The 115,364-nt window shown below is 41.6% G+C and overlaps 1 protein-coding gene across 3 annotated transcripts; it reads right to left on the bottom strand.

Annotated features, from left to right (window-relative positions):
- Positions 1-6,876: 6,876 nt before the first annotated feature.
- On the bottom strand, positions 6,877-100,736 carry sorbs3 (sorbin and SH3 domain containing 3). 3 transcript variants are annotated; one of them, XM_062960850.1, is made up of 20 exons: positions 100,499-100,736; positions 70,179-70,436; positions 66,228-66,354; positions 64,004-64,236; positions 60,587-60,650; positions 57,794-57,832; positions 56,846-56,933; positions 53,130-53,220; positions 50,770-50,829; positions 47,543-47,629; positions 44,449-44,507; positions 37,654-37,796; positions 34,653-34,738; positions 30,709-30,755; positions 25,051-25,165; positions 23,674-23,799; positions 17,507-18,004; positions 10,578-10,672; positions 9,902-10,008; positions 6,877-7,646 (listed from the first exon to the last, which is right to left on the bottom strand). In XM_062960850.1, the coding sequence occupies exons 2-20, from the start codon at positions 70,365-70,367 to the stop codon at positions 7,585-7,587; spliced, it is 2,316 nt and encodes a 771-aa protein (XP_062816920.1). In that variant the 5' UTR covers positions 70,368-70,436; positions 100,499-100,736; the 3' UTR covers positions 6,877-7,584. The 3 variants fall into 3 exon arrangements, with proteins under 3 accessions (XP_062816920.1, XP_062816918.1, XP_062816919.1); XM_062960848.1 differs by lacking the exon at positions 100,499-100,736 and adding an exon at positions 70,705-71,136; XM_062960849.1 differs by lacking the exons at positions 57,794-57,832; positions 100,499-100,736 and adding an exon at positions 70,705-70,780.
- Between the last annotated feature and the right edge of the window lie 14,628 nt (positions 100,737-115,364).

Here is a 115,364-nt window from a genome sequence, read left to right as displayed (position 1 = left end):
TACCTACACTTCCTACTTGATAGATGCAACTATCTTTCGGGTTGCTTAGGTCAACAACAAGCAGGTAAAGGTAAAGGTTAGGGGCCCCTGGTGGCGCAGTGTGTTAAAGCACTGAGCTGCTGAACTTGCAGACCGAAAGGTCCCAGATTCAAACCCCTGGGAGTGGCATGAGCGCCTGCTGTTAGCTCCAGCTTCTGCGAACCTAGCAGTTCGAAAACGTGAGTAGATCAATAGGTACCGCTCCAGTGGGAAGGTAACGGTGCTCCATGCAGTCATGCCGGCCACATGACCTTGGAGGTGTCTATGGACAACGCCGGCTCTTCGGCTTAGAAATTGAGATGAGCACCTACCCCCAGAGTCAGACATGACTGAACTTAACGTCAGGAGAAACCTTTACCTTTTACTTAGGTTGGCAGAAGCTGGGGCTAACAGTGGGTGCTCATTCCGCTCCCCGGATTCAAACCTGCAACCTTTTGGTCCGCAAATTCAGCAGCTCAGCACTTTAACACACTGCGTCACCAGGGGTCCCATAATACATGTATATTTGTGCAACGATCATGGAACGGCTTAGGCTATGTCTCTCGGATGGCGTGATTTTAACTGTTAGGTTTTAATGTCATTGTTTAATTTTGTAAACATTTTAATATGTTGGATATGAGTTTTATACATATTGGACAAGTGTCTGTGTAAGCTGCCTTGAGTCCCCTTTGGAGTTGAGAAAGGCAGGCTACAAATGTGGTAAATAAATACAAATAAATAAATACTCCAGGAAATAATGCCCAGGACTTTGGCCACTTAATGAGAAGACAGGAAAGCTTGGAGAAGAGAATGATGCTGGGCAAAAAGGAAGGAAAAAGGAAGAGGGGCCGACCAAAGGCAAGATGGATGGTGACTGGCTTCACCTTGAAGGACCTGCAACGGCCGACAGGAAGCTCTGGCTCTGGCGTGAGCTAGTCCATGAGGTCACGAAGAGTCAGAACCAACTGAACGAATAAATAACAACAACAACAAGGGCATACTGCAGAGCAAGGTGGAAGTCAAGAGGAAAAAAGGTTGACGGACTTCATCAAGAAAGCCATGAATGCCCTGAGCTTTAAGACCTGACACCAGGTGACTTGGACACCTCTCATTTATCGAGTCACCATGAGCTGAGGTCAACTTTAAGGCAGCTGACCATAATAAATATGCGAATATTGCACTCTGCTCCAAAGTGGAGACAGACAGAGGAGATAAGAGCTTTGGTTTATTGCCTTGCTATCCTTCCAAGAAGTTCAAGGTGACCAGAATGAGTGTGTGTACACATGTATGTATATCTAGCTTGGGTACCAGGCATTGCCCAGGTTATTTAAAAAAGCCAAAATTGTAATAATAATAATTTTATTTTTGTACCCCGACTCCATCTCCCCAGAGGGACCCAGGACGGCTTACATGGGGACGGGCCCAATCAATATAGTTAAAATATAAAATATGAACACACTAAGTACATACAAATGTTTAATTGTACAAAATGCCTAAGGTTGTAGATTAACTACAACTGACACCATGGCAGGTTAACCCCGAGAAACTCCATCAGTAAAGTTTGTTATATTGGGCAAGTTTGATGTTGATGCATCATTGGTGTGGTTCAGTGTGCTCTACGGCTGCAGGGTAAACTATAACTCCCGCTATGGTGAATCAGCCCCCTCAAACCCTTCCAATAGGTTGAGTTAGTCATGGGGGTTCTGTATGTCAAGTTGGGTCCAGGTTCATTATTGGCGGAGGTCAGTTTCTCTGGTTGTGGGTGAACTACAACTCCCAGAAAGTAAGGTCAGTTCCCCACAAACCCCTCCAGTAATCAAATTTCAGCATATCAGGTCTGTGTGCCAAGTTTGGTCCAGATCTATTGAGGTTTGTGTTCACAGTGCTCTCTGGATGTAGGTGAACTACAACTCCCCCAAATCAAGGTGAATTTTCCCCACAGACCTCCAGTATTTTTTGCTGGTTATGAGGGTTCTGTGTGCCAAGTTAGTTCCAGGTCCATCCTTGGTGGAGTTCAGAGTGCTCTTAGATTGCAGGTGAACTATACATCCCAGTACTTACAACTCCTATAAATCATGGTAAATTCTCCCCAAACCTCTCTAGTATGTTCAGTTGCTGATCAATTCCTCTGTTTGCTGTGGAAAGGGTTATGGGAGAGGCAGTGGGCGGAGACATGCAAATTTCACAGCAATGGAGAGAGTCAGAAACACTGGGATGACTGTGGAGGAGGAAACATGGAAAATCTAGGATGAAAGCGTTCACTTGGGTGGTGGGCAGAATGGTGTTTTTGGAGGACATTGACAGGCTCTTGGACATGTTCATGGTACTCACTATAACCTACAATGTCATTGGCGGGAGGGCCATTGGTGTCTATCACTATAACTTGCAATGTTATAATCACAAACCTGACCCACCTGAGAAAGGTAAAAGCAAACCTCTAAACAATGGCAGGAGGGCCATTGGTATCTCCTGAGTAGTGGGAGCTATAGCTATTTGTGGAAGTGGGAGCCTGTCTGTGTAAGTGGACACCCCAACCACATATATACATACATATTTTCACTTTTATTATGTGGATAGATAGATAGATAGATAGATAGATAGATAGATAGATAGATAATTTTCTCTTTGCAATGTAGATTCAAGGCCCATCCCCTGCAATAAGGAAATGAGAAAGATCGGCCAGTGTTTTTAGAATCTTGTTATGCAAGATACTTGTGAGAAGGATAAATTAAAAGCATTGGGTCCAGATGTTTTTTTCCCTCTGTAATTTATGCCAATCCTACTTCTTCGGGCTTAATGGATTTGGAAATGTGAGATCAAAGGCACATAATGAGATTGGCACTTCCATTTGTAATTCAACTATCGCCGGAGTAAGTGATTAAATTTAATAGCGCGGCGTCTCATTTGTAGTTCTTTAAGCCATCTTTTCTCAAGTGCAAAGATTTGGGCATTGGACTGACTCTTCTTGGTGGATTGGTGCAGAGGGCATTTGGCTTTGTGGAGCGACAGAGCGGAGGAAAGACTCATCTGGTGAGATATTTGCTTGTTAGGGGCAAGATTTTCCGCAACCTTGGCAGAATACAAACAAAGGAGCAGCAGGGCTGATCCTCTTACTCTGACAATGGCTTCCAAAACTGGGAGACGGCTTTAGACAAAAGAAAAAGATTTTTTCAGGCATTGCTCACCCAAACCTCACTGCATTGTGTGCATCAGAAGACAACAAAGGGAGACTTGCAATGCACAGATTCCCATCCTATCAGTCACTAAGTCGATTCAGATAAAGTTCTTATTTCACGCAAAACAATGGATGGCATAGAATGGTTTTGATAACTTGAAAGCTGCTTTAGAGAAACATTATAAAGGGCTGAGTTGCTGTGAGTTTTTCAAACTGTGTGGTTTTGTTCCAGAAGCCTTCTCTCCTGACGTTTCGCCCACATCTATGGCAGGCATCCTCAGAGGTTGCGAGGTCTGTTGGAAACTCGGCAAGTGGGGTTTATATATCCGTGGAATAATGTCCAGGGTGAGAGAAAGAACTCTTTGTCTGTTGGAGGCAAGTGTGAATGTTGCAATTGGCCACCTTGATTAGCATCGAATAGCCTTGCAGCTTCAAAGCATGGCTGCTTCCTGCCTGGGGGAATCCGGTATTAAAAAACTCTAAAATCAGGGCAATACGTAAAGAACAACACTCGGAAAACAGCAGTAGTATTTTCATGCTTAGATTGCTTGACTGTCAAATAAAGCTATCTCCAGAGAGATTCAACTTGTTGGTGTGTTCCTTCCATGTTGCCCTCCCAAGTCAGAAGGCATTCCTAAGAACGTGCAAAGTGCATTTCCCTTCAGCTCAATGCTATGGAATCATGGGAGTTGTAGATTTACGAAGGCTTCAGTCTTCTCTGCCAAAGAATGCTGGCATTTCATCAAACGACAAATCCCAGCGTTCAATAGCATTGAGCCATGGCAGTGAAAGCAAATGCATACTTTGATTCCTAAAAATACGTACAGTAGAGTCTCACTTATCCAACATAAACGGGCCGGCAGAACGTTGGATAAGCGAATATGTTGGATAATAAGAAGGGATTAAGGAAAAGCCTATTAAACATCAAATTACATTATGATTTTACAAATTAAGCTCCAAAACATTGTATTTTACAATAAATTTGACAGAAAAAGCAGTTTAATACACAGCAATGTTACGTAGTAGTAAAGGTAAAGGTTTTCCCTGATGTTAAGTCTGGGGGTTGGTGCTCATCTCTATTCCTAAGCCGAAGAGCCGGCGTTGTCCATAGAAACCTCCAAGATCATGTGGCCGGCATGACTGCATGGAGCGCCGTTACCTTCCCGCCGGAGTGGTACCTATTCATCTACTCACATTTGCATGTTTTCGAACTGCTAAGTTGGCAGGTGCTGGGGCTAACAGCGGGCACTCATTTCGCTCCCGGGATTTGAACCTGGGACCTTTCGGTCTGCAAGTTCAGCAGCTCAGCTCAGCGGTTAAAACACACTGCGCCACCACCAGTTATGTAGTAATTACTGTATTTATGAATTTAGCACCAAAATATCACAATGTATTGAAAACATTGACTACAAAAACATTGACTACTAAAAGGCAGACTGCGTTGGATAATCCAGAATGTTTGATAAGTGAATGTTGGATAAGTGAGACTCTACTGTATTAATTCAACATGCAGAATAGAGTGCAAGGAGAAGGAATGGGATTACAAATCAACATATGGCAATTGTGCCGTATTTTTTCTACTTACCATTCTGCACAATGGGTGCACTATTAGTAACTCTGCATACATTTGCCATGCATTAACTAGCATGAAGGTCCCTTCCTTTGCAAGAATAGTTAGACGGCATGAGCAGCAGTGAGCTGGTCTCAGATAAGAATTTAAAAAAATATCTTGGATAGTGAATTCATAGAATAGTGGAGTTGGAAGAGACCTCACGGGCCATCCAGTCCAACCCCCTGCCAAGAAGCAGGAAATCGCATTCAAAGCACCCCCGACAGATGGCCATCCAGCCTCTGCTTAAAAGCCTCTAAAGAAGGAGCCTCCACCACAGTCCGGGGGAGAAAGTTCCACTGAGGAACAGCCCTCACTGTGAGGAAGATCTTCCTGATGTTCAGGTGGAATCTCCTTTCCTGTAGTTTGAAACCCTTGTTCCGTGTCCTAGTCTGTAGGGCAGCAGAAAACAATCTTGCTCCCTCCTCCCTATGACGTCCCTTCACGTATTTGTACATGGCTATCATGTCTCCTCTCAGCCTTCTCTTCTGCAGGCTAAACATGCCCAGCTCTTTAAGCCGCTCCTCATAGGGCTTGTTCTCCAGACCCTTAATCATTTTAGTCGCCCTCCTCTGGACGCTTTCCAGCTTGTCAACATCTCCCTTCAACTGTGGTGCCCAGAATTGGACACAGTATTCCAGGTGTGGTCTGACCAAGGCAGAATAGAGGGGGAGCATAACTTCCCTGGATCTAGACGCTATTCCCCTATTGATGCAGGGCAGAATCGTGTTCGCTTTTTTAGCTGCCGCATCACATTGTTGGCTCATGTTTAACTTGTTGTCCACGAGGACTCCAAGGTCTTTTTCGCACACACTGCTGTCAAGCCAGGCATCATCACCCATTCTGTATCTTTGATTTCCATTTTTTCTGCCGAAGTGAAGTATCTTGCATTTGTCCCTGTTGAACTTCATTTTGTTAGTTTCGGCCCATCTCTCTAGTCTGTCAAGATCGTTTTGAATTCTGCTCGTGTCTTCTGGAGTGTTGGCTCTCCCTCCCAGTTTGGTGTCGTCTGCAAACTTGATGATCGTGCCTTCTAACCCTTCGTCTAAGTCGTTCATAAAGATGTTGAACAGAACCGGGCCCAGGACGGAGCCCTGCGGCACTCCACTCGTGACTTCTTTCCAAGATGAGGACGACGCATTGGTGAGAATCACCCTTTGGGTTCGTTCGCTTAGCCAATTACAGATCCACCTAACCGTAGTTTTGTCTAGCCCACATTTTACTAGTTTGTTTGCCAGAAGGTCGTGGGGGACTTTGTCAAAGGCCTTACTGAAATCCAGGTAGGCTACATCCACAGCGTTCCCTGTATCGACCCAACTCGTAACTCTGCCGAAAAAAGAGATCAGATTAGTCTGGCATGACTTGTTTTGGGTAAATCCGTGTTGACTATTAGCAATGACCGCATTTGTTTCTAGATGTTCGCAGACCACTTCCTTAATGATCTCTTCCAGAATCTTGTCTAGTATCGACGTGAGGCTGATACCAGACATTTTTGGGGTCATTCTTTTTTCCCTTCTTGAAGATAGGGACCACATTCGCCCTCCTCCAATCTCCCGGGACTTCTCCCGTTCTCCAAGAACTCTCGAAGATAATTGTCAGTGGTTCTGAAATAACCTCAGCTAGTTCCTTCAATACTCTTGGATGTAGCCGATCTGGCCCTGGCGACTTGAATTCGTTTAGAGCGGCCAGGAGTTCCTGGACAACTTGTCTCCCTATTTGGGGTTGGATTTCTCCCAATCCTTCATCCATTTCATATTTCTGAGGTTGAAGATGGCTTTCTTTTTGTGAGAAGACCGAGGCAAAGAAGGCATTAATTGACACTGTCGAAAACCCCATTAATACATGGGCACTTATTTGTTGGTGGCAGAGAGGCGAAGTCTATCTGCAGCTAAAGAGAAGCCTATTGTTTTGAGCAAACTGCTAATTCCATCCAAGTCTTGAGATCAGTCAGTAAACATCAATAAAACCCTAAAGAGAGACAGCTCCCAGAATAAGGCATTGCTCTGTGTTCTCACCCAGAAAAGTAGTACAAATAAAAGGACCATGTGCACACATGCCCTTGCAGGGCTCAACATTCAAGAGAAATAATTTTGTGTTATTTAGTTCCAATGGTACATGGGTCGCTTAGATGCAGAAGGTGTTTAAATCAAGGTTCAGGTGGCAAAAATCTTATGCAAAGTATGAAATCATTCACCATGAGTTTCATGGCATATTAGTTACGTTCAATGACTTTTGTCCCAGGAGTCTATGGGATTTGAGGTACATGTATGTTAGTAGCCCAGCAAGGTCAGCAAACAGTCACGCAAGACGTTTTCATCCATCAAAATAAGATCAGGTCTTTCTAGAAGGCGGGAGACATCCTATAAGAAGTCCAGTCTATCTTCATCTCTCCTTGAAAGAGATGATACTCCAGATTTGTTCGTCAAGCAGAAATGTAGTTGAAGCGGCAGCATAAAACTCCTGTATTATCTGTCCAGGATGAGATCCTACTTGTCATGGAAAGTCGTGTAAATAATGAGGGAGAAATGGTAAATATTGGAGGGGGGAAAGAAATAAGCTTGTAACTGCTTCAATAAAAATGAGGCTAAGATACACCACCGGAAGAGAAGGAACGGAGGGCTTCAGGTGAGAATTGCTGCACAGAATGTAAGGATCAAGGCTGGTCCTGACACCGTCTCTTCTTTCTGTTCCTTGACTATAGACCCCAAGGCCGCTCTTCAGGGAAAACAGAAATATACTGATTCGCTCTCCGTTTGGTGTGCAAGGAGTTAGCCGTGAGATGTCACACAGGGGCAACGTAATTGCCAGGGAAAGTGCCAAATTTTTGTGTTCTTCTAGAGACACCTGCAGAAGAAACCAACGATAAAAGAAGATGCTCATGGCTATCCATTCAACAGCAGAATACTTTTCCTCCTTTCAAGGAAATCAGAATTCATCTTACTAATTCAGCTTCATGATCCTAACATAAAAGTCCAAAAAAGCAAATTTTTCAAGTTCTGTTTCTCATCCTGCTCTAGAAACACTAGTGAAATTGCAGGATTCAGAACATAGGGTTGCTGTGAGTTTTCTGGGCTGTATGTCCATGTTCCTGAAGCATTTTCTCCTGACGTTTTGCCTACATCTATGGCAGGCATCCTCAGAAATTGAGAAGTCTGTTGGAAACTAGGCAAGTGTGAATGTTGCAGTTGGCCACCTTGATTAGCATTGAATGGCCTTGCAGTTTCAAAGCCTGGCTGCTTCTTTCTGGGGGTAATCCTTGCTTTCTTTTTCCTTTCGTTTCTGCCCCATAACAATAAGCAGGTACTGACAGAGGGCTGCTTTCCCATTACAGCTTTTTTGGAAGGCACTAACTGGCCCTGATTGTTTCCTGCCTGGAATTCCCATTTTCTAAGTGTTGTTCTTTATTTACTGTCCTAATGTTAAGAGTTTTTTTAAAAAAAAAATACCGGTAGCCCGATTTTGTTCCTTTTCATGCTTTCCTCCTTTCTGTAGAAATGGTCCACATGCTTGTGGATTTCAATGGCTTCTCTATGTAGTCTGACATGGTGGATTGAGTATAAATATCTGATGTGATCTAGGAACTGAAGGGCACAAACTGAACATGAGTCAACAGTGTGATGCAACAGCTAAATAACCTAATACGATTCTGAGCTGTATTATTAGGATAGTCTATAGATTGAGGGAAGTCCCAGCCCCAGTCTCTTCTGCTTTGGTCAGACTACACCTGGAATCCTATGTCCAGGTGTAGAATTCTCGTGTTTTCTAAGTGTTGTTCTTTATTGATTGTCCTAAATTTAGAGTTTTTTTTAAAAAAATAATACTGGTAGCCAGATTTTGTTCCTTTTCATGGTTTCCTCCTTTCTGTAGAAATTGTCCACATGCTTGTGGATTTCTATGGCTCCTCTGTGTAGCCTGACATGGTGGAATTCCAGGCATGAAACCATCAGGGCCAGCTAACACCTCCCAACAAAGAATTCCCCCCAGGCAGGAAGCAGCCAGGCTTTGAAGCTGCAAGGCTATTTGATGCTATTCAATTGCCAATTGTAACATCCACACTTGCCTCCAACAGACAAGAGTTCTTTCTCCCACCCTGGACATTATTCCACAGATATATATAAACCCCACTTGCCTAGTTTCCAATAGACCTCACAACCTCTGAGGATGCCTGCCATAGATGTGGGTGAAACGTCCAGGATAGAACACTTCTGGAATATGGCCATACAGCCTGGAAAACTCACAGCAATGTTCCTTTTATTTGCATTTTTCCACCACTGTAGAGTGCCTGCATCCCTAAACCTAGCAAATATGGAGACCTGTCTGTATTTTATTCCTGCTGCCGAAATCTCCTGTTGGTTTGGTAACTTGTGTTATAATAGAACTTTCTTAAGCCAACGGAAGAAACCTAAAGATTGATGGAAAAACCCTGTGCAAACTCTTAGTCCAGCTTCTAGTCTTAGGATGGCAATGTGGGTCCCCAGCTCCCCCCATTCTCCAGTGGGGCAGACATATAATAATAATAATAATAATAATAATAATAATAATAATAATAATAATAATAATAATAATAATAATAATATATTTATATACCGCCCTATCTCCCAGATGGGACTCAGGGCGGTTTCCAATCATACAAAGCACACATAACAACATAATAACACATTATTAAGCAAGGTAAAAGGTAAAGGTAAAGGTAAAGGTTTCCCCTGACGTTAAGTCTAGTCGTGTCCGACTCTGGGGGTTGGTGCTCATCTCCATTTCTAAGCCGAAGAGCCGGCATTGTCCATAGACACCTCCAAGGTCATGTGGCCAGCATGACTGCATGGAGCGCTATTACCTTCCCGCCAGAGCGGTACCTATTGATCTACTCACATTTGCATGTTTTCGAACTGCTAGGTTGGCAGAAGCTGGAGCTAACAGCGGGCACTCACTCCGCTCCCCGGGTTTGAACCTGGGACCTTTCGGTCTGCAAGTTCAGCAGCTCAGTGCTTTAACACACTCTGCCACTGGAGGCTCCAAGCAAGGTAAAACAATACAATTATATAGCAATAAATAACACTTACACAACCTGATCAAGGGGACGGGAACCATTACCTACATACCTACAAACCATCCGTCATCACACTGCTGCATCACATCCACTCGGTCTCCTTCGTGTAGTTCTAGCTCATCTTCATTCTGGGGTCGATACTGATAGAGAGCCAGGTACCTGCAACACCAGAGCCACACGGGGAGTCTATTTAACAAGCGTTTCAAACTACAAGCATTGTCATTTCCATTGCTAAAAGCATTCTCCAAATAGCAAACACTTGTAAAGTATCCAGATCAAAGCATTTTTTTTTCAAAGAAAGAGAGTAAGCTTTTGTTCCATGCTCCCATTCCAAAGGCCGCGAGGATGAGAAAATGCGGCTTTGCAAATGGGAGAGGAATGTGCCGAGGCAAACACTCTGCCGGCAACCCTCACAAGTTGTTTGGGGGAAGGGAGGAAGGCTTGGAAAAAGATGAATTGTCTCGCCTTTCGGAGTGCAAAAGGGGCCGGCAAGGAACAGGTAGGGCAGCCAGCCGTTTCCGCTTCCTCGGGCGCTTTGGGATCCCTTTCTGAAAAAGCCCTTGTTCTGAGCAACAATCCAGGCCCTGTCTTGGTACGGCGCCCCAGGCAGCCGTCTGCGGTTAGACCGGCCTATGGGTCACTACACAGGGAGGGAGGGATGGCCTGGCCAGACAACAACTGGAGTCAAGTGTTTCCCTTAACAAGACGACAAGAACGGTCTCACTTACGGGGTCCAATGTATGCTGGGAGCGGGGGCTTCGGAGGTCTGCATGGGGCTGCGTGGCTGCGGAGATCGAGACGCCGCCTTCTCCAGGGCTGGATTCTGTGTTCGGAGAAGAGGGAAGTCATGAGGAGAGTGCACAAAAAGAGTTCGGTTTCTCAATACCAGGAGGAGTAAACACATAGCTCAAAAACAAAACAAAATTTTATTTATTTATTTATTTATTTATTTATTTATTTACAGTATTTATATTCTGCCCTTCTCACCCCAAAGGGGACTCACATTATATACATATAGGGGAAACATTCAATGCCCAAATACACATAGAACCGAGACAGAGACAGACACAGAGGCAATTTAACCTTCTCCTGAGGAGATGTTCGATTCTGGCCACGGGGGGAGCAGCTGCTTCATCATCTACTGTGATGGCACTTCCTCATTCCAGTGTCGTAAATTAGTTAAATTTGCCTCCCCACTTTATAAGTGGTACCTTATTTCCTACTTGATAGATCGTCCTGAATCAATCTGTCAACTTTTTCCTTGTGAAACTCGGTGGTTGCTGTCACAGGACGTGCAACTCTTAGTTTGTCACACAGGTCAGACATTCGCACCTCAACATCTTTAAACTTAGTCGCCCAACGATGCACAGGACTCACAGCAACACAATCCCCATAAACAGCTTGCATTCTCTGATGAATCTCCTTTGGGGTGACACCTTCTGCTGTCAAGAATTCAGTGACTGCACATTGCTTAAGTCGCATTGACCGACCGTATGTGCAAGTTTTATTTATTTACAGTATTTATATTCTGCCCTTCTCACCCTGAAGGGGACTCAGGGCGGATCACATTGTACACATATAAGGCAAACATTCAATGCCATATAACATAGAACAAACACAAGACAAACACGGGGCTCCGGGCTGGCCTCGAACTCATGACCTCTTGGTCAGAGTGATTCATTGCAGCTGGCTGCAGCTGGTTGCTCAACAGCCTGCGCCGCAGCCCGGCCCAAAACATGAAGATCAAATTAGAGGCATTAGATTCCACCTAAGATCCACAACCCTGAGTTTGCAAGACCTTGAAAACAAGGTGACTTGAAGGTCTCTCATTCTAAGGGACCTCACATGTCAACGTCATCTCGATTAATAACAAAATCGTGACGCTGAGTTCTAATTTATATCCTGGGAAAACAAAATTGTCCTCTCAGTAAGTCTCACTCCAGAAGCGACTCAAGTTGCTCCTGACACGGAAAAAAAAGTAAGTCCTAAGAGTGTGAAGAAGAAATGGTTTAAAGCAGTGGTTTCCAAGGTATTTTGGCCTATAACTCCTAGAAATCCCAGCCCGTTTACCAGTTTACCCAATCAATAACTGGGTCACATAGTTTACAGAAAATAATAATATTAATTATTATTATTATTATTTTACAGTAGAGTCTCACTTATCCAAGCTAAACGGGCCGGCAGAAGCTTGATTAAGCGAATATCTTGGATAATAAGGAAGGATTAAGGAAAAGCCTATTAAACATCAAATTAGGTTATGACTTTACAAATTAAGCACCAAAACATCATGTTATACAACAAATTTGATAGAAAAAGTAGTTCAGCACGCAGTAATGTTATGTTGTAATTACTGTATTTATAAATTTAGCACCAAAATATCATGATATATTGAAAACATTGACTACAAAAATGGCTTGGATAATCCAGAAGCTTGGATAAGCGAGGCTTGGATAAGTGAGACTCTACTGTATTTGGAAACAATAGACATTGACAAAATTACGATCTGCCAACTGCAAAAGGCCACCCTGCTGGGATCTGCGCGCATCATCTGAAAATACATCACACAGTCCTAGACACTTGGGAAGTGTTCGACTTGTGATTTTGTGATATGAAATCCAGCATATCTATCTTGTTTGCTATGTCATAATAAAATAATAATAATAATAATAATAATAATAATAATAATAATAATAAGAAGAAGAAGAAGAAGAAGAAGTTTATTTGTATCCCGTTTCCATCTCCCCCGAAGGGGACTCGGGGCGGCTCACAGAAATATCAGATACAAAAACAATAACAATATACAATACATCAACAAACAATAACATGCACCAGTAGTAGCATTTACACATTAACTAGAAAATTTAATTATTAAAAACCTAGAATTAAAAACAGTGAGGCCGTAATAGTAGATCAGCAAAGTGCACGGTATAAGTTGCGAATTAAAACTTAGATAAAGTGCTACAAGTTCGTTTGAGGTCAATCTGGGAAGAAAGGAGCCCTGAGAAAACCTACAAACAAGGATAGATATCTACATAAAAACTCCAACCATCACCCAAGTCAAAAAAGAAGCACAATTAAAGCCCTGGCAGACCGTGCAAAAAGAATCTGCAAACCCCACCTTTTCCAACACAGTTTACCAGCTGTTAGGATTTTTGGGAGTTGAAGGCCAAAATATTGAGGGCCGGGCTGTGGCACAGCTGGTAAATACGGTAGCCAGCAGCAATGAATCACTGCTGACCGAAAAGTCATGAGTTCGAAGCCTGCTTCAGATTGAGCATCCGACCGTTTAATAGCCTAGCTTACTGTCCACCTAAGCAGTTCGATAACAGTTGCAGCTGTGAGTAGAGAAAATTAGGAACTGCTTAATGTGGGGAGGTTAATTTAATTTACGACACCATAAAACTGCCGGCAAGCAAAGAGCAAGGAGGAAATACTACGATCAAAAAGGACTCGGCGTCATAGTGGATGAAGCGACAGCTCCCCTTGTGGTCGAATCCGAGTATAACCTCCTGAAGCCGGAAGTTGGAACATTTTGAATTAGCTCTACTGTCTGTCTGTATGTGTGTTGTATGTCTAATAATGGCACTGAATGTTTTCCATGTATATGTGTATTATGATCTGCCCTTAGTCCCCTTCAAAGTGAGAAGGGCGGAATATAAATACTGCAAATAAATAAATAAAGCTTTTAACAAATAAACGATAAAGATGACACAGACTGACCTATGGATAAGGCACGAGGTTTTCGGATGAACAGATCTGAGCGCGTATATATATATATATATATATATATATATATATATATATATATTTATATACTGTAATTTTATATTGTATTGAATTGTTTTTAACTGATTTTATGTATTGTTGATTGTTTTTGGATAGGCATCTAATTGTGCCCTGAGTCCCTTCGGGTTAGAAGGGCTGGATATAAATATTGGAAATAATAATAATAATAATAATAATAATAATAAGTTTATTTTTATACCCCGCCTCTATCTCCCCAAAGGGGACTCAGGGTGGCTTACATGGGGCCAAGCCCGAATAAAAACAATAGCAATATAAATAAATAAATAAATAATAAAAACAATCGGGAAACCCACAGGTTGAGAAGCAATGGTTTAAAGAATTCAGTAGGCAATACTTTACTTAAATGTCGTGTTTAAATGGAGGGTGGTCAACTTTTGGCTGTGGTTCCCAGTTTCCTTCATGTGGCTGTGCCTAATGGGAACTGGAGTCAAATGTCTGAAAAACAGCAGGTACTCCGTCCTTCATTTAATATAAACTTCACCTGCTCCTTTTATGTCCACTTTCAACCTCAGGCTAGAACCAGGATCTGTGATCATGCTATTTTCCCAAGTTCCTAGGACTATCATAAGGATATGCATGAAGAAAGACACACTAAATTAATGTAAAATATTATTATCTGTCCAGTTTGCATCATTCATTTTAATGCAGAAACTGAATCTTTTCCCCCTCTGGAGTTTCCAAGAGCAGATGTGTCTTTCAAGAAGGACTGAGTTTCCTAATCTGCCACTTCATGGGAGGTCTTCCCAGATCTTGCATCCATCACCTGCGCCCTTGGGTGCCCAGTTCCACAGCAGAACCCTATGGCGTAGGTGTGCATCTTGGAGTCATAGCTACATTATGCCCTGGTTATGTTTATTAAGTCCATGGCTAAGAGCCCATTAAGTAATTGGCCTTGGGTCTCCTTCACACTCCCTGCCAAGCTACACGTGGGAGACATTCATGGAGATGTACATTGGTAAAGGGTGTGAAGACCTGTCCAAACGTATCTCCTCCTATCAACCATCTCGGAGTTTAAAATCGTCTGGGGAGGCTCTGCTCTCGGTCCTGCCTGCTTTGCAGGGGACGAGAGACAGGGCCTTCTCGGTGGTGGCCCCAAAACTATGGAACTCCCTCCCCAGGGAGATCAGATCAGATCAGACCCCTCCCCTTGATCTTCTGCAAGAAAGTAAAGACATGGCACTTAGACCAAGTTTTTGAAAATCTGGTGCAGCAATAGCCATAAAAAAAACTCAGAATTTGACCAATGGAATGGCCCAGATATTGCTCTTGGATCACGTGATGCTGATGGTTTTCATTGTGTTTTGTTGTAAATTAATGTGTATTTTAAATGACTTTTCTGTAACTCTTTGTAATTGTTTTAAATGGCATTGAATTATTGCCATGTTGTAAGCCGCCTTGAAACCTCTCCGGGGTGAGAAGGGTGGAGTAAAAGTACAGTAGAGTCTTACTCATCCAAGCTAAACGGGCCTGCAGAATGTTGGATAAGCAAATATGTTGGATAATAAGGAGGGATTAAGGAAAAGCCTATTAAACATCAAATTAGGTTATGATTTTACAAATTAAGCACCAAAACATCATCTTATGGAACAAATTTGACAGAAAAGGTAGTTCAATACGCAGTAATGCTACGTTGTAATTACTATATTTATGAACATAGCAGCAAAATATCACAATGCATTGAAAACTGACTATAAAAATGCGTTGGATAATCCAGAACGTTGGATAAGTGAGACTCTACTGTATTTTCAATACATTGCAATGTTTTGGTGCTAAATTCATAAATACAGTAATTACTACATAATGTTATGTATTGAACTGCTTTTTCTGTCAATTTGTTGTAAAACATGTTTTGGTGCTAAATTTGTAAAATAACGTCATTTGACATTTAATAGGCTTCTCCTTAATCCCTCCTTATTATCCAACATTGTCACTTATCCAACATTCTGCCGGCCTGTTTATGTTGGATAAGCAAGACTCTACTGTATAATAATAAAAAAATTCGTGTCAGGAACGACTTGAGAAACTGCAAGTCTCTTCTGGTGTGAGAGAATTGGCCGTCTGCAAGGACGTTGCCCAGGGGACATTGTCCGGATGTTTTTACTATCCTTGTGGGAGGCTTCTCTCATGTCCCCGCATGGAGCTGGAGCTGATAGAGGGAGCTCATCCACGCTTTCTCCGGGTGGGATTCAAACCTGGCAGCTTTCAGGTCGGCAACCCAACCTTCAAGTCTCAAGGCTTTAACCCACTATGCCACTGGGGGCTCCAATATAGTAAATAAATAAATAAGAGGGTTGTTTTATGTCTTTCGGGCGGTATGGCCATATTCCAGAAGTATTCTCACCTGACGTTTCGCCCACATCTATGGCAGGCATCCTCAGAAGTTGTGAGGTATGGAGAAACTAAGCAAGGAAGGTTTTTATATATCTGTGGAAAGTCCAGGGTGAAAGAAGAACTCTTTCAGTTGGAGGCCAGCGTGAATGTTGCAGTTAATCACCTTAGTTACCATTGAATAGTTTCATCTCCTGGCTTCTTCCTGCCTAGGGGCATCCTTTGTTCAGAGTCATTTGCTGCCCCTGTCTGGAACTCCTCTGTTTTCAGAGTGTTGCTTCTTATTTACTGTTCTGATTTTTGAGTTTTTTAATACTGGTAGCCAGAGGTTGTGAGGTATGGGGAAACTAAGCAAGGAAGGTTTGTATATATCTGTGGAAAGTCCAAGGTGAGAGAAGAACTCTTTGTCAGTTGGAGGCCAGTGTGAATGTTGTTGTTAATCACCTTAATTAGCATTGAAAAGCTTCATCTCCTGGCTTTTCCTGCCTGGGGGCATCCTTTGTTCAGAGTCATTAGCTGCCCCAACTGACAAAGAGTTCTTCTCTCACCCTAGACTTTCCACAGATATATATACCGTGTTTCCCCGAAAATAAGACAGTGTCTTATATTAATTTTTGCTCCTAGATGTGCTAGGACTTATTTTCAGGGGATGTCTTATTTTTCCATGAAGAAGAATTCACATTTATTGTTCAACAAAAAATGAACATTTATTATATACTGTACAGTAGTTGTCATCACAAACCAGCAGAATCCTATCTGCTGTGAATCCTATCAAGAATTTCTTGTTACTACAATTATTTCCATATACAACAATCAATGGTATGTACAGTAGAGTCTCACTTATCTAAGACTCGCTTATCCAACGTTCTGGATTATCCAATGCATTTTTGTAGTCAATGTTTTCAATATATCGTGATATTTTGGTGCTAAATTTGTAAATACAGTAATTACTACGTAGCATTACTGTGTATTGAACTACTTTTTCTGTCAAATTTGTTGTATAACATGATGTTTTGGTGCTTAATTTGTAAAATCATAACCTAATTTGATGTTTAATAGGCTTTTCTTTAATCCCTCTTTATTACCCAATATATCCAACGTTCTGCCGGCCCGTTTAGCTTGGATAAGTGAGACTCTACTGTACATTTACCAATCCTGCATGCTCTGGTGTTCGGAGGTCATGCTTCCAAACAAAAACTTTGCTAGGTAGGTCTTACTTTCGGGAGAGGCCTTATATTTAGCAATTCAGCAAAACCTCTACTAGGTCTTATTTTCAGGGGATGTCTTATTTTTGGGGAAACAGGATATAAACCCTCCTTGCTTAGTTTCTCCATGCCTCATAACCTCTGAGGATGCCTGCCATAGATGTGGGCGAAACGTCAGGAGAGAATGCTGCTTCTGGAACATGGCCATACAGCACGGAAAACATACAACAACCCTGTGATCCCGGCCATGAAAGCCTTCAACAACACATAAAATAAATAAGATATGCCTGAAGAAAAGAGAGTGGTGAGGAACTCACCTGCTGTGGGAAGACCGGTCGTGCCTGGGGAGTCGAAAGAGGGAGGGCAGCCCTTGGGGGCTCTTGCGTCGGGAAGGAAGAGTGGGTGCTGGAAGGGCTTTGGTTCTGGAGGCTGCCTGAAGCCGCTCTCGGGGAGCTCTGTGGTCTGTGAGGAACGGCTTCAGCACGCGGTGACTTGGGGGACATGGAGAAAGTGAATCCCAAGTGACTGGTGGCAGATGAGGATGACATGTCTGGAGACGGGGAGCCCTGCCGCAGGCCCAAAGGCGAGGTGTCCGACTGCCACCTGCTGCCTGCGTTGGGTGAATGCGCCTGGGACGGGGAGGTCGAACGCACCCGCAGGCTTGGAGAAGGGAAGTCAGACTCAGAGTTCTTGACTCTTGGCTCTTTCAACACCTGCACGTAGTTGGCTGGGAAAATGCCCTGGCGGCTAGTGCCGGAGATGCGTCCTTCATACCAGTTTCCATCCACTCTGCGGATAAGGCAGATGTGTTCGCCCTGGAGGCAAAAGGGAGATGGAAAGGTGAGGAGATCATATGAATAAAGAACCCTAGAAAGCTGGGATACGGGCCCAGCAATAATAATAATAATAATAATAATAATAATAATAATAATAATAATAATAATAATAATAATCAGCTATCAAACATCTAAGAAATCTCACAAAATTTTGCATCTGATGTACATGGATGACCTGAAGCTGTATGGGAAAACAGAAATTGAAATCCAGTCTCTGACTAACGCTGTCCGAATTTTTAGCACTGATATCAGCATGGAGTTTGGCTTGGACAAATGTTCAACAGTGGCACTGAAGAAGGGAAAAATCATTGAAAGTGAGGGCATAAATATGGCCAAACAATAAAGTGTCACCAGCCAGAGGCTTATAAATATCTGGGCATATTACAGCTGGACAACATCAAGCATGAACATGTGAAGACTGTGGTCAGCAAAGAATACACACAAAGGGTCAGAAAAATTCTCAAAAGCAAGCTCAATGGAGGCAACACCATCAAGGCCAAAAACACCTTGGCCATACCTGTCATAAGATATACTGCTGGCATTATAAACTGGACACAGGCAGAACTGGACAATTTGGACAGAAAAACAAGAAAACTCACGACCATTCATCATTCACTTCACCCTCGCAGTGATGTTGACCGGCTATATCTGCCTCGAAGATCAGGGGGCAGAGGACTCTTACAAGTAAAACAAGCAGTCAAAGAAGAAGAACATGCCCTGGCAGAATATGGAAAGCAAAGTGAAGAACCTGCTTTGATTGAAGTCAAAAATTAGAAACTCCTCAAAGCACAGCAGACAAAGAATCAGTACAAGAAGACTGCACTACCAACTAAAGCTGACAGCTGGCACAACAAAACATTGCATGGAAAGTTCCTTGACAAAATTGAATGAAAAGCTAATAAGGAGAAGACCTGGCTCTGGCTCACGAATGGGACCCTGAAGAAGGAGACAGAAGGACTGATCCTTGCAGCCCAGGAGCAAGCCATCAGAACAAATGCCATTCAGGCCAAGATCGAAAAATCAGCTGATTAACCAAAATGCAGACTGTGCAAGGAAACTGACGAAACCATTGATCATATCCTCAGCTGCTGTAAGAAAATCACACAGACAGACTACAAACAGAGGCACAACTATGTGGCCCAAATGATTCATTGGAACTTATGCCTCAAGTACCACCTGCCATCAGCAAAGAACTGGTGGGATCACAAACCTGCAAAAGTCTTGGAAAATGAGCACACAAAGATACTGTGGGACTTCCGAATCCAGACTGACAAAGTTCTGGAACACAACACACCAGACATCACAGTTGTGGAAAAGAAAAAGGTTTGGATCATTGATGTCGCCATCCCAGATGACAGTCGCATTGACGAAAAACAACAGGAAAAACTCAGCCACTCTCAGGACCTCAAGATTGAACTGCAAAGACTCTGGCAGAAACCAGTGAAGTGGTCCCGGTGGTGATGGGCACACTGGGTGCCATGCCAAAAGATCTCAGCCGGCATTTGGAAATAATAGACATTGACATAATTACGATCTGCCAACTGCAAAAGGCCACCCGACTGGGATCTGCACGCATCATCCGAAAATACATCACACAGTCCTAGACACTTGAGAAGTGTTCGACTTGTGATTTTGTGATACGAAATCTGGCATATCTATCTTGTTTGCTGTGTCATAATAAAATAATAATAATAATAATAATACTTTATTTATACCCCGCCACCATCTCCCTGTGGGGACTCAGGGCGGCTCACAATGTTACAAAAGTAACAGCGCAAATACATTAACAATATACACAGTTATAAAACACAAGAAGATGATAAAACAGAAGTTAAAACAAAGGTTTATACAACAGTAATAATATCAAACAACCACCAATGCAATTCAGTCAACTTCAAAGCTAGGGGAGGGACTATAGCAGCAATATAAGATAAAATCATTAGATTAAAATACCCCGATGAAAGGAACCTAATAACATTCAGAATAGAATTATAATGAGGCTGTTTATCCAATAGCAAGCCATTCCCTGCCCAATCCCCCACTTGACTTGTGCCACCTGGATGCACCTGCCAATGTTTCCATCCCAGCCAAGTTGTCCGACCTCACTTGTTTGTCTCGTTCCACCCCCTTGCCAAGTTTAACAACCGCACCCCAAGCTAATCCTTTCCGTGATCAATACAAAAGAGACTTCTTTCTCTCTCTTGCTTCATAAAAGCGGCCAGTTCAGCCGGTCCACAATGACGCAACCGGTCGGTTACAAAAAACACGAAACTTTCGCAACCGTTTCACTGGATGCCAGTCTTTTTCCAGGCACAGTTATTATGACCGATAATGCCCCCAACAGCTCAAGAATGGACTACAGTAGAGTCCTGCTTATCCAACTTAAATGGGCTGGCAGAACGTTGGATAAGTGAATATGTTGGAAAATAAGGAGAGATTAAGGAAAAGCCTATTAAACATCAAATTAAAAGGTAAAGGTAAAGGTTTTCCCCTGACGTTAAGTCCAGTTGTGACTGACTCTGGGGGTTGGTGCTCATCTCCATTTCTAAGCCAAAGAGCCGGCGTTGTCCGTAGACACCTCCAAGGTCATGTGGCCGGCATGACTGCATGGAGCGCCAGAGCGGTACTTATTTATCTGCTCACATTTGCATGTTTTCAAACTGCTAGGTTTATTTTATTGATGCTGATGTTTTATTCTTGGGATATTTGTTGATTGTTTTATTGCTGGCAATAAAGTGTCGGGCAAGGCCCCATGTAAGCCGCTCCAAGTCCCTCTGGGGAGATGGGGCGGGGTATAAAAATAAAGTTATTATTATTATTATTATTATTATTATTATTATTATTATTATTATTATTATTATAGGTTGGCAGGAGCTGGGGCTAACAGCGGGCGCTCATTCCGCTCCCGGGATTTGAACCTGGGACCTTTCGGTCTGCAAGTTTAGCAGCTCAGCGCTTTAACACACTGCACCACCACCAGGGGCCCAACATCAAATTAGGTTATAATTTTACAAATCAACATGACCTTGGAGGTGTCTATGGACAACGCCGGCTCTTCGGCTTAGAAATTGAGATGAGCACCAACCCTCAGAGTCGGTCACCACTGGACATAACGTCAGGGGAAAACTTTACCTTTACCTTTACAAATTAAGCACCAAAACATCATGTTATACAACAAATTTGACAGAAAAAGTAGTTCAATGTGCAGTAATGCTATGTAGTAATTACTGTATTTACGAATTTAGCACCATAATATCACAATGTATTGAAAACATTGACTACAAAAATACAGTGGATAATCCAGAACGTTGGATAAGCGAGTGTTGGATAAGTGAGACTCTACTGTATTTTAAAATTATATTCCATAGAAGATCCAGCATGGTGTCATGGTTTCAGCATTGCACCACAACTAGAGAGACCAAGATTCAAATCCCCGCTCGGCCGTAGAAACTCGCTCAGTGACAGTGGACAAGCCACACTCTCCCAAACAAAGGCAAATCTGCTCCGAACAAAACTTGCCAAGAAAATCCAACAACAGGCCTGCTTTAGGGTTGTTGTATGTTTTCCGGGCTGTGTGGCCATGTTCTAGAAGTATTCTCTCCTGACGCTTCGCCCACATCTATGGCAGCCATCCTCAGAGGTTGTGAGGATATCTGCCATAGATGTGGGTGAAACATCAGGAGAGAATGCTTTTGGGCCATGGCTGTACAGCCCGAAAAACACACAACAACCCTGTGATTCCGGCCATGAAAGCCTTCGACAACACAGGCCTGCTTTAGCTTTGCCATAAGTAAGTCAAAATATTTGTATACAGTAGAGTCTCACTTATCCAACATAAATAAACGGGCTGGCTGAACGTTGGATGAACGAAAATGTTGGATAATAAGGAGGGATTAAGGAAAAGCCTATTAAACATCAAGTTAGGTTATGATTTTACAAATTAAACACCAAAACATCATGTTTTACAACAAATCGACAGAAAAAGCAGTTCAATACACAGTAACTATAATTTACAATAATATATAATAATTATAACATATTGTATATACATATAATATTCATATTATATTGTAATACAATATAATACTAATAATACAATAAAATATTAATTATAAATTATATTTTACATGTAATATTACTAATAATATTACAATATATTGATACAGTACAATATAGTAATTTATTACCAGTATTGTACTGTGCTAATATAATATTGTATGTAAATTTAATTTGTAAGCCGCTCTGAGTCTCCTTCGGGGTGAGAAGGGCGGCATATAAATGTAGCAAATAAATAATAATAAATAAATAAATGTATGTATTAATTACTGTATTTATGAATTTAGCACCAAAACATCGCAATGTATTGAAAAAATTGGCCACAAAAACATTTACTAAAAGGCAAACTGCGTTGGATAATATAGAATGTTGGATAAGCGAAGGTTGGATAAGCGAGAATCTACTGTATTTTTTTTTTAGGCAATTCTTTGGTCACAGGTTTTAACTAGGTGGGTACTGCTTCTTTTTTTACTGACATGTCTTAATTGCTTTTTAGATTTTAAGCAATTTTTTATCTCAATTATTGTTAGTCAGCTGAGTGTTGTTTCCTTAGAAAAGGCGGCAAAGAACTCGGTGAATGATGTAGAAGCACCTTCTTCATTGGAATTTTGTAACATGTGAATCAGATCAAGTTGATTCATGTAATTCCAAATTCTTAAGACACTCCTTTCCCTGGAAAACAGAACCATGTGTATTGGGGATGAACTCCTTAATAGATAAAAAAAACTGCTGAGATAGCATTGCTGGGAGGCTGCAGAGTCCAAAGGAGGAGGCGCAAAGAAGTCTGTTGGGAAGCAGGAACGAACATCTGGAATTTATACTGTGCAGCAAATAGACTTCCCTCTGGGTTGCTGTGAGTTTTCCGGACCGTATGGTCATGACTTATGGCAGGGGTCCCCAAACTAAGGCTGGGGGGCCGGATGCGGCCCATCGAAGCCATTTATTCAGCCCCCACGGCACAAGGGCAGAAGGGGGTTGGGCTAAATGACCCAAGGGGTCTCTTCTTCTCTTACAACCCTTATTATTATTATTATTATTATTATTATTAATAATAATAATAATAATAATAATAATAATAATAATAATAACATTGAGGCTGGGTGGCCATCTGTCAGGGGTGCTTTGCTTGTGCTTTCGGTGCACAAGGCAGAAGGGGATTGGACTTAATGGCCCAAGGGGTCTCTTCCAACCCTCTTTTTTATTATTATTGTTATTATTATTATTATTATTGCTCAGTGGCCAACTATAGTCCGGCCCTCCAACGGTCCAAAGGATCATGAACTGACCCCCTGTTTTAAAAGTTTGGGGACCCCTGGTTTAAGCGAAAACAGACTAAGGGAAAATACCAATATGTAATCAACGAAAGAGAAAACTCCGAGGTCAAGATGGGAAGTCAACCATTTTTTTCTCTTTTTTTCTTTCTTTTTCTTTTTTCCTTTCCTTTCTTTCTTTCTTTTTTCCCCCCTCCGGTTTTCTCTCTTCACCTATTTTCAAAACCCTTTCACCTCCCTCACTTTCCTATCAATATATTGTTCCACCACTTTCGATGTATTATGTTTCCCGGTTCTTGGCTTCTGATTTGTTTTGGGTACCTTCCGAAATGCCAGTTCCACAGGCAGCCCTCCTTTGAAGTTGTACTGAGCCACGGCCTCTCCGTACTCCAGGACCTGGATGGTGGGAGACTTGATAGGTTTGGGGATTTCATTTGGAGACAGGACCTGTTGCGAAAAAGAAACAGCAGCAGGATGGTACAGTGAATGATCCTTGTTGCCCTATGAATGAAGGCTTCCATGCCTCCTTATCTTCAGAAAACTCCAAGTGTTGTGGTAATCTCTGAGCAGTTAGACTCAATTTAACCCTCTCTGGGGGAGATTCCACCAAAAAGCAGCAAAGTAGCAAAAGCAAAGCTTTCAAATGCAGCAGTTACTTACACAGGGCGAGCAAAGAGAAGCCTTTGAGCATTTAGGATTGCAATGGACTGCAGAGTCTCAGTAAAAGTTCAAAAAGTATTTATTTTTGAATAAAAATGTGGCGCAGCTGGCTAGTAACCAGCTGCAATAAATCACTACTGACCGAGAGGTCATGAGTTCGAAGCCCGGCTCAGGTTAAGCCCCTGACCATTAAATAGCCCAGCTTGCTGTTGACCTATGCAGCCCCGAAAGACAGTTGCATCTGTCAAGTAGGGAAATTTAGGTACGCTTTATGTGGGAGGCTAATTTATCTAATTTACAACATCATAAAAACTGCCAGCAAAACACGAGGAAAGGAACGAGGAAGTACAGCCACTAGTGGACAGTGAAGCAATAGCTCCCCCTGTGGCCGGAATCGTGAAGCTGGAAAAAAAAAAGTTAAATGCCTCTGTGTCTGTCTATATATGTTGTTTGTCTGTTGGCATTGAATGTTTGCCATATATGTGTTCATTGTAATCCGCCCTGAGTCCCCTTCGGGGTGAGAAGGGCGGAATATAAATACTGTAAATAAATAAATAAATAAATAAATAAATAAAATATTCAGGTAAAAAGAACTCCATTGTAGATAGAAAGGCTTGGGAGCTGTCTGGTCTACTCTAGACTTGTTTCTAAGGAAAAGTAAGAAAGGAAAAATAACAAACATCTAAATAGTTACATCTTGCCAGGAGAGACAGCAAGATGCTTCTTGTTAGCTAGAAGACCAAAGGGAGAAGAGTGAACCAAAATGGTTCCAACCTCATGGTCCAGTTTATTGGGGCCATAAAAGACATTCTGACCAATGGGAAGTTAGTGTCCCTAGAGATTCACATTTCTACTAACTTTGAAGTAAGGGATGTGACATAAACAGAATAGAGTGAAACACAGTAAAGCCTATCTGGGCATGCTTTGGAAACAGGGGAAAGATTCCTTCAATCTAACTCTATCATCTATCTGACTACATGTAGACTTGAGTAGTCCAGGATGATTCCCAACACCAAGCAGGAACCAAAGCATGCTTACCTCAATATAGTTGGCAGGGAAAATGCCCACCCTGCCATGATGTTCTCCTTCCAGCCAGTTTTTGTCCACTTCCTTGTGGATGTAGACAATGTCGCCTTTCTGCAAGGTCAACTCCCTGAAAAGTCAAAGGACAGAATGTCATTGAGAACGGCAAACGGCACTGGTAAATGCAAGAAGGCATTTTTATCTCCTAAAACCACTCGCTCTATTTGCACAAATTACCCGGCTGAGTCACTGCCATTAATTGCCATCAAACTGACTTCAAGTTATGGTGACCCTATAAATGAGATATTTATTATTTATTTGTTTTATTTACTACATTTATATCCTGCTCTTCTCACCCCGAAGGGGTCTCAGAGCAGCTTACAAATCAAATGTACATACAATATATTATTAGCATAGCACAATATAAGCATTACATTACTATATTGTACTACAGTAGAGTCTCACTTATCCAAGCCTCACTTATCCAAGCTTCTGGATTATCCAAGCCATTCTTGTAGTCAATGTTTTCAATATATCGTGATATTTTGGTGCTAAATTTGTAAATACAGTAATTACAACATAACATTACTGCGTATTGAACTACTTTTTCTGTCAAATTTGTTGTATAACATGATGTTTTGGTGCTTAATTTGTAAAATCATAACCTGAATTGATGTTTAATAGGCTTTTCCTTAATCCCTCCTTATCATCATCATCATCATCATTTAATTACTTATTAATTGCCCTCCATCCAAGATGCTCTAGGCGATTTACAAGCTAAATTGTAAAGGATAAAAATACATACATACAAATATTAATAAAATTAACATAGATCAAAAGCTCTAGTAAAAAGCCAGGTCTTAAGTGCTAGGGTAAAAGGCCCTAAGATATTCAAGATATTTGCTTATCCAAGCTTCTGCCAGCCTGTTTAGCTTGGATAAGTGAGAATCTACTGTATATCATTATATGTTAATATTATTAGTAATATTACATTTAATATATAATATATAATGAATATTATTATATTGTATTATTAGTAGTATAATATTGTATTCCATTATAATATTATTATCAATATTATATGTATATACAATATATTATATATTTATAAATTATTGTATATTATCTATATCTATATCTATATCTAGATACCCTGTCCTCAAAAGGTCCAACAAGAGTCAAGGCTGTTTTTCGGACTGGATCTAACCACCTGTAATGTGCTCTTCCTTTTCTACTGACTCCTATTTCAGCAAATATTATTATCTTTTCTAACGAGTCATGCCATCTCATGATACGAAATGGTTGAACAGAAGCTCTAGGATCCATTTACTGGCCTTTTCTGCCACCTTTGCAATCTTTGCCATCATCACATTTTATAGGAGTAGATTCCCTTTCTGCCACTTCTCTTCACTGTCCCACTTTTACAACCATGCACAGAAAAGTACAATATTGCAGCTTGAATAAAGCAAGCGATCTTAGAAACAGATGTCTATTCTCATCTCGTCCCTCTACTCAACATTGGCCAACAAGTCAACAACTTGGCTGAGAGTTTGATTCTGATAGAAATGCATATGTCCACAATAAAGAAGGAGGCACATATCATATATACAACCTTCTGTTGGATGCAAGAAGGAGCTCAAGGCTATGGAATTCTGGGAGTTGCAGTTTCACAAGGTCTTTAGTTGTCTCTGGGTGCATCTACATTGTAGAATTAATGCAGTTTGACATCACTTCAACTGCCATGGCTCAATGAGAGAGGATCCTGGGAGATGCAGTTTCACAAGGTCTTTAGTTTTCTCTGTGTGCATCTACAATGTAGAATTAATGCAGTTTGGCATCATTTGAATTGCCATGGCTCAATGTTATAGGATCCTGGGAGATGCAGTTTCACAAGGTATTTAGTTTTCTCTGGGTGAATCCACACTGTAGAATTAACGCAGTTTGACATCACTTGAACTGTCATGGCTCAATGCTAGAGGATCCTGGGAGTGGCAGTTTCACAAGGTCTTTAGTTTTCTCTGGGTGCATCTACATTGTAGAATTAACACAGTTTGACATCACTTGAATTGCCATGGCTCAGTGCTAGAGGATCCCGGGAGATGCAGTTTCACAAGGTCTTTAGTTTTCTATGGGTGCATCTACACTGTGGAATTAATGCAGTTTGACATCACTTGAACTGCCATGGCTCAATGCTAGAGGATCCTGGGAGTGGCAGTTTCACAAGGTCTTTAGTTTTCTCTGGGTGCATCTACATTGTAGAATTAACACAGTTTGACATCACTTGAACTGCCATGGCTCAATGCTATAGGATCCCGGGAGATGCAGTTTCACAAGGTCTTTAGTTTTCTCTGGGTGCATCTACACTGTGGAATTAATGCAGTTTGACATCACTTCAACTGCCATGGCTCAATGAGAGAGGATCCTGGGAGATGCAGTTTCACAAGGTCTTTAGTTTTCTCTGTGTGCATCTACAATGTAGAATTAATGCAGTTTGGCATCATTTGAATTGCCATGGCTCAATGTTATAGGATCCTGGGAGATGCAGTTTCACAAGGTATTTAGTTTTCTCTGGGTGAATCCACACTGTAGAATTAACGCAGTTTGACATCACTTGAACTGTCATGGCTCAATGCTAGAGGATCCTGGGAGTGGCAGTTTCACAAGGTCTTTAGTTTTCTCTGGGTGCATCTACATTGTAGAATTAACACAGTTTGACATCACTTGAACTGCCATGGCTCAATGCTACAGGATCCCGGGAGATGCAGTTTCACAAGGTCTTTAGTTTTCTCTGGGTGCATCTACACTGTGGAATTAATGCAGTTTGACATCACTTCAACTGCCATGGCTCAATGAGAGAGGATCCTGGGAGATGCAGTTTCACAAGGTCTTTAGTTTTCTCTGTGTGCATCTACAATGTAGAATTAATGCAGTTTGGCATCATTTGAATTGCCATGGCTCAATGTTATAGGATCCTGGGAGATGCAGTTTCACAAGGTATTTAGTTTTCTCTGGGTGCATCTACATTGTAGAATTAATGCAGTTTGACATCACTTGAACTGTCATGGCTCAATGCTAGAGGATCCTGGGAGTGGCAGTTTCACAAGGTATTTAGTTTTCTCTGGGTGCATCTACATTGTAGAATTAACACAGTTTGACATCACTTGAATTGCCATGGCTCAGTGCTAAAGGATCCCGGGAGATGCAGTTTCACAAGGTCTTTAGTTTTCTCTGGGTGCATCTACACTGTGGAATTAATGCAGTTTGACATCACTTGAACTGCCATGTCTCAATGCTATAGGATCCCGGGAGATGCAGTTTCACAAGGTCTTTAGTTTTCTCTGGGTGCATCTACATTGTAGAATTAACACAGTTTGACATCACTTGAACTGCCATGGCTCAATGCTTGAGGATCCCGGGAGATGCAGTTTCACAAGGTCTTTAGTTTTCTCTGGATGCATCTACACTGTGGAATTAATGCAGTTTGACATCACTTGAACTGCCATGGCTCAATGCTAGAGGATCCTGGGAGATGCAGTTTCACAAGGTCTTTAGTTTTCTATGGGTGCATCTACACTGTGGAATTAACACAGTTTGACATCACTTGAACTGCCATGGCTCAATGCTATAGGATCCCGGGAGATGCAGTTTCACAAGGTCTTTAGTTTTCTCTGGGTGCATCTACACTGTGGAATTAATGCAGTTTGACATCACTTCAACTGCCATGGCTCAATGCTAGAGGATCCTGGGAGATGCAGTTTCACAAGGTCTTTAGTTTTCTCTGTGTGCATCTACAATGTAGAATTAATGCAGTTTGGCATCATTTGAATTGCCATGGCTCAATGTTATAGGATCCTGGGAGATGCAGTTTCACAAGGTATTTAGTTTTCTCTGGGTGAATCCACACTGTAGAATTAACGCAGTTTGACATCACTTGAACTGTCATGGCTCAATGCTAGAGGATCCTGGGAGTGGCAGTTTCACAAGGTCTTTAGTTTTCTCTGGGTGCATCTACATTGTAGAATTAACACAGTTTGACATCACTTGAATTGCCATGGCTCAGTGCTAGAGGATCCCGGGAGATGCAGTTTCACAAGGTCTTTAGTTTTCTATGGGTGCATCTACACTGTGGAATTAATGCAGTTTGACATCACTTGAACTGCCATGGCTCAATGCTAGAGGATCCTGGGAGTGGCAGTTTCACAAGGTCTTTAGTTTTCTCTGGGTGCATCTACATTGTAGAATTAACACAGTTTGACATCACTTGAACTGCCATGGCTCAATGCTAGAGGATCCTGGGAGATGCAGTTTCACAAGGTCTTTAGTTTTCTATGGGTGCATCTACACTGTGGAATTAACACAGTTTGACATCACTTGAACTGCCATGGCTCAATGCTATAGGATCCCGGGAGATGCAGTTTCACAAGGTCTTTAGTTTTCTCTGGGTGCATCTACACTGTGGAATTAATGCAGTTTGACATCACTTCAACTGCCATGGCTCAATGCTAGAGGATCCTGGGAGATGCAGTTTCACAAGGTCTTTAGTTTTCTCTGTGTGCATCTACAATGTAGAATTAATGCAGTTTGGCATCATTTGAATTGCCATGGCTCAATGTTATAGGATCCTGGGAGATGCAGTTTCACAAGGTATTTAGTTTTCTCTGGGTGAATCCACACTGTAGAATTAACGCAGTTTGACATCACTTGAACTGTCATGGCTCAATGCTAGAGGATCCTGGGAGTGGCAGTTTCACAAGGTCTTTAGTTTTCTCTGGGTGCATCTACATTGTAGAATTAACACAGTTTGACATCACTTGAATTGCCATGGCTCAGTGCTAGAGGATCCCGGGAGATGCAGTTTCACAAGGTCTTTAGTTTTCTATGGGTGCATCTACACTGTGGAATTAATGCAGTTTGACATCACTTGAACTGCCATGGCTCAATGCTAGAGGATCCTGGGAGTGGCAGTTTCACAAGGTCTTTAGTTTTCTCTGGGTGCATCTACATTGTAGAATTAACACAGTTTGACATCACTTGAACTGCCATGGCTCAATGCTATAGGATCCCGGGAGATGCAGTTTCACAAGGTCTTTAGTTTTCTCTGGGTGCATCTACACTGTGGAATTAATGCAGTTTGACATCACTTCAACTGCCATGGCTCAATGCTAGAGGATCCTGGGAGATGCAGTTTCACAAGGTCTTTAGTTTTCTCTGTGTGCATCTACAATGTAGAATTAATGCAGTTTGGCATCATTTGAATTGCCATGGCTCAATGTTATAGGATCCTGGGAGATGCAGTTTCACAAGGTATTTAGTTTTCTCTGGGTGAATCCACACTGTAGAATTAACGCAGTTTGACATCACTTGAATTGCCATGGCTCAATGCTATAGGATCCTGAGAGTTCCAGTTTTACAAAGTCTTTAGTTGTCTCTGGGTGCATCTACACTGTAGAATTAATGCAGTTTGACATCACTTGATCTGCCATGGCTCAATGCTATGGAATCCTGGGATTTGTAGTTTAGTGAAGCACCAGAAGTCTTTTGCAGAAAAGGGTAATGGTTTTGTCAAATTACAACTCCCATGATTCCACAGCAGTTCAAGTGGCATCAAACTGCATTAATTCCACAGCGTAGATGCACCCTAAAACCCAAAGCAGGATAGTGAACGTTACTTACTTTGGCGACTCGGCCTGGAAATCAAATCTGAGTCGAGCTGCTTTCATCTGGTTAAAAAAAGAGAAAACAGGTTAAAAACCGGACATGCCATTAAGATATTTAATTCAAAATCGCAGCCTTTTAAAGGGAAACCTGGGCAACTGGCCAGAACAGTTCCAGAAACAAAACAAGGCGCTAAAGAAAGGACAACAGAAGACTGAAAAGCCTTCGCTTGGATCTCGGAATGCCTTGAAGGAACAAGATCCGCCTGCCTAAGAAAGGAAATGGGATTCAGATAAACAAGAACAAAGATCTCGAGGCATTTTTGCGGCTAATTCACCCCTTTACCTTTGGCACCGTTCATGTGCTAGTTACGCATGAATATACATTCCCAGCAATGGAAGATTTGCGCTGAACACATTCCTAGGAGAATCGTCTAGAATTCGCTTCCACTGGGCCTCATTTCCGGAAAAAAATAATCGTATGTACAGGGGACTCAGAAGACAGTTCTGAATACATTATATGTAGTTCACACAAAGTTGGTATCTGCACCGTTCTCAAAAAAGAAGTATATGCTCACTTGTCAGGTTAAAGCCAGTTAATGATTTCCTCGCCAAAAGTGTTTGTATGAACATGACCTGTTACACGGCTCAGTGAAAACAGGCTGAAATGTAGCAGACTTCAATGTTAAACCATACATGGAGGTGGAAGATAAACATTTTGCACAATTGATCAATCAAGCCTTTGATTTGGGCAAATATTTCTTCTCCTTTTGCCCAAAAATAGAGGCCATAATACAATCTTATAGTAGTACTAGCTGTGCCCGGCCACGCGTTGCTGTGGCATTGTCTGGTGGTGTTGGTGAGAACTTGTTGAGGTAGTGGTGGTATTGAATGTCTGTTGTATGGTTGTCTTTATGTTTAGTATGCATTTGGTTGTTTGTGTACTGTGAAAGTGGTGAGGGTAGAGGGGAGTCTATGTCCCTGTGTAGTATTGTGTAGTATTTATATGTTGTCCATGTGTTGTGAATGCTTGGATTGTGTCCTGCTGCATAGTAGAAAGGGTTGGGCTGGATGGCCCTTAGGGGTCTCTCCAAACTCTTGGATTCTATTATTATTATTATTATTATTATTATTATTATTATTATTATTATTATTATTATTATTATCCTCTTCACCATCATCATTATTATGTAGAGGCTGGATGGCCATCTGTCAGGAGTGCTTGGATTGTGTCCTCCTGCATGGTAGAAGGAAGTTGATCTGGATGATCCTTAGGGGTCACTCCAAACCTTAAGATTGTATGATAATGTTGTTGTTATTATTAGTACAGTAGAGTCTCACTTATCCAACATAAACGGGCCAGCAGAATGTTGGATAAGCGAATATGTTGGATAATAAGGAGGGATTAAGTAGAAGCCTATTAAACATCAAATTAGGTTATGATTTTACAAATGAAGCACCAAAACATCATGTTAGGCAACAAATTTGGCAGAAAAAGTAGTTCAATATGCAGTAATGCTATGTAGTAATTACTGTATTTATGAATTTAGCACCAAAATATCACGATATATTGAAAACATTAACTACAAAAATGCGTTGGATAATCCAGAACGTTGGATAAGCGAGTGTTGGATAAGTGAGACTCTACTGTAGTAGTACTAAGAGGCTGGGTGGCCATCTGTTGGGAGTGCTTGGATTGTGTCCTCCATGGCAGAATTGGGTTGGAGTGGATAGCCTTTAGGGGTGTCTCCTAACTATCTGATGGTATGATTCGATGTGTATTATTATTGTGCAGATATTGGATAGCCATCTGTCAGGAGTAGTTGGATTGTGTTCTCCTGAATGATATAAGGAAGTTGAACTGGATGATCCTTAGGGGTATCTGCTAATTTAGGATTGTATGATATTCTTATTCTTATTCTTCTTCTTATTATTATTATTGAGAGGCTGGGTGGCCATCTGTTGGGCATGCTTGGATTGAGTCCTCCATGGCAGAATTGGGTTGGACTGGATTACCACAATAATTATTTCATATTACAGTAGATTCTCACTTATCCAACATTCGTTTATCCAGTGTTCTGGATTATCCAACGCAGTCTGCCTTTTAGTAGTCAATGTTTTTGTAGTCAATGTTTTAAATTCATTGTGATGTTTTGGTGCTAAATTTGTAAATACAGTAATTACAACATAGCATTATTTCGTACTGAACTACTTTTTCTGTCAAATTTGTTGTATAACATGATGTTTGGTGCTTAATTTGTATAATCATTACCTAATTTGATGTTTAATCGGCTTTTCCTGAATTCCTTCTTATTATCCAACATATTCACTTATCCAACGTTCTGCCGGCCTGTTTATGTTGGATAAGTGAGACTCTACTGTATATTTATAATCTTATATTATTTGCTTAGAACTGGATTATATGAGGCCCCTTCTACACAGCTGTATAAAATGCACACTGAAGTGGATTATCTGGCAGTGAGGAGTCAAGATAATCCAGTTCAAAGCAGATAATATAAGATTATAAATGGGATATATAGCTGTGTGGACGGGCCTTGAGTCTACACTGCCATATAATCCAGTTCAAATCAGATAATCTGTATTTCATAGGCAGTGGGGAAGAGGCCTAAGTGAGGCCTAACTCTGCCTGTCCCCTGGGCTGAGTAGGTTGCTAGGAGACCAAGTGGGCAGAGCTTAGACTTCTAACTGGCAGCAATTGGATAAAAACAATTATTTCTTTCCCTCTAATTAGGACTTTGTTTTTCTTTTCTTTTTGTTGTATAAACGTAGAGGCATGGATGAGGGGTTGTGTTGCCAAGTTTAGTGTTTGTGGGATGTGTAGTTTTGTTGTTTTGTCCTAGGCCGATTTTTTTTATCCTTTTATATATATAGATCATACCAGTTCAAACAGCTGGTATTTCCCCTTAATGCAGCAATAAGGAACTTTTGGTACTATAGAAGTTGATCAACTATTTCCATTGTGCCTCACCAGTGTCCGGGACCCATTCACATTGCGTAATTATAGTGCACCAAATGTCAACTTCCATAATTCTATAGCATTGAGCTATTGCAGTTAAAGCGATGCCAAACCGAATTAATGCTACAATGTAGACACACTCCAAGTGGTGTCTGTAATGAAGTGTGGTTTTTTTAGTTTACAGATGTCATGTTTAACTGCGTTTTAAAAGTTATGTTTAACTGTGTTTTTAAAAAAGTCAGTATTTCAGTTACTCTGCTCTCATGAGTGGTTGCCATGGAGAAGGGGGCGGAGCTAACTGGGTTAGCTGAAGAGAGAGCAGAATTTGGAGGGAAACTCAAGTCAGTCTGTGGTCAGAGAACCATAGGGAAGGTTAGTTTTTAGAGTCGGTGCCCTTATGAGGTACCGGGAGACTGATTCTGGTTGAGGTTTGATTTTTTAGTCAATTTTAAAATAAGTTTGGTGACTTATTTTAAGGTAGTCTGTTTTCAGATAAGGAACAGATAGGCTGTGTTTGTAATTCACAGGGTGAAAGCAGTTAAAGCAGTATAGAAAGAAGTGGAGAAAGAAGTGACATTTTAGGAAGTTTGAATCACCTCATTCTGTTATTGCAACTGTTAAGGAAAGTGCCTCTAAGTGAGAATTGTAACTATTAAGCTTGTGCCTCAATAAACGTGTTACTGCTCTTTTCCTTCAAACATCTCAGTCTCTGTCATTTATACACACATTAAGAATAAACAAAAAGAAGAAAGAAAAACAAAATTTAAAAAGTCTCCCCTCTAAGTAGCTAAATCTTCCAATAGTGATGGCAAGAGTTGATAATCCCCTTAACATCTGGTGGCAGCATTTAAACAAGACATCTTTAATAACTGGTGACAGAGGATATAGTTATATATATATAATATAATTAATTAATAAAAACAACCTCCACCTCCACATCTCCACAGTGTCCTTTGCCTCTTCTTTGGGAGGAAGCGACTTCTTACCTTCTTCTCGTCTTTCTTTGGGGAAGTATCCAGGAAAACATCTGCAGACTCAAGAAAGAAATTCTGGCCAACAAGCCTCAGCGGATCTGTGCAAAGAATTGAGACAGAAAGGGAATGGCTTGGAAAAGGCATTTCCCACAAAAAGGAAGGAATGCTCACGTCTCCTGGAAGAGCAGCGGAGGAATGAGTCATGCGGGAAGAAAAGCAGGGTTTAACTTAAGCCAGGACACAATCCCAAAAGCCAGATTTCAAAGCAAGATCTCGGAAAGTGGGAAGAAGTGGCTGCTAGTCCTAACCAATTACATACAAACAACACTAGAGGTTAACAAACAGAACCAAAAAACATAACACAAGCAAAGCATGTCTGCCTTCTTTAGTTGCTAAAGAGGAAACTCTACATTGTGGGATGAATGCAGTTTGACGACACTTTTACTGCCAAGGCTCAATGCTGTGGAATGATGGGAGTTGTAGTTTGGCGAGGCTCCAGCACTCTGGCGGAGAAGTCTAAAGACCTAAATTGGTACATTTCCTAGGATTCCACAGCACTGAGCCAAGTTCAAGTGTTGTTAAACTGTATTCATTCTACAGTGTAAATGCACCCTGAGTTGCATACAAGGTGACAGTTTAGAAAAAACAGTGTCATGTGGCTCTTTACTAGAGCTTTTAATCTATGTTAATTTTATTAATATTTTTATGTATGTATTTTTATCCTTTACAATTTTATCTTGTAAATCGCCTAGAGCATCGTGGATGGAGGGCGATTAATAAGTAATTAAATGATGATGATGATGATGATGATATGTGAACTAGCTGGCGGTTACTGGCTCTGACCATGTGCAGAGTACCTCCAATCGATCTGCATTAACGGGTCTGCATGATTTAAGGGCAAGGTTTTAGGGTGAAGCCTCTCATTCCTCTTGATAGGAACCAGAAGGAAACTGACCATCCAGACAAGGTTAGTTAGATTTTTGGACCAGATGTTTGTTGACTTAGCTGCTTCTTGTTAAGAGCTTGTATTAGCAAATCACACTCAAGTTGGGGCAATATTGTGGCAAAGGGGTGAGTTTTATTTTCCATTCTAGCACAGACTTCTGTGTCTCTAAGTAAATCCAAAAATTCTGAAAAGCCACATAAATGACTATGGTTCATAAGACTGAACCGTTTCGGAATGAAGATGGGAAAGCATACATTTAAATCAGTGATTCCCAACCTTTTTTTGACCAGGGCCCACGTGACTGTGGACTACTTTGACCGGGGACAACTCTCCATTATTAGTACCAAAAGTGTTACGAATCAGTTTTTGGTCAACTTTAGTTTCGGTCTGGTTATTTGAGGTGCTGATTTGGAAAACAGCATTAGATAGATCACATCAGTTCTAGTTTCTGGTACTTTTGCCATTTGCCATCCAGTAGTCGCCATCTGCTTGCCCACAGAAAACCATATTTAATCATCTAGCGCTGATGTGGTCTATCCAATGCAATCGTCAGCTCTGTGGAAAAGAGTAAAAATAAACGTAACTAAATAAATAAAGAGGAAGGGGGTTCGCAGACAGGATTTTCATTTTTGTGGCCCACTGCTGGGTTGAGAACCTCTGGTCTGAATTCTAATTCTAGGGAAATATACACATACTCATCATCATCATCATCATCATCATCATCATCATCATCATCTTTACTTCTACTCCACCTTTCTCCCCATAGGAACTCAAGGAGGATAACAATAACATTATTGTGTTGTCAAAGGCTATCAAGGCCAGAATCACTGGTTTGCCGTGAGTTTTCCAGGCTGTCTGGCCATGTTCCAGAATAATATCATCATCATCATCATCATCATTATCATCATCTTTATTTCTACTCTGCTTTTCTCCCCATAGAGACTCAAGAAAGCTTACAATGACAAATTATTATTATTTTTGTTATTGTTATTATTATCGCCATCATCATATCATCATCACCATCACCATCATCATCACCATCATCACACCTACTCCGCCTTTCCCCCCATAGGGACTCAAGGAGGCTAATAATGACATTATATAATTATTATTATCATCATCACCATTATCATCATCATCATCATCATCATCATCATCATCATCACACCCACTACGCCTTTCTCCTCATAGAGACCCAAGGAGGCTAATAATGACATTATATTATTATTATTATCATCATCATCATCATCATCATATCATCACCACCACCACCATCATCATCATCACTATCATCATCGTCACACCTATTCTGCTTTTCTCCCCATAGGGACTCAAGGAGGCTAATAATGACATTATTATTATTATTATTATTATTATTATTATTATTATCATCACCATCACCATCGTCATTGTCACACCTATTCTGCCTTTCTCCCCATAGGGACTCAAGAAGGCTAATAATGACATTATTATTATTATTATTATTATTATTATTATTATTATTATTATTATTTTCTCTCTGGATATAGAAATTTTCTCCATAAAGACACAGCATCCCAGCTGCAAGGAGTTGCATAACTTGGGAAACATTCAACTTCAAAATCCCAGCCTAAATTTTGATGTGGCACATTTTGCTTTTTTCTCAATGCTTGGATCGATTCTCAGTTTATTTTGAAGCTGGTACACATCTGCACCCATATGGCATCCAGAGTCCAAGGTTGCGTGCACACTGCAGGTTGACACCATTTAACTGCCACATCTTCATGATACAGAATTCTGGGATTTATCGTTTGTAGACTTCTTTGGCAGAGAAGGCTAAAGACCTGATAAATGGACAACTCCCGTGATTCCATAGCATTGACCCATGACAATTAAAGTGCCGTCAAAGTGCATTCATTCTATAGTGATGCACCCCTAGAAACCATTCATAGAGGTGCTTCGTCTGCACCGATTGTCCCTCTGGTTCTCGTGATATGTCGTGACATTTCATTTCTCTTTTCCCAAGCCAAGAAAGGCCAGAGTGGGGGGAACACTCCTATTTATGTAGATGGAAATCCAGAGCCATACCATTCCTGGGTGGAGAGCTGCTCCAGTTTCCCCTGGGGAGGCCGGGGCTTCCTTTCTCCATCTTCGGGCTGACCAGTATCTGGGACTGGGATCCAAGAAGGCTTTGTCCAGTAGAAGGAGAGGCCCCAAGGCTCACCAATGGGCTGGTAGTTGAGACAGAAAGAAAGCACAGAAAGAGAATGCACAGTCAGTTGCACAGTTGCAATATTTTTAGCCTTCTCTGCTAACGAGACCTGGTGCCTCTCCAAACTACAACTCCCTGGGTTGTTGTGACTTTTCCGAGCAGTATGGCCATATTCCAGAAGCATTGGAACACTTCTGCTTGGCCTTGTTCTTCCATTAAATTACTTACTAGTCACAGTCCAGTACCAATAGATATGTTACAGCCATGCAGCTTCAAAGTCTGGCTGCTTCATGCCTAGGAGATGCTAACTGGCCCTGTGGCGTGGGGCCGGGCTGTGACGCAGGCTGGTGAGCAGCCTGCTGCAATAAATCACACTCACCATGAGGTCATGAGTTCGAGGCCAGCCCGTGGCGGGGTGAGCACCCGTCAATTAAAAATAAATTAAAAATATCCCCTGCTCATTGCTGACCTAGCAACCTGAAAGATAGCTGCATCTATCAAGTAGGAAATAAGGTAGGTAAAGGTAAAGGTTTTCCCCTGACGTTAAGTCCAGTCGTGACCGACTCTGGGGGTTGGTGCTCCATTCCTAAGCTGAAGAGCCAGTGTTGTCCGTAGACACCTCCAAGGTCAAGTGGCCGGCATGACTGCATGGAATGCTGTTACCTTCCCGCTGGAGCGGTACCTATTGATCTACTCACATTTGCATGTTTTCGAACTGCTAGGTTGGCAGGAGCTGGGGCTAACAGCGGGCGCACATTCCGCTCTCGGGATTTGAACCTGGGACCTTTCAGTCTGCAAGTTCAGCAACTCAGCACTTTAACACACTGTACAAAGGTACCACTTATAAAGTGAGGAGGCAAATTTAACTAATTTACGCCATTGGAATGAGGAAGTGCCGTCACAATGGATGATGAAGCAGCTGCTCCCCCCTGTGGCCAGAATCGAAGATCTCCTCAGGAGAAGGTTAAATTGCCTCTGCGTCTGTCTTTGTCTCGGTTCTATGTGTATATGGGCATTGAATGTTTGCCCTATATGTATATAATGTGATCTGCCCTGAGTCCCCTTTGGGGTGAGAAGGGCGGAATATAAATACAGTAGAGTCTCACTTATCCAACACTCGCTTATCCAACGTTCTGGATTATCCAACGCATTTTTGTAGTCAATGTTTTCAAAACATTGTGATATTTTGGTGCTAAATTCGTAAATACAGGAATTACTACGTAGCATTACTGTGTATTGAACTACTTTTTCTGTCAAATTTGTTGTATAACATGATGTTTTGGTGCTTAATTTGTAAAATCATAACCTAATTTGATACTTAATAGGCTTTTCCTTAATCCCTCCTTATTATCCAACATATTCGCTTATCCAACATTCTGCCGGCCCGTTTATGTTGGATAAGTGAGACTCTACTGTACTGTAAATAAATGTCTGGAAGCAGCAAGGCTTTTAAGATGCAATGTCATTCAATGCTAATCAAGGCGGCTAATTGCAACATTTACAGACAAGAGTTCTTTCTCCCACCCTGGACATCATTCCACAGATATATAAACCCCACTTGCCTAGTTTCCAACAGACCTCACAACCTCTGAGGATGCCTGCCATAGATGTGGGCTAAACATCAGGAGGGAATGCTTCAGGAATATGGTCATACAACCCGGAAAACTCACAACAACCCAGTGATTCCGGCCATGAAAGTCTTTGACAATTCTCTGCATTCCATAGCATCTCCAAATTTCGAATCTTTCTGATTCCAAGGCTCTTACGTTTTTCCAGTTGTTTTTTTTTTTGGAGGAGGAGGAGGAAAATAATGCAAAGGATGCAGAAGCAAAGCCAAGGGAGAGGGAAGCCTTGACCTCCAAGATGTTTGCTTCACCTTCTTTCTCTCCTTCCAAAGCATCCGCCCTCCCGGCATTGCATTTCCCTTCCGCAAACCCTCATCCCTGCCCTGGGCCCCTAGGCAGGAACCATGGAGGCGGCAACCAGAAACTGGCAAGCAACAAGCCTTCGCCTGAAGTTTAACTTTCTTCGGGGTTTATACTTTTTAAAGAGACAGCACCTTTCTTCCAGGAAAAAGGCGAGAAGGAGCAGGAGAGGGGAAGGGGGAGGTTTGGGATTCTTCCTCAAAAGGAGATTTAATCATTTATTTTTATTTTTGGAGACATCTCATCCAGCCAGCGTTTCCCTCTATCCATCCTCGGCCCCATCTACACTGCCATATAAAACCCAGATTATCTTGTACTGCTGTGAGTTATCTGGGCTTGTCTGGCTACCAGTATTAAAAAACTGTAAAATCAGGACAGTAAATAAAGAACAACACTCAATTCCAAGCATGAAACAATCAGGGCCAGCTAACACCTCCCAACAAATGATGTCCCCAGGCAGGAAGCAGCCAGGCTTTGAAGCTTCAAGGCCATTCAATGCTAATCAAGGTGGCCAATTGCAACATTGGCCTCCAACAAACAAGAGTTATTTTCCCCACTCTGGACATTCCACAGATATTTATTTATTTTATTTATTTACAGTATTTATATTCTGCCCTTCTCACCCCTAAGGGGACCCATATATAAACCTCACTTGCATAGTTTCCAACAGACCTCACAACCCTGACATAGATGTGGGCAAAACGTCAGGAGAGAATGCTTCTGGAACATGGTCATACAGTCTGGAAAACAAGCCAGACAGCAACCCAGTGATTTCGGCCATGAAAGCCTTCAACAACACCAAATTATCTTTTTAGAACTGGATTATACGACAGTGTAGATATATGTAATCCAGTTCAAAGTAGATAATCTGGATTATATGGCAGTGTAGATTCAGACCTAGTTTTGCCTACTCTGGGGGCAAATAACATCTCCATGGGTCAGGAAATGGTCCAGGATTGCGACCCAGCCTTTTTGAATGACAAGATCAAACTATTTAGGATTTATTATTATTATTGACATAAAGACATAGTATGACACAGCAAATGAGATATATACACTGGATTTTGTATCACAAAATCACAAGTTGAACACTTCTAGGTCTAGGACTGTGTGATTTATTATTATTATTATTATTATTATTATTATTATTATTATTATTATTATTATCATCATCGTATATACTCGAGTATAAGCCGACCCGAATATAAGACGAGGCACCTAATTTACCACAAAAAACTGGGAAAACATTGACTCCAGTATAAGCCAAGGGTGGTAAATTTCAGAAATAAAAATAGATACCAATAAAATTACATTAATTGAGGCATCAGTAGGTTAAATGTTTTTGAATATTTACATCAAGCTCAAATTAAAGGTAAGACTGTCCAACTCTGATTAAATCATTATTCTCATCTTCTTCAATGTAAATGTGCTTATGTATCCTTTTAATAATAATAGAGTAAAATGATACATGTAATAATAATAATAATAATTAATAAATACAGGAAAATAATACAAGTAATAATAGAGTAAAATAATAAATGCAACAACAATAATAATAGTAATAAGATCAGAGTGAAATAATAAATGTATTATTAATAATAAAAATAGAGTAAAATAAATGTAATAGTAGCAACAATAATAGAGAAAAATAATAAATGTAATACAGTAGAGTCTCACTCGCTTATCCAACGTTCTGGATTATCCAACGCATTTTTGTAGTCGATGTTTTCAATAAATTGTGATATTTTGGTGCTAAATTCGTAAATACAGTAATTACGACATAGCATTATTTTGTATTGAACTACTTTTTCTGTCAAATTTGTTGTATAACATGATGTTTTGGTGCTTAATTTGTAAAATCATAACCTAATTTGAGGTTTAATAGACTTTTCCTTGATCCTTCCTTATTAACCAACGTATTCGCTTATCCAACGTTCTGCCGGCCCGTTTATGTTGGATAAGTGAGACTCTACTGTAGTACCAATAATAATAGAGAAAAATAATAAATGTACACAATATATTCTCGAGTATAAGCTGACCCAAATATAAGCCAACCAGGATCCTCCCCCGAGTATAAGCCGAGGGGGGCTTTTTCAGTCTTTAAAAAAGGGCTGAAAAACTAGGCTTATACTCGAGTATATACAGTATTATTATTACCCCACTTTATCTCCCCAAAGGGGACTCAAAGTGGCTAAAGATATATATATCCATCTCTCATGCCAAGCCGCTTTGGGCAAAAAGTGCCGCACTGATTTATGCCAAGCACATCAGATGATTCTTGCAACGGGGCAAAGAGGTCATGGGACCGGCTTGGCAAAAATCAGGTTTTTTTTCTCTTCTTTCGGATCATTAAACTCCCTGCAGCCACATATTTATTTTTTCTTAACTCAGACCTAAACAGAGGAGGGAAGACGCCTCTACGACCCCCCTTATCTAAGGGTCCTTTCACCCGACATTTTTGCAGCACTATGAATCCACTCCGAATGCCATGGCGGCATCCTATGGAATGCTAGGATTGCGGATTTCGGGAGAGTTGTTTGCCATTCTCAGCTGGAGAGCTCTAGTGCTGAACTAGAATGCCAAACATTCCAGAGAGAGAGCCAAGAACACTCAAGAGCCTAGGGGCCCTTCCACACAGACATAGAACCCATATCCCACAATATCTGCTTTGAACTGGGTTATCTGAGTCTACACTGGAGACTTAACACAGTTTGACGCCACTTTGACCATCATGGTTCAATACTAGGGAATCCTAGGAGTTGTAACTGAGTGAGGAGCCAGCACTCTTTGGCAACGAAGGCTAAATACCTTGTACAATTATTACTCATGAATTCATAGCATTGAGTGGTACCAAACTGCATTAATACTTCAGTGTAGATGCACCCTCCCAGGCCAACGCTTCCTGCCTTTATCTCCCTCACTTTCCTTCCAGAGCAGGATGTGTGTCAGGATGGGATCCGATAAGAACAGCCACAAAAGCATCCAAGCCTTCTTTTCAATAGTAAACAAGCAAACCTTCCCTGGGGATATGCATGCTATACAATACATTGCCTTAATCCTTCAGCAGGTCAGATACACTGCCTCTGATGCTGGAGGCTCCATTTACCCTGAAAAGAAAAGGTTAGAAAGGACCATCCAGAGCTATTTCCCTTCTGTTTTGGGTGCATCTACACTGTGGAATTATTATTGCAGAATAACGTCCAGGGTGGGACAAAGAACTCTTGTCTGTTGGAGGCAAGGGTGAATGTTGCAATTGTCCACCTTGATTAGCATTGAATAGCCTTGCAGCTTCAAAGCCTGGCTGCATCCTGCCTGGGGGAGTCCTTAGTTGGGAGGTGTTAGCTGGAATGGCCCTGCAGCTTCAAAGCCTGGCTGATTCCTCCCTGAGGCAGTCCTTTGTTGGGAGGTGTTAGCAGGAATAGCCTTGCAGCTTCAAAGCCTGGCTGTTTCCTGCCTGGGGGAGTCATTTGTTGGGAGGTGTGAGCTGGAATGGCCTTGCAGCTTCAAAGCCTGGCTGCTTCCTGCCTGGGGGAGTCCTTTGTTGCGAGGTGTGAGCTGGAATGGCCTTGCAGCTTCAAAGCCTGGATGCTTCCTGCCTGGGGGAGTCCTTTGTTGCGAGGTGTGAGCTGGAATGGCCTTGCAGCTTCAAAGCCTGGATGCTTCCTGCCTGGGGGGAGTCCATTGTTGGGAGGTGTTAGCTGGAATGGCCTTGCAGCTTCAAAGCCTGGCTGCGTCCTGCCTGGGAGAGTCCTTCATTGGGAGATATTGGTGGAATGGCCTTGCAGCTTCAAAGCCTGGATGCTTCCTGCATAAGGGAATCCTTTGTTGGGAGGCGTTAGCTGGAATGGCCCTGCAGCTTCAAAGTCTGGCTGTATCCTGCCCGGGGGAGTCCTTTGTTGGGAGGCATTAGCTGGAATGGCCTTGTAGCTTCAAAGATTGGAAGCAGCCAGGCTTTGAAGCTGCAAGGCCATTCAATGCTAATCAAGGTGGGCAGTTGCAACATTCACCCTTGCCTCCAACAGACAAGAGTTCTTTCTCCCACCCTGGAAATAATTCCATATACAGTAGAATCTCACTTATCCAACATAAACGGGCCGGCAGAATGTTGGATAAGCGAATATGTTGGATAATGAGAGATTAAGGAAACGCCTATTAAACATCAAATTAGGTTATGATTTTACAAATTAAGCACCAAAACATCATGTTATACAACAAATTTGACAGAAAAAGTAGTTCAATACACAGTAATGCTATGTAGTAATTACTGTATTTACAAATTTAGCACCAAAATATCACAATATATTGAAAACACTGACTACAATCCAGAACGTTGGATAAGTGAGACTACTGTATATATAAACCTCACTTGTCTAGTTTCCAAAAGGTGAAACGTCAGGAGAGAATGCTTCTGGAATATGGCCATAGAACCCGGAAATCTCATATAATCCAGTTCAAAGCAGATCATGTGGATGATCTGCTTTGATAATTTGGATCTTATGGCAGTGCAAAATCCTAAACTGTGGTGCTGAATGCAACCTGGCCCTCTCCTTCCTTCTGAAAAAATGCAGTTTGACACCAGTTCAGCTCTACTGTCTATCAATGCTGTAGGCTCAGAAAACTTACATAGAGGATTCTTATCTAGAACTAGAGAAGTTAAAGCAGTGAAAGTGATACAATTCTGCAGTGTGGCCACATCCTAGACTCAATTGCAACCCCCCTCCTTCCCCAAGTTGTATCTTTACTCACCTCCGAGCACAAAAAGCAGGAGAAGAAGGGTTGGAGGAGCCCGGAGCCGAGGAGAAAACCTGCGGAGAGGAAGAGAGAAGAAAAGAGGAGGAGGAGGAGGAGGAGGGAAAGAGGGCGGAAAGCAGCCAGGAGCCCGGGCTCCACCGGCGCCGCCGCTGGGTCCTAAAGCCCTCCTTTTCACACCGCAATTAAAGAAAACTTCCTTTTTTGAGGATACCAGATTTTGCCAACAGCCACCAATTGAGACAGTTTACATTTATTGAAACCCATGCCCCGCCTAGACCACTTTGAACTACATACAGTGATCATATAATGCAGTTTCCAGTGTGGATGATGGGGCCCCAGCAAGAAGAAGATCCTAATAATGATGATGATGATGATGATGATGATGATGATGATGATGATGATGATAATAATAATAATAATAATATAATATACTTCACACAATCCTAGACACTTGGGAAGTGTTCAACTTGTGATTTTGTGATATGAAATCCAGCATATCTATCTTGTTTGCTGTGTCATAATAAAATAATAATAATGTCAATAGACATTGACAAAATTACGATCTGCCAACTGCAAAAGGCCACCCTACTGGGATCTGCACGCATCATCCAAAAATACATCACACAGTCCTAGACACTTGGGAAGTGTTCGACTTGTGATTTTGTGATACGAAATCCAGCATATCTATCTTGTTTGTTGTGTCATAATAAAATAATAATAATAATAATAACACATCACACAGTCCTAGGCACTTGGGAAGTGTTCGACTTGTGATTTTGTGATACGAAATCCAACATATCTATCTTGTTTGCTGTGTCATAATAAAATAATAATAATAATAATAATAATAATACATCACACAGTCCTAGACACACTTGGGAAGTGTTCGACTTGTGATTTTGTGATACGAAATCCAGCATATCTATCTTGTTTGTTGTGTCATAATAAAATAATAATAATAATAATAATAATAATAACAACACATCACACAGTCCTAGGCACTTGGGAAGTGTTCGACTTGTGATTTTGTGATACGAAATCCAGCATATCTATCTTGTTTGCTGTGTCATAATATAATAATAATAATAATAATAATAATAATAATAATAATAATAATAAATCACACAGTCCTAGACACTTGGGAAGTGTTCAACTTGTGATTTTGTGATACGAAATCCAGCATATCTATCTTGTTTGCTGTGTCATAATATAATAATAATAATAATAATAATAATAATAGCATATCTATCTTGTTTGCTGTGTCATACAATAAAATAATAACAATAACAATAATAATAATAAAAGACTCTGGCAGAAACCAGTGCAGGTGGTCCTGGTGGTGATAGGCACACTGGGTGCCGTGCCAAAAGATCTCAGCCGGCATTTGGAAACAATAGACATTGACAAAACTACGATCTGCCAACTGCAAAAGGCCACCCTACTGGGATCTACACGCATCATCCAAAAATACATCACACAGTCCTAGACACTTGGGAAGTGTTCGACTTGTGATTTTGTGATACGAAATCCAGCATATCTATCTTGTTTGCTGTGTCATAAAATAAAATAATAATAATAATAATAAACGTTGAAAATAATAATAACAACTTTATTTTTGTACCCCGCCTCCATCTCTCCGAAGGGACTCGGGGCGGCTCAATTGGGGCCAAGCTCGAATAATTACAATAAACAGAATCAAACACATCAAAATAAATATAAATATAAAATTGTACACATTAACATAATAAGATTAAAATGGTGACCGTAGTAACCAAACCCTCATTTCAGTATGTAACACTATGTAATTTTTTTGTTCCTGGGTTATAAATGCCATTTCCGAGTTGTTTCTATCATAAAAACATAGGGAAAGTGTATTAAACTACCCAAACTTTGTCTTTATGGCACCTCCTGATATAGCACATTTTGCTATGGTTTTTCAATGAGTATCTGATGAGATTTAACATCAGGGGGAAAACTGAACCAATTTAACACTGGCAGACACAAAAACAACTCCTTTCAAAGTGAGTGCCGCACAATTAAACAGGAAATAACACTTTCAAGCCAGGAACAGAAAACGTTTCACATTTTGTTACATAGTGTTTTCAATGTGTTGTCGAAGGCTTTCATGGCCAGAATCACTGGGTTGCTGTGAGTTTTCCAGGCTGTATGGCCATATTCCAGAAGCATTCTCTCCTGACGTTTTGCCCACATCTATTGCAGGCATCCTCAGAGGTTGTGAGGTCTGTTGGAAACTAGGTAAGTGGGGTTTATATATCTGTAGGTAAAAGAACTGTTGTGTGTTTGAGGCAAGTGTGAAAATATTTCCCAAGGCATGAGTGTCAATGTCAGCGATTGCATGCAGATTTAGAGTGCCTCTACACTGTAGAATTAATGCAGTTTGGCATCACTGCGATGGAATAATGGGAGTTGTCGTTGTCGTTTGGTGAGGCACTCTTTGGCAGAGAAGGATACAGACCTTGTAAAACTACAGCTTCTAGGATTTCATCGCACTGAGCCATGGCAGTTCATGTGGTGCCAAACTGCATTAATTCAAAATTATAGACAACATGGTTGAGATGGGTCTCACCAGAAGTCTCAAGAAGAAAATGAAACTGGTATATTATGAAACTGGGGGCCAGGCTGTGGCGCAGGCTGGTTAGCAGCCAGCTGCAATAAATCACTCTGACCATGAGGTCATGAGTTCGAAGCCAGCCCAAAAAGATAGTTGCATCTATCAAGTAGGAAATTAAGGTATCACTTATAAAGTGGGGAGGCTAATTTAACTAATTTACGACTCCATAAAAACCATCCAGCTGCCGTTGGAATGAGGAAGTGCCGTTGCTCCCCCTGTGGCCGGAATTGAACATCCCCTCAGGAGAAGGTTAAATTGCCTCTGTGTCTGTCTCTGTCTTTGTTCTATGTGTATATGGCATTGAATGTTTGCCTTATATGTATACAATGTGATCCGCCCTGAGTCCCCTTCGGGGTGAGAAGGGCGGAATATAAATACTATAAATAAATAAATATATTACTATTATTATTCCAATTCTTGTTGTAAACAATTGAAAAAGAAAAGAATGAGGTTTACCTGGCGGGCCAGCTGCCGCCTTTCAATGGCTTTAATGTCTTTGTCCAACTCCTCACTGAGCTGCTGGAGCTCCTTCTCCAGTAATTCCTGAAAGTGATGAATCAAGAGAGAAGCATGATGTGGCAGCAATGCGTCTACGTCACACAAATATCATGCAATAGGTGTGTAATGCATGACGGCATGCTCTGCCCCAGGGTGCAATAAATGCCACACAGAGCGATTATACAACTTGCAGGATTCCATAGTATTGAGCCATAACATTGAGTGACACGAATGAGATGGTATACAGTCAAATCTCCACATTCACTGAGGTTAGAGGCACAGGAGTCCCATGAGAGTAAAATAATGCAAATTTTAAAAATTACTATTTTTATGAGCATGTGAACACCTCTCTGGGAATTTCTAAGTCTTCCAGCTCAACTCTAAAGTCAACTTCTATTGGATACTGACCATGGGACTGCATTGGAGGACGTAGAAGCCCCTAGAAAGAGGTTCTCTCTGCTGCAATAGTATGGAGTCCTGGGAGTTGTAGTTTATACAAGGCTAATGCCTCACCAAACTACAACTCCCAGGATTCCGTAACATTGAGGCATAGCAAAATCTGCAAGGAGCTGTAAGAAAAGGCAGGTAATAAATACAACAACAACAACAACAATCAAACGATCCATTGGAGCTTGTGCCACAAATACCATCTGCCTGTGACAAAGAACTGGTGGGGTCACAAGCCTGAAAAGGTTACAGAAAATGAATCTGGGACTTCTGAATTCAGCCTGACAGAGTTTTGGAGCACAAGACTCCCGACCTCACAATAGTGTTAAAAAACAAAGCATGGATCATCGATGTTGCAATCCCAGGCGACAGCAGGATTGAGGAGAAGCAACTGGAAAAGCTGACACAATAAGAGGATCTAAAGATCAAACTGCAAAGATTCTGATACAAGTCAGCAAAGGTGGTGCCAGTGGTGATCGGTACGTTGGATTCAGTGCCTAAAGATCTTGGCCTGCATTTAAACATAATCAGTGCGGACAAAATAACAATCTGTCAGCTGCAAAAGGCCACCCTACTTGGATCTGTATGCATTATTTGTCGATACATCACAGAGTCCTAGACACTTAGGAAGTGTCTGACGTGTGAGCCAATACAATCAGCATAGTGATCTTGTTTGCTGTGTACTAATCTTGTTCTGTATCAAGTAATAATAACAATAACAATAATAATAATATGGATTGTCCCAGGCGACAGCAGAATTGTTGAGATGCAACTAGAAAAGATGACACAATACGAGGATTGAAAGATCGAACTGCAAAGACTCTGGTACAAGCCTGTTAAGGTGGTCCCAGTGGTGATCGGCACACTGGGTGCAGTGCTTAAAGACCTTGGCCAGCACTTAAACATAATCGGTGCTGAAAAATTGCCATCTGTCAGCTGCAAAAGGCCACCCTACTCAGATCTGCGCACATTATTCGCTGATACATCACATAGTCCTGGACACTTGGGAAGGGTCTGACGTGTGATCCAATTCAACAGCTAGCACAGTGATCTTGTTTGCTATGTACTAATCTTGTTGTGTATTAAATAATAATAATAATAATAATAATAATAATAATAATAATAATAATAATAATAATAATAGATGTTGCCATCCCAAGTGACAGTCGCATTGACGAAAAACAACAGGAAAAACTCATCCGCTATCAGGTCCTCAAGATTGAACTTCAAAGACTCTGGCAGAAACCAGTGCAGGTGGTCCTGGTGGTGATCGGCACTTTGGGTGCTGTTCCAAAAGATCTCAGCCAGCATTTGGAAACAATAGACACTGACAAAATTACGATCTGCCAACTGCAAAAGGCCACCCTACTGGGATCTGCGCGCATCATCCGAAAATACATCACACAGTCCTAGACGCTTGGGAAGTGTTCGACTTGTGATTTTGTGATACGAAATCCAGCATATCTATCTTGTTTGCTGTATAATAATAATAATAATAATAATAATAATAATAATAGTATTTTAGACACTTGGGAAGTGTCTGGTGTGTGATCCAATACAACATCCAGCAGAGTGTCTGCTGTGGACTCACCTTGTTGTGTTTCAAATAATAAAAATAATAGTAGTAGTAGTAGTAGTAGTAGTATGGGCTGTCAATGTTGCAACCCTAGGCGACAGCAGAATAGATGAGATGCAACTGGAAAAGCTGATCTTCTTTGCTGTGTACTAATGTTGTGTATCAAATAATAATAATTTTCTTCTTCATCGTTGTCCTCTTCCTCTAATTCTTTCTCTCCTTCTTCTTCTGTCATTTGAGGTTAATACCATGGTCCTAACTTTATGACGGAGCCCCGGTAGCGAAGTGTGTTAAAGCACTGAGCTGCTGAACGTGCAGACCGAAAGGTCCCAGGTTCAAATCCTGGGAGCGGAATGAGTGCCAGCTGTTAGCCCCAGCTCCTGCCAACCTAGCAGTTTGAACACATGCAAATGTGAGTAGATTAATAGGTACCGCTCCGGCGGGAAGGTAAGGGCGCTCCATGCAGTCATGCCGGCCACATGACCTTGGAGGTGTCTACGGACAACGCCGGCTCTTCGGCTTAGAAATGGAGATGAGCACCAACCCTCAGAGTCAGACATGACTGGACTTAACGTCAGGGCAAAACCTTTACCTTTACCTTACCATGGTACTAACTTTATGACTTTATGGCCAACCTCTGCCGGATGTTGACCATAGGATTACACTGGAGGACGCAGATATTCCTAAAGAGAACCTTTTAAATCCAATCCACAAAATGCAGAGGGGCGACCGTGCCCACGCTCCTGCCTTTAGCACAAAAGCACCTTTGTGGCCCAACTATTTGCAGACCGCAGCATCGCTCTGGCCCTGAATCCGGGCCCTTTCTAAGCACAGCCTGCATTTCTTGGCAGGAAAGCCACAGCGTGGGGGACATCGTTCAAGGCGGAGGAGGAGGAGGGAGAGGAAATAACAAAGAGCCCTGCTCCATGGAAGCCAGTAAACACAGCTGCGCTCCATCCGTCTTGGGAGAGCCCCGCTGGGAGGGACTCGAACCCGGCACCCCATCCCCTCCCTGCCTATTCTATTACTCTTCTTGCTGGAGGGGTCTTTCCAGCCATTACCTCCATGGAGGTTTATAGCATATGCTTGGCTGTGATCCAGTCCCAGCTTCATGGCCACAGGTTAAGAGCATGCGTGTCCTTTGGCACGGGCAAATACTCACCTCAATGGGCGGGGAGGCCGGCCGGGGACGGGATGGGGATGCCTCGGGGAGCTTCTTTGGCTGCAAAAAATAATAAACGGAAAATAAAAACTCGGCAGTATTAGGCGGCTGTTAAGAAATCTGACTTTCTACCTTCCATTCGAATCAGGATAGGGGATTTCCCACTCCTGGAAGTAATTCTCCATATGGCGTTGCCTCCATTGTTCAGTATTTGTTGCTTTCGGTGTCAGCACAATGAGCCGAAGTAAACAATTGCTTAGATCCCACCGATGGCCGGAAGTGTTGCAGTTCTGGCACTTGACTGCACGTCTATTAACAAAATCTGGGACTACAGTACAGTCATCCTTCCACATTTGCAGTTTTGAGTTTTCGGATTTGATGGTTCACAGACTTGGCTTAAAATGTTTTCTCCAACAGTCTCTATGTCTACCAAGTTATGTTGGAAGACCTAGAGATTTTTTAAAGGCAGAACACCTCTCTAAGGGTGTATTTACACTGCAGAATTAATGTAGTTCGATACCACTTTATCTGTCATGGCACAATGTTATGGAATCCTGGGACATGCACGATGAAAGACCTTCTTACAGCAACACCAGAGGCATTCCAAATGGCCAGTTTCTGCTCAAAGGAAATTTAGTATAATGCCAAGTTTTAAATTTTGTTTGTGGTTTTCTATACATTATAACTGTATTCTCAATTCGCTTCTGACACAATAAATAAATAAATGTTCACAGGGCTTCTGGGCCCGTAACCACAGCATATACAGTAGAGTCTCACTTATCCAACATAAACGGGCCGGCAGAACGTTGGATAAGCGAATATGTTGGATAATAAGAAGATATAAAGGAGAAGCCTGTTAAACAGCAAATTAGGTTGTGATTTTACAAATTAAGCACCAAAACATCATGTTATACAACACATTTGACAGAAAAAGATGTTCAATATGCAGTCATGCTATGTAGTAATTACTGTATTTACGAATTTAGCACCAAAATATCACAATGTATTGAACACATTGACTACAAAAATGTGTTGGATAATCCAGAATGTTGGATAAGCAAGTGTTGGATAAGTAAGACTTTACTGTACTTACTATATGCTGGCCTAAGTTTTCCTGTGCGACTATGTAATACTCTTGAGCCAGAAGTCCTTCACTTCAATAGGTTTTGCAATTATCGGTGGTTTTGCGTATTCACATGAAATCTAGGCCCCCTTCCACACAGCTACATAAAATCCCACATTATCTGCTTTGAACTGGATATAGACACGGAGAACTGGGAAGCCCTAGCCCTTGAGCGCTCTAGCTGGAGGTCAGCTGTGACCAGCAGTGTTGTGGAATGTGAAGAGGCACAAATGGAGGGCGAAAGGGAGAAACGTGCCAAGAGGAAGGCACGTCAAGCCAACCCTGACCAGGACTGCCTTCAGTCTGGAAACCGATGTCAATAATAGGTCTTCATGATCACCTACATATGCATCGCCAAGACACTACATGTTGTGACTCAGCCACAGCATAGCCAGAGTGAGGATGAAGAAGGGGATTCTGGGTTTCAGATACAAGAGCCAGATGAGTCAGACGATGGGATGCAGGATGAATTTCAGGATGATGGCATAGGAATGAGAATACAGGCTGATTCAGAGGCTCAAGAAATGCAGTTTGAGCAGAATGAACTGTTGACCCCACAAGCCATAGGTAACAGCCAGAATGACATCCCCATGGGAATTAATGAGCAAGAGATGTCTCAAGCCCCGGTTCAGTGCGAGATAATGAGGACCTTGAATTATCTAGGGCAGACCGGTTGTTATGGAAGGGAGTTCAGCCTCGTAGGAGTGTGAGATTGGCAGAGAAGAGAGAGGCTTCCACAGGAAAGAGGAATGCATTTCTGGGGTGCTTTTAAAAGTGTGTGCTTGCCGATAGATTTTTGTCAAAGCAAATCCTTGCTTCATCTATGTGGTTGTTCTTGCTTCATGCTTAAGAAAAGATTATTGTTCCTGGATCTTTGAAACCTTTGGGCCTTGGTTCTTTGGGATTTATTGGTTACTGTTTTGGCTTATGGACTTGTGGATTATTATGGCTCATGGACTAATGGATTTTATTGACTTTTTTATTGCCTGCTTTGATTTATATCTGCTTTTGCTCAATTAAACTACAAAAGACTTTCTCCTGTGTCTGACTGAGTGTCTATAGCAAGGTGAACTATTCTGAGGTGCGACACTACACTTGGAAGGCCATCCTACTTGGACAACAAGGGATCGCCTAAGTACCGTAAGTAAATATATGGCAAACGTGGAGGGCTGACTGTATTTATTATCAGTTCAAATCAACAACTATTATGCACCCAAAGCCAGGAAGAGCTGCTTACTGATGTGGAATCATTCAGGATGGATGATTTCCCAGGTTCATAGTCAAAGATACTCTTGGGCTCGACAACATCATTTGGTTCCCAAGGTCTCCTGCAAGGGAAGAGAAAGAGCTGTGAGGTCTGTCATGGATCACTTTTTGCCTCCTTCCAATGCTCCTCAACCTTGAAGATGGTTTTCGGTGTAGGAAGGACCCATGCTGTGCATTGGCTTCTTCTGTCCTATCCATGCCATTGCCTCATTTTCCCTATACCTGCGTCTTTTTTTAGATCACAGCAACATCAGTCAGTCTGTGCTTGTATTGTGAAATGGCCAAAGTTCAAACCACCACACAAGGAAACTTCTCAACCATTTGTCATCATCCAAGACTCAACAGGTTTCGATGCTTGCAGCTAAGAGAGGGATCAAATGATAGGTCCACCTGAGGGAACCATAAGCGAGAAAATAATAAACTTTTGCATATATTCCATCTTGTCTGTTTGCATCAGCTGAAGGCCCCTCCCCCAGAAACATGCTATGCTAGAGATATATATACACACAATATAATTTACAATAATATATAATAATATAACATATTGTATATACATATAATATTCAAAATATTATATTTTAATATGATATACTAATAATACAATATAATAATATTAATTATATATTATATTTTACATGTAATATTACTAATAATACTAATAATCATAAAACTGCCAGCAAAACATGAGGAAAGGAATGAGGAAGTACAGCCACTAGTGGATGGTGAAGCAACAGCTCCCCTTGTGGCCGGAATCGTGAAGCTGGAAAAAATGTTAAATGCCTCTGTGTCTGTCTATAGCATTTTATGCCGTGCACTGACTTTTATAACTGTTTATTGATGTTATGTTTTTATTGATGCGACATTGTTTTATTGCCGATCTTGTTTTATTGTTTTATTGCTGTTACTGTATTGTTGTCGGGCATGGCCCCATGTAAGCCGCTCCGAGTCCCTCCGGGGAGATGGGGCGGGATATAAAAATAAAGTTATTATATTATTATTATTATTGTCTGTTGGCATTGAATGTTTGCCATATATGTGTTCATTGTAATCCGCCCTGAGTCCCCTTCGGGGTGAGAAGGGCGGAATATAAATAAATAATAAATAATAATACAATATATTGCTATAGTACAATATAGTAATTTAATGCCAGTATTGTGCTATGCTAATAATATAATATTGTATGTAAATTTAATTTGTAAGCTGCTCTGAGTCCACTTCGGGGTGAGAAGGGCAGAATATAAATGAAATAAATGAATAAATAAATAATAAATATATAGCTTTGCCCTTGCATATATCATATTAGCATTTTTATATAGACAATGTAAACATTTTGCATGAACCAAAGTAGTACATGTAACAAAGGACCTGTGCCCCTCTGAGCTAGAAGAGAAGCTAGCTCAGAGTAAACAAGTTGGGTCACAGATACCACCTTTGCCAAGACAGGTGAGGAGGTGAAGAAGACCATCAGCAATTGGTCAATTTTAGATAAGCCAAGGTATATAATCTTTGTTAACTGCGCCACGCTTTGCAGTGGCCATTTGCACGAGTACAGACTTTTGTGTGTGTACGGCTGTTTGCCTTATCATAGCTCTAATGAAAATAAATACTTTGTTTTTGTACTGTCTCATGAGACTGGATTTTTCTGCCTGATTGCCTCCTGAGCCAGAACCTTTTGAGATAATTGCATTACACACCCACCCACTCACACTGTGCAAACACAACACAATTATTAATTGTCACAGTCCCATTATGAAGCCATAGCATTCACCACTTCAGACAGGACAGTTACAATTCTAGAAAATTCTAGGTCCTCAGCAAACTACAGATCCCAGGATGCAATGTAGGGTGTTGCCATGGAAACTAAGGAGGAATAATAGCACTGTAATTGTGCAGTACGAATAGCTTTCAATTGATATGTCCCACAGCACCTCCTAGTGTCACAGCTGAGAACTAGAAGGGATATGGGTTTTGTCAGCGGAAGCGTGCTGGGCCCATAACCAAATTGTCAAGAGTAATTGCAGTGCAGCAGTAGTTGGATGGAATCAGTGGAACGCAGAACGAAGAGACATCAGAGACATTGGTAAAACTATATACAAAGTTTTACTGTAAGCAGTAATAATAATAATAATAATAATAATAATAATAATAATAATAATAATAATATTTATACCCCGCCACCATCTCCCCAACGGGGACTCGGGGCGGCTTACATGGGGCCATGCCCAGGACAATACAATATAACAAAATATAAAACAACACATCATAACACAATTAAACAATACAATAGATAATAATATACATAATACAGCACAAAATCAGAAAAGCAATAAAAACCAGGGCGGGCCACATGAACACTAAGTTAAAACTCGGGGTGAGAAAGAAATAAGAATAAAAACCACAGGGAACAGGGTCATAAGATAGTGGTACAGTCTAGAGCAGGGGTCCCCAAACTAAGGCCCGGGGGCCGGATGCGGCCCTCCAAGGTCATTTACCTGGCCCCCGCCCTTAGTTTTATAATATAATATTTTATATCATTTTAAATAATATAATATATTGTGTATACATATAATATTGATAATAATATAATGTTATACAATATAATACTAATAATAATACTATAATAATATTAATTCTATATTACATATAATATTACAGTATAGTGGTATAGTTCAATAAAGTAATATATAATGTTAATATTCTACTATGCTAATAATATAATATATTGTATGTACAGCTGCTCTGAGTCCCATTTGGGGTGAGAAGGGCGGGATATAAATGTAATAAATAAATGTAGTAAGTGAATAAATAAATAATTTTAGACTTAGGCTTGCCCAAAGTCTGAAATGACTTGAAGGCACACAACAACAACAATCCTAATTAACTTGACTATCTCATTTGCCAGAAGAAGGCCCACATTTCCCATTGAAATCCTGATAGGTTTATGTTGGTTAAAATTGTTTTCATTTTTAAATATTGTATTTTTCTTTCATTGTTGTTGTTGTTTTGCACTACAAATAAGACATGTGCAGTGTGCGTAGGAATTTGTTCGGTTTTTTTTCCAAATGATAATTCGGCCCCTCAACAGTCTGAAGGATTGTGGACCGGCGCTCTGCTTTAAAAGTTTGAGGACCCCTGGTCTAGAGGATAGATATTGGAGGGGAACAACAAAAAAGAGGTATATGACAGTTACTCTCCAAAAGCACAACGGAAGAGCCATGTTTTTAAGTCTTTCTTGAAGGCTAGTAATAATCAAGACAAACAGATTTGCAGACAAACACAGGACTTGACTCTACTCTACTCAGAACTGAACTAAACTGATGTAATCAGTAAAGCATACACACTTGTCTCTGGACACTCCCCAGTTCCAGCCACACATCAAGGTCAACACAGCTTTTCAGCAATTAACTCTTTACAGACCATAGTACACTCTGGATGATGCAATCAGTATGCAATACAGACAAGACACAAATTGCATTTAAACAATACCGATACACAAATCCCACATTAACAGGTTTGAGTGTTATGGGCAAAAATGGCTCTCCAGGTGTTTTGGACTACAACTCCTACCATTCCTAATAGCCTCAGGCCCTTTCCTTTCCCCCCTCAGCCGCTTATGCTTCTTGTAAGCTGAGCATTTGCAGCAACTAAGCCAGGGAGGCTCTTCCATTTTCCTCATGTTCTACTTACCAATCCATGCCATTATGTTGGCCATAGGAACTGCCTGATGTCAGGGTTGGCGACTGGCTATTTTTCAAGAATCTTGGGTGCATGGGATCTGGAAAAGATCAAATTGTTACTGTTAAAGGTAAAACAACACTCCACTTGCTTCACTGCTGACAGAAAGTAAGTAAGTAAGTAAAACTTTATTTATATACAGTAGAGTCTCACTTATCCAACATAAACGGGCCAGCAGAACGTTGGATAAGCGAATATGTTGGATAATAAGGAGGGATCAAGGAAAAGTCTATTAAACATCAAATTAGGTTATGATCTTACAAATTCAGCACCAAAACATCATGTTATACAACAAATTTGGCAGAAAAGGTAGTTCAATACGCAGTAATGCTATATAGTAATTACTGTATTTACAAATTAAGCACCAAAATATAATGATGCATTGAAAACATTGACTACAAAAATGCGTTGGATAATCCAGAACGTTGGATAAGTGAATGTTGGATAAGTGAGACTCTACTGTACCTCCCTCTCCCCCCGAAGGGACTCAGGGTGGTTTACAAGCATAAAAACAGCAACATACATTACAAGCAACACAATACACACATTATTAAACAAAATTAAAGACCTATACAACTCATAAAACCGTGAAGAAACAATTATAGTTTATCTGCAAAACAAGCTCATAAAATACTGTAGGGCTGAAATTTCCTTGTTTGTATAAAAACGAACAAAATGACAAACCATGGTTTGTCACTAAAAAGAATGAAATTAAACATCTAATCTTCCTTCTTTTCTATGGGGGATTTAATACTAGATTTGATTGTAAATGCAGGCAAAACGTCAGGAGAGAATGCTGCTGGAATATGGCCATACAGCCCGAAAAACTCACAGCAACCCAGTATGCCCACAACACTTGGCACGTTAGATGTGCATTTAGAAGCAGAAACCAATGCGTACCTTTGGCTTTGTAGGAGAAGTCCCAGTCCACTTCTGGTTCTGGAAGAAAATTGAGATGTTCAGGGCAGGAAGTTTCTCCAATTTGAAGGCATGGGCAAACTTTGGCCCTCCAGGTGTTTTGGACTCCAACTCCCACAATTCCTAACAGCCGGTAGGCTGTTAGGAATTGTGGGAGTTGGAGTCCAAAACACCTGGAGGGCCAAAGTTTGCCTATGCCTGTATTAGACTAATATATAAATGGGTTCACTCCTAGAAGGTGGTTTTAGCTTCCTTATTGTTGTGTTTCCCAATTGCACTTGTGCTTGGACTGGTGCTTATTTATTCATTTCAAGACGTTGCTCTAATATTTTATTAGGCAACATTTCTGATACAAAGTTCAAACTTACTACTAAAGATAATACAGTGACCAAGTAAGTATTCAGGTTCTCCAAAACTCTTAATCCGTCTACTAAATAAGGGTGTAACTGAGGAGACGGGAAATATTTAGGGAAATTTGCTATTTCCAATGAAATTCTCCATCAGCTTCCAGATTTCTAGTATTCAGAAACATTGAAATCATCCCCGGACCCTGCAATTTGCTGTTTTTGTATTCAATAAGGCGGCTTGATCTATTGCTTTTGTTTGGGCACCAAAGATATATTTGAGTCTTCTCTGTAGAGAGAACAAGCAGGGAATAAATAATAACAATAACAACAACAACAACAGTCCAAGCACTATATCCACAGGATATACCGTATATACTAAAGTATAAGCACCTAATTTTACCACAAAAAAACTGGGAAAACATTGACTCCAGTATAAGCCGAGAATGGTAAATTTCAGAAATAAAAATAGATACCTATAAAATTACATTAATTGAGGCATCATTAGGTTAAATGTTTTTGAATATTTACATAAAGGTCAAATTTAAGATAAGACTGTCCAACTCTAATCAAATCATGATTCTCATCTTCTTCAATGTAAATGTGCTTATGTATCTATTTAATAATAACTGAGTAAAATAATACATGTAATAATAATAATGATAAATACAGGAAAGTAATACAAGTAATAATAAATAGAGTAAAATAATAAATGCAGTAATAACAATAATAATAAGTATTACAGTAGAGTCTCACTTATCCAACGTTCTGGATTATCCAACACATTTTTGTAGTCAATGTTTTCAATACATCGTGATATTTTGGTGCTAAATTCGTAAATACAGTAATTATTACGTAGCATTACTGCGTATTGAACTACTTTTTCTGTCAAATTTGTTGTATAACATGATGTTTTGGTGCTTAATTTGTAAAATCATAACCTAATTTGATGTTTAATAGGCTTTTCCTTAATCCCTCCTTATTATCCAACATATTCGCTTATCCAACATTCTGCCGGCCCATTTATGTTGGATAAGTGAGACTCTACTGTAATAATAATAATAATAATAATAATAATAATAATAGAGTAAAATAAAAGCAATAGTAGCAACACTAATAGAGAAAAATAATAAATATAATAATACCAATAATAATAGAGAAAAATAATAATTGTACCATATATTCTCGAGCATAAGCTGACCCAAATATAAGCCAACAAGGACCCTCACCCGAGTATAAGCCGAAGGGCTTTTTCAGTCTTTAAAAAAAGGGATGAAAAACTAGGCTTATACTCGAGTATATACAGTATGTTCCTGTACTTACTGTACAAACAGGAAACCATGCGTAACAGTAACCCCTATTGAAATCGATACTTATTATAATAATAAATAATAATAAAACTTTATTTATATACCGCCCTATCTCCCGGATGGGACTCAGGGCGGTTTCCAATCATAAAAACAACACATACATTACATAGCAGCATAATAACACATTATTAAACAAGGTAAAACAATATAATTACTATATATACTCGAGTATAAGCCTAGTTTTTCAGCCCTTTTTTTAAGACTGAAAAAGCCCCCTCAGCTTATACTCGGGTGAGGGTCCTGGTTGGCTTATATTTGGGTCAGCTTATACTCCAGAATATATGGTACATTTATTATTTTTCTCTATTATTATTGGTATTATTACATTTATTATTTTTCTCTATTATTGTTGCTACTATTACATTTGTTTTACTCTATTTTTATTATTATTATTAATACATTTATTATTTCACTCTGATATTATTATTATATTTATTATTTTACTTTATTACTACATGTATTATTTTCCTGTATTATTTATTATTATTATTATCACTACATGTATTATTTTACTCTATTATTATTAAAAGGATACATAAGCACATTTACATTGAAGAAGATGAGAATAATGATTTAACCAGAGTTGGACAGTTTTATGTAAATATTCAAAAATATTTAACCTGCTGATGCCTCAGTTAATGCAATTTTATTAGTATCTATTTTTTATTTCTGAAATTTACCACTCTCAGCTTATACTGGAGTCAATGTTTTCCCAGGTTTTTTTGTGGTAAAATTAGGTGCCTCAGCTTATATTCGGGTCGGCTTATACTCGAGTATATATGGTATATAGCAATAAATAACATGCCTAAATATTATGCCTAGCTCTTTTTGGTGACCAGAATTGTACTCCCTCCTGGGCACTAAAAAAGTGTTTCAGAAGTCCCAAAACCAGATGCAAATCAACAGCACAAAAAAGGGAATGCAGTACAGTTGTAACCACTAGAGGATGCTCAATAACTGTAAGGAAATGTCCCCAAGAGTATATAATTTCAAGAATTGTTGCTTGCTCCAGGTTCCAGAGCCAGATACAAGTACGATGCTCAAACTGAACAGAGCCATACCGTGCAATTTGCTGTGGATCTGCTGAAACATGCTGCGATACCAGTCCCGGGGGCTATCCACGCTCTGCAATGAGAAAAATCAGACATGCAAAGTCACTAGAGAGGAGGGAGGGAATCAAAGGAATAAGAGTGCTGGGCAGGGAAGAATGTCATGCCCAAGTAGTCACCGCCCTGGGTTGCTGTGAGCTTTTTAGGCTGTATGGCCATCTTCTAGTAGCAGATGTTTTGTCTGCATCTGTGGCAAGCATCCTCGGAGGTTTGTTCAGAGGTTTGATGGAGGCAAGGCAAGTGGAGAGTGTATATACATACATACATATAATAAAATAAATAATAATAAAACTTTATTTATACCCCGCCACCATCTCCCCAACGGGGACTCGGGGCGGCTCACATGGGGCCATGCCCAAGACAATACAATAGACAAAATATAAAAACAACATATCAGAATGCAATTAAACAATGCAACAATAACACTACACAATACAGAACAAAAAAGCAGAACGTAGCATAACATAACAAGGGCGGGCCGCATGGACACAAGGTTAAAAACTCGGGGTAAGAAGAGATAAGAATAAAACCATGGGGAACAGGGTCTACAGAATACATGTTGGGGAGAGAAACACAGGAGGTATATACAATTACTCTCCGAAAGCACACCGGAAGAGCCATGTTTTTAAAACTTTCCTAAAGGCTAAAAGAGTGGGGGCTAGCCTGATCTCAATGGGCAGTGAGTTCCACAAACGGGGGGCCACAGCAGAAAAGGCCCTCTCCCTTGTTCCCACAAGGCGGGCCTGTGATAAAGGCAGTGGAGACAGGAGGGCCTCCCCAGATGAACGAAGGGCTCGGGCAGGTTTATAGTAGGAGATGCGGTCACGAAGGTAGGCGGGTCCCAAACCGTTTAGGGCTTTATAAATGATGGTCTGCACCTTGAATTGGGACCGGAAAATGAACGGCAGCCAGTGGAGCTCCTTAAACAAGGGAGTAGATCTCTCCCTGAAACTCGCTCCCGTTATTAATCTGGCCGCCGAGCGTTGGACTAGTTGTAATTTCCGGGCCGTCTTCAAGGGAAGCCCCACGTAGAGTGCATTACAGTAGTCCAGTCTAGAGGTAACTAAGGCGTGCACCACTGTGGTCAAGTCAGACTTCACGAGGTATGGTCGCAGTTGGCGCACAAGTTTGAGTTGTGCAAAAGCCCTCCCGGCCACCGCCGACACCTGAGCCTCAAGCGTCAACGCTGAATCCAGGAGGACCCCCAAACTGCGGACCTGTGATTTCAGGGGGAGTGCAACCCCGTCCAGCACAGGTTGCCACCCAATACCCCGATCCGACGCACGATTGACCAGGAGGGCCTCTGTCTTGTCAGGATTGATCCTCAGCTTGTTCCTCCTCATCCAGTCCGCCACAGCGGCCAGGCACTGGTTCAGCATCCGAGGGGCTTCCTTGGAGTCAGATGGGAACGAGTAGTGGATTTGCGTGTCATCTGCGTAGAGATGGCAACGCCCTCCAAAACTCCGGATGACCTCTCCCAGCGGTTTCATGTAGATGTTGAAAAGCATGGGGGAAAGAATAGACCCTTGCGGGACCCCACAGGTCAAAGGCCAGGGGTCCGAGCAGGTGTCCCCCAGCTTCACCATCTGGGAACGGCCCTCCAGGAAGGACCGGAGCCACTGCAAAACAGTGCCACCAAGCCCCATCCCAGACAGCCGTCCCAGAAGGATACCATGGTCGATGGTATCGAAAGCCGCTGAGATGTCCAGGAGAACCAGCAGGGTCACACTCCCCCTGTCCAGTTCCCTGCGGAGGTCATCCACCAAGGCGACCAAAGCCGTCTCGGTACTGTGCCCAGGCCTGAAGCCAGACTGCGAGCGGTCCAGAAAATCAGTGTCATCGAGGAACCCCTGGAGCTGCGTGGCAACCACCCGCTCCAGAACCTTGCCCAAAAATGGGAGGTTGGAAATTGGTCTGTAGTTGTTACATACGGATGGGTCTAACGAGGACTTTTTAAGTAGCGGTTTTACTACCGCCTGCTTAAAGCAGGATGGAACTGACCCCTGGCACAAAGAGGCATTAATTATAGTCACAAACCAATCTAACAGCCCCTCTTTGGCCAGCTTAACCAGCCAAGAGGGACAAGGATCCAGAGCGCAAGTGGTCGCCCTCACAGACCCAAGAATCCCCTCCATATACAGACATACACACACATGAGGGTTATCCAGAAAGTAGATTACGTTTTGGAATTTAAAATGAATAAAGTATAGGAGAAAACATTTACCATATGCAGTTGAAAGCCACACCCAAACACCACTTCTCAACATAAGTTGCCATTCAAATCTAGACACTTATCATAGCGATGAATGAGCTTGGCAACTCCTTCCCCACAAAACTCTGCCGCAATGTTGGAAATGTGGTGGCAATGTGACAAAGCAAAGACTTATTGGAAGACCATTCATGACCTTTCCCAAAAAATCCTCAAAATAAAAATACCTATGAAACCAGAAACCTTTTTATTAGGTATGACAAACCAGAAGTGGAATACAAATTCAGATAAACTCTTTTTGTATATCACATCAGCTGCTAGAATTGTATACGCAAGATCATGGAGATAAAAGGAAACACCGGATAAAGAAGACTGGCTAGAGAAGATGATAGACATTATGAACATGGACTTATTAACTACGTTAATATCTAAATCTCAAGAAAAGATTACTAAAATGACAGATTGGACCCTCTTCAAAGACTGGTTAAAAGAAAACAAAATAAAGTTTCTAATCTGAAAAAAGGAAAAAGGCACTAAAGACCATTCACGAGATCAAGAAAGAGACTATAATAAGATAGACTGATGAACTTTGAAACGTTCCTCTTTATTAGAGGAAAAATCAAAGATTCCATTACCAAGAGGAAAGGAAGTAACAATAATCCTTCTTTTCCTTTTTTTTTCTTCCCACTCATTTCCTTTTTTTATTTTAAACTTGCTTTTTTCCCTACTTTCCGAAATGTCCTCACACTTTGTATGTAAAAGTAAATCTTTCTTTTATTCCTAATAAAAAACTATTAAGTAAAAAGGGGGCGGGGAAGAAATTCCTGGGGAAGGTTTCCCTCTGGTTTAAAGACAAATCACATTTTTATTCATGATTTTTTCCACTTTTGAAGAGATCTTGACCAACTAACCTGAGTGGATGTGGAGAATGGACTGCATATGCATTATAAAAATACTTGGTGGCCTGTGGCCACAAAAGAGCTGCAGTAAAGAAAAGATTAAGGACCTTGCTTTATGCGTTTCTCATTCATAAAAAATTATCCATAGCTGAATGGATGGCCCAAGAGACTCCCACCTCTTATTTACTTGGCTACAGGTTGTATACAGAAGAGACGAGAAGGCAAGCCAAACAGCAGGAACCTCTGAATTCAAGGACTCACCGATCGGGAAGCAATGGGCATCCCAGTCTCATCCACCGGCCCGATGCCATCATACTTCAACCACCGTTTTTCCTTCCTCTGACCATCTTTTGTCCAAGTAGCTGACCATCCCGGCTGTGACGTGCCATTGACAGCAGGACCCACCGATGAACTAGGCAGGCGAGAGGCAGGTGCAGCATGAGACGGCAATGATCTGAGTTCTTTAGCAGGCCACGTTGGGTACCAATTATTTCCTGCAAAAATAGAGAAGGAGTGCTTTAGTGGTGGATCTCTGTCTGGAAGGAAATTGGACAAGACGGCCCTTGTGATCTCTTCTAACCCTAGGGGCTTAAGAGGTATCTCCAGGTTCTCTAATGTGACTCTATCGTAACTTTCATAGAATCGTGCTGGAAGATCTTGCAAAGTTTTAGGCCCCTTCTATACAAAATGTAGTGCACACTCATATAATCCAGTTCAAAGCAGATAATGTGGATGATCTGCTTTGATAATATGACATTAGAAGGGGTCTTAGAGAGATGATGTTTTTCTTGATGTGGGGAAATGAAGCTGAAAGGATGGGTTTTACAGTTACAAAAGTCTTACTATACTCTATCTTTTGTAAATAATAATAATATCAACCATTATTAGTTGCCCTCTCCCCGCCTTTGGAAAAACTTTATAGGTACTGCTGCCTTAAGAAAACTCCTGGTATCCATCTCGGCATATTCTTTTTGGATTTTTTGGGGTTTTGTTTTCCTTATTGCCATCTGGCAGGCATTACAGGGTGACAAAGACAAGGACAAACAGACGAGAGGTGGCTTTTATCCTAGAGCTGTGGCTATGTTGAACTCCATAGTTTCGCATTGATTTGGCATTGGGGGTTGTGTGATGGTGGTTAGTGTGGGGAGGGATGGGTGAGTTGTTTTGTGGTGTGTGCTGGGGAAGGCATGTAATTTTCTTGTGCAATGGCATTGAACAGCCTTGCAGCTTCAAAACCTGGCTCTTTCCTGCCTGGGGGAACCCTTTGTTGGGAGGTGTTAGCTGGCCCTGATTGTTTCCTGCCGGGAATTCCCCTGTTTTCTGAGTGTTATTCTTTATTTACTGTCATGACTTAATAGAGTTTTTAATACTGATAGCCAGATTTTGTTCATTTTCATGGTTCCTCCTTTCTGTTGAAATTGTCCACATGACTGTGGATTTCAATGGCTTCTCTGTGGCGTCTGATATGGTAGTTGTTGGAGTGGTCCAGGATTTCTGAGTTCTCAAATAATATGCTGTGTCCAGGCAGGAAGCATCCAGGCTTTGAATCTGTAAGGCCATTCAATGCTAATCAAGGTGGCCAATTGCAATATTAACACCTGCCTCCAAAAGACAAGAGTTCTTTCTCCCACCCTGAGCATTATTCCAGATATATAAACCCCACTTCCCAAGTTTCCAACAGACCTCACAACCTCTAAGGATGCCTGCCATAGATGTGGGCGGGATTGGGCTGTGGTGCAGCTGGTTAATAGCCAGCTGCAATAAATCACTACTGACCGAGAGGTCATGAGTTTGAAGCCAGCCCGGGTCGGAGTGAGCTCCCGACCATTAATCTAGCTTGCTGTTGACCTATGCAGCCCGAAAGACAGTTGCATATGTCAAGTAGGAAATTTAGGTACTGCTTTATGCGGGGAGGCTAATTTAACTAATTTACAAGACCATAAAAACCTTCTAGTAGCGTGGGGAAGAATGAGGAAGTACTCCATCAAGGACTCGGTGTCAGAAAGTGGATGGTGAATCAAGCATACCCTCATGAAGCTGGAAGCTGGAATGTTAAATTGCCTCTGTGTCTGTCTATATATGTCCTATGTCTAATGGCATTATGTGTGCATTGTGATTTCCCCTGAGTCCCGTTTGGGGTGAGAAGGGCGGAATATAAATATTGTAAATAAAATAATAAATGACGTCAGGAGAGAATGCTTCTGGAACATGGCCATGCAGCCTGGAAAACTCACAGCAACCCAGTGATTCCAGCCATGAAAGCCTTTGACAACAAGTATTCTATTCTATTCTATTCTATTTACTTTTTAAAAAACCCTGGTGATACCTTCTCCCTGTTGAGCCTGAAAGCCTGAGTCCAGTTCTCATCGGCCGTCAAGGCTCAAGTAAACAGACAACAGGAAGATAAAGAGGCAAAGGCGACAAGGTGTCCCGCTCTTCATGCCAAAGGGAGTCTATTATCTCTTCCATTCTTGGCTGCAATTACCTGGGTTATTCCACTGGTTCGTTTTCTGATGCTGTGGATGGGATATCCCGTTGTACACCGTGTGCGGCACCGTGTCACGGAATTCAAAGTTCAGGGTATTTGAACCACAGTTGCGGATGACGGGTACCTTTAAGGAATGGACACAACAACAGAGATCAGGAATTTACTTTTTTGGAAATACAGCTCTGCAATTTTTCCAGCCAACGTGATCACAGGCAATGATGGTCAGGAACATTCTGCTAGCTGTAGCTCTTTTCCAAACAATTTAATGTATATACTCAAAGATAAGTCAGTTTTACAGCCCTTTTTTGAGCTTAAAAAGTCTCCCTTGGTTTATAATGGGGTCAAGCCGGGTAGCCAAACTTGAAGGCCATTGCTTGCAATATATATTTCTCTCTCTTCTTCCCCTCCCTTTTCAGTGTGTTTTCTTTTCCAAAGCCTCCCAGCTGATTTATGATCACTTTATCTCAATTACATGAGACACACACATATATATCCATTAATCTTATAAAAACCTCTTCCCCTGAAATACAGTAGAGTCTCGCTTATCCAACGTAAACGGGCCGGCAGAACGTTGGATAAGCGAATATGTTGGATAACAAGGAGAGATTAAGGAAAAGCCTATTAAACATTAAATTAGGTTATGATTTTACAAATTAAGCACCAAAACATCATGTTATACAACAAATTTGACAGAAAAAGTAGTTCAATACACAGTAATGCTATGTAGTAATTACAGTATTTACGAATTTAGCACCAAAATATCATGATATATTGAAAACATTGACTACAAAAATGCATTGGATAATCCAGAACATTGGATAAGCGAGTGTTGGATAAATGAGACTCTACTGTATTTGTTAATCTCTCCTACAGATATATAATAAGCATTTCCCCCTGCAAATCTTTGCAATCCCTATGTACCTGTATATCTGTATCTGTCTATATACATTAATTTTATATATGAATTTCCCCCTCATATTTGCAAGTATTTGCAAATCCTATATACATATAGATATCCAGAGATTTCCATGTACCTGTATATCTGTATCTATATGTAAACATTATTTTTATATATGAATTTCCCCCTCACATGTTTGCGAGTCTTGGCAAATCCTATATAGATATCGATAAATATATAGAGGTGCCCATATATCTGTATATATCTCTCTGTGTGTATGTATATGTATATAAATAAAATAATAATAATAATTTTAATTTTATATATCAGTTTTCCCCTCACATGTTTGCAAGTCTTTGCAAATCCTATATAGATATAATTATCTATATATAGAGATGTCTAGATAGATAGGTATGAATATAGATATATAGGGCTTGCGAATATTACAGGGGGAAATGCACACACAAATATATATAGACATGTCTAGATAGATGTTAATATAGATATATAGGGCTTGCAAATATTGTAGGGGAAATGCATGCACACACACACATATAGAGAGAGATGTCTAGGTAGATATAAACATATATATATATAATATATATATATATATATGGCTTGCAAATATTGCAGGAGGGAAATGCACATATATAGAAAGAGGATTTGCACACGTTTCAGGGGGATGCATATGTGAAATTAGTATATATAATTATAGATCTACATCTAGCCCTGTATTGTTTATATAGACATTGAATGTTTGCTTGTTACTATGTTGGAAGTCGGCCTGAGTCCCCATGGGGAGACAGGGCGGGATACAAATGAAACATTATTATTATTATTATTATTATTATTATTATTATTATTATTATTATGCTATTGTTGATACCATATTGTTTTTGTTGACCCTACGTTTCCACTTACAGAACTAATTTACTGTTTTTCTGTGAAATACAGTAAATATTCAAAAACATTTAACCTACTGATGCCTCAGTTAATGTCATTTTATTGGTATCTATTTTTATTTTGAAATGTACCAGTAGCTGCTGCAATTTCCACCCTTGGCTTATACTCGAGTCAATAAGTTTATGGTAAAATTAGGAGCCTTGGCTTATATTTGGGCCGGCTTATATTCGAGTATATACAGTACTTTTCCAAAAAATAAAGAAACTCTCAGCAAGTTACACAAACAATCCCATCAAACAGGAAAAAATGACTCAATGGCTGCAGAGCGTCAACTGATGAAAAGGGGAAAAAACTAATAACAGTGAAAGGAAAGGAATGGAACAAATCAGCTGGAAAAGAAAATAGAGGAAAAGATGCATGGATTTAAAAGGGAGCAGAGAAAACTGGTTATCTGGAGAGGCCGTTTCCTGTTCACATGCTCTGATTCAGGCTGAGAAATTTGCACGAGCAAAACAAAAAGAGAGCAATGGAACAGAGCGTGATCCAGAGGCACAAAACAATTGCAATTTTTTGTTATAGGTTTAGATTGGTGAGTATGGATTGCAGACTATGGGCAAAGTTGGGTCCTGCAGGTGTTTTGGAGTCCAACTCCCACCATTCCTAACAGCCTCAGGCCCTTTCCTTTTCTCCCTCAGCCGCTTAAGCGGCTGAGGGAGAAAAGGAAGGGGCCTGAGGCTGTTAGGAATGGTGGGAGTTGGAGTCCAAAACACCTGCAGGACCCAACTTTGCCCATGTCTTATCCACATAGTTTGATACTTTTAACTGCAGTTTGGTGAAGCACCAGCACATCTCCCAGGATTCCATAGCATGGAGTCATTACATTACTGCATTACAGTAGAGTCCCGCTTATCCGATTTCCGCTAATCCGACACACCGTATTATCCGATGCCCTGATACCCTCCTTCCCTCGCCACGTCGGGTCCTGGTGCTGCTGGGACCTGGCCTGGTGAGTGAACGAGTGAGTGAGAAACGGAGGTGGGCAAGTGAAGAAAGGCAGCAAAGGCCCTCACTCACTCGCTCGCTCACTCACTCACTCACCTAGCCGGGTCCTAGTGCTGCCAGGACCTGGCCGAGTGAGTGAGCGAGGGATGGAGGGCGGGTGAGAGAAGAAGGGTGGCAAAGACCCTCTCTCCCTCGCTCACCCGCTCACTCACTCACCCGGCCGGGTCCTGGTACTGCTGGGACCCAGCCGAGTGAGTAAGCGAGGGATGGAGGGTGGGTGAGAGAAGGAGGGTGGCAAAGGCCCTCCCTCATTCACTCACTCACTCACTTGGCCAGGTCCTAGTACTGCTGGAACCCGGTCGAATGAGTAAGCGAGGGACGGAGGGCGGGTGAGAAAAGGAGGGCAGCAAAGTCCCTCCCTCCCTCGCTCACTCACTTGCTCACTCGCCCAGCCGGGTCTTGGTATTGCTGGGACCCAGATGAGTGAGTAAGCAAGGAATGGATGGCGGGTGAGCAAAGGAGGGTGGCAAAGGGTCTCCTTCGCTCCCTCACTCACTCACTCGCCCGGCCGGGTCCTAGTGCTGCCAGGACCCAGCCAAGTGAGTGAGCGAGGGATGGAGGGCAGGCAAGTAAAGGAGGGTGGCAAAGGCTCTCCTTCGCTCCCTCCCTCACTCACTCGCCCAGTCGGGTCCTAGTACTGCCGGGACCTGGCTGAGTGAGGGAGGGAGGGCGGGTGAGAGAAGGAGGACGGCAAAGGCCCTATCTTCCTCGTTCACTCGCTCACTCACTCACTCGCCCGGCCGGGTCCTGGTGCTGCCAGGACCCAGCCAAGTGAGTGAGTGAGGGATGGAGGGTGGGTGAGAGAAGGAGGGCATCAAAGACCCTACATCCCTCACTCACTCACTTGCCCAGCCCAGTCCTGGTGCTGCTGGGACCTGGCCAAGTGAGTGAGCGAGGGACGGAGGGCAGGCGAGCGAGCACCCACCCTGTTATCCAACAGTTTTGCTTATCCAACATTCTGCCCACCAGTTTATGTCGGATAAGCGAGACTCTACTGTACTTTTGCAATGTAGATGTACCCTTGGAAATCAATTAATGGGGACACGTGAAACATTTGCGCTGACGTGCCGCTCCCTCAAACTCACTCTGCGACGCGAAGGGGCTTGAGTCCCCTGCGGAGTCGATGTAGCCTGAGGAGATCTCAGGCTGGAGCTGTTGGCAAACGGCGAGGTTTTCTGGAGGTGCGAAGGGATGAAGTCATCCAGACTGAGTCCCAGGTTGGCTTCTGGGGCCCCAGCCCGAGAGCGAAGCGGCGGAGAGGTGAGGCTGGGCATCTCTGCTGTGACGGAGGAGACAGGGCCTCCAGGACCAGGACAAGGATGACGCTCCCAACAGGATGCACCCTGGGTGGGTGAGAAAAGGAGAAGGTGGCTTTAGCGAACGAAGGAAGGAATCCTGGTATCAGCTTATACAGTAAACACAGAGATGATGCAAGGTGCAACATAGGAAATCGCTGCATAAAGTCCACCATATCACCCAGGACTACGGTTTTACAAAAACCATCCAGACCCTCCTAGAAAACCACAGCTTCTATGTGGAGTTCTAGGGCAGGAAAAGTAGATGGAGGAGGCAAAAGAATGGTCTAGCTTAAGACAGTATATTTGCACCAACCTTGTTTAACATCTTCATGAACGATCAGCCACAACCATCACTCACAAAGAGCTTTATAAACGCTGATGATCTTGGCCTAACAACACAAGCAAAAGACTTTGAAACCATTGAAAACCAACTCACTAATGCTCTGAAAGATCTCTCCAGCTACTACAAAGTGAATCACCTGAAGCCTGACCCTGCCAAGACACAAGTGTGTGCTTTCTATCTATGTAATCGTGAAGTCAACAGGAAACTGTTGGCAAGGCCAAGAGCTTGAACATTGTTTCCTAAATATCTCGGCATCACCTTAGATCAAACACTAACGTTTAGGAAACACTGTGAGAACACCAAGCACAAAGTAGCTGCACCTAATATCATCCTGCAGAAACTTACTAATAGTGCATGGGGTGCAGACCTAAAATGAATAAGAACATCAGCCCATGCCTTGTCCTACTCAACTGCCCCATCTGACATAAATCTGCCCATGTGAAGCACATAAATATAGCACTGAATGAGACAAGTAGAATAATCACAGGATGTCTTAAACCTAGGGCCGGGCTGTGGCACAGGCTAGTGAGCAGCCTGCTGCAATAAATCACTCTGACCATGAAGTCATGAGTTTGAGACCAGCCCGTGGAGGGGTGAGCACCCGTCAATTAAAAAAATAAAAATAGCCCCTGCTCGTTGCTGACCTAGCAACCCGAAAGATCTATCAAGTAGGAAATAAGTTACCACTTATAAAGTGGGGAGGCAGAATCGAACATCCCCTCAGGAGAAGGCTAAATTGTCTCTGCGTCTGTCTCTGTCTCGGTTCTATGTGTATATGGGCATTGAATGTTTGCCCTATGTGTGTATAATGTGATCTGCCCTGAGTCCCCTTCGGGGTGAGAAGAGCAGAATATAAATACTGTAAATAAATAAATTAATTAAACCTACACCTGTTGATAAACTCTATAAGCTAGATGGCATTGCCTCCCCCCCCCCCCCAAATGTGTGACAGGAAGTTACTTACAATCTGGAATCCTATTGTTCTTACCGAAATGAACAATGTCTGGCCAAAGTATACTGTAGAATCGCACTGGAGAGTCTAGCGATGCTTAGAGACATGCCTTCTGTATGCTTCCAGTGCAATTCTATGGTCAATATATGGCAGGGGAAAAAATGGAAAATCTAAGTTTGGGAAAGAAGAGAAAGGGTGGCATGTATACTGCTAAAAACAACAACAACAGAGAATCCTTCACATTCCTGGAGACCCTTGGAGAGTGACGGCTTAATTATTGCCACAAGAATCCTTGAGTAACACAACCAGGAACGTTGTGCCCAACTTCATGGCCTGTTAATTAGCAACAAGGACACCACCACATTTGCATTAAATTAGTGTGTCCGTTGCAATGTGTAAGTGAACCACGCAAACCTAATGAAAAACCGCTATGTGAAATAAGCAATAAATAATAGATTTTTAAATATGCTGTACAATTTGTTATTACAATTTATGTTTGTGTCTGTATCTCTTATAAGGGGTTGGTTTAACCACCTGTTTGCAAGTTAAGCTGAATCACTGTATCACAATGCACAAAATGTTTGGAAAGTTCTGATCTAGAGACCAGTTTGGACAAAAAAGGGGATAGATTTTCCCTGTTTAAGTTCATTCCCCACCACGTAATTTCTGAAGCCTTTTGCTGGGAACATGTGGACCTACTTCACACAGCTTTACTCTTTTGTGTATTTCCTGCATGGCTTCCAATGTGCCGCCACACCCCTGTTTTGCGCATGTTATCTAATCGTCCCTTGGAGAGGAGTGCTCCCAAGGCCACATCATTCCTTCCGTGGGAATAAGCGAAGGCAACGTCTCCTTTTGGCGGCCAGACAAGGGCCTGATGGGAAGCCCAGGGGCTGCTGCCAGAAATGGATTATTAAACCCCTGCCATTTGTTACGGGAGGCATCAACAACAAGTCCCCTGGGATCCCACATCCCAGAGCAATCTGTTTCAAACATTTCCTGGAGATTCCAATGCATAAGCCTTGTGAGCAAAAAGTACTTCCAGGATAGCACTGAGAAGACACAGATAAAATACACAATGCACCAAAAATATCCAAAAGGCACCAGACCATGTCTGTTCTTGGACACTAAGCTGGGTCAGCCCTGGTGAGTACTTGGATGGGAGACTGCCAAGTAATAGTGGGTGCTGTAGGATATATTTCAGAGGAATGGCATGGCAATTTATCTCTTTGCTGAAGAAAACCCATTGAGATTCATAGGTTCATCAGAAGTGGATAGGTACCTTGTGTTGTTACTCAGCTGGAGCCTCAGAGTGACTCTGATGGAGATGATGGGATTCAGGTTCAAGATGACTCTGAACCTGAATCCCATAATTCCCATCAGAGTCATCTTGAACCTAAATCCCATCATCCCCATCAGAGTCACTCTGAGGCTCCTATGTTCCTGCTGTGGAAGGTGAGGAGCAGTGAGGCTTTCCCATGGCAGGGAATGGTGTTGATACTGAAGATGATACCGAAGCTAGCCAGGTGCAAACTGACTCAAGAAGGGAGGACAGCTCCCAGTCTGATAGCATGCAGACAGACACTAATGCCATCGAGCTGTCTGGCCTTGATGAAACGGAATCTTTAGATTGAGCTGGTCGTTTGGAATTTGCAGAAGTGTTCGAATAGCAAACAAGAGGGAGGTCAGCAGCCAAAGAAATGCGTTCATGCTGTGCAAAGGGTATTGAAAGAGTGCGCTGAGAGAGGAACCTTTGTCAAAGCAACTTCTCGTTTGAGTCAAGAAGTAAGCTTTTGCTTTCCTGGATTATCTTGCAGCCTTTGTGTATTCATGTTCATGGGACCCTGTCATGCATTAATGGAACCCGAGTCCCCTCGGGGAGAAGGGTGAGGTGGAAATATAGGAAATAAATAAATAAATTATGCCCAATGTTTTCTTGGATTATTCTTTATAGCCTTGTTTTTGCAACAATCTTTTCGAACTTTACTTTTGCTTTTTAAGAACTATTTATTTCCTAATAAACTACTAAAGATTTCAACCTGTGTGCAGCCTGGTGTATTGAGCAAGGTGAAGCTAACCTGAGGTGCGACACCTTGAAAGAACACACACAAATACACAAAGAGAGAATAGGGTCAAGACGTAACGGATAAAAGCAGCATAAAGCAGCAGAGAAAAAGTTTTTGCTCAATAGTTTTGAAAAGAAGCTATCAGAGTCCTTCTTCCATCCAAGGTGTGCAGGTTGAAGGATTTGGGAAAATATCATCCAAAAAACATCTCTTCTGAATTTGAATAAAGTTCTGAATCTGAATTAAGGGAGCTTTGTATGAAACTGGAGAATATGAGACTACAGTTCATCAAATTCCTCCATTTCGCATGGACATGTAGGTTGGAGGATCCTGAGCATGGAATCAAGACATAGATTTTCCAAGCTTTCAGACTTCCAAGTGAGATGCCCAACCGAGAAGATCCCATTCCCAGCCATCTGACCTCGGGTAACAGGGAGGCTTGGTAACAGGTCTACAAAGACAGTTTCCTTCCAATAAAGGGCCGAGCTGTGACGCAGCTGGCTAGTAACCAGCTGCAATAAATCACTACTGACTCATGAGTTCAAAGCCTGGGTCAGGTTAAGCCCCCGACCATTGAATAGCCCGGCTTGCTGTTGACCTATGCAGCCCCGAAAGACAGTTGCATCTGTCAAGTAGGGAAATTTAGGTACGCTTTATGCGGGAGGCTAATTTAACTAATTTACAAGACCATAAAACTGCCAGCAAAACACGAGGAAAGGAATGAGGAAGTACAGCCACTACCGTGTTTCCCTGAAAATAAGACAGTGTCTTATATTAATTTTTGCTCCCAAAGATGCACTAGGTCTTATTTTCAGGGGATGTCTTATTTTTCCATGAAGAAGAATTCACATTTATTGTTGAACAAAAAAATGAACATTTATTATATACTGTACAGTAGTTGTCATCACAAACCAGCATAACCAGACAAACTGTGAGTCCTATCAAGAATTTCTTGTTATTACCATTATTTCCATGTACAACACACTATGGTACGTACATTTACCAATCCTGCATGCTCTGGTGTTCTGTTTGTTTGCATGTTTCCAAACAAAAACTTTGTTAGGTCTTACTTTTGGGGGAGGCCTTATATTTAGTAATTCAGCAAAACCTCTACTAGGTCTTATTTTCTGGGGATGTCTTATTTTAGGGGAAACAGGGTAGTGGACGGTGAAGCAACAGCTCCCCCTGTGGCCGGAATCGTGAAGCTGGAAAAATGTTAAATGCCTCTGTGTCTGTCTATACTGTATGTTGTTTGTCTGATGGCATTGAATGTTTGCCATATATGTGTTCATTGTAATCCGCCCTGGGTCCCCTTCGGGGTGAGAAAGAAGGGCGGAATATAAATACTGTAAATAAATAAATAAATAAATAAAGTCAGATTTAAGATGGGGGAAGTGGCAGGATGAATGGGCATTTCCATTGCAAAGAGAGCTTCTCATACCAAAAGTGATTCCAGGGAGTTATTGGAGCAAAGCAGACTGCTATTATCTGCCGGAGAAACAAGCCTTCTTCCCACAGCTGGTGCAATGCCCACAGCAAGGTCACCGCCTGGCCACGTTGCTGTGCCAGCTCAGGGGGTGTGCATGCGTGTTGTGTCTGGCCTTCCGTTGTCGCTGTGACAATGCAACCCATTTCACATTCATTATTCAGCTCCAAACAAGGATCTACAGTGTGCTCCGTGGCACAGCTGCATTTTTGCCCGGGTGCATAAGAATGGGTGGGGGCGGAGAGGAAGCCAAGATTTATGTGTGGGCAACAAACTCATACAATCCTAGAGTTGGAGGAGATTACAAAGTCCATCCCCCTTCGGCCAGGCAAGAACACACAATTAAAACACCCCCAACAGATGGCCATCCAAGCCTCCAAAAACTGCACCAGACTGTCAGAGTAATTTGCAGCGCAGCAGTAGTTGGATGGAATCAGTGGAACACAGAACGAAGAGACATCAGAGACGTTGGTAAAACTATATACAAAGTTTTACTGACTTCAGTAATAATCAAGACAAACAGGCTTGCAGACAAACACAGGACTTGACTTTCACTCTAAGCATACAGAACTCAACTCAGAACAGAACAGAACATAACAGAACAGAACTGATGCAATCAGCAATGCACACACACTTGTGTCTGGACACTCTCCAGTTCCAGCCACACATCAAGGACACCACAGCTTCTTAGCAATTAACTCTTTCCAGACTATAGTACACTCTAGATGATGCAATCAATATGCAATACATGCAAGACACAAATTGCATTTAAACACTACCAATACATAAATCCCACATTAACACAGACACCAGACTCCCAGGAAGTTCTTCTTAATGTTTAGATGGAATTTCTTTTCTTGTAGTAGAGCACCTTGTGATCACATGCCAACATGACTTGATTTGTTGCTGTAACTTGCAAAGATTCTCCAGAAATCCATGCATTCGTTTACTTGGCGTTCTTCATTACTACTCATATGGCGCCAGGGCTTTCTTCCACTCTGCTCTTCATCTACTTTTTGGCTAGAATGAAAATTTCCATATCCTGCTTCACCAAAAACGTTCCTTGCATTTCGCCTTCATCTAGCTCTAAGGCATTATTGCACCATGCTGTTATGCTATCATTGAGATGCATTAGTCTTACTTTTTGTTGAGTAAAATAATGCATAATAATAAATAATAATAAACCTGGACACAGTATATTATTTGAGAACACAGAAATGCTTGACCACCCCAACAACTATCATGTCAGACTACACAGAGAAGCCATTGAAATCCACAAGCACGTGGACAACTTCAACAGAAAGGAGGAAACCATGAAAATGAAGAAAATCTGGCTACCAGTATTAAAAAAAACTCAAAAATCAGAACAGTAGATGGGAAACAAGACTCTGAGGGCAGAGGAGCCCCAGGGATGGCTAATGACTGAACAAAGGATGCCCCCAGGCAAGAGACAAACCTTTCCAATGCTAATTAGGGTGATTAACTGAAACATTAGAGCTGGCTTCCAACTGACAAAGGACTCTTGTCACATTCTGGACTCTCCACAGATATATATTTACCTTCCTTGCCTAGTTTATCCATGCCTCACAACCTCTGAGGATGCCTGCCATAGATGTGGGCGAAACGTCAGGAGAGAATACTTCTGGAACGTGGCCACACAGCCCGAAAGACATACAACAACCCAATGCATGGTTAGATAGAAATGCACTGTCTGTAGCCCTATTGCACATTGCTGGTTGAAAAATACAGTTCTAATGGACATGTGGTCACACACACACCCACTGAAGGGTTAAGTAGGTGGTGATGTGGAAATGGAGGGATGGGCTAAAGAAGATGCCATGGCGCAACTGATTAAATTGTTGAATCTGCTGACCTAAAGGTTGGCAGTTCGAGGATGCAGGTCGTGGTGAGCTCCCACCATTAGCCCTAGCTCCTGCCAACCTAGCAGTTCGAAAACATGAAAATGTGAGTAGATCAATAGGTACTGCTTCGGTGGGAAAGTAATAAAGGCGCCCATGTAGCCATGCCGGAAACATGACCAGGAGGAGTCTACGGACAACAGGTTCCTCGGGTTGGAAATGAAAGAAGAGCATCTCCACATGGCCAGGGTTGAAAGGAGAACCCTTTGCCTTTGTTCTGTGTATTTGTATGTATTTGTATTAAATGCATTGGATGTTTGCCTATCGGTGTATGTAGTAATCCACTCTGAGTCCCCTCGGGGAGATAGAGTGGAATATAAATAAAGTAATTATTATTTATAATACCGTAGTATAGAGCTTAAATAGCTGTGAAGGAAAAGTAAGGGCCCTGAGGCTGTTAGGAATGGTGGGTGTTGAAGTCCAAAACACCTGGAGGGCCGAATCTAATATGTAATGAAACGTAAAAAGGAAAATATGGTATATAATATGTAAGTACTATGTTAGTAATGTAATATTATGTTCTATATAAACAACTTTTGGTGGCACTTGTTATACAAGCTGCAAAAGAAGGGGATTATGGTGTCGTACTAACATCAATCTAAACTGGATTTGAATAGAAACAGTGGTAGATCATAGCCCGTCCCTATGGAATCTCTTACGTCTACTAGTCTATATATATAAATGAGTGATGGCATCACGGCGACCGACAAAACAACAGAACTACAGGCCCCCAACCTCGAAATTTGACAACACAACCCATCATCCACGCCTCTAGGTTGATACAACAAAAAGAAAAGAAAAATAAAGTCCTAATTAGAGGAAAAGGAATAATTGTTTTTATCCAATTGCTGCCAGTTATTTATTTATTTATTTATTACAATATTTATATCCCGCCCTTCTCACCCAACAGGGGACTCAGGGCGGCTTACAATAAAACAGACATATAAAAACAGTACAATACACTATAAATCAGTTAAAAAATTAACTTACATAAACATTCATAAAATGCATTTGTAAAATATAGATAGGCGTGTGCAAGTTTAAAAGACTGGGTCTGTCAGTTGAGTTCCAGCATACAGAATAATAATTAATGCTGCTGATTCTTATTCGAAAGCCTGGCCCCACAACCAAGTTTTTACCTTCCTACGGAAGGATAGGAGGGAGGGAGCCTGCCTGACTTCAATGGGGAGGGCGTTCCATAGGCGGGGAGCCACTACTGAAAAGGCCCTGTCTCTCGTCCCCGCCAGCCGCACCTGTGAGGCTGACGGGACCGCGAGCAGGGCCTCATCCGACGATCTTAAGCTTCGAGGTGGGTCGTAGAGGGAGACACGTTCGGACAGATAAGCCGGGCCGGAACCGTTTAGAGCTTTATAGGCTAAGGCCAGCACCTTGAATTGTGCTCGGTAGCTAATCGGCAGCCAGTGGAGCTGATGTAACAGAGGAGTGGTACGCTCCCTGTACGTCGCTCCAGTTATTAACCTGGCAGCCTCCCGTTGGACTAACTGAAGCTTCCGAACAGTCTTCAAAGGCAGCCTCACGTAGAGTGCGTTGCAGTAGTCTAAACGGGATGTAACAAGGGCGTGGACCACCGTGGCCAAGTCTGGCTTCCCAAGGTACGGTCGCAGCTGGCACACAAGTTTTAATTGTGCGAAGGCTCCGCTAGCCACCACTGAGAGCTGGGGCTCCAGGCTCAACGATGAGTCCAGGATCACCCCCAGATTGCGCACCTGGGCCTTCAGGGGGAGTGTGACCCCATCCAGCACAGGCTGTAACCCAGTACCCTGTTCGGCCTTCCGACTGACCAGGAGGACCTCTGTCTTATCTGGATTCAATTTCAATTTGTTGGCCCTCATCCAGTCCGACACAGCGGCCAAGCACCGGTTCAGGACCTGAACAGTCTCCTTAGTGACAGGTGGGAAGGAGTGACAGAGCTGGACATCATCTGCGTACAGATGACACCGGACCCCGAAACTCCTGATGATCTCTCCCAGTGGCTTCATGTAGATGTTAAACAACATGGGAGACAATACAGAGCCCTGCGGGACTCCACAAGTCAACGGTTGTGGGGCCGAGCAGGCATCCCCCAATGACACCATCTGGGACCGACCCTCCAGGAATGAGTGGAGCCACTGCAGGACAGTACGTCCAAGTCCCATTCCCGCGAGGCGTCCCAGAAGGATACCGTGATCGACGGTATCGAAGGCCGCTGAGAGGTCCAGCAGAACCAGCAGGGACACACTCCCCCTGTCCAGTTCCCGGCGAAGATCATCAACTAAGGCGACCAAGGCTGTCTCGGTACCATGTCCCGGCCTGAAGCCAGACTGTGCCGGATCCAGAAAATCAGTGTCAACCAAGAATCCCTGGAGCTGCGAAGCAACCACATGTTCCAAGACCTTGCCCAAATAGGGGAGATTGGAAATAGGCCGAAAGTTTCCGAATTGAGTGGGATCCAATGATGGCTTTTTCAACAGCGGCTTGATCACAGCCATTTTTAGGCTCGCTGGAAACTTGCCCTCCCGAAGGGAGGCATTCACCACCACCTTCACCCACTCGGCCAAACCCCCTCTGGCTTCTCTCACCAGCCAGGATGGGCAGGGGTCCAGGATGCATGTGGTCGGTCTCGCCTCTCCAAGGATCTTGTCCACATCCTCGAGCTCAACCAATTCAAATGAATCCAACAAAACTGGACAAGCAGGTGCACTCGTTACATCCTCAGAGACTGCCGTTAATATGGTGTCAAAGTCGGAACGGATCAGAGCGACTTTGTCCGCAAAGAACCAAGCAAATGCTTCACAGCGGGCTGCCGAGTTATCAGGGCTCCCACCTTGATTGGTGGGAGTTAACAACCCTCTGATGACACGGAACAGCGCTGCCGGACGGTTCTGTGTGGACGCAATGTTGGCCGCAAGGTGGACTCTCCTTGCAGCTTTGATTGCCGCGGCATATGCCCTAAGATAGGAGCCTAGCCGTGTTCGGTCTGACTCGTTATACCCTGATCGCCACACGCACTCTAGTTCCCTCTTCTTTCGCTTCATCGCTGCCAGCTCCTCAGTAAACCAAGGAGCTGGTTTAGCTCGGTTACTCGAGAGGGGACGCTCCGGAGCAATCGTGTCTATTGCCCTAGTCATCTCTCCATTCCAGAGAGAGACCAGAGCATCAACAGGATCACCTGCTGAGGAGGCGGGAAATTCCCCAAGAGCCGTCAGGAATCCTTCTGGATCCATAAGTCTCCTGGGGCGGACCACTTTAGGTCCACCACCCCTGCAGAGGTTGGAGGGCGCAGTAAGTCTAAACCTGATCAGGTGATGGTCGTTAGAGGACTAATCTCTGCCCGCTTGGTCTCCTAGCCACCCACTCAGCCCAGGGGACAGGCGGACTTAGGCCTCAGGCCTCTTCCACAGATTATTTAATTTGCACTGGATTATATGGCAGTGTAGACTCAAGGCCCTTCCACACAGCTATAATACCCATTTATAATCTTATATTATCTGCTTTGCACTGGATTATTTTGACTCCACACTGCCATATAATCCACTTCAGTGTGCATTTTATACAACTGTGTAGAAGGGGCCTCATATAATCCAGTTCTAAGGAGATAATATAAGATTATAAATATGCAGTAGAGTCTCACTTATCCAACATAAACAGGCAGGCAGAACATTGGATAAGTGAATATGTTGGATAATAAGAAGGGATTAAGGAAAAGCTGATTATAACATCAAATTAGATAATGATTATACAAATTAAGCACCAAAACAACATGTTATACAACAAATTTGACAGAAAAAGTAGTTCCATGCACAGTAATACTATGTAGTAATTACTGTATTACAAATTTACCATCAAAATATCACAATGAATTTAAAACACTGACTACAAAACATTTACTACTAAAAGGCAGAATGCGTTGGATAATCCATAACATTGGATAAGCGAATGTTGGATAAGTGAGATTCTACTGTAATATATACCATCATACTTCGCCACAGCAACGCGTGGCTGGGCACAGCTAGTAATATATATAGCAACAAATACTTTACTTAAGGTATCCAGTACTTGTATTCTCATTCACTGCATTAGTATAGTTCTTAACATAAAGGAATACACTTGGCAACACTTACAAAGGTATTATTGAAAAACTATTCCTGTTTCTAGTTTCAGTGCCAGTTATGTCAAATTGAAATAAAAAACAGACAAAGTCTTATTGTCGACTTAATAACAATCAAAATTGCTGTCGCAGTGTTGAATCGAGTTAAACAAACAGTTCTTAACATTCAGATGTACAATTTGGCAACCATTCACATAAGTCTTAACGTAAAACTGTTGTAGTCTTTAGTTTGATTTCAATCTTGCCAAATCGAAGAAATGAAAAACAAGCAGAATCTACTGCCCTCTTGATAGTGTTATAAAGTGTGAATTAACAGTTCAGTAATTAACATAACATCTGTATAAGTTCTTAGTAGAGTAGCTCCTGGATATCAGTCATATACCGATATCTTAAGGGTTAAATGAATCGGTTGTTGTTTCTAGGTGTTGTGCCCCAACCGTTGTAGGGTATCTGGGATGGCCAAGTGATCTGATCTAATATGTAACCTGGATTTAAACGAACAGATCAACATTAAGACAGAATATGAATAAACAGAATGGTTTCCAAGTAGCATATGTGCATTTTGTCCTTCTGTTTAATTGAACGAATCACACACAGAGCTGGATTAGACTCCGAGGAAGAAGGTCTGAAAAACTGGAGGAAGGAACAACAACACTTTCAAGACATGCACATGCCACCCTAATACGAGCAGAAAAGACTTGGAATGATTACCGATGAAAGTCAAGGAAGAAAGGGCAAAGGTAGCTTGACAGTTGAACATTAATATTACGAAAACAACAACCAGAGATGACTCACATAGCTTGAAATTAGATAATGAAGACACTGAGATAGTTAAAGATTTCATTGGCTCATAACTGAGACTTGCTTTTTTAAAAAAGCAACATGACATAGTGGTTTATGTGCTAGACTTTGATTCATTCCTGTGAATGCAAAATATTTGCCCTTTGGACTCAAGTTTGCAGCAATTGATGCAACAGGTTGCTGTGAGTTTTCTGGGCTGTATGGCTATGTTCCAGAAGCATTCTCTCCTGACGAGGAGTTTTTTCCTCCTGCTCTGGACATCCCACAGATATATAAACCCCACTTGCCCAGTTTCTAACAAACCTCACAACCTCCAAGAATGTCTGCCATAGATGTGGGTGAAACGTCAGGAGAGAATGCTTCTAGAACATGGACATACAGCCAGTGAATCTGGCTGTGCTGGTACAGCTGTACCAGAAACTTCAACTTTATTTTCTTGCTGCAAATGTTTGCAATCATAGGACAGGCCACCTGTCAATCACCATTAAGTTTGGTTCCGCCCCTTGTTCAGGGCTCTGGGAGGGAAGGAGCCATTTTTAAATTAGTCTCACTTAGGAAGCTCATCTATAGGACGTAGACCAGCTCATCCCGTAAAAAGCTTCATATTTCAAGAACACCAGGGATATTGACCGTCCGGGGACACAGAACAACAGCACAGAAACATCTGCAAGCCTTGGCTGGTAGGTCCACTCGACAACCAGACGCACTTGGAGTTGGCAGTGGGTCCCAGACCAGCTAGGCCCAGATATAGATAGCCTGGGAGGGGTTGTAAGAGGGTTTTCACAGTTATTCAAAGCCAATCCTGTGGGGACAAGACTCCTTGAAGATTTATTATTTGTTTGTCAATAAAGACTTTGTTATTTCTTTAAAGACTTCAAGGCCATCTTTTCAGGGAAATTCCTCAACAACCTTTCTTTAGGCACCCTGGCTTCCCGCTGGGCGTAAAGCGTACGTTCTATATAATAGACAATCAGTCACAGGCCCAGCGCGTGACAGAATACTGGCCATGAAAGCCTTCAACAACAAATTGATGCAACCATAGGGAACATGAAGGAAAGTCGAAGAAGATAAGAAAAACTGCTGAAATGGGTAGTTTAAGGTCATGAAAGTTATTGTAATCAACATTTAAGCTAAATCATGAAATGGCTTGTTTACACGACCCAAAATAGAAGGGATTTTCACAATTAGAGGGTAAATGGCAGACATGCTGGCTGCAGGATCTTCCAAAGGATCGGTCAAAAGTTTCTGCCCTCTCCTCTCCCACCTATTGAATAAAACCTTCTTTTATGCTTTGAACTCAATTTGCAGCCTTTGAAGCGAGCTGAGGACAAAGGTGGAAGAGAGAGAAACTGAGACCTTTTAAGAGAAAGTGAAAAAAGTAGGAAGAGAGAGGATTAATGAAGACTATCCCAGCCAAATCAGATCCATTTAGACCAGGTATGTATGGGATGGTGATGCCAAGAGGCACAGGATGGTCAAACAATCTGTCATAAATATTGGAATTACTGTATATATTCAAGTATAAGCCTAGTTTTTCAGCCCTTTTTTTAAGACTGAAAAAGCCCCCCTCAGCTTATACTCGGGTGAGGGTCCTGGTTGGCTTATATTTGGCTCAGCTTATACTTGAGAATATATGGTACATTTATTATTTTTCTCTATTATTACATTTATTATTTTTCTCTATTATTGTTGCTTCTATTACATTTATTTTACTCTATTATTGTTATTATTATTATTATTATTATTATTATTAATACATTTACAGTAGAGTCTCACTTATCCAAGCCTCGCTTATCCAAGCCTCTGGATAATCTAAGCCATTTTTGTAGTCAATGTTTTCAATATATCATGATATTTTGGTGCTAAATTCGTAAATACAGTAATTACAACTTAACATTACTGCGTATTGAACTACTTTTTCTGTCAAATTTGTTGTATAACATGATGTTTTGGCGCTTAATTTGTAAAATCATAACCTAATTTGATGTTTAATAGGCTTTTCCTTAATCCCTCCTTATTATCCAAGATATTTGCTTATCCAAGCTTCTGCTGGCTCGTTTAGCTTGGATAAGTGAGACTACTGTATTATTTCACTCTGATCTTATTATTATTATTATTATTATTATTGCATTTATTATTTTCCTATATTTATTATTATTATTGTTACATGTATTATTTTACTCTATTATTATTAAAATGATACATAAACACATTTACATTGAAGAAAATGAGAATAATGATTTGATCAGAGTTGGACAGTCTTATCTTAAATTTGAGCTTGATGTAAATATTCAAAAACATTTAACCTACTGATGCCTCAATTAATGTAATTTTATTGGCATCTATTTTTATTTCTGAAATTTACCACCCTCGGCTTATACTGGAGTAAATGTTTTCCCAGTTTTTTTGTGGTAAAATTAGGTGCCTCGGCTTATATTCAGGTTGGCTTATACTCGAGTATATACGGTATATAATGCTCATTGGAAGGAGGAAGCTATACCATACGCTGAACAAAGGGAGGATTCATTCATCTCTCTACATAGCCTTTCTTCTTTATTTTGCCTTTAACGTATTTGTTTTCAACGGAATCTTAAAATACTCCAGGCACCATGACATTAAGCAAACACACCCAAGCTGTTAAATTTGATAGCCACTCTCCAAGAGAGAGTAAACATGCTTATTGTGGGCTGGAAAATGGCAAATACAAGGAGAACACCAAGTTCTGGGGAGTCCAGAAATCCCGATTCTTCGTTACTTTTTTCTTTAATGCTTGTCCCGTCTTGGCATCACTTGTCCTTATAACAACCATGCAAAGACTAATATACACCTCTCTACAGAGTATTCAAAAGACACTTATAAAATGTGAAAAATATTTCAGATTGCCAAGCAGCAAATTTCAGCTATTATTGCAATACAACCACAGTGACGTTCAACATACCAGGTTTCTATATGCTTGAAGTATCTGAGGCTGGATCTACACTGCCATATAATCAGTTCCTGATCCCAGATTATCTGCTTTAAACTAGATTATATGGCAATGTAGACTCACATAAACCAGTTCTGATACTAGAATATATGGCAGTGTAGATCCAGCCTCAGGTGCAGAATAATAATAATAATAATAATAATAATAATAATAATAATAATAATCTGATCCTTGCAGCCCAGGAGCAAGCCATCAGAACAAATGCAATTAAGGCCAAGATCGAAAAATCAGCAGATGACCCAAAATGCAGACTGTGCAAGGAAACCGACGAAACCATTGATCACCTCAGCTGCTGTAAGAAAATCGCACAGACAGACTACAAACAGAGGCACAACTATGTGGCCCAAATTATTCACTGGAACTTATGCCTCAACTACCACCTCCCAGCAGTAAAGAACTGGTGGGATCACAAACCTTCAAAAGTATTGGAGAATGAGCGTGGAAAGATACCGTGGGACTTCTGAATCCAGACTGACAAAGTTCTGGAACACAACACACCAGACATCACAGTTGTGAAAAAGAAAAAGGTTTGGATCATTGATGTTGCCATCCCAGGTGACAGTCGCATTGACGAAAAACAACAGGAAAAACTCAGCCGCTATCAGGACCTCAAGATTGAACTTCAAAGACTCTGGCAGAAACCAGTGCAGGTGGTCCCGGTGGTGATCGGCACACTGGGTGCCGTGCCAAAAGATCTCAGACGGTATTTGGAAACAATAGACATCTACAAAATCACAATCTGCCAACTGCAAAAGGCCACCCTACTGGGATCTGCATGCATCATCTGAAAATACATCACACAGTCCTAGACACTTGGGAAGTGTTCGACTTGTGATTTTGTGATACGAAATCCAGCATATCTATCTTGCTGGCTGTGACATAATAAAATAATAATAATAATAATAACAACTTTATTTTTATACTCCGCCTCTATCTCCCCAAAGGGGACTCAGGGTGGCTTACATGAGGCCAAGCCCGAATAAAAACAATAGCAATATAAAACACAACACTAGACAAGAGACATGCACAATTATAAAAAATTAAACATTACCCAATAAAAATAAATGACAAAAACTAATAAAAACATGGATTAAAATGGAGAGGTTGTAGAAGTAGACTGGGTAAAGTCTCCATAGGGCATACGTTCCCGAGCATGACATTGATATGTGAAACTGTAAGGTAAAGGTAAAGATTTCCCCTGACGTAAAGTCCAGTCATGTCTGACTCTGGGGGTTGGTGCTCATCTCCATTTCTAAGCCAAAGAGCCGGCATTGTCCGTAGACACCTCCAAGGTCATGTGGCCGGCATGACTGCATGGAGCGCCCTTACCTTCCCGCCAGAGCGGTACCTATTGATCTACTCACATTGGCATGTGTTCAAACTGCTAGGTTGGCAGAAGCTGGAGCTAACAGCGGGCGCTCATTCCGCTCCTGGGATTTGAACCTGGCACTTTTCAGTCTGCAAGTTCAGCAGCTCAGCGCTTTAACGCACTTCGCCACTGGGGCACCAACGAATGACGAACACACATTTGTGTTCTTTTCAAGACAACACTGTTACCCTGAGTTTCCTCTCCAAGGGCCAGAGACTTAGCTCAAGGCTCATAAACCAGGAATTGGCCAGTTATCCATTTCTCCATCTCAGAGCCAGGAATGGCCTTCTCCAAGATCAAGATGCGTGTAATTCCTGAGACTTCTATATTGTATTTTGTCCTGGAGTGAGGCAGTGAACCGTAATCCACCAAAGCGCATGATGAAACAAACCTGTTATCCTTAAAACTGCCACAAATGCAGTCTTCTCTTTTTTTGTAGCAAGGCGGAAAGCATGAGCGAAGGTGTTCCTTCAATTTGCAGCCTGCCACGCTTGCTTGGAGCCCAACCTATGCTCTTGGGCTGTGTTGGAAGTAACGTATCCAAGGATTGTTAAGTGCCGCACGTGCCAACACACCCTGCAGGCAAACGCTTACAAGGGAATCAGGCCAAAGGAGGAGGGCAGCAAGGCGGCAGGATGGAGCGGAAAAAAGAAGGAAGGAAGGAAGGAAGGAAGGAAGTAAGGAAGGAAGGAAGGAAGGAAGGAAGGAGAAACCCAGCAATTTGGAATAGCATCAATAAGCTCCCATGAATGCTGCCCTACCAAACAATCAACTTATTACATGTTATATACCCTCCAACTGTCCTTGATTGTCCCAATTAATTACTGTATATACTCGAGTATAAGCCTAGTTTATCAGCCCTTTTTTTAAGACTGAAAAAGCCCTCCTCAGCTTATACTCGGGTGAGGGTCCTGGTTGGCTTATATTTGGGTCCGCTTATACTCGAGAATATATGGTACATTTATTATTATTCTCTATTATTATTGGTATTATTACATTTATTATTTTTCTCTATTATTGTTGCTACTATTACATTTATTTTACTCTACTTTATTATGATTATTAATACATTTATTATTTCACTCTGATCTTATTATTATTGCATTTATTATTTTACTCTATTTATTATTACATGTATTATTTTCCTGTATTTATTATTATTATTATTATTATTATTATTATTGCATGTATTTTTACTCTATTACTATTAAAAGGATACATAAGCACATTTACATTGAAGAAGATGAGAATGATGATTTGATCAGAGTTGGACAGTCTTATCTTAAATTTGAGCTTGATGTAACTATTCAAAAACATTTAACCTACTGATGCCTCAATTAATGTAATTTTATTGGTATCTATTTTTATTTCTGAAATTTGCCACCCTCGGCTTATACTGGAGTCAATGTTTTCCCAGGTTTTTTTGTGGTAAAATTAGGTGCCTTGGCTTATATTCGGGTCAGCTTATACTCGAGTATATACAGTATATCCCCAGTTGGATTGCTGTACGTTTTCTGGGCTCTATGGCCATGTTCCAGAAGCATTCTCTCCTGACGTTTCACCCACATCTATGGCAGGCATCCTCAGAGGTTGTGAGGTCTGTTGGAAACTAGGCAAGTGGGGTTTACATATCTGTGGAATGTCCTTAGTGGGAGAATGTCCAGGGTGGGATGACAGCTTCACCATTTGGAGGCTTGGAGAAGAAGAACTAAACAAGCTCCTGAACCACCTCAACAACAGCCACTCAAACATTGAATTCTCCATGGAAAAAGAAAATGAAGAAAAACTGCCATTTCTCTATGTCCTAATCATACGCAAACCCAATCAACAATTGGGCCACACAGTCTACAGAAAACCTACACACATGGGTAGATATCTACATAAAAACTCCAACCATCACTCAAGTCAAAAAAGAAGCACAATCAAAGCCCTGGCAGACTGTGCAAAAAAAATCTGCAGACCCCACCTCCTCCAAGGTGAACTAAACCACCTAAACTGGGCTCTACAGGCCAATGGAGACTCCACCACAGACATCAGAAGAGCTGCAAGGCCAAGAACAAGCCATGAGAGTCAAGACAAAGATCCACCCAGAGGAAAGGTGTTCTTACCATACATCAAGGGAACCACTGACTGCATAGGCAAACTGATGAAGAAGCACAACCTACAAACTATCTACAGACCCACCAAGAAAATCCAAATACCCCTCCTTCCACTGCCACATGCTACCTTTTGCTGCTCTTCCATCCTCTTTCCTTTCTTTTCTTTCTTCTTTCCAACGCAAATAGGAGAGGATGAGTGGAAAGCAGAGTGGAGAAGAGAGCCTTGCTCTTCCAACTGATCTCTCTTCCCTTTGATTTCCAGCTCACTGCGACGGAGAGGAAATGATATGTGCTGTTGCAGCACTTAAAATGAGGGGGATATGATTTATGTTCCTCTAAAATTTGGTTAGTGTTTGCTGGTTAGCAACTAGTGTTGTTCAAGATGCATAAACATCCTCTTTCTTTCTCTGGTACTTCAAGTGTACATTCTGTTGGAAAAACAACCATGCTTTGCATTGAAAGGTGAAGAGTGGCTTAGTAGGGTTAGACCAGGCATGGGCAAACAATGCCCAAACATGAATCAAGGAACATGAATGGCATTGCAGACTAATTCAACCAGAGAAGTCAGCCATAGCAGAGCACCTGATGAACCAACCTGGACACAGAATATTATTTGAGAATATAGAAATGTTGGACCACTATCACAACCACCATGTTAGACGACACAGAGAAGACACTGAAATCCACAAGCATGTGGAGAATTTCAACAGAAAGGAGGAAACCATGAAAATGAACAAAATCTGGCTACCGGAATTAATAATAATAATAATAATAATAATAATAATAATAATAATAATAATAATAATACAACAGGAAAAACTCAGCTGCTATCAGGAACTCAAGATTGAACTTCAAAGACTCTGGCAGAAACCAGTGCAGGTGGTCCTGGTGGTGATCAGCATACTGGGTGCCGTGCCAAAAGATCTCAGCCGGCATTTGGAAACAATAGACATTGACAAAATCACAATCTGCCAACTGCAAAAGGCCACCCTGCTGGGATCTGCACGCATCATCCGAAAATACATCACACAGTCCTAGACACTTGAGAAGTGTTCAACTTGTGATTTTGTGATATGAAATCCAGCATGTCTATCTTGTTTGCTGTGTCATACAATAAAATAATAATAATAATTATTATTATTATTATTATTATTTTATTTTTATACCCCGCCCCATCTCCCCAAGGGGACTTGGGGCGGCTTACATGGGGCCAAGCGCAGGCAAACTCTAAAATCATTACAGCAAATAAAGAACAACACTCAGAAAATAGGGGAATTCCAGACATGAAACAATCAGGGCCAGCTAACAACACCCCAAAAAGGATTCCTCCAGCCGGGAAGCAGCCAGGCTTTGAAGCTGCAAGGCTATTTAATGCTAATCTAGATGGCCAATGGCGACACTCAAACTTGCCTCAAATAGACAAGAGTTCTTTCTCCCGCCCAGAATATTATTCCAGAGATATTTAAACACCACTTGCCTAGTTTCCAACAGACATCATAATATTTAAGAATGCCGGCCATAGATGTGGGCAAAACGTCAGGACAGAATGCTTCTGGAGCACGGCCAAACAGCCTGGAAAACTTACAGTGATTCTAGCCATGAAAGCCTCCAACAAAATAAAGAATAAGATGACAATCTCACCAAAAGTAGAGCTGTCAGTTTAAGATCAGCTCCAAGACTTTTGGGGTCTAAATCTGAGATCTAGAGGTCTTGACATAGCCCCAAGTGGAGCCATTAAGCACCATGCCTTAGATACCAACGACAGTTACTCATAGCTTGTCACTCAAACATATATGAAGATAACATATTTTGCTGCTTGTGAATTAAGAGAAATCTTAGCCCGAGGGACTGCTTCCAAATCTAGGTCCTCTGGTACAAAGTTATGGTATTCTTGGGTCAGAAATCCTCCACTTCTCAGTTTCACCTATCTGATTAAATCATTATTCTCATCTTCTTCAATGTAAATGTGCTTATTTATTTATTTATTTATTTCAAATATTTCTATCCCGCCCTTCTCACCCGGAGGGACTCAGGGCGGCGTACAATTGGCAACAGTTCGATGCCGATACATCATTAAAAATTATGTATCCTTTTAATAATAATAGAGTAAAATAATACATGTAATAATAATAATAATAATAATAATAATAATAATAATAATAAATAATACAGGAAAATAATACATGTAGTAATAGGTAAAGGTAAAGGTTTCCCCTGACATTAAGTCCAGTCATGTCTGGGGGTTGGTGGTCATCTCAATTTCTAAGCTGAAGACCCGGCGTTGTCCATAGACACCTCCAAGGTCATGTGGCTGGCATGACTGCATGGAGCGCCCTTACCTTCCCGCCGGAGCGGTACCTATTGATCTACTCACATTTGCATGTTTTCGAACTGCTAGGTTGGCAGGAGCTGGGGCTAACAGCGGGCGCTCATTCCACTCCCGGGATTTGAACCTGGGACCTTTCGGTCTGCAAGTTCAGCAGCTCAGCGCTTTAACACACTGTACCACCAGGGGCACAGTAATAAATAGAGTAAAATAAATGTAAAAGTAATAAATAGAATAAAATAATAAATATCATAATAATAAGATCAGAGTGAAATAATAAATGTATTAATAATAATAAAAATAGAGTAAAATAAACGTAATAGTAGCAACAATAATAGAGAAAAATAATAAATGTAATAATGCCAATAATAATAGAGAATAATAATAAATGTACCATATATTCTCAAGTATAAGCTGACCCAAATATAAGATAACCAGGACCCTCACCCGAGTATAAGCCAAGGGGGGCTTTTTCAGTCTTAAAAAAGGGCTGAAAAACTAGGTTTATACTCGAGTATATACAGTAATTCCAGTATTTATGGCAGATTGTTTGACCATTCCATGCCTCTCGGCATCACTATCCCATACACACTGGGTCTAAATGGATCTGATTTGGCTGGATAGTCTCCATTAATCCTCTCTCTTCCTACTTTTTTCACTTTCTCTTAAAATGTCTCAGTTTCTCTCTCTTCTTCCTTTGTCCTCAGCTCGCTTCAAAGGCTGCAAATTGAGTTCAACGCATAAAAGAAGATTTTATTCAATAGGTGGGAGAGGAGAGGGCAGAAACTTTTGGCCGATCCCTTGGAAGATCCTGCAGCCAGCATGTCTGCCATCTCCCTCTAATTGTGAAAAGCCCTTCTATTTTGGGTCGTGTAAACAAGCCATTTCATGGTTTAGCTTAAATGTTGATTACAATATTTTTCATGAACTTAAACTACCCATTTCAGCCAACCAGGACCCTCACCCGAGTATAATCCGAGGGGGGCTTTTTCAGTCTTTAAAAAAGGGCTGAAAAACTAGGCTTATACTCGAGTATATACAGTAATTATTATAAATATTAGAGGTATGATTATGGCACTTGAACCCAGATTCCCTGGATCCTTGTCCTCTTCGCGTGGCCATGCTTTTTTGCATTCCAGCCTTACAGAGCGTTTTGCAATATGGCTTTCATAAGAGCCTTGGCCAACACTCTGCCGTACGACTTAGTGCCAGACTCTTTCCTGCCCAGATTCCAGGCAACAATGTGCCACGTTCCCCTCTCAAATGTCTCCCCAAACTCAAATCCAATGCATTATCTCCAAATGTCTTTGGGAACAAGTCAGGGAGAGTTATCTAGTTATCTACCCAACATCAGCTAACCGGAAATCTCTCTCTTTGCCCATAGCTTTATTCGTCCTGATTAGGTTATCTTTTGGGGGTTTTTGAAAACCAGTTCTTTGGCCATCTCAAGAGAGAAGCTGGCAAAATACTTCACATGGGGTGGAGAAATCTGGATTTCATTACTTGGTACAGTCAGTGCGTTGTTATTCCCAGTCTTTTCAGCGTTCCATGTAAACATTTCCATTCCCCACCCAAATGTTCCCCTCCTCAGCCCCAGATTGCGTTGCTTGTGTTTATCCTTGACTGCCCACTTTGGCTCCAGCCTGGGTTTTCCATCTCAAATCCCTCTCAGATCCGGGTGCGGGACGGAGAAACCAAACCAGGGATTAAGGACATCCGTTGTGTCTCCTCTTGAGAAGCAGCTCAAACTCATAAAACTCAAACAAGTGGGGAGAGCTTCCTGGGATGTCGGTGGAGGACTTAGCCAGGTTTCACAAAAAAAAACCATTGGCTTTATTGGTCAACCCAAATGCAAGAATTATTATTATTATTTATTATTATTTACAGCATTTATATTCCACCCTTCTCACCCCAAAGGGGACTCAGGACGGATCACATTACACATATAGGCAAATATTCAATGCCTTTTAACATAGAACAAAGACAAGACAAACATAGGCTCCGAGCGGGCCTCGAACTCATGACCTCCTGGTCAGAGTGATTCATTGTACCTGGTTGCAGCTGGCTTGCTCTCCAGCCTGCGCCACAGCCCGGGCCTGAAGTACGAGGAGTACGAGGGTTGAATGAAAAGTAATGCCTTCACCTTCGTAACTCCTCAACAGATGGCAGTCCTCATCTGCGGCAGGTACTGGCTTGTTCAGTAGACTCTCCTCTACAGTTCCATTTGGCAGGAAGCCTTAGCATTGAACGGTTGTGTTGTTAAAGTGCGAAGTATGGAACCCTGCACAAACGGTTGGTCTATGCGACTTAACATGCAGTCATTGAATTCTTGACAGCAGAAGGTGTCACCCCAAAGGAGATGCATCAGAGAATGCAAGCTGTTTATGGTGATTGTGTTGATGTGAGTCCTGTGCGTCGTTGGGCGAGTAAGTTTAAAGATGTTGAGGTGGGAACATCTGACTTGCTTGACAAACAAAGAGTTGGACGTCCTGTGACAGCAACCACCGAGTTTCACAAGCAAAAGGTTGACAAATTGATTCAGGACGATCGTCGTATCACTCAGAGAGAAATTTCAAGCATAACCAGCATTTCACAAGAATGTATGAGTCACATTATTGCTTTGCTTGGCTATTGGAAGATCTGTGTGTGATGGGTACCTAGGACGCTGACGCCTGAAATGAAAGCGCACAGACTTGAAATTTGCCAGGAACTCCTCTCGCATGATGAGAATGAAGGTGACGCCTTTCTCCTTTGGGGTGACACCTTCTGCTGTCAAGAATTTGACTGCATGTTGCTTAAGTCACATTGACCGACCGTCTGCGCAGGGTTCCATACTTCGCACTTTAACAACACAACCGTTCAATGCTAAGGTTTCCCCCCAAATGGAACTGTAGAGGAGAGTCTACTGAACAAGCCAGGACCTGCTGCAGATCAGGACTGCCATCTGTTGAGGAGTTACGAAGGTGGAGGCATTACTTTTCATTCAACCCCTGTACACCATGCCAGGAACATAGGCTGCAAAAAGTAGGGCGTGATGGGAAAGACCATGGAACCAAATCTCAGCATCTCAGTATCGCATCAAAAGCAAATTACAATGCTGAAGACATCATGGAAATTTGACCGGACTCATGACTGTCGGAGCAAAAAAGAAGTTCTCTGCTACGCTGATGAACTCAGGAGAACTTGCAAGAATAAGGCAGCAAAACGGAAGACAGGCCATAGAAACAAAATGCTGGAAGAAGTATTCCTCAAAATAACCTTGGAGGAAAGGAAACCCCACGAAGAGAACATGCTGACAGGTTTCAAATATGTGATGAATGTCAGCAAGAAGGAGCCTTAGTCATCACGAACACGCTGAGAGGACCAAACAAAGCCATGTGAGTCATGGGAGAGAGAGAGAATTTCAGATATTTTTTTGAATAAAAATACATTGTGTTGTCGAAGGCTTTCATGGCCAGAATCACTGGGTTGCTGTGAGTTTTCCGGGCTGTATGGCCATGTTCCAGAAGCAATCTCTCCTGACGTTTCGCCCACATCTATGGCAGGCATCCTCAGAGATCCCGGCCATGAAAGCCTTCAACAGCACATCCTCACAACTTCTGAAGATGCCTGCCATCGATGCGGGTGAAATACAATCCGGAAAACTCACAACAACCCACTAAAATACATCAATACATCAATGGCTGTATGGCCATGTTCAGAAGCATTCTCTCCTGATATTTTACCCACATCTATGGCAGGCATCCTCACAACGTTGGGTTGTTGTATGTTTGCCGGGTTGTATGGCCATGTTCCAGTAGCATTCTCTCCTGACGTTTCGCCCACATCTATGGCAGGCATCCTCAGAGATCCCGGCCATGAAAGCCTTCAACAGCACATCCTCACAACTTCTGAAGATGCCTGCCATCGATGCGGGTGAAATGTCAGGAGAGAATGCTTCTGGAATATGGCCATACAACCCAGAAAACTCACAGCAACCCACTAAAAATAAATCAATGAAATATGTAGCTAGGTAGTACAGTCAGCCCTCCACATTCGCATGTATTCAAACTGCTAGGTTGGCAGGAGCTGGGGCTAACAGCGGGTGCTCATTCCGCTCCCAGGATTTGAACCTGGGACCTTTTGGTCCGCCTAACTAACAAACTAAAACATGCACAAAGTCCTTGGGTGCATTCACACTGTGGAATTAATGCAATTTGACACCACTTCAACTGCCGTAGAATCATGGGAGTTGGCGTTTGACATACGGAGGTGGTAACACTGCATCCACACTGTACATTTAATGCAGTTTGACACCACTTTAACTGCCGTGGAATCATGGGAGTTGGCATTTGACATTTGGAGGTGGTAACGCTGCATCCACACTGTAAATTTAATGCAGTTTGACACCACTTTAACTGCCGTGGAATCATGGGAGTTGGCATTTGACATTTGGAGGTGGTAACGCTGCATCCACACTGTAAATTTAATGCAGTTTGACACCACTTTAACTGCCGTGGAATCATGGGAGTTGGCGTTTGACATGCAGAGGTGGTAACGCTGCATCCACACTGTAAATATAATGCAGTTTGACACCACTTTAACTGCCGTGGAATCATGGGAGTTGGCGTTTGACATATGGAGGTGGTAACACTGCATCCACACTTTAAATATAATGCAGTTTGACACCACTTTAACTGCCGTGGAATCATGGGAGTTGGCGTTTGACATATGGAGATGGTAACACTGCATCCACACTGTAAATATAATGCAGTTTGACACCACTTTAACTGCCGTGGAATCATGGGAGTTGGCGTCTGACATACGGAGGTGGTAACACTGCATCCAGACTGTAAATTTAATGCAGTTTGACACCACTTTAACTGCCGTGGAATCATGGGAGTTGGCGTTTGACATATGGAGGTGGTAACACTGCATCCACACTGTAAATATAATGCAGTTTGACACCACTTTAACTGCCGTGGAATCATGGGAGTTGGCGTTTGACATATGGAGGTGGTAACACTGCATCCACACTGTAAATATAATGCAGTTTGACACCACTTTAACTGCCGTGGAATCATGGGAGTTGGCGTTTGACATACGGAGGTGGTAACACTGCATCCACACCGTAAATTTAATGCAGTTTGACATCACTTTAACACCCATGGCTAAATGCTATGGAATTCTGGAAGTGGTAGTTTTACAAGGTCTTTAACAGGCATGGGCAAACTTGGGCCCTCCAGGTGTTTTGGACTTCAACTCCCATAATTCCTAACAGCCTACCGGCTGTTAGGAATTATGGGAGTTGAAGTCCAAAACACCTGGAGGGCCCAAGTTTGCCCATGCCTGGTTTTTAGCCTTCTTTGCCAAACTACAACTCAAACTACAACTCCATAGCATTGAGCCACGGCAGTTCAAAATGTTGCCAGAAAACAATGACTCACTTGTATTCTTTCTGGAAATCTATACAAGCTTATTGTATTACATTTAACCCTTTTTAAACTACATAACCCAACCGTATTTCCAGAGCTTGTTTTGGGCTCCTAAGACACAACTAGATGTGACTCCGGATCCAGGTGAACCTTGCTCTCACCTTCTTCTGCCACGACAGGAGGGAGGAAAAACAACTTCCTTGGCAGCTTATTAAAGGAGCCTTACCTCCTTCCCATACTGATAATTTCTTTTTTTTGAAATCACCCTCCAGCAACTAATCTCTCCTTCTTCCGGGGAACAGGAGCAACGGCACGGCTGCTCTCCAACTTTCCATATATCTCCAAAGAAATCCCAAGGATTGCATCCACAACTCTAGAGATTTCCCTACTTTCTTCCAACTCCAGTGACTTTGGAACATTGTTGACGGAGATCAGGAATTGAGTTTTTGCTCAAGCACACTGACCACAACTCCTGCCAACCTAGCAGTTTGAAAAGATGCAAATGTGAGTAGATCAATAGGTACCGCTCCAGCCGTCATGCCAGCCACCTCTGTATGTCAAACGCCAACTCCCATGATTCCACGGTAGTTAAAGTGGTGTCAAACTGCATTAAATTTACAGTTTGGATGCAGTGTTACCACCTCCGTATGTCAAACGCCAACTCCCATGATTCCACGGCAGTTAAAGTGGTGTCAAACTGCATTAAATTTACAGTCTGGATGCAGTGTTACCACTTCCATATGTCAAACGCCAACTCCCATGATTCCACGGCAGTTAAAGTGGTGTCAAACTGCATTAAATTTACAGTCTGGATGCAGTGTTACCACTTCCATATGTCGAACGCCAACTCCCATGATTCCACGGCAGTTAAAGTGGTGTCAAACTGCATTAAATTTACAGTCTGGATGCAGTGTTACCATTTCCGTATGTCAAACGCCAACTCCCATGATTCAACGGTAGTTAAAGTGGTGTCAAACTGCATTAAATTTACAGTTTGGATGCAGTGTTACCACTTCCACATGTCAAACGCCAACTCCCATGATTCCACGGCAGTTAAAGTGGTGTCAAACTGCATTAAATTTACAGTCTGGATGCAGTGTTACCGCTTCCATATGTCAAACGCCAACTCCCATGATTCCACGGCAGTTAAAGTGGTGTCAAACTGCATTGAATTTACAGTCTGGATGCAGTGTTACCACTTCCATATGTCAAACGCCAACTCCCATGATTCCACGGCAGTTAAAGTGGTGTCAAACTGCATTAAATTTACAGTCTGGATGCAGTGTTACCACTTCCATATGTCAAACGCCAACTCCCATGATTCCACGGCAGTTAAAGTGGTGTCAAACTGCATTAATTCCACAGTGTTGGTGCACCCAAGGACTTTGTGCATGTTTTAGTTTGTTAGTTAGTTAGGCGGACCAAAAGGTCCCAGGTTCAAATCCCAGGAGCGGAATGAGCGCCTGCTGTTAGCCCCAGCTCCTGCCAACCTAGCAATTCGAAAACATGCAAATGTGAGTAGATCAATAGGTACCTCTGGCAGGAAGGTAACGTTGCTCCATGCAGTCATGCCAGCCACATGACCTGGAGATGTCTATGGACAATGCCGGCTCTTCAGCTTAGAAATGGAGATAAGCACCAACCCCAAGAGTCGGTCACAACTGGACTTAACGTCAGGGGAAACCTTTACCTTTACTACTGACCACAAAGATACCCATTTGTATTTTAGAATGTTTTTATGAATGTTGATGTAAGTTATTAATTTTAATCTGATTTATAGTGTATTGTATAATTTTTATATGCGTTTTTATTGCAAGCCGCCCTGAGTCCCCTCTCAGGTGAGAAGGGCGGGATATAAATGTTGTAATAAATAAATAAATAAACTTTCTGAAAATTTTCCAGCACCCAAACCTCTCCCCGTTCACAAAAGTTGCAGAATCATAGAAGAGACTCCAATGGTGATCCATTTCAACTCCCCAATGTGTATCTTTTGTGGAATTTTTATAATATTTGTGTGGGTTTATTTTACTTTTCTGTGACCCGCCTTGAGCCATTAGGAGAGGTGGATAAGAAATAAAAGTGTTATTATTATAGGTTGCCGTAACTTTTTCAGGCTGCATGTTCCAATAGTATTCTTTCCTGACGTTTCGCCTGCACCTGTGGCAGGCATCCTCAGAGGTTTGTTCAGAGGGACTGGAAACGAGACAAGTGGAGTGTATATCTGTGAAAGTCCAGGGTGGGAGAAAGAACCTTGGTCTGTTTGAAGCAAGAGTGGATGTGGCAATTAGCCAGCTTGATTAGCATTGAGTAGCCTTGCAGTTGCAAAGCCTGGCTGCTTCCTGTGTGGGGGCATCCTTTTTTGGAAAGTGTTAGCTGGATTCCCCTAGGCAGGAAGCAGCCAGGCTTTGAAGCTGCAAGGCCATTCAATGCTTTTTTTTTGGTGGGTAAACAGAAAATTAAAGCAGATAAAGTCTGACAACAATCCTTTTGAAATGTACATGCATATCTACATTAGTCAATCAACCGGGTAATTCTAACATTGAGTACATATTATTATCAGTAACTCAAAACATATAGAATTGCTCTTTCTACATGTTATCCACTATTTTCAATCTAGGTTTCTACTCTTTTTTTAAAAAATTAAATATAAGAGTTCACCCTAACATTCAAATAAAGACATACAACGTATTACACACAACAGACCCTGCACGCACCCAAAACCCCTATCCCACACAAAATAAAACCCCTTCCCCACACCCGAGTCAGTGATTTTATTGTATGCCTTTTAATTTTATTTGTGTGTTTTTTTGTATTTGATACCACTGTATGCTTGTTTTATATCTGTGAGCCGCCCCGAGTCCCTCTGGGGAGATGGTGGCGGGGTATAAAAATAAAATTATTATTTTATTATGACACGGCAAACAAGATAGATATGCTGGATTTCGTATTTAGATATGCTGGATTTCGTATATTATGCAGATACAACGACGTTGTATGACTCAGCAAACAAGATAGATATGCTGGATTTCGTTTCACAAAATCACAAGTCGAACACTTCCCAAGTGTCTAGGACTGTGTGATGTATTTTCGGATGATGCGTGCAGATCCCAGTAGGGTGGCCTTTTGCAGTTGGCAGATCGTAATTTTGTCAATGTCTATTGTTTCCAAATGCCGGCTGAGATCTTTTGGCACGGCACCCAGTGTGCCCATCACCACTGGGACCACCTGCACTGGTTTCTGCCAGAGTCTTTGAAGTTCAATCTTGAGGTCCTGATAGCGGCTGAGTTTTTCCTGTTGTTTTTCGTCAATGCGACTGTCACCTGGGATGGCAACATCAATGATCCAAACCTTGTTCTTTTCCACAACTGTGATGTCTGGTGTGTTGTGTTCCAGAACTTTGTCAGTCTGGATTCGGAAGTCCCACAGTATCTTTGCGTGTTCATTTTCCACAACCTTTGCAGGTTTGTGATCCCACCAGTTCTTAACTGCAGGGAGGTGATACTTGAGGCATAGGTTCCAATGAATCATTTGGGCCACATAGTTGTGCCTCTGTTTGTAGTCTGTCTGTGCAATTTTCTTACAGCAGCTGAGGATATGATCAATGGTTTCATCGGTTTACTTGCACAGTCTGCACTTTGGGTCATCAGCTGATTTTTCGATCTTGGCCTTGATTGCATTTGTTCTGATGGCTTGCTCCTGGGCTGCAAGGATCAGGCCTTCTGTCTCCTTCTTCATTATTATTATTATTATTATTATTATTATTATTATTATTATTATTATATAGAAGAGTTCCATTGGGAGTTTAGGGTTACTATTAACAAGGATAGATAAATTGGCTTAAAGGCTTTATAGTGCTTCAGGGTCGGAAGTCATGGTGAAGGGTGCAAGGCCATTCAATGCTAATCAAGGTGATTAATTACAACATCCACACCTACCTCCAACAGGTGAGAGTTCTTTCTCCCACACTGGACCTTACACAGATATATAAACCCCACTTGCCTAGTTTCCAATAGACCTCACAACCCTGACATAGATATGGGCAAAACGTCAGGAGAGAATGCTTCTGGAACATTGCCATACAGCCCAAAAGACTCATTTTAACCCATTTCCCAATGTCTTTTCCTGCTATTCGAACCCACTGCTTCATTGTGTCCTAAAGCAAGTATGCTCCTTCTCTACAATGTGACATTCTTCCAAGTCCTCTCTCTCACACAAGATTTAAAGGAACCCATGCGTACCTTTCCAGGGAAAGTCGGAGAGCAACGCCGTGGTCTTCCTTGGCACGGTTTGGGACTCTCCTGCTGGGTTGGTAGTGCCAGGCTGGACAGATCCCAATGCTCGAGGCCACAAACAGGGGATTCCAGGTCTGGAAGAGTAGGACAAGAAGAGTGAAGGCGAAAGAAAGTGCTGCTCTTTCCCTGAAAGTTGTGCCTGCTGTGTTTGTGTGTCTGCGCCTGTGGCTTTAATATTCATGCTGCGAGCTGCAGGGGGAGCAAAGCAGGCGCACACGCACACGCAGCAGGAAAACAAGCCAAAGAGAGCGAGAGAGGGAGGGGAAGGGAACACAATGCAAAAGGCCAGGACAGGCAGAGTTAAGGCTAAGGTGTATCTACACCAGGCATGGGCAACACTAAACTTGGCAGCACAACCCCTCATCCATGCCTCTACGTTCATACAACAAAAAGAAAAGAAAAATAAAGTCCTAATTAGAGGGAGAGGAAGAATTGTTTTTATCCAATTGCTGCCAGTGATCCTGGCCATGAAAGCCTTCGACATCACATTCAATGCCTACATAAACAACACAGAGCTGGATATCGATCTATAATTATCTATATATATAAAAGGGTAATGAAATTTCAGCCTAGGACAAAACAACAAAACTACACATCCCAGAAACACTAAACTTGGCAGCACAACCCCTCATCCATGCCTCTACGTTCATACAACAAAAAGAAAAGAAAAATAAAGTCCTAATTAGAGGGAGAGGAATAATTGTTTTTATCCAATTGCTGCCAGTTAGAAGGCTAAGCTCCGCCCACTTGGTCTCCTAGCAACCCACTCAGCCTAGGGGACAGGCAGAGTTAGGCCTCACTTAGGCCTCTTCCACACTGCCTATAAATACAGATTATCTGATTAACTGGATTATATGGCAGTATAGACTCAAGGCCCTTCCACACAGCTATATAACCCATTTATAATGGACTTAATGTAAGGTAAAACCTTTACCCTTTACCTTAACTACCACCAATTCCTCAATACTTTATTTCCCATACCACCATACTTCACCGCGTGCCTGGGCACAGCTAGTATATACTAATTTTACATATGCATTTCCCCTGAAGCGTTTGCAAATCCTCTCTCTATATATGTGCATTTCCCTCCAGCAATATTTGCAAGCCCTATAGATTTGTGTTTATATCTATTTAGAAATCTCTCTATGTGTGTGTGTGTGTGCATTTCCCCTGCAATATTTGCAAGCCCTACTTATTTGTATTCATCAGGCATGGCAATGCAGTGCAAAAGGCCAGGACAGGCAGAATTAAAGCTAAGGTGTATCTACACCAGGCATGGGCATCTATCTACACCATCCCTTTCGTAGCTTTGCCTGCACTCTCTTTCTTTGGACCGTATTTCTAAATGCTCAAATGAAGTTCCAAGTTGCTGCAATGCTAGAGATGTGGGGATTCAAGGGGATTTCAGTATGCAGAAGTCCAATCGAAAGGGAAATACTTTCATTTTCCTCCATCCCATAGCCATAGCCTTGAGCTCACTACCCTGTTTCCCCGAAAATAAGACATCCCCAGAAAATAAGACCTAGTAGAAGTTTTGCTGAATTGCTAAATATAAGGCCTCCCCTGAAAGTAAGACCTAGCAAAGTTTTTGTTTGGAAGCATGCCCAACAAACAGAACACCAGAGCATTCAGGATCGGTAAATGTACGTACCATAAAGTGTTGTACATGGAAATATTGGTAGTAACAAGAAATTCTTGTAGGATTCATAGTTTGTCTGGTTATGCTGGTTTGCGATGACAACTACTGTACAGTATATAATAAATGTTCATTTTTTGTTCAATAATAAATGTGAATTCTTCTTCATGGAAAAATAAGACATCCCCTAAAAATAAGACCTAGACCATCTTTGGGAGCAAAAATTAATTTAAGACACTGTCTTATTTTCGGGGAAACACGCTAGGTCTTATTTTCTGGGGATGTCTTATTTTCGGGGAAACAGGGTAGTGAGCTCAAGGCTGTGGCTATGGGATGGAGGAAAATGAAAGTATTTCCCTTTCGATTGGACTTCTGCAGACTGAAATCCCCTTGAATCCCCACATCTCTAGCATTGCAGCAACTTGGAACTTCATTTGAGCATTTAGAAATATGGTCCAAAGAAAGAGAGCGCAGGCAAAGCTACGAAAGGGATGGTATGGATAGATGCCCATGCCTGGTGTAGATACACCTTAGCTTTAACTCTGCCTGTCCTGGCCTTTTGCATTGCATTGCCATGCCTGATGAATACAAATAAGTAGGGCTTGCAAATATTGCAGGGGAAATGCACACACACACACACACACAGAGATTTCTAAATAGATATAAACACAAATCTATAGGGCTTGCAAATATTGCTGGAGGGAAATGCACATATATAGAGAGAGGATTTGCAAACGCTTCAGGGGAAATGCATATGTAAAATTAGTATATACTAGCTGTGCCCAGGCACGCGGTGAAGTATGGTGGTATGGGAAATAAAGTATTGAGGAATTGGTGGTAGTTAAGGTAAAGGGTAAAGGTTTTACCTTACATTAAGTCCATTATAAATGGGTTATATAGCTGTGTGGAAGGGCCTTGAGTCTATACTGCCATATAATCCAGTTAAAATCAGATAATCTGTATTTTATAGGCAGTGTGGAAGAGGCCTAAGTGAGGCCTAACTCTGCCTGTCCCCTAGGCTGAGTGGGTTGCTAGGAGACCAAGTGGGCAGAGCTTAGCCTTCTAACTGGCAGCAATTGGATAAAAACAATTATTCCTCTCCCTCTAATTAGGACTTTATTTTTCTTTTCTTTTTGTTGTATGAACGTAGAGGCATGGATGAGGGGTTGTGCTGCCAAGTTTAGTGTTTCTGGGATGTGTAGTTTTGTTGTTTTGTCCTAGGCCGAAATTTCATTACCCTTTTATATATATAGATAATTATAGATCGATATCCAGCTCTGTGTTGTTTATGTAGGCATTGAATGTGTTGTCGAAGGCTTTCATGGCCAGGATCACAGGGTTGTTGTATGTCTTTCGGGCTGTGTGGCCATGTTCCAGAAGTATTCTCTCCTGACGTTTCGCCCACATCTATGGCAGGCATCCTCAGAGGTTGTGAGGTATGGATAAACTAAGTAAGGAAAGGAAAGAATATATATTACACTGCCGAACAGCCCTCACTGTGAGGAAGTTCTTCCTGATGTAAAGGAGATTCCACCTGAACATCAGGAAGAACTTCCTCACAGTGAGAAGGGCTGTTCGGCATGGAACTCTCTCCCCCGGACTGTGGTGGAGGCTCCTTCTTTGGAGGCTTTTAAACAGAGGCTGGATGGCCATCTGTCAGGGGTGCTTTGAATGCGATTTCCTGCTTCTTGGCAGGGGGTTGGACTGGATGGCCCATGAGGTCTCTTCCAACTCTACTATTCTATGATTCTATGATTCTATATCTGTGGAGAGTCCAGGGTGTGGCAAGAGTCCTTTGTCACTGGGAAGACAGTATTAATGTTTCAGTTACTCACCCTAATTAGCATTGGAAAGGTTTTATCTCTTGCCTGAATGTTTGCCTGTTACTATGTTGGAAGCTGCATTTTCTAACCTCAGCTTATACTCGAGTCAATAAGTTTTCCCAGGTTTTTGTAGTAAAATTAGGTGCCTCGGTTTATATTCGGGTCGGCTTATACTCGAGTATATACGGTACTTTTGGGGCCATAGCGCTCAGAATTTCCCAAGATGTGATTTAACATCTTGGGAAGGGGGTTCCAGACATTGCAGTCCAAAAAGTTATTTGTTTGTTTCAAGCTCTGGATTTGGAGACAAAGCCAATTGGAATGAGAACACAAGCAAAAGCTCAGATAGTAACCTAACCGCTTTGTCTGCTTAAGAGCCTGGCTCCTCATCCTGGATAATTCCTATTTGTTGGCTTTGTTTGTTCCACCATTTGCAGAATCTCTCCTTTGGGATCAATGAAAACAGCAAAGTGGGGAGGATGATACTTCGTCTATTGGGGACAGATTCTCCTTTATCCACCGGAAATTCGTCCCTTGAAGGACCTGACCTCTTCCCTTTGGCTCCGGCACGTCTGGAAACATTGATCCCAAGGCCAAATATTGATTCTGCGGGATGATTGGCACTGCAAGTGCTCCTTACCTGGCTGGGTACAAAGCAACCCTTTGTGTGAATGCAGTGGTGTGAACTCTGGCATAATCTCTCCAGGTGAATGCATCGTTTTCTTTAGGGGCACCTGCATGACGTGCATGTCTTCCTTCAAGAATAGTAGCCCACATCCCATATATGAATGCCTTTTCTGTTGATGTTCTAGACCAGGGGTCCCCAAACTAAGGCCCGGGGGCCGGATGCGGCCCTCCAAGGTCATTGCCCTGGCCCCTGTCCTAAACTTTAGACGTAGGGTTGACCTAAGTCTACCTGCTCTTTGGAGGTCTTTTTGCTTATCTATGGTCTTATGAGATCATCTAGATGGTCTTTGAAGGTCTCTTTGATTAGCTACGGCCTTATGAGACCATCTAGATGGCTTTTGGAAGTCACTTTCCTTACCTATGGTCCTATGAGACCGTCTAGATGGCCTTTGAGGGTCCCTTTCCTTACCTATGGTTTTTATGAGATTGTCTAGATGGCCTTTGGGGCCCCTTTCCTTATCTATGGTCTTAAAAAATCATCTAGATGGCCTTTGAAGGTCTCTTTGCTTACCTATGGTCTTATGAGACCATCTAGATGGTCTTTGGAAGTCTCTTTGCTTACCTATGGTCTTATGAGACCATCTAGACGGTCTGTGGAGGTCTCTTTGCTTACCTATGGTCTTATGAGATCATCTAGACGGTCTCTGGAGGTCTCTTTGCTTACCTATGGTCTTATGAGGCCATCTAGACGGTCTTCGGAGGTCTCATTGCTTACCTATGGTCATATGAGACCATCTAGATGGTCTCTGGAGGTCTCTTTGCTTACCTATGGTCTTATGAGACCATCTAGATGGTCTTTGGAGGTCTCATTGCTTACCTATGGTCTTATGAGACCATCTAGACGGTCTTTGGAGGTCTCTTTGCTTACCTATGGTCTTATGAGATCGTCTAGATCAGGGGTCCCCAAACTAAGGCCCTCCAAGGTTTAGGCCCCTGTCCTAAACTTTAAACTTAGGGTTGACCTAAGTCTGAAATGACTTGAAGGCACACAACAACAACAATCTTAATTTTGGACTATTTCATCACAGTCTGCCCCCCCCCCCCCCCCACAACTGTCTGAGGGACTGTGAATCGGTCCTCCACTTAAATGTTTGAGGACCCCTGTTCTAGACTTTGGGTATTTCTGTGGGTGCATCTACTCCAGGCATGGGTAAACGTTGATCTTTTGCGTGTCCAGGAGGGAGTTTTTTATTTGGTATCAGCCAGTGATTGAGGTTCTGAGTTTTAACCTGCCACTTTTGGACTCTTCCTTGCTGAGCTTTACCTGTGGATATCTCTATATATTTCTTGATTTAAGTCATTGTCATGCTGGCTGATATCCGAACAGAGGATGGGCCGGAGATGTCCATGCCTTGGTCCTTTCATTGCTGGCTGCTACTTTCCGACGGATGTCAGGTGGTGCAATACTGGCTAAGCAGTATAATTTTTCTAGTGGTTTTGGGTATAGACATCCTGTGATAATTTGGCATTTCTCATTAAGATGCACACCCACTGTTTTAATATGGTAAGATGTATTTCATACTAGGCATGCGTATTCAGCAGCAGAGTAGCAAAGCGCAAGGGCAGATGTCTTCACGGTGTCTGGTTGTGAACCCCAGTTTGTGCCAGTCAGCTTTCATGTGATATTATTTCTAGCATCCACTTTTTGCTTGATATTCAAGCAGTGCTTCTTGTAAGTCAGAGCACGGTCCAGAGTAACTTCCAGGTATGTTGCTGTGCTGTAATGCTCCAGTGGGATTCCTTCCCAGATTCCTACCTCACAACCTCTGAGGATGCCTGCCATAGATGTGGGCGAAACGTCAGGAGAGAATACTTCTGGAACATGGCCACACAGCCCGAAAGACATACAACAACCCTGTGATCCCGGCCATGAAAGCCTTCGACAACACCTTCCCAGATCGTCCTCAGAGCTTGAGATACTTGTCTGTTCATAAGATGAAAAGCACACGTCTGCGTTCCTCTCTTTTAAGAGAGAAAAGGTGAGATAATAATAATAATACAGTGGACTCTCACTTATCCAACATTCGCTTATCCAACATTCTGGATTATCCAACACAGTCTGCCTCCTGCCTGGATCCACAGCTATTTCTCTAGGCAGTAAGGACTGAACTTTTTATGGATTTAATTTCTGACAATGTTATTACTGTAAGTTCATTTTATGCAATTCTATCTTTATCTGTAGTCAATTTGTTAGTAGCCAAAGTTTTTGTAGTCAATGTTTTCAATACATTGCGATGTTTTGGTGCTAAATTTGTAAAATCATCATGTAATTTTATGTTTAATAGGCTTTTTTCTTAATCCCTCCTTATTATCCAAGATTTTCACTTATCCAAGGTTCTGCCGGCCCCATTTATCTTGGATAAGTGAGACTCTACTGTATTGTGCTATGCTAGTAATATATTGTATGTACATTTGATTTGTAAGCCGCTCTGAGTCTCCTTCGGGGTAAGAAGAGCAGGATATAAATGTAAAAAATAATAAATAATATTAATCATATATTATATATTAAATGTAATATTACTAATAATATTACCATATAATGATATAGTACAATATAGTAATTTAATGCTTATATTGTGCTATGTTAATAATATACAGTAGAGTCTCACTTATCCAACATAAACTGGCCAGCAGAATGTTGGATAAGCGAATATGTTGGATAATAAGGAGGGATTAAGGAAAAGCCTATTAAACATCAAATTAGGTTATGATTTTACAAATTAAGCACCAAAACATCATGTTCTACAACAAATTTGACTGAAAAAATAGTTCAATATGCAGTAATGCTATGTAGTAATTACTGTATTTACAAATTTAGCACCAAAATATCACGATATATTGAAAACATTGACTACAAAAATGCGTTGGATAATCCAGAACGTTGGATAAGCGAGTGTTGGATAAGTGAGACTCTACTGTACAGTAATTACTACATAATGATAACTGTATTGAACTGCCTTTTCTGACGATTTGTTGTAAAACATGATGTTTTGGTGCTTAATTTGTAAAACCATAACGTAATTTGATGTTTAATACGCCTTTTCTTAATCACTCCTTATTATCCAATGTTCTGCCGGCCCGTTTAAGTTAGATAAGTGAGATTCTACTGTACTAAATAATAGTAATATCCTCCAATATGTTACATATATGACCATGTTATAGCTGCAGTACAAAAGAAGATCTCTTTTGCTAAGCAGATGTCATGAATTTATATTTGCAAATTATATTTGCATGATTGTTTCAGGGGAAAATAATCCATTCCAATTAGCTTGTTGTTTGTTGTAAGTTGGCACAGAAGCTACTTCTGGTTGATAAGAAATATCAATGTCACAATGTTTATTCAGTCTTTAAATGAATCTCTAGACATTTATTCTCTGATCTGGAAATGTGAAAACACAGCCACGTCCGTTGTTTTTGGTTTGGGGAAAAATCTAATTTCTTATAAGACTTGCCCATATCTCAAGAGTAAAAACTCTTGAACACTGGCGCAAGTCTTTGTGTGGCCTTGATAGCTGTAGATTTGGACACCAAAGGCAATTTTTTTTAAAATGTAACAAGAAAAACATTTGGAATGCATCACACTGATATGAGCAAGAGATGAATAGTGCCATTCATAAAGTCAACACTTTCTCGTGCCTAGAAACAACTTCTCACTAGGGCCAAAGAACAAGAAAGGGAAATTGAATCAAGATCTCAATGAGGAAAACGCATGGGAGGATTGGCCAGTTTAGACCACACAGATATTAAATGTAAGATTCAACCGTTAGACACGCACAGATGCCGTATATACTCGAGTATAAGCCAACCCGAATATAAGCCGAGGCACCTAATTTTACCACAAAAAAACTGGGAAAACATTGACTCCAGTATAAGCCAAGGGTGGTAAATTTCAGAAATGAAAAGAGATATCAATAAAATACATTAATTGAGGCATCAGTAGGCTAAATGTTTTTGAATATTTACATAAAGTTCAAATTTAAGATAACTGTCCAATTCTGATCAAATCCTTATTCTCATCTTCTTCAATGTCAATGTGCTTATGTATCCTTTTAATAATAATAGAGTAAAATAATGCATGTAATAATAATAATAAATACAGGAAAATAATACATGTAATAATAAATAGAGTAAAATAATAAATGCAATAATAATAAGATCAGAGTGAAATAATAAATGTATTAATAATAATAATAATAATAATAATAATAATAATAATAATAATAACAAGAAGAAGAAGAAGAAGAAGAAGAAGAAGACGACGACTCTGGCAGAAACCAGTGCAGGTGGTCCCAGTGGTGATTGGCACATTGGGTGCTGTGCCAAAAGATCTCAGCCGGCATTTGGAAACAATAGACATTGACAAAATTACGATCTGCCAACTGCAAAAGGCCACCCTGCTGGGATCTGCACGCATCATCCGAAAATACATCACACAGTCCTAGACACTTGGGAAGTGTTTGACTTGTGATTTTGTGATATGAAATCCAGCATATCTATCTTGTTTGCTGTGTCATAATAAAATAATAATAATTATTATTATTATCATCATCATCATTATTATTTTATTATGACACAGCAAACACGATAGATATGCTGGATTTATTTTATTTTATTTTATTTTACATTTATTTTACTCTATTATTATTATTATTATTATTATTATTATTATCATCATCATCATTATTGAGTAAAATAAATGTAATAGTAGCAACAATAATAGAGAAAAATAATAAATGTAATACCAATAGTAATAGAGAAAAATAATAAATGAACCATATATTCTCGAGTATAAGCTGACCCAAATATAAACCAACCAGGACCCTAACCCGAGTATAAGCTGAGGGGGGCTTTTTCAGTCTTAAAAAAAGGGTTGAAAAACTAGGCTTATACTCGAGTAAATACAGTATATGACTGGAGAGACCTGGCTTGACAACAATATATTTGAAAGGGATCTTAGGAGCCTTAGCTGATCATGAGTTGACAGTGTGATGCAGCAGCTTAAAAAGCCAATACGATTCTGGGCTGTGTCACTAGGACTATAGATTGAGAGAAGATGTAAGTGCTACAAGCTCTCTATGATTCCATAGCAATGAACCATGACGCTTAAAATGGGTCAAATGCACTAATTCCCCAATGTAGAAAGATGCTTCCTTTGTTCAACCAGACAAGGAAAGTCAGTCTGATGGTTTCATTATCATCTCCTCGGCTCCAAGACCGACACACAATCCAGCTCACTTTCCTCGCTCACCTTAAGCCATTGGGAAAAGTCTCTGCAGCTTTTATTCTGCGTCCTACATCACGTTCCCTCTGCCACACTTACTAGGTTGCAATAAAATATTTAAAGCCTGGCTGCTTCTTGGTTTCAATGGTCTTGAGTCTAGTCGAGGCCCTGAGGTCAGGAAACCTGACTACTAAGGAGCATGTCTATCTATAGATATGCAGTTAAACCTCAACTTAAGAGCATCCCAACTTAAGAACATCTGGAGTTAAGAGCTGTTGCTCAATCCTAGTTTTGCTTTGACATACAAGCAGTGTTTTGAGTTAAGAGCAAGGGACCAGAGGGAGCGCTAGTGCCGGAATCGAGGCTTTTAGGGTTTCAAGGGAGCAGCCTCCAGGCCATGTGCTTGTGTCTGTTTTTAGGAGATTGCTGTCTTGTTCGCTTTAAGGAACTTTGAGATAAGAGTGTTTTGAGTTAAGAGCTTATTCATAGAACAAATCTAACTCTTAAGTCAAGGTATCACACTGTACTGTACTGTATGTTTTCAAGGCAGCGCTTTTGCTCTGAGGTTCAAATCTGGGAAATTCAGGCACAGCACAAAGAGTCTTGTGCAAAACTTCTCTCCATCCCCTCCTACACTGCCATATAATCCAGATTGTCAAATCAGATAATCCACATTATCTGCTTTGTACTGGATTATATGAGTCTACACTGCCATATAATCCCGTTCAAAGCAGATAATCTTTTAGAAGGAACTGAAGAGTACATCCACACTGTAGAATTAATGCAGATTGGCACCACTTTAATTGCCACGGCTCAATGCTATAGAACCTGAGAGTTGTAGTTCGGTGAAGCACCGGTACTCTCTGGCAATGACCTTTGAAACTACTAATTCCATGATTCTACAACATGGAGCCATGGCAGTTAAAGAGGTGCCAAACTGCATTCATTCTATAGTGTAGACGTGCTCAGAGAAAGGAGAAACTAAAACCAGGGAAAGTCAGGTTATCTTCCCATGACTACTTTAGGGAATAGATCCAGTATAAAAATCTGCAAACTATTATTATTTTATTTTAATCTAGGAATTCTGCTTCAGGGCCAAGGAAGGTGTGAGAACTTGCTCTGCAACTCAGAGTTGAATTCACATATTTGGACCAGGCTCAGATTGGGGCAGACTATGGAAATAATACCATTTTTTTGGACTACAGCTTCCTCCAAAACAAAGCCAGCGTGGCTCAAGTGCTGGATTCAAAAAGGTGTAGGTTTAGCATCAGAAGCCAGGCATGCAGCTTGGTTCTGGCAACTGCCCCGGCGACGTCCTATTTTTGCTCTGCCTCAATACTAATATTACTAATACTACTACTACTACTACTAATAATAATAATAATAATAATATAATTATAATAAGCTGATAAGGAGAAGACCTGGCTCTGGCTCACGAATGGGTCCCTGAAGAAGGAGACAGAAGGCCTGATCCTTGCAGCCCAGGAACAAGCCATCAGAACAAAGGCAATTAAGGCCAAGATCGAAAAATCAGTTGATGACCCAAAATGCAGACTGTGCAAGGAAACCGACGAAACCATGGATCATATCCTCAGCTGCTGTAAGAAAATCGCACAGACAGACTACAAACAGAGGCACAACTATGTGGCCCAAATGATTCATTGGAACTTATGCCTCAAGTACCACCACCCAGCAGAAAAGAACTGGTGGGATCACAAACCTGCAAAAGTATTGGAAAATGAGCACGCAAAGATACTGTGGGACTTCCAAATCCAGACTGACAAAGTTCTGGAACACAACACACCAGACATCACAATTGTGGGAAAAAAAAGGTTTGGATCATTGATGTTGCCATCCCAGGTGACGAAAAACAACAGGAAAAACTCAGCCGCTATCAGGACCTCGAGATTGAACTTCAAAGACTCTGGCAGAAACCAGTGCAGGTGGTCCCGGTGGTGATGGGCACATTGGGTGCCGTGCCAAAAGATCTCAGCCGGCATTTGGAAACAATAGACACTGATAAAATTACAATCTGCCAACTGCAAAAGGCCACCCTACTGGGATCTGCACGCATCATCCGAAAATACATCACACAGTCCTAGACACTTGGAAAGTGTTCGACTTGTGATTTTGTGATACGAAATACAGCATATCTGTCTTGTTTGCTGTGTCATAGTATGTTGTTGTGTCAATAATAATAATAATAATAATAATAATAATAATAATAATCTAAGACACATTTTCCCTATGTTGGTAGTGCTGAACTGAGTGTGTCTCTTACAATCGATGGAGTTTTACTATTGAAGAAATATGTTATTGCAGAAGACAGGTCTCTGCTTGAAGAGGTAACCAGTAAATTAAAAAAATAAATTGTAAAGAAATCTCAATTGATTACAAATAGATTAAAAAGGAAACAAGGGAGAAAAGTACATAGGATATAAGCGTGATATTCCTGTTGCTATGTGCATCAGGTCAGACATATGCAATACAGTAGAGTCTCACTTATCCAACATTCGCTTATCCAACGTTCTGGATTATCCAACGCAGTTTGCCTCCTGCCCGGATCTACAGCTGATTCTCTAGGCAGCAAGCACTGAACTTTTTATGGATTTAATTTCCAAAAATGTTGTTATTGTAAGTTCATTTTATGAAATTTTTAGCCTCCCGTTTTTAATATTTTATGCAGTATATTGATTTTTATGACTGTTTTACTGATGTTGATGTCTTATTGATGTGAAATATTGTTTTTACTGTTTTATTGCTGTGATTGTACTTTTATGTCGGGCGTGGCCCCATGTAAGCCGCTCCGAGTCCCTCCGGGGAGATGGGGTGGGGTATAAAAATAAAGTTATTATTATTATTAATTTCTGTGTTTATTTGTAGTCAGTTTGTTAGTAGACAATGTTTTTGTAGCCAGTGTTTTCAATACATTGCTATGTTTTGGTGCTAAATTTGTAAATACAGTGATTACTACATAACATTACCATGTGTTGAACTGTTTTTTTCTGTCGATTGGTTGTAAAACATGATGTTTTGGTGCTTAATTTGTAAAATCACAATGTAATTTGATGTTTAATAGGTTTTTCTTTAATCCCTCCTTATGATCCAACATTTTCGCTTATCCAACGTTCTGCCAGCCCGTTTATGTTGGATAAGTGAGACTCTACTGTATTCGTGTTGCCACATGAAATAAGAGACGGGGCTCCTGTGCTTTCACTGGTTATGTGGAAGAGGGAATTTCAGCAGGAACCTGTCCATTATTTCTTCCGGCGATTTTACTTGGATTACTTGGAGCCCCGGCGGCAGAGTGTGTAAAAGCACTGATCTGGAGACCGAAAGGTCCCAGGTTCAAATCCCGGGAGCGGCGTGAATGGCCGCTGTTAGCTCCAGCTCCTACCAACCTAGAATTTTGAAAACATGCCAATGTGAGTAGATCAATAGGTACTGCTCCGGCGGGAAGGTAAGGGCGCTCCATGCAGTCATGCCGACCACATGACCTTGGAGGTGTCTACGGATAATGCCGGCTCTTCGGCTTAGTAATGGAGATGAGCACCAACCCCTAGAGTCAGACATGACTGGACTTAATGTCAGGGGAAAACCTTTACCTTTACCTACACATCGTTTTGGTATACGTTATCCAATCTTATTAATCATTAGTTAAGTTTCACTGAATATAAATGTGGGTCAATGTAGCAGTTTGAGTATTTGGAGTATTGAGTATGATGCTGAGGATCAGGGTCCAAATCCCTGCTTGACCACTGCTTGACCTTGGGCAAGTCATACTCTCTTGGCCTCAGAGGAAAGCAAACCCCTTGGGAACAAAAAGGAAATCCCATGATAGGGAGTGTGTGAACACTGCAGAATTAATGTAAGTGTGATTATGTAAGTGGTCATGTAAGTGTGATTTATTGTTATAATTGTATTGTTTTACTTTGTTTAATAATGTGTATTATGTTGTTATGTAATGTTTGTGTTTGCTTTTATGACTGTAAACCGCCCTGAGTCCCATCCGGGAGATAGGGTGGTATATAAATAAAGTTTTATTATTATTATTATTATTATTATTATTATTATTATTATTATTTATTATTATTATTATTATAATGCTGTTGCACCCCACTTTAACACTCGTGGCTCAGTGCTATGGCAACCCGGGAGTTGTAGTTTTACAAGGTCTTTCACCTTCTCTGCCAAAGAAGGTTGGTGCCTCTGCCAAACTACAAATCCCATCATGTCATAGCATTGAGCCGCGGCAGTTAAAGTGGTGTCAAATGGCATTCATCTACAGTGCTGACCAGGCACGGGCAAACTTCAGCCCTCCAGGTGTTTTGGACTCCAACTCCCACAATTCCTAACAGCCTACGAGTTGAAGTCCAAAACACCTAAAGGGCCGAAGTTTGCTTATACCTGGTGTAGACGCAGCAAGGGTCACCTTAGGACAGGCCATCATAGGCTGGAAAGGACTCAAAAGCACACAGGAGCAACAGGTTTTGTTTTGGCAAGGTGTGTGCGTGCCTTTCCTTTTCCTCCCAGGCCTGAGATAAAGTGGGAACGGTGGTCCTAAGGGTTGTGTTTGCTTCAGAGGCTCACCCTTCTGAACCCCTTCCTGGGAACAAGGAGAAACAAAAGGGATTTTGGAAGGGGACTGGGGTAAGGCGAGAAGGCAGGTCGGTCCGGGCCAACAAAAGAAACAAGAAGCTGCCAGGACTGTTTGCTTAACCTTTTTGCTGAAAGACCCACAGCAGGCTGGGAAACGAGAAAGAACAGGTTGGAGAACAAAGCCAATCTCTGTCGGAGGCAGTGTTTGCTCTGCAGGGAAAACCGCCAGGGAGCCCTTTTCCTGTTCCACCACCCAGGTTGGGGTTGCCTGCCACTAAGGTCTCTGAGCATGTGCAGAGTTCCAGGCTTTATCATATAGATCAGGGGTCCTCAAACTTTTTAAGCCGAGGGCCGGCCCACAATCCTTCAGACTGTTGAGGGGCCGGATTATCATTTGAAAGAAAATACAAACAAATTCCGATGCACACTGCATATTTGTCTTATTAGTAGTGCAAAAACAACAACAACAACAACAACAATGAAAGAACAATACAATATTTAAAAATAAAAACAATTTTAACCAACATACATTTATCAGGATTTCAATGGGAAGTGTGGTCCTGCTTCTGGCCAATGAGATAGTCAAGTTAATTAGGGTTGTTGTTGTTGTTGTTGTTGTTGTTGTGTGCCTTCAAGTCATTTCAGACTTTGGGTGAGCCTAAGTCTAAAATTTATTTATTTATTTATTTATTTATTATTTACTGCATTTATTTACTACATTTGTATCACACCCTTCTCACCCCAAAGGGGACTCAGAGCGGCTTACAAATTATATGTACATACAATCTATATATATAAAAGAGTGATGGCATCACGGCGACCCACAAAACAACAAAACTACAGGCC

Source organism: Anolis carolinensis, unplaced genomic scaffold (assembly GCF_035594765.1).
Source record: "Anolis carolinensis isolate JA03-04 unplaced genomic scaffold, rAnoCar3.1.pri scaffold_8, whole genome shotgun sequence".
Taxonomy (NCBI): domain Eukaryota; kingdom Metazoa; phylum Chordata; class Lepidosauria; order Squamata; family Dactyloidae; genus Anolis; species Anolis carolinensis.
This window is presented reverse-complemented; position numbering and strand designations above follow the sequence as displayed.

What these genes read in the sequence shown, in the direction of transcription:
- sorbs3 (XM_062960848.1), bottom strand. An exon ending in GGCGGCAGCTGGCCCGCCAG is followed by an intron (nt 44,508 to 47,542) that starts GTAAACCTCATT and finishes TCCTCTCCGCAG; the next exon opens with GTTTTCTCCTCGGCTCCGGG. An exon ending in TGGAACTGGCATTTCGGAAG is followed by an intron (nt 18,005 to 23,673) that starts GTACCCAAAACA and finishes TTTTGCCTCCAG; the next exon opens with GGCGAACACATCTGCCTTAT.